A 144,179-nucleotide genomic window follows, 5' to 3' on the forward strand; every position below is an offset into this window, starting at 1 on the left:
TGTGTAATAAAAGCATGTAATGTGTGTGTTCCTTGTTACATGTGGAGATGAAGAAGATGATGCTGACCATTGTGTTGCTGAGTTTCTTCTCTTTCTGGATGCTGCCTGCAGACTCTAGGATGGTGAGTAGCACATTGTGGTGTTAATATCCACCTCAACTCATGGTGAAATGTGGAAACAAATCATCTGTTTTCACAACTCCACTATCAATGGCATTGTGAGAAGTCATCGCATCATCTGTAGAACAAAACATCACTTTTAGAGGTGCTTGGGTGGCACAGGGGTTAGATATCATACCTGTCCACCACCACGGACTCTACGGCAGGGGTCTGAATGTTTTTCAGGTCAAGGAGCCCTTAGTTGAGAGAGACAAAGCAGGGATTCATTCATTCATTCATTTATTCATTTTAGAGACTTGATGAGAGGCTTTCAAAGCTAGCGTGCCATATTTATGCACGGCAATTGTATGTTATAACATTTTTATATTTTCAATTATAAAATGACATTAGGATGCATAAAACAATAGAAGTACAAATAAAAAATATAATTACAGTGCAGAAGAGAAAGAAAAATAAAACAAACTCAATCAAAGGCAGTGGCAAACAGAAAGGTCTTTAGTTGTGATTTTAAAGAAATAAGAGTGGCAGCAGACCTGCAGTTTTCTGGAAGTTTGTTTCAGACCTTTCCCAGATGACCGGAGATATCTGGATGGTTTTAAAATATCGCACAAGATCAGAAATGTGGCCGTAAAATCATTCAAAGATTTATAGACCAACGGTAGTATTTTGAAATCAATTATTTGACACACAGGGAGCCAGTGTAAGGATTTAAGAACTGGAGTGATATGCTCCACTTTCTTGGTATTAGGACTCGAGCAGCAGCGTTCTGAATCAACTGCTGTCGTCTGATTGATTTTTTTAGGGAGACCTGTAAAGACACCGTTACAGTCAAGTCTAATGAAGATGGATGCATGGACACGTTTTTCTAGATCCTGCTGAGACACAAGTCCTTTAACCAGTAATCAGTGTGACTGTGGGTGCAGATCTCTGTTTAGTGTCAGTTTAGTGTAGTCATACTTAATGTTGGTGAGTTTACTGTTCAGACACCTAGAGGAATCACACAGTCAATTTAATAACATTTACTAGGTCACTGCTTCTCAACATGGGCTCTGGGGACCCCTAGTGGTCATTGCTGATAAATAGTTTTTTACTTATACCTGCCTTTTTTGGCAACGTTTGTATCTTTTTGTATCTTTATTTTTCTTAATTGTATTTTATGTATGTGTTTTTTTGTATTACTTTGAGCATTCATCACTACCAAAAATAAAGAGGGTTTATTTTTTGTAGTGCTTCATGGTCTTCAATGGACAGCAATGCAATATACAGTAAGATAAGAATAATAATGGACTGTAAATAAAATAAAATAAAATAAAATAAAATAAAATAAAATAAAATAAAATAAAATAAAATAAAATAAAATAAAATAAAATAAAATAAAATAAAATAAAATAAAATAAACAAGATATGATAAAAAAAATTGCACCCAGTGTGAGTAAGCGGTGCCTACTCTGTTTGATGAGTGTGTGCTGGTATTCAGGCAGTACTAGTCTATTTAATGTGTGGTTGCTGGTATTCAGCCAGTACTACTCTGTTTGAGTGTGTGCTGGTATTCAGATGGTATACTCTGATTTTCCTGATGTTCTGTCCTGAATGTTCCTACTGTCCTGATGTTCTGTCCTGATGTTCCTATACTGTATTGGTCTTCCTACTGTCCTGATGTTCTGTCCTGATGTTCCTGCTTTGTGCGCACATGTGCTTTGCCAGCCTGTGCGTGTGCATGTCTTTAAGTGGTGCATGTGTTGCACAGAGTCTCCTACATACATACAGACGCAAGACACACTCTAAGCGTCTTTAAAACAAGCTCCTCCTAAGCTTTGACTGCACTATCATTATTTATTTTATTATCTTGTTATAATGTATGCACTATTATTATATTGTATTGTTGCGTTTACACAGTCTTGTTGAACATGCTACACCAGCATTTGACTACGTATAGCTGAATGAGTAATAATTGACCAATAATGTCTCTTGAATCTTGAGGGTGTTTCAGGGGTCCCTAAGATGTAATGATTTATATTCTGTGACCAAATGGACCCTTACAGCTCTGAAACGGATCCATTCTGGTTCCTTTTGTAAACTTGAAATAGAAAAAGATTTTGTATCTCTTTACTAGACCATTTGGTTACCCAAATGACAACCATCAATCATCAATGTAAAATATATTTAAAAACAAAAGTAAATTGTTAAACGAGAGGGCCAAGCTGGTGCTAACATGAGACAGTTTCAGATAGTGTTTATTAATACATATCTATGTATTTTTCTTCCACTCCATTCAGATCCCCATGAGGTTCAATTCATCAGACCCCAAACACATTGCCTTAACAATTGCTGAAGATGCTGTGGATGACAAGTACGATGGCTGTGCCAAAGAAATGAATGACACTGTCTACAAGAAATACATGGTTAAGGAAAAGAATGAGTTCAAAAATGCCTGGTATGATGATGAAGTAGTACGTGAATGTGTATCAAAAGGATTGAAGTATCTGAATAAGCAGGACAGACAGGGAAGACGGGCAGGCTTTGACGAGGACCACATTGAAGCAATCTGTGTTTATACGGCTGACACTGGTAAAGACAATGAAAAGTTTTATGCCGAGTTCAACACAGCTGTCCGGGAAGACAGAAAAGATTATACCACCACCTCTTTCAAGTTCCACTCCTTGCATTTCCTGTTGACCAGGGCAATACAGATCCTTAATAAGAGTCACAAGTCACAGTGTCACAACACTTATCGAAGAACTAGAGATGACTTTATCGGTAAACAAAACCAAACAATCAGATTTGGTCAGTTTGCTTCCAGCTCTAAAAGTCCAAAAATATCGGACCTATTTGGGACAGAGACCTGCTTTGAAATTAAAACCTGTTACGGTGCTGACCTGAAGAAATACCCAGTATACAAAAACGAGAAAGAGGTGCTCATTCCTCCCTATGAGGTGTTCAAGATAAGATCAATCAAAAAGAAGGGTATCATGGAAAATTGTTTGCAGGTAATCTCACTGGATAGTGTTGGGTATTTCAGCAATCTGAATTGCATTTTTTTTTCGAAAACACCCACAGAAACACCCATAAAACACCCAGAAACACCCATAATACCCTTTAGTATATAGACCATAGTTATTGTACTATTTAGGATGTATAATTGTCGCTTTCAGGCAAAGATACGGCATTGCATCTGCTTCTGTTGTGTTGTTTCTGTTTATCTTGTCTGAACTGTTGTAGCATTGAATAAAATAAATTAAAATAAAATGAGAATACAATTGCAGCATAAAGATATTTTGTCTGTATTTCATTTTTTGTATAAATACATGGCATGAATTAGCAAGTATTGGCCACGATACTTTGTTCAAGATTCAAGAGGTTTTATTTTGTCATATAGTTTGCAGTGAAATGTTGTTGTGAGATCATACATCACAGACTGTGGTAACAATATTGATTATATTGTATTTGACATTTTTACCATTGAGCTAATAGAGCCTGCCTGCTTGCTCAGGGGATGAATTGAATCTTGATCATTAGGTCAAAATGTGTGTCAGATCCTGTGTCTAGGTGAGACATGACCTTTGACATGATCTAAATCAGTGGTTCTCAAACGTTTTTGTCTCAGGGCATGGCCTGTAAATAACTTTTTCATCCACGGCACCGCTGAATTGTACATTTTTAGAACCTTACATTTACAGTATGTCATATTATGGTACGTAAATATGTGAATCTTTCCCCCTGAGATACAGTATGTCATGAGGAAAACTTGAGAGAATATCCGTTTCCATTAGGAAAGATAAAGAAAATAAAGTTATATTTGATGTTTAACCACTTGAACCCCAGCATCCCTATTCTGGGGGGAGCGTTCACAAAACATAGCCGATCTACAAGCTCACAACGTGATGTGAGCTTGTAGATCTGCTATTTTTGGCAAAGAGATTTGGTGTAGAAAGATTGAAAAGAGAACGCATCAAGTACAGTGCAATTCAGGTCTGTAGCTATACCTATAGAGGTGGTTAAACTGCAAGTGATATAAATTCCAAATATTATCAAAGTATTCTGCGGCACCCCTAGACTTGCATCACGGCACCCACGAGAAACCCTGATCTAAATGTCTCAATAGAAGAGCAGGGAGACACAATACAACCACCCCAGTATAAGCTATATATTGTATTAACATACTCTCTACCATACAGATTGGACAAATGTATATTTTATTCATAAAGAAAGGTTAAATAGTGCCGCTTTAAGAAAAAAGTAAAACAAGGTTAAATTGAAATAAAAGAAAAAACAGCAGCATAATGTAAAGAGAATGTAGAGAATATGATGGGATAATAATTTAGGAACTGATATATTGGATATAGAGTTGGCCTACAACACTTAGTTCAAGGTTAAATACAAAGCAAACATATCAGTTAGCTCCTTGTTCATGGCTCTGAGGGAAGAAACTGTGTCTCTGTTTATCCACAATAGCACCAAAAAGACTGTAACTTATTCTTGTTAGCTACTAACAATTTCCATTTATCATATCATTTTACATAAAAATGTTTAGGCAGCAACATGCATGTTACCTAAATATTTACATGTTCATTTACATTTACATGATCACCATGGTGAACATGAAGGTTGTGCATGGATGTCAGATTACTCCTCAGATTATCCCATAATTATGGAGTTACATTTGTGTCTTTATCAACCAAACAAAAGAAAAACATTTGAGAGAGAAAAAATATAAACAGAGCAAAGAATAGTTTTGAATGAAAACGAATTAAAACAGCAAGCAAAAAATAATAATTTGTAAGCAAAGGAAATTATATAAACAGAACAAAAAAATATTTTTAATTAAAACAAATTAAAAACGCAATCAAAAAAATATATTTGCAAGCAAAAAAATATAAGATTTGAAAGAAAAGAAAAAAATTATTGAGAACAAAACTTAAAATTCAAGAGTAAAAAATAAGGAAAAACGGTTTAAACTACATAAAACTAAATACTTAGTAAAATGTTTGGGTAATAAAATGTGTTGTGCTAAATAAAATGTTTTTAATGTTTTTTTTCCTCATTTGCGAATGAAAGTTGTTTTTTTCTGATTGCAAAATGCCTTCTCTCTCAAAACCTATGTCTTTGGTCTTCATTTTTTTTCTCTCTCTCTTGGATTTGTTTGTGTGAGGGGTTAAAGTTCAGAAGGCGGGTCCTACGCTGATAGATGAAAGACACCTCTCCATTGGTCACTTGGAGTCTGAGTGACAGCTCCCCCTTCCTTATGTAGCTTGTTGAATGCAGGGATGTGTTACGGCCAGCATGGTTTTTTGATTGATTGAATTATTAGCAGTTTGCAAAAAAAACTAAAAAACATGAAAGTATAATGCAAGGTCAGCTAAGAGTATTTAAAACCCAAGAAAGATGACTTGTTTCCATTGGGGTCCTTTGTACTCAATTCATAGAGACATTTAATGACACAGATATACACTACTATGCAAAACATCATAAAAACAAAAACAAAAAAAATATGTACAGTAAACAGTTTGAGTAAACAGATTGATGGAATAATTTATTAACAGTAGGATGCAGAGGTACAATTGTACAATGATTGTTATAAGGATAACACAAAAAGGCTCGTTTCCATTGTGGTCCTCTGGGACTGAGGTCAGAGCTCCATTCCAGCTCTGGACGCTACACTATTCGTTACAATATTGAGCATTTTAGGCTATTAGCAATTCAGATGATTCCCTAATGTTAGGTTTCTGTTCTACTACAGTTTGTGATCTGTATTTAAAATTGTTGTATTGTTGTTACTGTTATAGTAGGCCAGTGGTTCCCAAACTTGGGATCGGGACCCTCAGAGGGGGTCCCCAGATTAGCTTAATGGGCAACATTGGTTTCTCTCTCAACAATAAACAAACCAACCTATACAGTATAAGTGTATACAGGGTAACACATTTCTAAAGTGACAATTTAATGACTTTTAAGACCTTTTTAAGGCATTGTGCGCTTGTAGTTCGGCTATTTTCACAATATTTATCTGTGGAACCGAGTCAAACTAAATCTAATGCCTGGGTCAGGGTGGGTGGTCCCCAGTTCAAGTATGATTATTTTGGGGGGTCCCCAGTTCAAATATGATTATTTTAGGGATTCACAGCCTGAAGCACACTATCAGACGAAACGTTTCCAAAGCAGTCTATCTGGAATGGGCCTGGCCAATAGGCCAGTCACTTCAGCCTTGCCTTAATTAGAATAACGAATATAACATAAAATAATGTAGCTTTATTTTATAATTTCAAAGGGTTCCGAGGCTGTGAATCCCTAAAATAATCATATTTGAACTGGGGACCCCCCAAAATAATCATACTTGAACTGGGGACCACCCACCCTGACCCAGGCATTAGATTTAGTTTGACTCGGTTCCACAGATAAATATTGTGAAAATAGCCGAACTACAAGCGCACAATGCCTTAAAAAGGTCTTAAAAGTCATTAAATTGTCACTTTAGAAATGTGTTACCCTGTATACACTTATACTGTATAGGTTGGTTTGTTTACTGTTGAGAGAGAAAACAATGTTGCCCATTAAAGTAATACTAGGTAACGTTTTCAACAAAACTAAAGTTAAATTGTATATCTTTTGCGAGTGGCAAAAGTTTCACAACACCCACTCCGTGAATTTCACCCCCGGAAGCCTTTTATTTATATATTTTCTATTGAACGTGTACGGGGGGGACTTTCCCGGGAAAATGACGTTCCTGGCCAACGTCATGACGTCGTGGCCGACGTCCTCAGGAACTACCGCAACGGTTTCCTGTTTGGCCAGGAACTACCGCGCTATTAACAAAAAGGAACCTCACGCTGATTTTAAGATAATGTAGGATTGGAAGATCGAAAAAGAACAGAAAAAGAAAGCACAGCTCATGGTAACTAATGCTCCACTGGCTAAGAGAAACGATCCGTAGATAGTATAAAACAATTAAAAGATCGCTTTTTGAAACGCTTCCGGCTTCCGGTGAAAACGAATGGAATTCTGGGTAATCGAGGACTAGGGAAATTGTATGCAGTGACGGTAGTGACCAGCAGAGGTTGCTAAAAATCGTTATTTGTGATTCTTGCATTGTACAACTTTAAGCTAATCTGGGGACCCCCTCTGAGGGTCCCGATCCCAAGTTTGGGAACCACTGGCCTGCTATAACAGTAACAACAATACAACAATTTAAAATACAGATCACAAACTGTAGTAGAACAGAAACCTAACATTAGGGAATCATCTGAATTGCTAATAGCCTAAAATGCTCAATATTGTAACGAATAGTGTAGCGTCCAGAGCTGGAATGGAGCTCTGACCTCAGTCCCAGAGGACCACAATGGAAACAAGCCTTTTTGTGTTATCCTTATAACAATCATTGTACAATTGTACCTCTGTATCCTACTGTTAATAAAGTATTCCATCAATCTGTTTACTCAAACTGTTTACTGTACATATTTTTTTTGTTTTTGTTTTTATGATGTTTTGCATAGTAGTGTATATCTGTCTGTCATTAAATGTCTCTATGAATTGAGTACAAAGGACCCCAATGGAAACAAGTCATCTTTCTTAGGTTTTAAATACTCTTAGCTGACCTTGCATTATACTTTCATGTTTTTTTGTTTTTTTTGCAAACTGCTAATAATAATAATAATCAAAAAACCATGCTGGCCGTAACACACCTCCATCCCTGCATTCAACAAGCTACATAAGGAAGGGGGAGCTGTCACTCAGACTCCAAGTGACCAATGGAGAGGTGTCTTACATCTATCAGCGTAGGACCCGCCTTCTGAACTTTAACCCCTCACACAAACAAATCCAAGAGAGAGAAAAAAAAAATCGAGACCAAAGACATAGGTTTTGAGAGAGAAGGCATTTTGCAATCAGAAAAAACAACTTTCATTCGCAAATGAGGAAAAAAAACATTAAAAACATTTTATTTAGCACAACACATTTTATTACCCAAACATTTTACTAAGTATTTAGTTTTATGTAGTTTAAACCGTTTTTCCTTATTTTTTTACTCTTGAATTTTTAAAGTTTTGTTCTCAATTATTTTTTATTTTCTTTCAAATCTTATATTTTTTTGCTTGCAAATATATTTTTTTGATTGCGTTTTTAATTTGTTTTAATTAAAAATATTTTTTGTTCTGTTTATATAATTTCCTTTGCTTACAAATTATTATTTTTTGCTTGCTGTTTTAATTCGTTTTCTTTCAAAACTATTCTTTGCTCTGTTTATATTTTTTCTCTCTCAAATGTTTTTCTTTTGTTTGGTTAATAAAGACACAAATGTAACTCCATACATAATGATCATGTGTTCATTTGGCTGTTCTAGAGGTGGTGCAAAGTAAACATCTGACTCAAAGTGTGAAAAGCAACGTTGCCCTCTAGTGGCAAGCATTACGCACAGCAAGGAATATTGATTGGGTTCAGTAGAAGCTCAAACTCCTTCTGTCAAAGGATTTCTTACTGGACAGTGAAGTGTACTGTAAGTACTATTAATGTGATAAAATGTAATGTGAGAGAATACACAGTAGAGCAGCATGCTCATGGAAATTTTCCTCTGTATGGTTAGTGATCACCCTACCCTGTGCCAATGTTGGCACCCATGCCTAAGGTTGCCTACCCATGCTGTACAGTATCACAGTTCACACTGCTATGTGCATAATGTCACCAAGCAGAGCCACCTCTAGCCTAAAGTTGTCTGACAGGATGTGTGTGACCACTTTTTATACTCCTTGTTTGAGACTGTGTGTGTGCGTGCCTGAGCGTCTGCTCGTAGATGAGTGTGCATGCCACTAAACAAACAATACAACAACCAAACAATAAAGAAAAGATACATTGAAATATAATGAAACACATACAATAAATGTTCTCTATAAAAATAACTAACAATAAGACAATAATTGAAAATAAGGAACCTAAGAGTGAAGAAAGAACTGATTGATTGATTGATTGAAATTTTTATTTGGCACAAATGCAAACATCACAATTACATTTATAATACTTTGTCTAAAAGGTCCGTCCAAATTATTATGGAACTCACAGCAGCTATATACCTACTGAGCCACTGCAGCACCTTCAAAACATGCAAAAGCTGGCATTATTATCAAGAGGATTGCATGTTGCAAACTTGTGCGCAAATATAATCAAAGGTGTGTAAAACACACACACATGTGCGCGCACACACAGTATGCACGCATGAGCACACACAAACACACACACACACACACACACACACACACACACACACACACACACACACACACACACACACACACACACACACACACACACACACACACACACACACACACACACACAGACAGACAAACACACACAGACAAACAGAGAGTATAACGTGGTCAAGTTCTGTCTGACAGCATGATTATTTCCTGTATAACTGTGCGAATGTGGTGCACATGGAAATGTGGCTGGTGGTTACTGGCTACTTTGACGTATTGAGAAGTCCCCAACACTTTTTCATATCATCACTGATCAGTAACACCTCTAGGACCCTAAGCATTTACGGTAATTCCGTGGACGGGGGAGTGTTTATTTTGTTTCACTCAGCGTTTTGCGTGTGTGAAACGGATTCCGTCCACCATGGCTTGCCAACTTGGGCGGTCGTTGCCACACGAAGCCGTCGGCTGCTCGACGTGGGCAGAACGCCTCGCAAGATTCAAGGCCTCGCTGTTGGCATGCCTGCCTCGTTTACCTTTTTAACAGTTTATTTAAATTTAAAAACACAAAAACAACTCAACGGCCACGGCTTTTCTTGAGTTTTCACAACTTAAAAGTATTAACTATAAGGATATATAAGAAAATATGTCTGAATTGTTAATTCCATGAAATTGTGAATTCCAATAAATTCCATGCAAGCCTCAAACACAGCATAAATCTAAATGTATTCTACATCATCATCTGTTGCACAGCTGTTGCTACACAATCAACTACCAACTCCAATGCTGTCCCTCCATGTTATGGGACATAAACAACTCTCCCTCTCCATGAACATACCATGATTCATGATCAGTGATTCTGAATGATTCTGATTCTGATTTGAAGCTGTCTAGATACACCTAAGAGCAACTTCATAATGAACACAGTGTTGTGAAATATTGATCTTTGTTCAAGGCCAGCCATGGTTCTGTTTCATGACATCTTGCATTTATCATTGTGAGCTGTGATACATAGAGAGACTACCATTTTACCCTTTTACCTTTTCATCTTATTGTATTGTTTTTCTTTTTATTATTAGGAATCATGAGGAATATCACTGCCTATAATGCTGCTGCCAGCTGTATTGTATGTGTGTACGTGACAATAAACAATAAATAATATGTATTCTAGATTTCCATACACACATTTCCTTCATGTGTCTCTGTGTCTTTCTCATCAAGCCTCCTATTAACAGTTTCAGGTGTCATGTGGTTTCTGTATCAGCTGGTGGTTATAAGTGTCTGAACAACTTTGTTTTTCTGATGCTGTAGTCACGTACAGGATGAGAAACAGGAACCCTAGTGGTAGCAGATCACTCAGTTACAATGACAGAAAAGTGAACGTTCCCAGGCCAGTCTCAACAAAACCAGATGAAAAGATGAAACATATCTTCATTTTATTTCCTATCATGATTATAAAAAAATGCAATTTACAATAACATAATATAATTCATAATATGAATACAAATTGACATGTTCAACATATTATTTAACTGCAAGTTTCTGATTCTCGTAGACAATAACATGGCATAAACCTCAGGCATAAAAGATGCACTTGCGCACAATCGTCGACACACTTTATTGTTCGTGTCTGCATGTTCATGCATGCATGCAACTGTAGACTAAAGTTTGAATGGTGTGGGTTTTCTGTGGCTAAGATCATGATTTCCCCCTATGTCTGTGTAGGTATGTTGAGCATGGGAATGTGGTTGGTGGTCTGGCTACTTTGACGCATAAGAAGCCCCTGACACTGACTGATCTCCTCACTGATCACTGATCAGTGACACCTCAACAACATCTCTCATTACGACCTGGTGAGTTGATCTGCTTAACAATTGGCATAATATAGTTTCTGTCGGACAGAAACCTCCTATCTCAATATTTTAACTTTTTTGTTTTTTCCTAAATGAATGTCCTAATTCATCATACTACAGCGTCACACAAAAGTATCAGAAATAGCAGATCTACAAGCTCGAAACGCGGTGCGAAGCTTGTAGCTTGTAGATATATATATGATATAATATCATGCTTGTATTGTTTTTATTTCATTTTGCATCAATTTGATGTGTTTTTGTGTAATCAAAGCATGTAATCTGTGTGTTCCTTGGTACATGTGGAGATGAAGAAGATGATGCTGACCATTGTGTTGCTGAGTTTCTTCTCTTTCTGGATGCTGCCTGCAGACTCTAGGATGGTGAGTAGCACATTGTGGTGTTAATATCCACCTCAACTCATGGTGAAATGTGGAAACAAATCATCTGTTTTCACAACTCCACTATCAATGGCATTGTGAGAAGTCATCGCATCATCTGTAGAACAAAACATCACTTTTAGAGGTGCTTGGGTGGCACAGGGGTTAGATACCTGTCCACCACCATGGACTCTATGGCAGGGGTCTGAATGTTTTTCAGGTCAAGGAGCCCTTAGTTGAGAGAGACAAAGCAGGGATTCATTCATTCATTCATTTATTCATTTTAGAGACTTGATGAGAGGCTTTCAAAGCTAGCGCGCCATATTTATGCACGGCAATTGTATTTGTTATAACATTTTTATATTCTCAATTATAAAATGACATTAGGATGCATAAAACAATAGAAGTACAAATACAAAATATAATTACAGTGCAGAAGAGAAAGAAAAATAAAACAAACTCAATCAAAGGCAGTGGCAAAAAAGGTCTTTAGTTGTGATTTTAAAGAAATAAGAGTGGCAGCAGACCTGCAGTTTTCTGGAAGTTTGTTTCAGACCTTTCCCAGATGACCGGAGATATCTGGATGGTTTTAAAATATCGCACAAGATCAGAAATGTGGCCGTAAAATCATTCAAAGATTTATAGACCAACGGTAGTATTTTGAAATCAATTATTTGACACACAGGGAGCCAGTGTAAGGATTTAAGAACTGGAGTGATATGCTCTACTTTCTTGGTATTAGGACTCGAGCAGTTCTGAATCAACTGCTGTCGTCTGATTGATTTTTTTAGGGAGACCTGTAAAGACACCGTTACAGTCAAGTCTAAAGATGAATGCATGGACACGTTTTTCTAGATCCTGCTGAGACACAAGTCCTTTAACCAGTAATCAGTGTGACTGTGGGTGCAGATCTCTGTTTAGTGTCAGTTTAGTGTAGTCATACTTAATGTTGGTGAGTTTACTGTTCAGACACCTAGAGGAATCACACAGTCAATTTAATAACATTTACTAGGCCACTGCTTCTCAACATGGGCTCTGGGGACCCCTAGTGGTCATTGCTGATAAATAGTTTTTTACTTATACCTGCCTTTTTTGTATCTTTATTTTTCTTAATTGTATTTTATGTATGTGTTTTTTTGTATTACTTTGAGTACTACCAAAAATAAAGAGGGTTTATTTTTGGTACTGCTTCATGGTCTACAATGGACAGCAATACAATATACAGTAAGATAAGAATGATAATGGACTGTAAAAAAATAAAAAAAAATAAAAATAAAATAAAATAAAATAAAATAAAATAAAATAAAATAAAATAAAATAAAATAAAATAAAATAAAATAAAATAAAATAAAATAAAATAAAATAAAATAAAATAAAATAAAATAAAATAAAATAAACAAGATATGATTAAAAAATGTGCACCCAGTGTGAGTAAGGGGTGCCTACTCTGTTTGATGAGTGTGTGCTGGTATTCAAGCAGTACTAGTCTATTTAATGTGTGGTTGCTGGTATTCAGCCAGTACTACTCTGTTTGAGTGTGTGCTGGTATTCAGATGGTATACTCTATTTGATGTGTGTGCTGATTGTGTATTCTTCCTTGCTGATTTTCCTGATGTTCTGTCCTGAATGTTCCTACTGTCCTGATGTTCTGTCCTGATGTTCCTGCTTTGTGCGCACATGTGCTTTGCTAGCCTGTGCGTGTGCATGTCTTTAAGTGGTGCATGTGTTGCACAGAGTCTCCTACATACATACAGACGCAAGACACACTCTAAGCGTCTTTAAAACAAGCTCTTCCTACTGCACTATCATTATTTATTTTATTATCTTGTTATAATGTATGCACTATTATTATATTGTATTGTTGCGTTTACACAGTCTTGTTGAACATGCTACACCAGCATTTGACTACGTATAGCTGAATGAGTAATAATTGACCAATAATGTCTCTTGAATCTTGAGGGTGTTTCAGGGGTCCCTAAGATGTAATGATTTATATTCTGTGACCAAATGGACCCTTACAGCTCTGAAACGGATCCATTCTGGTTCCTTTTGTAAACTTGAAATAGAAAAAGATTTGGTATCTCTTTACTAGACCATTTGGTTACCCAAATGACAACCATCAATCATCAATGTAAAATATATTTAAAAACAAAAGTAAATCGTTAAACGAGAGGGCCAAGCTGGTGCTAACATGAGACAGTTTCAGATAGTGTTTATTAATACATATCTATGTATTTTTCTTCCACTCCATTCAGATCCCCATGAGGTTCAATTCATCAGACCCCAAACACATTGCCTTAACAATTGCTGAAGATGCTGTGGATGACAAGTACGATGGCTGTGCCAAAGAAATGAAGGACACTGTCTACAAGAAATACATGGTTAACGAGAAGAATGAGTTCAAAAATGCCTGGGATGATAAAGAAGTACGTAAATGTGTATCAAAAGGATTGAAGTATCTGAAGCAGGACAGACAGGGAAGACGGGCAGGCTTTGATGAAGACCACATTGAAGCAATCTGTGTTTATACGGCTGACACTGGTAAAGACAATGAAAAGTTTTATGCCGAGTTCAACACAGCTGTCCGGGAAGACAGAATAAAGTATACCACCAAGTTCAAGTTCAAGTTCCACTTCTTGCATTTCCTGTTGACCAGGGCAATACAGATCCTTAATAAGAGTCACAAGTCACAGTGTCACAACACTTATCGAAGAACCAACAAAGTCTTTACCGGTAAACAAAACCAAACAATCAGATTTGGTCAGTTTGCTTCCAGCTCTAAAAGTCCAAAAATAGATCCCTTATTTGGGGAAAAGACCTGCTTTAAAATTAAAACCTGTTACGGTGCAGACCTGAAGAAATATCCAATATTCCCTGAGAAAGAGGTGCTCATTCCTCCCTATGAGGTGTTCAAGATAAGCTCAATCAAAAAGAAGGGTATCATGGAAAAGTGTTTGGAGGAAATCACATTGGATAGCGTTGGGTATTTCAGCAATCTGAATTGCAAAGTTGTTCCGAAACACCCACAGAAACATCCATAAAACACCCAGAAACACCCATAATACCCTTTAGTATAGACCATAGTTATTGTACTATTTAGGATGTATAATTGTCGCTTTCAGTCAAGGATACGGCATTGCATCGGCTTCTGTTGTGTTGTTTCTGCTGTGTTGTTTCTGTTTATCTTGTCTGAACTGTTATAGCATTGAATAAAATAAATCAAAATAAAATGAGAATAAAATTGCAGCATAAAGATATTTTGTCTGTATTTCTTTTTTGTATCAATTGATCACATGGCATAAATTAGCAATTCTTGGCCACAATACTTTGTTCAAGATTCAAGAGGTTTTATTGTGTGATTTGATTGATTGAATATTTTTATTAGGCAAAAAATGTAAAACAGCACAGTTACATTTAAAATACTTTGTCTAACAGGTCCGTTCATGAAAGTCCTTGTGGTCTTGTTTCCAATGAGGGCCTTGGTATTCAATTCATAGACATATATAGTGGCACCACAGTTCAAATATCTATACAAAAAAAACAGAAAAAGATAACATTATGTACAACAAAAAATTCAAAAGGGGGAAAAAAACTCTATATACAAGAACAGAGATATGCGGGAATAGGGGGCATATCGGGCAAATTTGCATTTACAATTTATATAGTTAGCGTCATATAGTTTGCAGTGAAAATGTTGTTGTGACATCATACATCACAGACTGTGCTAACAATATTGATTATATTGTATAATATTAAACAAATCAACAAAAATGTTGTGCAGGTTTCCTGCGCAAGTGCTGACATTTTTACCATTGCGCTAATAGAGCCTGAATTGAATCTTGATCATCAGGTCAAAATTTGTGTCAGATCCTGTGTCTAGGTGAGACATGACCTTTGACACGATCTAAATCAGTGGTTTGTTTTTTGTCTCAGGGCACGGCCTGTAAATAACTTTTTCATCCACGGCACCCCTGAATTGTACATTTTTAGAACCTTACATTTACAGTATGTCATATTATGGTACGTAAATATGTGAATCTTTCCCCCTGAGATACAGTAGGCTATGTCATGAGGAAAACTTGAGAGAATATCCGTTTCCATTAGGACAGATGGAAAATAACTTTATATTTGATGTTTAACCACTTGAACCCCATCATCCCTATTCTGGGGGGAACGTTCACAAAACATAGCCGATCTACAAGCTCACAACGCGATGTGAGCTTGTAGATCTGCTATTTTTGGCAAAGAGATTTGGTGTAGAGAGATTGAAAAGAGAACGCATCAAGTACAGTGCAATTCAGGTCTGTAGCTATACCTATAGAGGTGGTTAAACTGCAAGTGATATAAATTCCAAATATTACCAAAGTATTCTGCACCCACGAGAAACCCTGATCTAAATGTCTCAATAGAAGAGCAGGGAGACACAATACAACCACCCCAGTATACGTTATATATTGTATTAACATACTCTCTACCATACAGATTGGACAAATGTATATTTTATTCATAAAGAAAAGTTAAATAGTGCCGCTTTAAGAAAAAAGTTAAACAAGGTTAAAATGAAATAAAAGAAAAAACAGCAGCATTATGTAAAGAGAATGTACAGAATATGATGGGATAATAATTTAGGAATTGATATATTGGATATAGAGTTGGCCTACAACACTTAGTTCAAGGTTAAATATGTACAAACCAAACATGTCAGTTAGCTCCTTGTTCATGGCTCTGAGGGAAGAAACTTTTTCTGTGTCTCTGTTTATCCACAATCGCACCGAAAAAGACTGTAACTTATTCTTGTTAGCTACTAACATTTTCCATTTATCATATCATTTTTACATAGAAATGTTTAAGCAGCAACATGCATGTTACCTAAATATTTACATGTTCATTTACATGTACATGATCACCATGGTGAAAATTAACGGAGGTTGTGCATGGATGTCAGATTACTCCTCAGATTACCGTCTTTACATCCCATAATGATCATGTCATGATCTAGAGGTGGTGCAAAGTAAACATCTGACTAAAATTGTGAAAATCAACGTTGCCCTCTAGTGGCAAGCATTACGCACAGCAAGGAATATTGATTGAGTTCAGTAGGAGCTCAAACTCCTTCTGTCCAAGGATTTCCGACTGGACAGTGTAGTGTTCTGTCTGTAGGTTAATGTGATAAAATGTAATGTGGGAGAATATAGAGTAGCAGAATTCTCATGGAAAGGCTTTATAGAGAAAAATGATAGAATATGCAAAACATAATCAATATTGTTATTTCCTCTGTATGGTTAGTGATCACCCTACCCTGTGCCAATGTTGGCACCCATGCCTAGGGTTGCCTACCAACTTGTGGTACTTTAGGCTACAGCAGAGTACAGTATCACAGTTCACACTGCTACGTGCATAATGTCACCAAGCAGAGCCACCTCTGGCCTAAAGTTGTCTGACAGGATGTGTGTGACCACTTTTTATACTCCTTGTTTGAGACTTGTTTGAGTGCGTACGTGCATGCCTGAGCGTCTACTCGTAGATGAGTGTGCATGCCACTAAACAGACAATACAACAAGCAAACAATAAAGAAAATATACATTGAAATATAATGAAACACATACAATACATTTTCTCTATAAAAGTAACTAACAATAAAGACAATAATTGAAAATAAGGAACCTAAGAGTGAAGAAAGAACTAAGCTAAACAGGTAGTCCATTCCACAGAACTACTGCACAGTAAAAGCATCAATTATTATGGAACTCACAGCTGCTCTATACCTACTGAGCCACTGCAGCCCCTTCAAAACATGCAAAAGATGGCATTATTATCAAGAGGATTGCATGTTGCAAACTTGTGTGCAAATATGCACACATGCGTGCACACACATACAGTATGCACACATGAGCGCACTCAAACAAACACTCACACACACACGCACACACACGCACACACACACACACACACACACACACACACACACACACACACACACACACACACACACACACACACACACACACACACACACACACACACACACACACACACACACACACACACACACACACACACACACACACGGAAAAGGACAAACAGAGAGTATAACGTGGTCAAGTTCTGTCTGACAGCATGAATATTTCCTGTATAACTGTGCAAATGTGTTGCACATGGAAATGTGGTTGGTAGTCTGGCTACTTTGACGTATTAAGAAGTCCCCAACACTTTTTCATATCATCACTGATCAGTAACACCTCTAGGACCCTAAGCATTTAGGGTAATTCCGTGGACGGGGGAGTGTTTATTTTGTTTCACTCAGCGTTTTGCGTGTGTGAAACGGATTCCGTCCACCATGGCTTGCCAACTTGGGCGGTCGTTGCCACACGAAGCCGTCGGCTGCTCGACGTGGGCAGAATGCCTCGAGAGATTCAAGGCCTCCCTGTTGGCATGCCTGCCTCGTTTAACTTTTTAACAGTTTATTTAAATTCAAAAACACAAAAACAACTCAACGGCCAGGACTGTTCTTTAGTTTTCACACTTAAAAGTATTAACCTGAGGTTATATATAAGAAAAATATAAGATTCTGTGAAATTGTGAATTCCAATCAATTCCATGCAAGCCTCAAATACAGCATAGATCTAAATGTATTCTACATCATCATCTGTTGCACAGCTGTTGCTAGACAATCAACTACCACCTCCAGTGCTGTCCCTCCATGTTATGGGACATAAACAACAGTGTGATTGCAGACATTTTCAACCTCTCCCTCTCCATGAACATACCGTGACACATAATCAGTGATTCTGAATGATTCTGATTCTGATTTGAAGCTGTCTGGATACACCTAAGAGGAGCTGGATAATGAACAGTGTTGTGAAATATTGATCTTTGTTTAAGGCCAGAAATGGTTCTGTTTCATGACATCATGAATTTAGCAGTGTGAGCTGTGATACATACAGAGACTACCATTTTACCCTTTTACCTTTTCATCATCATTTCATCATTCATTTTATTGTTTGTCTTTTTTATTATTACTAGGAATGTTGAGGAATATCACTGCCTGTAATTCTGCTGCCAGCTGTATTGTAGTGTGTATGTGACAATAAATAATATGTATTCTACATTTCCATACACACATTTCCTTCATCTGTCTCTGTGTCTTTCTCATCAACATGTTAACAGTTTCAGGTGTCATGTGGTTTCTGTATCTATAAGCAACTTTGTTTTTCTGATGCTGTAGTCACATACCGTATGAGAAACAGGAACCCTAGTGGTAGCAGTTCAATCAGTTACAATGCCAGAAAAGTAAACGTTCCGAGGCCATTCTCACCAAAACCAGATGAACAGATGAAGCATATGAAAAATGTAATACAATAGCATAATATAATTCCTAATAATCCTAATATGAAATTGACGTGTTCAACATATTTAACTGCATGTTTCTGATTCTGCCCTTATAGACACAAATATTATGCTGTATAAAGTCACTGTCAGGCTCACAATGCGTCGCAACACGTTGTGAGCTTGTAGATCTGCTGTTTTCACATATTTTTATGACACTCTTGTATGGTGAGGGCATTCATTTTGTGTGCAGTGAGAGCCAGTGAAACGATTTAAGAACTGGAGTGATATGCTCCACTTTCTTGGTATTAGGACTCAAGCAGCAGCGTTTTGTCTGATAGTTTTTTTAGGGAGACCTGTAAAGACACTGTTACAGTCAACTTCAAGTCTAATGAATCGGATGCTGAATGCATGGACAAGTTTTTTTTTTCTAGATCCTGCTGAGACACAAGTCCTTGTAACCAGTAATCAGTGTGACTGTGGGTGCAGTTCTCTGTGCAGTGTCAGTTTAGTGTATTGTTGGTGAGTTTAGTTTACTGTTCAGACACCTGGAGGAATCACACAGTCAATTCAATAACATTTACTAGGTCACAGCTTCTCAACATGGGCTCTGGGGACCCCCAGTGGTCATTGCTGATAAATAGTTGTTATACCTGTCCTGATGTTCTATCCTGATGTTCCTACTGTCCTGATGTTCCTACTGTCCTGATGTTCTGTCCTGATGTTCCCACTGTCCTGATGTTCCTACTGTCCTGATGTTCTGTGCTGATGTTCTGTCCTGATGTTCTGTCATGATCTTCTGACCTGATGTTCTGTCCTGATGTTCTGTACTGATGTTCTGTCCTGACGTTCTGTCCTAATGTTCTGTCCTGATGTTCTGTCCTGATGTTCCTGCTTCGTGCGCAGCCTGTGCTGTGCCAGCCTGTGTGTGTGCATGTCTTTAAGTTGTGCATGTGTTGCACTGAGTCTCCTACATACATATGGACAGACACATAACACACACTGTCAAATGTAGGAGCATCTGGCACCGCTCAAAATAGGTTAGGAATAGGTTAAGACACACTTCCTAAGCTTTGACTGCACTTTATTATTTATAATGTATTCACTATTATTATATTGTATTGTTGCGTTTACACAGTCTGATTAAACATGCTACACCAGCATTTGACTGCTTATAGCTGTATGAGTAATTGACCAATACTTTCCTGTTGTATCTTGAGTCTATTGAATCTTGAGGGTGTTTCAGGGGTCCCTAAGGCAGCCAAATCCAGCCTAAATCAGATTTATGCCATATCCAGATTGGAATCCGATTTGTTTTATGAAGTCTGAACAGAGACAGGTCACATGGAATCCGATTTTTACAAATCCGACTTCAGCTACATTCAGAGGTGGTTTCAAATCTCATTCAAATCGGATTTCTAAAGATGCGTCTCAGTCTGAACGCAGTAACCTGCTCTAGCCACCCAAGTCGCATATCAAACTGCGACCCGAGCGCCACTGGCGTAATTAGAGCGCATAAATAGATTTTGATTTACGAGAGCGCAAGGGGTGTAGGAGGAGAAGAAGGAGTTCAGAAATGCCTGGAATGATAAAGAAGTACGTGATTGTGTATCAGAAGGATGGGATTATCTGAATAGGCAGGACATACAGGGAAGACGGGCAGGCATTGACGTGAGCCACATTCAAGCAATCTGTGTTTATACGGCTGACACTAATTTGAATGTGGGCAAAGAAAAGTTTTATGCCGAGTTCAACACAGCTGTCTGGGATAACAGAAAAAAGTATACCACCAAGTTCAAGTTCAAGTTCCACTCCTTGCATTTCCTGTTGACCAGGGCAATACAGATCCTTAAAAAGAGTCAAGTAGCCTACAGTGTCACAACACTTATCGAAGAACCAGATATGTCTTTACCGGTAAACAAAACCAAATAATCAGATTTGGTCAGTTTGCTTCCAGCTCTAAAAGTCCAGAAATAGATCCCACGTTTGGGACAAAGACCTGCTTTAAATTAAAACCTGTTATGGTGCTGACCTGAAGACATACCCAGTATATACGGTGTCAGTGAGAGAGAGGTACTTATTCCTCCCTATGAGGTGTTCAAGATAAGCTCAATCAAAAAGAAAGGTATCATGGAAGATTGTTTGGAAGAAATCACACTGGATAGCGTTGGGTATTTCAGCAATCTGAATTGCAAAGCTGTAGGCCTGATAGGCATAACGTGAGTCTCAAATGGAGTAAATGGTATCACAATGAGAGGCAGGCAAATAACACACGCATCCTCTTGACTAGAACCCACCTAAAACGTGTCTCAACACCCATAATACCCTTTTAGTATTATAGACCATATTGTAGTATTTAGGATGTATAATTGTTGCTTTCAGGCAAAGATACTGCATTGCATCGGCTTCTCGTTGTGCTGTTTCTGTTTATCTGGTCTGAACTGTTGTAGCATTGAATAAAATAAAATAAAATTAGAATACAATTGCAGCATAAACAGATTGAAAATAACTTTATACTTGATGTTTAACCACTTGAACCCCAGCATCCCTATTCTGAGAGATTTGGTGTAGATTGAAAAAAGAACGCACCAAGTACAGTGCAATTTAGGTCTGTAGCTATACCTATAGAGGTGGTTAAACTGCAAGTGATATAGATAAATTCCAAATATTATCAAAGTATTCTGCGGCACCCCTGGACTTGCATCACGGCACCCTAGGGTGCCACGCCACCCACTTTGAGAAACCCTGATCTAAATGTCGCAATAGAAGAGCAGGGAGACAAAATACAACCACCCCACAATAAGTTATATTGTATTAACATACTCTCTAGCATACAGATTGGACAAAATTAAAATGTATTCATTTAAAAAAGTTAAATAGTTAACATTGTTTTAGAAAAAAGTCAAACAGGTTAAAATGAAATAAAATAAAAACCAGCAGCATATGTAAAGAGAATGTACAGAATATGATGGGATAATAATTTAGGAACTGATATATTGGATATAGAGTTGGCCTACAACACTTAGTTCAAGGTTAAATATGTACAAAGAAAACATGTCAGTTAGCTCCTGGTGGCTCTGATAGCCTGAGGGAAGCAACTTTTTCGTCTCTGTTTATCCACAATAGAACCAAAAAGACTGTAACTTATTATTAGCTACTAAAATGTTCCATTTATCATATAATTTTACATTAAAATGTTCAAGCAGCAACATGCATGTTACCTAAATTACATGTTCATTTACATTTCATGATCACCATGGTGAAAATGAACGGAGGTTGTGCATGGATGTCATACTCCTCAGATTACCGTCTTTACATCCCATAATGATCGTGTGTTCATTTGGATGTTCTAGATGTGATGCAAAGTAAACATCTGACTCAAAGTGTGGAAAGCAATGTTGCCCTCTAGTGGCAAGCATTACGCACAGCAAGGAATATTGATGAGTTCAGTAGAAGCTCAAACTCCTTCTGGATTTCTGACTGGACAGTGAAGTGTACTGTAGGTATGTGATACAATGTAATGTGAGAGAATACACAGTAGCAGCATGCTCGTGGTAAGGCTTTATAGAGAAAAATTATAGAATGTGCAAAATAAATAATAATCAATATTGTTCTTTCCTCTGTATGGTTAGACTAGTGCACTGGTTCCCAAACATTGGGTCAGGACCCATATTTGGGTCACGGACCAATGTTTATGGGTTGTGACTCGTGAGTAAACATCCTTTTACTTTTTTAACATTTCCTTCAAAAAAAGAATAAATAATGAAACACCAGCAAGCTCACAAGAGCTTGTAGGCCAGCTATTTTAACATTTTTTTAAAATAGGGCTTAAGTGGTTAATTCATAATGTATTCTTGTAGGTTTGGGTCCCGGGGAGACACCACATTTATCTTTTGGGTCTTCAGCTGAAAGGTTTGGGAACAACTGGTCTAATGACTGTTATTAAGCCTGTTATAAGACTGTTATTAAGACTGTTATAAGACTGTTATAAGACTGTTATAAGACTGTTATTAAGACTGTTATAAGACTGTTATTAAGCCTGTTATAAGCTGAACAACTCAAAGGGTCCTGACTGATGCTGCTGTTTGTCTTATTATAGACAGGGCAAATCCTATAACAATTTGATTAAATGGTGTACCAAACTTTTCTCAGTTGATCCTTATGTGATTTTTCCTGTAGAATCAATTTCTGCTATGTACATTTTTGTATCCTGCATATTTAATTGGACAATTTGCATATTTGCATAAATCAGCATAAATAACGATTAGAGGTCGTACAACTTGCATTTTGGTGAATTAATATTTTATCTAACTCAGGTGTGAGGACATTTGCTGTGTATCCATTTGGCATGTTTATTATGGTTAATTAGCATACATTATGAATATGTAATGTAATGACTGGCAAATACATGGTTATTTTCTGTTCAATATTATTCCAAGTTATTTTACAAATAATTGTATTCCTGTTCAACTGATCACTATAGAGAGTAAATATCACAATCAAATATTATTTGTCCATGTAAAAAGCTAATGACCACATAAATGATTTCTGTATATCATTTATTATGACTTAGAGACAATATTTTTGTTAACCAATGGTCACTACCAAACCTTTGATCCTGAGGTGATTTTTCTTGTAGAATCAATTTCTATAAAATAATTATATACCGGTAAAAAATACATGTATTGATAATTTGGCTTTAGGTTATAACATGTGTATATGATGATTTAAATTAGATATTGATATTTATATAGATACATTATGCAAATTAACTTTTAAGTAATTGTCAATGAATGAGTTCTTCTCATCAGAGCAAAGCATTTGTTTTTACTAAATTACCCTAAAGTAAGGTCCCAGGGTGTGCGTTGGACAGGAATGCGAATGCTTGGCAATGAAAGGGGACAGAACATAATGCTGTACTTTCCATAAAACTAAGAAGTATCAGTCAAAATAGATACACCATTGATTACATTGGTACAATGACAGGTCGCTGCCGTAAAGGACTGGTCAGCCCCCAGAACATCAGACAGCTGCACAGCTCCCTGGGCCTGGCATCTTATCTCTGCATAACTATAGTCCCAGGTTTCCAGAAGATGGCATACCAGTTTCCGTTTCCTGTTCTGGTTCATTTGGTTGGCTCTGAATCGGAAACACATACTGTATGAAGGTGTCATATTGGTTTCCAGTTCAATCATGCTGCCAAACTAATAAAAAAAAGCTATGGGAAACTGAAGTGAAACAGGAAACAAATATGCCACCTTCTGGAACCCAGGACCGGTTATGATGTTTGTGGGGGACTTCATAGTGAACACCAGCTCCTTAAATGAGCTGACACATGAGGAAATGCATTCCTTTGGCTTGAGGTATGGCACACAACCTTTCATCAGGTACGGGAGGAGCTAAAGGAGCTCGAACCTTGGTCCTGTCCTATATCCTACCCTGAATATGCCGTTCATCATGGCAACAGAGGCCAGTGATGGGGCCTGGGCACAGTGCTGTCTCAGGACATGAGTGGAGAAAGAGTCACATACTTCAGCTGTTCCCTGAACCATGCCAAGAGCAAGTTGAGGAACTAACTGCATGATCCGACGAGAGCTGTTCCTGTTCAATCACACATCTCTGACCTGCTTCAGGACAGCTGACCCAGTGGCTTGACATGCTGCAGGTCATGATTTTGAGGTGTGCCCTCAAGCAGGCCATCTCCATGGCAACACAGTTAGAGTAACTGATGGGAGCTGTGATAACCCTGCTGCCCCCGAACCCCTTGACCCACACAACCAGGACAGCGATGTGGTCCTCAACCAGTGTCAGGGCTGCCAGCGCTCGGTGTCACTGGATGGGGGGGCACTGCGTCACTGGGCAGTGGGGACCTCAGAAACACCGGGCAGAAGTGGGAACTCGCGTCATAGGACACAGGAGGGCCAGGTGGGGAAAAAGGTGAGGACCCCCCGGGAAGGAAACAGGTACTGGGCAGCGACAAGTCCACAACGTCAGAAAACGCAGCTCAACCGACTCTCCAACTGGACCCCAACTCCAACGACGAACCAGAAAGCCATTAGCCCAGGGAACAGATAACCCAGTTGACTGGCGACGTCTCAGTGTCGCTGGACAAGAACTAAGACACAACTCGTAGGGGCTTGCGACGCTGGACAGCACTGGCACCGTGACATCAGTTGGGCAGCAGGGCTCTCGAGAAACGGTCCACCTTGCAGGATCCCTGGTGTCGACACTGGCAAAGGGTGAGGGACCGTCTGCGAACCGTCACCAATCATTGAAGCGACCAGCCGATCACAGTGATCTCACAGTGTCTGGTGTTGCTGGCCACGAGAAATCTACACACACAGGAGCAGGAACGGAGGCTCGTTGTCACAGGACCCGTGACATCACTACCTTGCAGGAACCAGTCGACACTGGCGAGGGCGAGGGTTCTGCGAACCGTCACCAATGGTCGAGGCGGCAATCCGCACTCTAGATATATTATAACCAGCCAAAAGTACACCCTGCGTATGTCACTGATCACATGACCTCAATCAATTATCCTTTTCTAGGCAACACAGAAGGGGGGTGACTTTTTTCTTATTTCCACACAACAGTGTAAGGTGTATTAAAGACATAGTTCAATGTTGAACATGAGTGGTCTTCCCCTTTAAGCCCTTTATACATTTCGGCGATTTGAAAATAGATGATGTACAAGCTCACAATGCGTCGCGACGATGTGACGCATTGTGAGCTTGTAGATCGGCTATTTTCAAAAGATTTTTTATACATTTTAGACATTTGAAAACTTGTGAAATGGGACATTCTGCATAATGAGTACTTTCTACTTTTGGTACTTTAAGTACATTTTGATACAAATACTTTTGTACTTTTACTCAAGTACATTTCTTGTATTTCTACACTGCAGTATTGATACTTTTACCTAAATAAAAAATGGGAGTACTTTTTCCACCACTGTTATTTTGTACTTTTGAATACTAATATTTTCAAAAGTGTTTCTAGCGCCACAAACTTCATTTCCCATAAGCCCCGGGATGGGAGGGGAGGGGCCGCACTTGCGTTGCAACGCAAGCGCTCGAGCTCCCGAAGAGTCCAGTCAGAGAGGCCATATTGGAATCTATCAAGTCGGGCTTGCACTTTATTCGCCGAGTGTCTGTCGTTGTTTAGAGTCTAATATAAAAACCGCTATCCTCCGACTACGTGCGAGGAGGAGGATTCCGGGGCCAGACATTCCAGCCGAAGACCCTGCCGGAGTTGTCTCCGTTGTTTTCGTTGGAGAACGCAACGAAAAGATGAGTCCGACCGACGCTAAGCGAGGAGCTAAGCGCAGGAAGAACAAGCGGGGCGGTGGCACCAGCGGCAGCAGCAGCGGCAGTGTGTCCGCTGTGTGCAGCACCGGCGCCGGCAAGGCCGGTGTCCACGCCTCGGCCCTGCTGGCGGGGGGATCCGCCGCAACGCCCTCGCACGCCGGCGTCAGCTTCCTGACGGCGGCGGTCTCCGCCGGGGGTAAAGCCGGGAGTGTGGGATCCCTCATGGGCCTTAACGGAGAGGTAAGAGCCCGGCGTGCTGCGGTGCGGGGCCGGTGGTTGCGGCGGTGCCACCACTACTACTGTGTTGTGTGTGTGCGGGGCTTCAACACCACCCCGCACACAACGACATGATAACATAACACACCACACACACACACACACACACAACCCTGATCTGATGCAGCCAAGGCAAAGCGGGCCTTGGGCTGAGGAGTATACGTCACGGAAACATTGCCAAGGATGGGACGTTGACGTCACACTACACCCGGTAGTGTGTGTAATGATGGGCCCGATATTATTATAACTCTAGCCTTGGATCAAGACTATCGTGGATGTATTTATTCGATTTTGACATTTTTATTTTTATATAAAAAATGTCAAAATGGATTAAATTAATCTACAATAGTCTTGATCCAAGGCTATTGTAACTCTGAATGAGCCTTATCGTTTTTCACTGGGCCTCTTTTTTTTCTTCCTTATTTTGGCCGAATATATAAGATATATTATTAGTAAAAAAAAAAGGGGGGGGGGGGGGAGAATGGCAGTATATCTGCTAAGCCTATTTTTACGGTTTGGGTGGATTTAGAAATTAGGACGTTATTGTTGCTGGAGAAATTGTAGACTTAATTTAATTTGAAGATGTCAAGTGACTGGGTTATTACACGAAGTTTGATATTAACTTATTTTATAATTATATACTATTATCATTATTAATTAGTAACAGTACGGGTCAATATATTATTATTATTATAATTATTATTAAGTAGTAACAGTACGGGTCAATATATTATTATTATTTCAGTAGTAGTAGTAGTAACAGTGCGGGTCTTCCGCTACATGACGCTTAGTTGTGACATCACTGACACATCCTTGGTATGCCAACAGCTGTGGTGGGATAGAGCAGGGAGACAGCTACAGCTAACCCCACTATGCGCTACTAGTTTATTTAGCTGTAGTAGTTAGTTAATTATACTTTAATGACTAGTATGTTAACCTGCTATTTATATTATGCTGTTAAACCAGGCTGGTTTTGTCTTAAGCTGGTGGCTGTCGAGTTTAGTCCTGGCCTATAACGTTATGGCTAGCTGAAACCAACACAACTTTAGATTGTTCAGACGTTTACTTATGTTTTTAATTAAACGAGCCAACGCCTTCGAGACAATCTGTGTCCCTTAATGACCATTTAACCTTGTTATGTTGTTCTGAATTAACGTCTGGTTCTGTAAAACTGGCCTGCTGCTTGCACAGTGGGAAAAGCACACACAAGCTAGCTTGTTGGCTACTAGTTAGTTGACGTTTAGTTCAGGCCTTTGCTTGTTTGGAGCGTTTTCACCAGTCTGACAGTGTCTGAACGGCCCTTCCAGTGTTTTGATCATAAACCTTATGTCTGAATTAATCAAAGCTGTGATATCTATAGGCCCCTAAAGGCCCAATCCGTGATTGTTATTAACATATACAGTAGGCCTCTATTGGGGTTATAACAATTCACATACAAGTATATGTTCTTAGAGTTTGATTTGTGGATGGAAAATATCCAATTTGCAACCCTCTTACCCTCATTGTAAATCAAAATCCAGGTCTGTCTTACTCCAATGTTTACAAACATTACCACTGACCGCAGTGCTGAGGTATTATAGAACAAGCTGATAATCAAACCCAGAAAGCATTCCTGAACTATGTCTGACTTCATGAGCAAGTCTGTCCCCAAAAAAAGCTTGGTAATTGCACATCTGTAGCATGAGGAACAAGATCCATGATTTAAATAGTCTGGTGTTGGCTAATTATTAATTACATTCATATTGGGTTAGTTAGGGGTATCATGATCCACTCATTTAACAATATGATGCACTATATTGGGCTCACGATAAGATGAAATATTATCAACATTGCCCATCATCTTTCATTTGTTGTGGAATGGAATCTTAGTTAATAATACATTTAATACACATTTTAAAGCACTTTTCCAAGTTACAAAGTGCACATACGAAAATAAATACATTTATACAAGCTTGAGGCACAAGTGAAGCAGTTCTCACTCTAAATTGTAACTCGCATCTTTTTTCAGAGGACGGATAGACACTGGAATAATACATTGTTGCTGTCGGGCGGAAACCTCTTATCTCCACATAGTAGTAACTTTTTATGTTCTTTCATAAATCAATGCCCTACTTCATCATACTACAGGACCACACAAAAGTAGGAAAAATAGCAGACCTACAAGCTCAAAATGTGTCACCATGCAATACGTTTTGAGCTTGCAGGTCTACTATTTCTGCTATTTTGGAATTTGACTTCTGAAAAGTGACAGTTTTGGTTTCCACCCGACAGCGACGAAATTATGATATCGATACTGCATTTAAGTACAAATCCCACTAGCCGGCTCTGTACTGATCAGTCATGTTGTCATCTCAACTTTACCAACCAAGTTTAACCTTGCTTTGTTTCCAACACAGCAGCTGGAACAAAAAAAAAATCCATGATACCGGAGAAGGTCGCTTCTAAAATCCCTGGCATTGATGATATCTTACATTAGATGTAGCCCTATTTGATCATGTAAAATGCAAAATTATTGCTTTGATGCTACATAACGTTATTAATTAGCGTCAATAAGCATCAGCTGTGGAAATTTTTTATCACATAGAGGAGCAGGCGAACTGACTCCCAACTGTTTATGCTTTTGTCTTTCATATCTGTGTCTTACATATAGGGCTATATATTAAATGTAAGGTTTACTGAAGATAATCAAGTAGCCTACTCACGCTGCAGTTGATGTACACACTACCCCCTCCCCTCGTGCTACACTGAAAGGGACCGATGCCGCTTTAGTCTTTCCCTAAAGCCCTTGAAGACATAATGAATGATTACTGTGTTTTTAAAGCTTACACATCTCACCATGAACTCCTGTAACTTTCACCGGCTGAATGTTTTATAAAAATAAATACCAAAACAACCGAAGAATTTAGTGGCCTCACTGGCCTGATATTTCAATTCAATTCAAAGGAGCTTTATTGGCTTGAGAAGACATACGTTTACATTGCCAAAGCACTTGTGTCAAAATATAATAGAAATGGTTTAGAAAATGAGGAAAGTATACAGTTGGGAGGGGGTACAGCATTGTGTTAAACAGAGCTATGTCACCTTATGTCGTATAGAAATAGCAGCAATCTTTTACAGTCACTTTGGGACAATTAGCAGCATTTTTTCTCAAAACTATTTAAATAGTATACAAAAAAGCCTTTAAAATGCATTTAAAGGTAGCAGCACTGATGTGCAGCAGGTCTAGAGGTCCACTCGGTACAGATAGTGCAGGACACTCAATGGTTAGTCCTTAGGGCGGTTGTATTCCATTGGCTAACCTTCTTTCATCGCAACAGTTGACAAATCTTGCTGCTGTGTTCGCACATTGTTGTATTTCTCCCAGTAGGTATGGGAGTTTTTCGCCGTTGGTCATGTTTTCAAACTCACTTTGGGTGTATGTAATCTGTGGTAACTGGGAAGTGTCTCTGATGTCTTGTTATAGCGGGCAGGTGGTTAGAAAGTGTAGCTCTGTTTCCACCACATTTTGTGTGCAGTGGGCGCATAGTCTGTCTTCCCTTGGGAGTGGGGTCTACTCTGTCTGTGGCGGCCTTTCTCTATTGGAAGGCTGTGTTCACTGAGTCTGTACCTGGTCAAGGCTTTCCTTAGTTTTTGGTCGTTCACCGTGCTCAGGTATTCTGCCATATTTCATGACATCCCTTATATTGGTGGCATCACAGACTCATCTAGATTCATCTACTCCGGGTTATTAGCTAATGGTTTCTCCCTCTTCAGGAGGGACTGTGTGTGTGTGTGTGTGTGTGTGTGTGTGTGTGTGGTTTCAAAGCGTTGTGGTTTAAGGTACATCTACTCCACTGGTGGGCTGCCCTGATGCTGATCTCACTCAGTTACTGTATATGTTTAGTGAGTCTCTGTCTGGTATGAACAGTGTCATATATTTGCTTGGAGATATGGATGTATACTGGTGAGTAAGGGAAATCACTAATCAAGCAGGCCACACTTCCTCTACATGTAGGACTATTGATCATATAGTATGCTAATGTACCTGATGCTCAAATACAATCTCTTCACCAGTAGGTTTTAGTGACCACAATATGGTTGCTGCAAAGAAGTCTAAAATAAAGTTGTATATAGATTGCTCCTACAACATAATGTGCTATTGATAACGTTGGATGGTGGAGGATGTTAGACATGTTGACTAGAATCCTGTGTGCTGTTGATGACCTAGTGGTTTCTTGAATTGCTTTCATGAATATATTTATGAAAGACAAAAAGAACACTGTACTGCAGCTCCCTTAAGTGTAATTTAGTGGCACATCCAACAGCAAGGTCTTCATCCTCAGACCCAGAGTCTGATAAAGAGCCAGAAGGCCCTTTGCAACGGTAGTCTGTTATCAGCGATTCTCAACCTGTTTAATTTCAAGGACCCCCACTTTGATATGCATTAGTCAGACCCTCAAATTGTTTTGTCTGGGACCCCAATCTAACACTGTAATAGCCACTGAGAGTGGTACCAAATGGACCCTTGTGTGGTCCAATGGATCAATTTGTAGCAAACACTTTAGTGTTTACAGACCCTTAAGGGTCCATTTCTGGTGGCTCCTCTGGCATCACTCCTGTTTTAATGCCATGTGTGCTGTGTGAAAAATGCAGGTGTACCAATGTTCATGTTTGACTTCATTCAGTTTATTTGACAGGGACAAAATACAAATTTCAACCGTTTTGATGCATTGTACCAGATGGAGCTCAGAGCTAAACTGCAGTTCCTGGGCAGGTGTACAATAATAAAACGGACAGAACGATCACACTGTATTATATGAAAAACATAAAATAAATAATAGTAATGATGATAGGTACCTTGATAGGTAGGCAGGTCGGTAGTCCTACCTACCGTCACTCAGGTCAATGTTTTGACTTGTGTTTTCAGTAGTAAAAATAATACAAATCGTCTCTGTTTGGTGGAAACCTCATCTGTCCAAAACAGTTACTTTTCAGGATTCAAATTAAAAAATAGCAAAAGTAGCAGATCTGCTGGCTCAAAATGTGTCGGCCCATTTCGAGCTTGTAGATCTGCTGCTTTTGTGGGACATTGTTGTATGATCAAGTAGTCATTACGGTAATTTACGAAAAAACGCAAAAAGTTATAAGAGGTTTCTGCCCGACAGCAACAAAATGTACTTTCAGTGAGGACTAAACATAGCCCTGTCATGTTTTCCTTCATATGTTACATCTTACGCTATGCTATTCTATCTGTGCTGATGTGTATGCATGACAGTCTTGTCTGCTGGGAGGTACCGTACCTATCTCTTCTCATACAATGTCTTTGGCGAAAATAGCCCATCTACAAGCTTGCAACGCGTCATCTTGTTAGATCTGCTATTTTCTGGCGAATGTACACCTAAGAAGAGGGATGCTATGGTTCAAGTGGTGCCGTCAGTCAGAGAGAGGAATCCCAGCAGTTGTCATAGATGATCATATGAGTAGGGGTGTTGAAAAAAATCGATTCATGTAAGAATTGTGATTCTTATCACCAACGATTCAAAATCGATTTCCTTTTTTTTTTTTTTTGCTGGTTTAAGTTACAGGAGTTTTTACTCTATGGTGTTTGTGATATGAAATGTAAGTTTCCATAATCACATTAAACATCATGTCTTCAGTCATATTAAAGGCATTTATTAAAAACTAACTCCAGTCACTTTCAGTTTGAATCGAGAATAGATTTTTAATTTTAATCGAATCGTGACCCCAAGAATCGGAATCGATTCGTGAGATAGCAGAAGATTCACAGCCCTACATATAAGGATAGTAAACTCTGAGGAATACATCTGACAAATATTTAAAATGAAAGATAATGGTACTCTTAGGCAATGGGCATCGTGGCTATGAGCTGTGTGACCTCATTTTTTCCTTTTTTAAAGTGTTTGTATTCACCCCGGTTGGCACCTCTTCAATATTGATGTGTGTCCGATCTCTTTTGTCCTATGTAAGGATAGCAAACATGTAGTTACTCAGCAAATCGTCTGGTCACACAGTTTTACTTACAAGAAATGTACAGCATGGACTATGTGCTCCAGAATAACTCATAACTAACTAGACAGTGTTAAACAACGTACAGTTGTCCTCAGTGACATCATTAACCTCCGTCAAGGTGACATAACAACGGCACAGCTTCAGAATTTAAAGTTGGTGTTCAAAAGAAAATGAATATGATTTTGAATTGAGCTTCTTTTTATGTTTGCTAATATCGATGAAGACACTGCATCATAGATTAGTGTTTGTCAAAGTGGGATTCAAAGTAGGAACCCCAGGGCAGCGTCGCTGTATTATTTGCTATATTATTCATTACCCATTTATTTCTGCAAGAACAGGAATTGTTGTTGACTGTTAGAATATATTATTTTGTTCTAAATATCCACGGGTTGACAAAACTAGACAGAGTTAATGTTCTGGGCACTTTATTTTACGGTATATTGTCTACTCGGAAATACCGTTTGTTTTCAAACATTCTGATTTCTGGTCAATACGAATGACTATTCTGAACATACGTTTCACATACTCCACTGTTAATTCCCCGCACCTACAGCCTAGAGTAGACTATAGACACTTATGCAATTCCGTAATTATATCTCAGAAAGTGGATGTCGTGGGGTCTCAGACAAAATCAGAATCAAACAGGGGTCCGTGGCCTATTGTGTATGAATGTGAGGGTCCGTGAAATGAAAAGGTTTCAGAACCACTGTCATAACATTGATAAAGCCACATTGTTTGGCAACCAAAGTTGTCACTCAATCACTCTTACCAATTTCCAAATTCTGACCATATAGCTTTGGCTACCCTGCATTGCATTGCTATGACACTGCTGAACCCGGACCATTAACAAGCGATTATGTGGAATTTGACCTGCAGCTCAGCGTAGGATAAGTAGCCCAAAAATGAATGAAATGCAAGTTCATACGAACCCTGTGCTTCACACTGTGGGGGATAATGTGTGTCTTCCCAAGTCAGACGTGCACTACCGTTACTACAAAGGCTGACATTCCTGAGTCAGATAATTGATCTGTTCCTTTGGTGCTAATGAGTAGTAGTAGTAGTGTTGTTGTGGCTGTCGTCTTACGTGGAGTTGTGTGTGTGTTTCTCTCCCCCAGGTTCAGATGAACAGTAACGTTACGCCACAGTTTACGGAAGGGCCCGTCAATGCTGACTTCTCCGGAGTTCTGCAGGTAATCTATTTTCCTTAACTACAATAAACCACACATTAATCCCAATTTTGGCGCTTTTATTTTCTCCGCCTCTTCAGAAAATGGCTCGCAAACGCGTCGCACATCTAGTGTGCCTTGTGGATCGGCTGATTTCCGGTATTTGGTGTACAATGAAGTGTATATAGGGGCTTAGGTGATTATGGTGGCATTGACTTATACAATAACTGAACAATGGCTCCAAGTATTTCCAATGAAATTACAAGCAGCTCTAAAACATGACAGCTGGGTTGTAGGAGAAATTACTTATTTTCCCCGTCCTTTGTTCACGTGCTTGATGTTTTATGGGCGTTTGTTTTACTGCAAATGCAGTAATGCAAATGTCAACCGTTCAACGTCCAACTGTGGTAATACAGAGACAGATTGGCAAGATGCAGCGATTGTAGAGCATTGTGTTCTGTATAATGCATGAATGTTTTTATTCGATATATCTTATGTATCTTATGTTATTATCTTGTAGACTCTTTTAAAAACGGACTTGTTGGCTCGCACAATATTGGAACGCTTCCGCCATACAGTCTGTGCAGCTTTCAGGATGCGTAGTTACAGACCGACGTAGCATTCGAAGATTGTGGAATATTTGTCTGGCTTGAGAGACCACTTGTATTGTAGTATTTATATCAATATTATTATATTGTTGCTGTCGGGCAGAAACCTCTTATCTCCATATTATAAGTTGTTGTGTTTTTCGTCAATTAAAGGAGTAGTTCACCCAAAAAATGACTTATTTTCCATCAATTGCTCACTCCATGAAGCTTTGCATTCTTGGAGATGTCTTTGTTTTTGTCGCATTCCTGAGCCAAAAATTCGATGAACAGCGGAGTCTCTGGTAGGAGACTCAATTGAGTCTCCTACTCAATTGAGTCTCCTACTGACCAGCCACCCGGTCATCGAATTATTGGCTCAGGAATGCGACAAAAAAATCTCCATGAATTGAGTGAGTAATTTGATTGAAAACAAGTCATGTTTTGGGTGAACTTCTCCTTTTAACGCCCTACTAAATCATACTACAGCGTCACACACAAGCATCAAAAGTAGCAGATCTACAAGCTCGAAACGCGGCGTGAAGCGACGCGTTTTGAGCTTGTCGATCTGCTACTTTTGCTATTTTCGAACTTGAGTCCTGAAAAGTAACGGTTTTGGACATTATATGAGGTTTCCACCGGACAGAGACTATATCATCCGCGCACAGACGAGGCACCAGCAGATTGATGGCTGCACTCAGTTTCTCCTACCTAAGTGACTGCTCACTCCCCCGTCTCCCTCTCTCACTCCCTCTCCATTCCCCTAGACCCCATTCACCTTTGGCCTGAACCAGCGGGCCCCATACACGGCCGGAGACCGCTGCCTGCTCTGCCGGTGCGAACGCAAAGACAGCATCCTGCAGGCAGACGCCGGAGGGCTGCCCGGCCAGAACGGCTCGTCGCAGCCCGCCAAGACGCCCAGCGCCCTCCAGCTGCCCCTGTGGGTGTGCCCCGACTGCCGCCGCACCGTGGAGAAGGAGGACCGCCACGCCACACTGGAGCAGTCGCTGGGGGTGAGTGACTGGCCTGGGAGGGGGGGGGCGGGGGGGGGGGTCTTTACTAGGGCTGCGTCTGTCGAGAAATTATTCCTTTGATTACTTTTTTTTCTAGTGTTTCTTAAAATAATTGTTTAAAAAAAAGGAAAGGGTGTTTTGACTCGTGCTTGTAGATCTGCTATTTTAGATTTTTTTGGGGGGGGGGTAAAAGCTAGATATACAAGTAAAAATATAGGCATTTCTGCCTTTTATTTCGATGAACAGTGTAGATTGACAGGAAACGGGAGAGAGTGGGCGAGTGACAAGCAGCAAAGGTCCATCGGGTTCGGGAATCGAACCCGGGACTCGCAGTCAGGCTGCATTAGAGCCTATGGTATGTGCAAGTGTCTATAGTCTTAACAACTCAACCATCGGCACTCCCAAAATGGATTTATTCTTTTATTAAAATCAATGATCGATAATTCTTTATAATCAATTAAAGCAATTAGTTTGATTAACTGTTGCACCCCGAGGGGCGAGTGAAGAATAAATGATACACAAATCGCCGGTGAGGTTTTCCGCATCAAAATTATTCATATACTGTATGTATATAAATTTGTTGATGTCTCATTCGTAAGGTTAATGCCTTTATTCGCAGTGAAAAATCGACCTTTTTACCTTGTTTTCATCACTGCGCAATATGTGCATTCTTTGCTCATGTAGTCATGACAAACAGTTTGAACAGTTATTTTTGGGCAAATTAATTGCACCCCGGTGACCCCGCTGTGTAGGACCCTAAGGGTCAGGCCTCCAGGGGCCTTGAAGGTTCTCGAAAGTTTGTGAATGTTGATAACGGTGATGTTTGAGGAGCATTATTGAAAAGGAAACTGGTTAACCCATTAAGACCTGAGGCGAAATGTTTTCTAAATCCTAACAGTTTTTTTTTTTTAATCTAAATTTTTTTTTTTTCAAAAATAGCAGATCTACAAGCTCATAGCGCGGCACTCGGTGCCGCGCTATGAGCTTGTATATCTGCTATTTTTGAATAGCCAAAGAAATCTAAAGTGACACAGATGCGTTCCAGGTATTAATGGGTTAATTACCAAGCAAGTTCAGTTTGTGGATATATTTTCGGGAGGATTAGATAAGCGCTTCACCTTCCTTTTTGGTCCATCCCACACCATTGAGAATTGATTCGTTCCCATGTCTCTATGTCACAGAGCCTATAGAATCTAGAGTCTAACGTTATGTCTTGCAATCACACAGCTGTGTCCAGTCAGACAATGGATGAGACTGTGCCCACATTTTTTTTTTTTTAAAGCAGCACTAGACAGATGCATGTAGGACATTCTGGTCATGTTGTTGCTATGAGACCATTGGAAAGGCCACACTGTTGTTAGAAGTTGAAATATTGTTACTGTTTTTGATAGTCTGAGCCCTAAAAACACGCTAAGCTCTCACTGCTGGCTGACACCAGGAACAGTGTGACCTTTCCATTGTAAACAAGAGACAGAGAAGGGAGACTCCTTTTATGTATGTATGGCTTGCCTTGGACTTTTATTTGTTGACTTGATGAGTGCAGGTGGCAAAAGAAATAAATGTTAACTCGCCCGGCCGGCTCTATCGTTTGGAATTGTATCATTAAAAAGGTTGCTAGAATAATGTTTACTGTAAGGTTGACTGTAGTTGAGTGGTTCAGCGATGTTGCTATGTTTTCAATGTAATTCATCCCCGGACTCGTAGTAGGTCCCGTGGATGAGTCCCAGGGATCTTCTACAAATCCCAAATAAACGTTCTTGCAGTGTTTAACTCATGTTTGATCTTATATATGGTTATAATTAAATGTATCTGAAAGAATTTAACAAACAAAATCCCGAATGTGACAACGTTATACATGGAACATAGTAAAGTAAAGAGCAACAAAATACATTATAAAATAAAGACTAAGTAGGAAAATGGTGTCGTCCTGTGTTGAGACTCACACAAGAAAATAAATGCATTCCTTGAAACTAAGTCCAGAACCAACCACTTAATTTAAAGGTTTTGGATTTTACAGGACATGGTGGTTAGTTGAGGAGTATTGCAAATATTTCATCTTTCTCACACACATCAAGCCTGTTTGTGCATCTCTCTCACACACACACACACAGACACACACAGATACCGAGCCATTAAGTCCTGCCTCCTACCTAACTATTAATGCCTGCCTTCTCCTCTCTTGCCGTTTTCTGTTATAACAGATTGCACTGTAGCTACCACAAAGTAGGCCGTTCCATGTTGATGTCCCCTGGCCTTGCAATCAATGCTATTCTTAATGCTTATGTCGCACTTATGTGGTATGACAGCGTAAAACGACTCCTCTCTTAATGTTCATCCGCTCAGCTGAGCACACACACACACACACACACACACACACACACACACACACACTCACAGACTTATGTTTTGAATTTGAGAAGACAGTAGTTGTAAATGTACACGGACAAGACAAGTACAACTTGTTAATCAGATATTTCACACTCGGAGCAGACCTCGCAGATGGCGGGGAGGTTTTAAAAAAAAAAAGGCGATTCTCAGGTAGACCAAAATCACATCAGAAGGTCATCACATCATCATACTAGCCTAGGCTAGTATACATGTTGACGTGCCCCTGAGCATCAGCCATATGCTGGGTGAAGCTGCAACTGAATTTCTACAAGCTCGCTTTGCGATGCCGTGTGAGCATGTAGAGTGACTATTTTCACTATTTTTGCTACTGAATAAAAAAATAACAAACGTACATTTTATTAGAATTGATTATTCTTTCTAATCGAATTGATTAACTCTTCCACCCCTAATTACGATTTACAATTTTACTTAAAATCGAACTAAAATCTAATTTGTGTTTCAAAGCACTGCTTCTCAAACATTTAAACTTAAACTAAATTGGTATGTAATTGGTCACGGACCCAGATCTGAAAAGATTTTGTGCCCCGGCCATAAGAGAAGATTTGTCAACATTTTTAAACTTTCTAATTTTGTTGGGGACCCCCTGGAACCCCCTTCAAGGACCCCTGGGTGTCCCCGGACTACACTTTGAGAACCCCTCTTTTAAAGAGCCTTGTTTTTTTATATACTAGTAAGCCAAGTCTTCTATTTTCAGCGTGTCTTCATAAGACCATGGCTAATTTAAGTGTGGAAAAACCTTGTGATTCAACAGAAGGCAGTTTCTCTCTCTCTTTGTCTTCTCCAGAACACAGACTATCTTTTATTTCTAGTGGTGTGCATGGAATGGTGTGATTTTTGGCTGTGATTTGTTACACGCCCTGTGTGAGTAGAACTTGCGTCTTATCTACCTGCCCTTTTTTATAGAAAAGAAGAAGTGGAAAAGTTAGACTATTTTTAAACCCGCAGGGGAAATTCTGTTTCAACTTCACCTAGCTGATGGGTGCTCAGATGGTCATGAATGATAGGGGTGCAACACTTAATCAAACTAATTGGTTATACACACACACACACACACACACACACACACACACACACACACACACACACACACACACACTCTTTAATAAAATAATCGATTGGTAATCAATCCCTATTTTTGGGTATGTCATTATGTAGTATAAAATAGGGCTTTAATTGTTAATTGATTCTTGATTATATACTGTATATAATAAAATAGAGAAAATCATCTATAGTTGCTGCCAAGGGGTGAACCGGTAGCCTTCTGATTAATGGACGGCTGCTCTACCCTCCTCCCCCGCCTTCCCAGACCTATTGGGTCTTTATGTAAGGCTTTTCAAAAATAATGTCTGCTTTGTAGGGGAGTAATGGAAAGCTCTGACAAAGAAGAAGCAAGGTGGTGACATTTAAACATAACGCTAATAAACCTAAACATCAAATATTATGCCTCAGTCCACACTAGAGATGCGCGGATCGCGGTTTTAGCCGCGGTTGCCGCAGTTAACCGCAGTTTGGGTGGATTTGGGTCAATCAAATATAATTATTAATTCATATTGGATAAACCGCGGGTGAAATAATGCGGGAATTAAATTAATGATATCAATCTATAGGCCTATAATAGCTTTTAAAAAGCACTAAATTTCACCGTGTGTGCGTTTGTAGTATTTTAATATTACGTCATTTTACACCAGGCAAAAAATAGCCGCTCACGACATGTTGCTTTGCAAGCAGCCAGTGTTGCCAGGTTGCGAGAGAAATAAGTAGCCAGGTCTATGAAAACAAGCCCAAAACAAGTGCCAAACAAGCCCAAAAGTCGCAACGCAGAGCATTGTTTTTGCTCTGTGTTTTGTTTTCACTTTTTCTTTCTTTTTCTGTAAAGCACTTTGAGCTGCATTTATGTCATGAAAGGTGCTATATAAATAAAGTTTATTATTTTAAAAGTCGCTTATAAAAAGCTTATAAAAAGCCGACATGGCAACAAAGTGGTTGAAAGCGAAAGTAACTTAATGAAGACGTGCGCTTGTTGTTACCATGGTTGTGGATTGTATACAGTCACTGCATCGCGACAGTGGTGAGTAACACTGTTTATAAGAAAACTAACGTCAGGAAAATAACAATTATTTGGTGCGGTTGGTGCGGATCTATAAATAGGATGATATAAGTACCGCGGGTGGATGGCGGATGGATAATGAACTTGTTAACGCGGATTTGGGTGACAAAAAAAGCCATCCGCGCATCTCTAGTCCACACACATACTGTACATTCCGTTCAGCGTTTCATATTTTCCAGAATTGTCTTCCTAAAATGAACAGAACCTGATTTGTTTTCATCATGGACTGGAGGGCAGGCTTCCTTTTTTTTAAATCAGATCAACGAGGCTGATATCACTGGAGAGATGAGGTCCAGGATGACTGTAAATGTCATCACAGACCTTACTGTAAACACCAGTCACTGTTCCTGCTGTAGGTAGCAGTGCGTCCTGCGCCTGACTCATAGACATTAGGGCTGTGAATCTTCTGCTATCTCACGATTCGATTCGATTCCGATTCTTGGGGTCAAGATTCCGATTGTTTTCGTTTTTTTCAAAACAAACGATTCTCGATTCAAAACGATTCTCGATTCAAAACGATTCTTGATTCAAAACATAGGATTTCAGGATCTACTCCAATCTGCTGGCATGAGAACAGAGTACATTTATGTAGCTTTTATAATTGTAAAGGTTTTATCAACTGATAATAATGTAAACACACAAAGGTAAATCCAAGATCCTCCCAAAAAAAAAAATATATATATATATATTTTTTTTAATGAGAATCGATTCTGAATCGTCCAACAGTAGAATCGTGATTCGTATTCGAATCGATTTTTTCCAACACCACTAATAGACGTACACATTACTGTGTACTCTGCATACTATACCCTGATAACTATAGATTATTTTCTTAGCGAATATTTGATCTATAACTTATTCGATGAATCAAATAATGACATTTTTATATATAAACAAATCTATTAACCACTTAAAGACGTATATATGCATTTTCTTTACGATGTACAGCTTGTAGATCTGCTATTTTCACCTGCCGTCGAGTAGTTCGGATATGCGGTTGTCCAAAACCGCAGATCCGACCGATATGCATGCCAATAAATGGGCATATCCATATATGGGAGTAAAAGGGACAAGGACTGGCCCGGACTGCTGGCGTAGCAGTCCGTGGCACCTACAGTAGGCTCTGAAGTAGCCTGACAGCACGTCGCGGGTTCGACTCCTTCCCGACGACCTTTGCTGCGCGTCTCTCCCGTCTCTCCCTGTCTCTCTCTCCCTCTTTCCTGTCCATCTTCACTTAAAATCAATCAATAAAAGGCAGAAAATACCAAAAAAAAGGGACAAGGGCTGACATACAGAGATCTCTATATGGGCATAAAAGCTCCATATATGGGCACAAAGGACAGACAGGTATGGGTACACTGCCAAAGCTAACGCTATAACTCAGACATATCGGTCGGATCGGCGGTGCAACGTACGTAGATGTGACGCGCCCCGAACCTCTAGTTTATTGAATTATGGATGATTTTTTTGCTTATAATTGATTAAATTGATTAGTTCAATTACCTGTACTGTACCGTGGGAGGATGCGTTACAGACGGACCGTCTATCTCTCTGAGCTTGTAGATGGACTGTTTTCAGCACACGACACAGTCATGCAATGGAAGGATAAAATCAGGCTTACGTAGATCTAAATCATCTGAATGATCGCCCCTCTCAGAAACTAAACAAACAAACACCAGACCCTGAAAGTAGAAAACGCCTTTTCCATCTTCTCGAGCTCTCTCTGTTCCGTCCCTATTTGTCTTCCCCCTTCCACATTGCGTCTGCCTGCTGGGTTCTTTAGTTCCTCTACATGTCTATTTGTGTGAAGGGTTTGGGTTTTTCAGATTCTAGTTATAATGAGGAACATTTTTGTGTATTGTCTTTACAAGGACAAGGAGTAGTGGCATAGACACGCATAGACCTCATACCTATTGAACATATTCTCATGTACAGTACATAAAATCTACATTAGAACAAATTCTACTAATCTTTGAAATTAATATTATTAAACTGCCCCATAATGTACAGATTCTGTCTTCTCTCGTCCCTCCTTTGTCTGTCTGTTTGTCTCTCTCTCTCTCACATGCACACTCGCACGCACACACACACGCACTCTCACTCTCACACACACAAACATTACTGTGCTAAAAAGTCCTGTGATTTCTTTAGTAGCGAATGAATCCCCAGACACAAGTGACAGTAAGCAATTCATTACTTATGTAAGTTGTATTTTTATTTGTAACAAAGTTAGGTGTATAGACAGCGGAGGAAGTGGAGCAGACAGAAAACAAAAACAGAGCATGGATACAAAGACACAAGAAAGAGCTACCGGTGCCTTTCTTCATGAGCGCTTGCCAGTGTTGGAAAGTAACTAAGTACATTTACTCAAGTACTGTACAAAGTACAAGTTACAATTTAGGCATTTAGCAGACGCTCGTATCCAGAGCAACTTACAATAAGCAAGGTAATCCCATACATAGAATGCAGAGAGACATTCTAGTTCCTCAAACGAGGATCACAGGTAAACCAAGAAGCATCAGTCAAACAATATACTATCTTTTGCTTTAAAAAACGATTTCTATAGGAAAGCCTTTTTAACCCCATAATGGTGCAACGGTGGTGGTGTTGGCGATTGCCTAATTTGTTGTTACTGTCTTGTAAAATCCTCTCAATTTGTTGTACAATTGCTTCTTTATTAATTGTTTTAAATTTTGTAAAGCACTTTGTAACAAAGTTGCTATATAAATAAAGTTTTACTATTATTATTATCATCGCAGATCTACCTTATTAATACAAAACAGATTTACATTATTAATTTCATACATGCATTAATCACTTTATTACAAAACATGCTTTCCCACTATATACACTATATACTATATTTTGAATACAGGGCTTTAACTTGTAACAGAGTATTTTTATATTGTTTATATATTGCTACTTTTACTTAACTCTCTCAGTGCCACGCCCCGACATATCCCGAGTTTTTCCCGAGTACCCTCAGTGCCAGCACGAGAAATCCCGAGTTTTTACTTTTGACTGTGGTCGCGCTATTCTGATTATTTTTCATGATCACTTTCGCTTCCTGACTCCTTCAGACTGACCCGGAGCCGAATGTAAAAAAAAAAATTCATTTCCGGGTCACGTTGTTTTTCTCCGGTGATTTTCGGCCAGAATAGGGAAAGTCACGGTTTTTCACACGGTATAAAAAACGAACGGAGAGGTCCACGTCTACTCTCTTTGGTCTGGGTGACGATCAGTCATCGTAGTCGTGTATCGCATCGTAATTTAGCCTGATCAACGATTGTCAAAAATGTCAACATCCGGTTAGGACCGGATATGACGTGAGCCTGTTTGGGAGGGGGCGAGTGAGCCAGCGAGATCATCAATGTGTCGATTTGTTGCTCTCTACTGGTAGAACTGTATTATGGGTTTAAAACCCCAATCAGATCATTTATTTGAATGAAAAATTACAAAATTAAAAAATTAAAAAACACGCAAATTCCTGGCAGTTTGGGAGTACTTTATGAAAATACTCTTGGCACTGAAAGAGTTAAGTAAAATATCAGAGTACTTCTTCCACCACTGGCACTAGTAGTGCTCGTCTTCGGAGTGCCACACCTCGCATTTCAGCCCGCTCGGTGTCCAGAGTTAATTTTTTTACGAAAAATTGAGTAGAAAATAGTTATTTTGGGGAGGAGGTGTGTCAGATGGGTCTCAAACTTGTTTTGAGTCACAAGCCAGATTGGGCAAAATGTAACCCGTCGTGCACAAGCAAACGTGCACAAAGCTGCCACTGCCTTTACTTTTTCAACCTGTCTCAGCCATTTACTAACTTTATTAATTGTTATTACTGAGACAGCCTGCTCATAGAGGTATGTTGTCATCACCAATCATTATCATCTCCCCACTTTCGGTGAACACCTATTGCTGCTTTTTCAGTGCTTTTTTCTCTTGTGTGACTAGGGCTGGGCAAATAACCGGAAATAAGAACCAATAACCGATTAATCATTCAAGAAGCGAGTTTTCTTTTAATAATTTGTTTTTCGAACAACAAATTCAACTAAATGTTTTGTAATCGATTAGACTGCTTAACCACTTAGTTCAAGCTCACAGCGCGACGCGCTGTGAGCTTGTCGATCTCCTGTTTTCACTATTTTTCTTTTTTAATCGAAATCGAGGCATACATTTAAAATAATCGTGATAGTGATTTGAAGTCCTATCGCTCTGCCCTACGTGTGAGGTTGAATATTGTCGTTTGATGATGTATGCCTTTGCAACAGCTTACCTGTTGGGCGGTTATGAGACACACTGGTTTGCTGCGTTAAAATCAAAATACAAACTTTTATGTGAAAAACAATGTTCAATCAAATAACATTTGCGTTTTTCCAACAGAGCCAAGACTTCCTCTTGCACATGCCAGTGGCTAATGGAAGCCTGGGACAGGAGGCCGCTGCAGGAGACAGACTGACCACCGCTCCGCCTACATTACCCATGCTCCCCGGCGGCCCTGACCTCACCACCCAATTGACCACCACGACCACCGAGACGGTGTGCAGCTGTGAGGCCTGCAACGAGAGAAGGTCAGTCCAGACCCCAGTACCATCCTGGTACCCATCACCATTATTAATCATATTAATACGTTATGATTTGGGGCGACAGAATTACTGCTGAATTACTAGCAGCGCAGTAATTATGTTTAAATTAAGTGGTTCCGAATTTATATCAATATGGTCTTACTCCTTGACTGTTCATTTTAAAACATTAAACACGGATATGTTGCTATTTTGCTGAAGATGCTCGTATCCAAAAGGATTTACAGTAAGTGAGGAGGTAAACAGTAAAATGTGTTAATTTAACCATTTGTATGAGCGTACTAATGGAACCACATGGACCCATTTGGTTCCATTTCTACACCTCTCCGAGTGTAATCAATGAAGTCCTTTCGCACACCTACTTACTAGGTTAGGGGAGAACAGTCAACATAGAGAACAGAAGTTGTCCCACACACTGTCTTCACTTACAGAAATGTATTTAAAGAGGAACAACGTTTCGGTTTAATGAATAAAATAGCAAATTACAGTCTTTTCATTCTACTCTCGATCCTGATGATGCCTAAATTCTGTTGACCATACACATTGTTTTCTATTTTGTGTTTCTTTTCAACTGGCCTGTTTATGGATGGTGTTTTTTTGTTGTTGTAGTAGTTGAATATGAAAATGAATACAGTTCAGACTTTTCATAAGTTTATTGTGGAATCAACAATTACCTGAGAAAATACCTGAAAAGTTTTCTTTGCTATCATTTCGCTGCTTGTACCTGTGTGCATGAGTGACAAATAAACCCTCTTGATTGGTGATTCCATCTGGTCCTTGCATGTGCTCCTACAGGGAGATCTCGGCAGAGTCAGAGCGGGAGTCTCAGCAGCTGCAGAACCACTGGTCGGAGGTTCGATACCTGGTGCGCTGCATCTACCGGCAGACGGGGACTCCCCTGGCAGACGACCACGACCAACCGCTGGAGAGGGACAGGGAGGGCATGAAGGAACTGGTGGACAGGTGAGGAACCGTTTTAATCATTTTAAAGCTGCTACATGGATACATGGATACATGGATATCTGTATTGATCCCGAGGGGGGAATTCAGATGCCAGAAACAGCACAGCAGTAAAAGTTACAGATACAGAACGTTGGTTTCTATTCCTCTGCGTCCATAATAAAATATTGGCACTTTGGCTACCAGTGTGTGCGGTCACCTTTTATGTCTCTTCAAGACTAGTGATTTGGATCACAATAAAGACAGCCTCAAACAAATATGAATAAAGTATGCAGACATACAGTATACACCCTATACAATCCTCCTGCCTGATGCAGAACGTGAAAAGAGTAGCAAGGTAATCCTAAATCTAGACATCAGCACAGACCACAGGTAACGTTACAGGTGACAGACTGGATGTTACAATAGTCACACAACGGCTTAATGCTACTAAGTCTCAGAGTCAGTAACCGTTGCCCTATGCGTGCCTCGTTATACATTATCATAGCAAACACTAGGCTACTTGGCTGTGGCTGTTCACCTCACACAATGCATTATGGGTACGAAACTGCCTGTTCACTATTCAGTTGATCAGTGGTTTATTGCCATTATCAGCCAAGGTAGTGAGGGATTTGCCTCTGTGTACAGAGGATCTACATATATAAACACAGGAGGGCCTATTAGAGCTACATTCTATATATACACACCATTGTGCAATCCCCATTGTAATAGACTGTAATAAAATACACATCATCTTAGTTTACTCTGTGCTGCCGCAGCCTCCACTCTGAAAACCTGTGCACTGAAGCGCTGTTTCTCAACGTCTGGTTCAGGGGACCACCAGGGGGTCCAAATGGACATTTACGGGTCTGTAACTCTTGCCAGTGTACAAATGGAAACAAATGGAACCAAATGGACCCTTATGGGTCCACTAAGTATAGTGTTTAAGTGGTTAAGATATTCAAATGGATAATGAAATTGAACCTTACAATCAGAAAGCATATGCTTTATCCAGGGTACATTTTAGATCTGGGTTAGTTTTCAACTGATTGTGAACCAGGGACCACCACCCTGTCTTCAAGGTTCAACCTGGGGACCACTGCTGTGGTTGGGTGAGGATATGGGCTAAGATTACGTTTTTTCTTGAGTCTATTCTAGGTTGACAGGGACAGAGTCTCACGTCATTTTCTGTCTCCAACCCAGCCCTGTACTTTTTCTTCAGGTATGCCAGGGTGTAGAAAACTCACAGAGATAACGTATTTGCAAAAAAATGAAATAATAATCTGCCCGACAACTCATCCAGAACTTCACAAGGGACTGTGTATATTATATTCATACATGTGCCTCTTGACAGAGTGTGTGGACATTCCAATGAGTCCTTAATTGACCACTGATAATGATGATGTATTTAATTCTACTGTCCTCATATAACACAAATACCAACAGTTTCTCCCTCAAAAATGTTCATGACCCATTAAAATAAATCTGCGATAAATCTGCGACCCAAAGATGGGATCCAACCCATTGTTTGGGAACCACGTAGATAAACCGTCCGTGTGTGTGTGTGTGTGTGTGTGTCTCCAGGCTTTGTGAGAAAGACCCCTACCAGCTGTACCAGCGGTTGGAGCAGCAGGCTCGCGAGTACGTTCTGGAGATGAAGGTGCGACTGCTGAAGCATCTGTCGTCGGGCTCCAAGGCCGGGGGCCCGGCGGGGGCCGTGGTGGTGGTGGGGGGCCAGGGGCCCCCCCAGGCCCACCAGTTCATCTCTCTGCTGCTGGAGGAGTATAGCGCCCTCTGTCAGGCTGCACGCACCATCAGCAGCTTCCTGCTCACGCTGGTCAGTCCTCCACACGCAAAAAAAACACCACACTTTTCTACCAATTCTTTCAAATGCAAAAAGGTTGAGAATCGCTGTCTGTAACCCCTCTATAACCCTCTGGTCTCCAGGAGAACGAGCACCTCCAGAAGTTCCAGGTGACGTGGGAGCTGCACAACAAGCACCTTTTTGAGAACCTGGTGTTCTCTGAGCCCATCTTGCACAGCAGTTTACCTGCACTGGTTTCACAACTCAAGTAAGACACAGTTTTTTTGTTTTGTTTTTTACAGCAAACACTTGATTGTTGATTCTTGACACTGTCCCAAAGTATAATAAATGCATAGACTAGCAGACGGGAACATTTTATGTAGATAATATAAAACACTACTTCATACCCTGATTTCCACTCGCCTTCCATCCGGACTATGGAACTGCAACCACGACTACAGATCCCGAAATCTGCGTGGACCGTTCACAAAAACGCTAATAAACTGCATAGATTTGGGGAAAAGTAATAAATTGGCTTAGTCGCTCTCTTCATATGCCGATGGTCAATGCCCGTGTGCAAGATCAGATCAATTGGTCATGAGAAAACACGGTTCAAGACAGAGGTTTCTCAAAAATAGCAGATATTCATTCATAGTGCAACACCGAGTGCTGCGCTGCGAGCTTGTAGATCTGCTATTTTTGAAAAATCCGGAACATTTGTGCAAATCTTTGTGTGTGTATATATATATATACTTTTTTTTAAAGCGAACATTTGTAACTCAAATCTTTGCTTCTGGCGGGTCCCTGGAATAAAATATTTTGAGATGGGGGGTCCACGACCAAATACATATCATTTTGGGGGTCCTTGACATGAAAAAGTTTATTATAGCAGCATACGTTTTTTAGAAAACGGTTAGGATTCAGAAGACATTTGTAGATGCGTTCCCGAATTGAATGGGTTACAGCTGCAATCTAAACATAAAACAAAAAGTTCTGAAATGTGTGTTTGGTAGGCTATGTCTCTGTCGCAACAGTGCTTCTTGGCAATAACTTGTATGAGGAGAAATATAGCTTTTAGATGGGTATTCGTCATGCGATGAAGTACGGTACATAGGACTCAAGTGGTTAACAAAGGAGTGTCTTTGTAGCGTGGCCCTGAGCCAGGAGTATGAAGGCTTTGGCAGAGTCTTCATCCGCTGTTGTCATCCTGTGTGCTCGGGCACGGCACCACGTCCCCACGTCCCATGACTCATACAGCCAGGACATGATGTACAGGACGTTATTAGACATCTAATAATCACGTGTAAAGATAGCAGATTGACAAGCTGTGAGCTTGTAGATTGGCTAATAACACAATTTTTTAAATATTTCTTTTGCTAATTCCACTATTACTACTTTTAAGTATAAAATTAGGCCCTATTTTTGCCATTGTACCGTATTTATTTTTGATTATTGGTACCATTAATCAAGTTCAAATTAAGTCATTGCCAAGTCATTTCTGTGTATATTTTAAGTTATTTGTTATATCTGCCCTGTGCAATTTCTGTTTACCCAAGCCTAAAATGCATATAGAAAATATGAGAAACCTCATATGTCCAAAACTGTTACTTTTCAGGATTCAAATTCAAAGGTAGCAGATCTACAAGCTCGAAACCCCCCCACGAACTTCCAGATCTGCTACTTTTGCTACTTTTACGTGACGCTGTAGTATGATAAAGTAGGGCGTTAATTTACGAAAAAACAGTTAGAATATGGCTTAAATCATTATTTGCAATTATTTGTGCAACAATTCACCGTCCAAGTACAATGTCATGATGGTGACTAACCCTATCTGTTGCTCTGTGTTCTCTCAGGCACGGCACGACGTCCCAAGACTCGTACAGCGAGGACATGTACAGGACGTTACTGGACAGCTACCTGCAGCTGCAGCAGGAGATGGCTGCCGTGGCAGCAGAGTGGCAGGAGTGTGAGAAGAGGATCGACAACTACGTAGATGAACAGGTAAGACCCCCCCCACCCTCCTGATCCCCCACAGCCCCCTGGAATAAGGTCCCAAGTGTCCTTGAGCAAGACACTGAAACCCGAATTCTCTATGCTGCTTTTTTCCCCCCATTAAATGGGTGTGTCCGAGGTATGAGTGACACCCTCGTAAATAAGCGAGCTGGTCCGGCGTGTCCTCCACTGCTCCGGGTGACTCGATGCCAGCAGCTGGCAGGAGAGCTTATTAGATCTGATACTATGCAAAAAATACTGGAGTTTTAACACATATAGACGGGAAAGCATCTGTCATTTTAGATTTTAACCATTATCTTATACTCTGGCTATTCAAAAATAGCAGATATACAAGCTCATAAGGCGGCACCGAGTGCCACACTATGACCTTGTAGATCTTTTTTTTTTTTTAAGTCATGAAAATGTGTGAAATCTTATGTGTATATATGTTTTTTAAAGCGAACATTTGTAATTCAAATCTTTGCTTCTGGGGATTCTACAAATGTCTGCTAAATCCTAACAGTTTTTTTGAAAAAACTTATGTTGCCATATATCAGTGGTCCTCAACCTTTTTCATGTCAAGGGCCCCCAAAATGATATGCATTTGGCCGCGGACCCCCATCTCAAATATCAAATATGTTGTTCCAGGGACCCCCCAGAATGTTCGCTTTCAAAAAATATATATATTTATGATTTGCACAACTTTTCACAAAAAATAGCAGATCTACAAGCTCATAGCGTGGCAGTTGGTGCCACGCTATGAGCTTGTGCATCTGCTATTTTTGAATAGCCTTTAATGGGTTAAAGATGTTGAAAGTGAAGATGACTACCTTGAAATCTGTTTTGACATAATTATGACATTTGGTGGATATATGATGGTTTGGGATGTTGTCATGTGAATTTCTTGTCATTTTTGTTTTGTTTTCCAGCTGCTTTTTAAGGTGGAGGGTCAGAATCTCTCCAATCAACGAACAGAGCCACACAAGTCTCTGATTAGTAAAAATGTAAGTCGTTTACACATACTGTATATACACATTTTTAAGCACAGCATCACTCAAGTTGACGCTCTATTATGTTCAATAATGGACTGTTCCTTGCCTGTGTGTGAAGCTGAAGTAATGCATTTCTACGGTGAAGACGTGCTGGAGTGCGCCTGAGCATCGCGCCAAACCCGGGAACGCATCTGTGTCATTTTCAGATTTCTTTGGCTATTAAAAAATAGCAGATCTACAAGCTCATAGCTTGTGAGCTTGTAGATCTGCTATTTTAGAAAAATGTTGAACATCAAGAAACATCTTGTGTATATATATATTCTTTTTTTAAAGCGAACATTTTTAACTCAAGTCTTTGGTTCTGCAGGGTCCCTGGAACAAAACCTTTTGAAATAGGGGTCCGTGGCCAAATATGTTTTCTAAATCCTAACAGTATGTATGTATATAACAGTATTTATATCAGTGGCGCTCCAACTTTTCCATTTCAAGGACCCCCAAAATTATGTGTATTTGGCTGCAGACCCCATCTCAAAATATTTAGGAGGAGCAAAGATTTGAGTAAAAAATGTTCGCTTTAAAAAATATATATTCAAAGATTTGCAGATTTGCGCGGCACGTGCCGTGCGCTATGAGCTTGTATATTTGCTATTTTTGAATTGCCAAGGTATAAAATAATTGTTAAAGTGGTTGCTTTCCTAGTCTTATTGGGTTAAGCGCTCTCAGCATCCAGCTTTTTTGGCAGAGCACGCCGAGCACTTCAAGCAGAAACCAGTTTTTTTACTTTTGGAGAGGAGCGCCGGTCATTTGATCCTCCCGGCTGTGTCTTGAAAACCCGGTCATCCACGACCTGCCGTTGAATCGTTAACTTAACCACAACCATGAGAAAAGTCCCTTTTTACGTTGTTTCGGGCCAAGCCATTTGTCTCTCAACAACTTAAACCCCAGCATCCGTATTGTAGGGAAAGCTTTCGCAGGAAAATAGCAGATCGACAAGCACACGACATGTTGCGAGCTTGTTCGATCAGCTATTTTTAGCGAAAGCTTTCCCCACAATGATAGAAAACAGAAAATATACTAGGTTTTAAGTTGTTAATTTTTCAAGTTTTTTTTAAACACAAAATTATTTTCCAGAACATTTTTTGTATTTCTCTTCCACAAATATACAGTATATATATTTTTTTACAATACTGTGTTTTCTCTTATCCTCTTTTCAATACAGTAGCAAATTATGTAGCAAATTCTCTTACAAAGATCCTCCAGTTCCTCCAAGATCCACCAGTTTGAATCGATTTGAATTGATTTACAATAAATCGTTACATGCCTAGTTATAAGGGTTAGAATGAATACAGGCTGTGTGTACGCACTCTGGATATTCATAAAAAGCTTTCTGTGCCCTTATAGTCTTATTTTTTCCCCATTTCTAGACTTTGAAAACCAAACAGCGAATGCTGAAGGAGGATTGGGAGTTCTTTAAGCAGAGGAGGTTTATAGAAGAGCAGGTAGTGTATTCTGAAATACTCTTCATGTTTTGTCCTTGGATGCTAACAGTGGTTCCTCAAAGTGGGATCTGGGGACCGCCAAGATGTCCTTGAAGGGGCAGTAATCTCTCAATGAGAGAATGTATGAGAATGACTGTGCAGATCATGGGTTTCACTCATCTCCCCACCACCCACAGGGGGTCCCTGGCACAAAACCTTTTCAAATGGGGGTCCTTGATAGGCCTGTCACAATTATTACATAATCGCCTAATGGCAATTTTTCGAGATAATAGTAATTATTTTGCATAATCGTCAAAATTGTGTGTGAGCTTGTAGATCGGTTGTATCCATTATTTTTAGTGGATATAACATATAAAATGATTAAATATGTCAGTCAATTATTTGTATATTTAAGTTATTTTTCCCTGTGCCACTTTTGCTTACAAAGCCTAAAAGGCAAACAGAAATGTAATTTTTATTTATATTTTACAATGTTCATAGCCAAAAACACAATTTAATCGTTCACCGCAATTATTTGTGTGACGATTAATCATCAAGTAAAATGTGATGATCGTGACAGCCCTAGTCTTTGACATGAAAATGTTTGAGAAACACTGCTGTAGTACAGTGGTGCTCAAACTCTTTTGGCTTCTGAATCTGTGTTTCCCTGTTTTCTGAATCCAAGTTCCCCCTTTACCCGATTGCAACATTTTGAGAAGATAAAACCATAGCTAGCATATCGTTGCTGTCGGGCAGAAACCTCTTATCTCCATAATCTAACTTTTTGTGTTTTTCGTAAATTAACGCCCTACTTGATCATACTACAGCGTCACAACCGTATCAAAAGATGCAGATCTGCAAGCTCGAGATTTGAGCTTGTAGATCTACTTTAGCTGTTTTTGAATTTGAATCCTGAAAAGCAACAGTTTTGGACATATGAGGTTCCCAGCCGACAGAGACGATATGATGGTATGAATGTCAATGTGTTCAAAATAAGCCAGCATAATTGCAAATAAGTAGGCCTATTGCTTTCTAGTCAATAACAGTTGTGCTACTAATGTTTTTTTTCCTTTAACCCATTCAATCCGGGATCTCATTTTATTTTATTTTAGCATTACCATTATTTTATACTTTGGCTATTAAAAAATGGCAGATCTACAAGCTCATAGCGTGGCACCGAGTGCCTCGCTATGAGCTTGTAGATCTGCCATTTTTTAGAATAAATAGTGAAAATGTGTGCAAATCTTTGAATAAATATATTTTTAAAGCGAACATTTGTAAAATGTTTTGTTCCAGGGACCTCCAGAAGGAAAGATTTGAGTTACAAATGTTCACTTTGAAAATATGTATTCAAAGATTTGCTCAAATTTTCAGGATTTTTGAGCCAAAGAAACCTAAAATGACAGATCGGTTTGAATGGGTTAAATTGACACGTTACAGATCAGCATCAAATTCACACAAAGTTGATCAATGTTTCATCATTAAACGTAACAGTAAAATGATTATTCTTTTCCATTCTCTACTTTCTCTCGTGTAGCCCCTTTAGTAACCCCCCACGTTTGAGGAACTCTGCTGTAGAAGATCTGATCTCTGTGTTCATCTCAGTGATTTGTGTGTGTGTGTTTGTAGTTAAGCAGCACTAAGAAGTCCATCCCTGGAGATAACAACTTCACAGAGACCATGAGGATGCTCTCCTCTCGACTCAGCGTTCCAGACTGTCCAAACTGCAACTACCGAAGGAGGTCAGTTTATATAGTGTGTGTGTGTGTGTGTGTGTGTGTGTGTGTGTGTGTGTGTGTGTGTGTGTGTGTGTGTGTGTGTGTGTGTGTGTGTGTGTGTGTGTGTGTGTGTGTGTGTGTGTTTTCTCCTCTCTCTTACTAGGGCACAAATGCCAGGGCATCAAGACCATGAAATGACAGTGATTTCAAGTCCACATAAATAATGAATTGAACCTAAGGGTTATGGGAGATTTTACTTTTGATACATAGTATGAAATAAATAAATTAAAAAGCTGTGCATTTCATAAAATTGTCTAAACTGTGGGGGGGGGGGACAGTGGCCATGAAATTCCTACCCTGGTACATGCTGTCTCCATTGTACACAAACCTGTCAGCACAATCTTCAAGGTAGTTTTATGATCTTTTTCCACAGAGCCATATTAGTGCTTGTTATAAAAAAAGCATTTGATTTCAGACAGTCAACATTCCCTTCCTTTTCTGGTATTTTGTAATCATCCATTACTAACGAGGCTTGGCTTATTGTGTATTTGAGACTTGTTTTTATGAGCCCATGTTCTGACATCGGGAACAATGCAGTAAACGTGTGAACAACACACAGAAATAACGAATTATTGATATTATTATTAGTAGTATTGTTATTAATTATTATTTATACAACTATCAATGAGTAAATAATGTTGGCCAAAAATAATACAGGATCTCAACAAAAGTCCCTGGTTTCTAAAAACTATTGACAGGAAAGAGGCAGAGGAGAAAACAGTGTGGGCAGGGCATATATTTATTTGAGCGGCAGAAGGCCAAACTGAGGGGGCACAGCGGCCATGGCCTTCATAGCATCCATCATGAAATTCCTGCCCTCGATACAAGGAATGAGGAGTGTTAGGTGGGGTGAGGCAGAGTACGATAAGTTTTCAGACCGTGTCGGAAAATGGGGAGTGTGTCTGCAAGGGAAGGGAGGGACGGACGGCGTCTGATAGCTGATTTAATTGTACAGGAACTGGTGTAAGGGTTGATCATGTCCTGAAGGTAAGGGGGGGGCACTGTGCCCTGGATGTAGGCAGCGAAAGAAAGAAGAGGGGGCATATGTGGACATTTAGGGAGGTTGAAGACCAGGCGTGTTCCGGATCAGTTAAAGCGGGTTTAAATGATGGAGACCAGTAAGGAGGGAGTTAACAGTAGTCATTAAGCTTTGACTGAGGCCTGGATAAGGAGCTGGGAGAGACTCCTTGGTGAGGAAGGGTCTGGGATTTTTTCAAAAAATCGGTCCAAAAAAGTGTAGATTCGTCGATTTTGGCCAGTCATGCGCATGCTGGCTGACTTGAAGGCAAATGGGACGCTACCTCAGGTGATAGATGGGTGTAAAGCAGTGGTTTTCAACCTTTTTCATGCCAAGGACCCCTACATTTATATGCATTTGGCTGCAGACCCCCATCTGAAAATGTTTTATGCCAGGGACCCCCAGAAGAGAAGATTTGTGTTTAAAAAATGCAAAATCCTACCAAATTCTTCAAACACTTTCATGATTTTTCGAAAATGTTCAAAAATAGCAGATTTAGTAGAAATAGCAGATGAAGTGACGCGCTGCGAGCTTGTATATCTGCTATTTTTGAATAGCCAACGTATACAATATGGATCAAAGGGTGAAACACCTTTTGCTGGGGACCGTCTGGAACCCCCTCAAGGACCACTGGTTGACAACCACTGGTTTAAAGCTATAAATCTACCCCCCCAGGTGCACCTGTGACGACTGCAGTCTCTCGCACATCCTGACGTGCGGCATCATGGACTCGCCCATCGCCGAGGACCTGCACATCAAACTGCCCATGCAGGGGGACCCCCCCAGGGACTACCTGACCGAGGTGCATCCCCCCAGCCTGTCCTCCGGAAGCTCAGCCTCCGGCTCAAACTCCAGCTCCCCCATCACCATCCAGCAGCACCCCCGACTCATTCTCCCTGACGGAGACGCTAACAACTTGTGAGTACGAATTGGGGTCTGCAAAAATATTATCAAGGTTGGGATACCGATTTTATCCAATCGGGAGAGAGAACTCTTACAGGATTCAGGATAAAAGGAGGGAACCCACTTTGAGAACCACTGTACTATAGACCAGTGGTCCTTGGGGGGGGTACCAGGGGGTCCCCAGCGTAATGAATTAACATAGCGTCCCAATCATTTTAACTCATTGAGTGCCATTAACGTGTTTCACGTGTTTTACCGCTATGGTGCAACGTGCCAATCACGTGTTTCACGTGTTTTTGAAAAAAATAGTAAAAAAAAAGAATCTTGCTTCCTAAGTACTTACTTTACTTTTTTACTAGCTTTGGCTATTCAAAAAATAGCAGATCTACAAGCTCATAGCCCGGCACCAAATGCTGCGCTATGAGCTTGTGGATCTGCTATTTTTGAAAAATGTGAAAATGTGTGCAAATCTTTGAATATATATATATATATTTTTTTTTTTTTTCAAAGCGAAAATTTTTAACTCAAATCTTTGCTTTTGGGGGGTCCCTGGCACATAACATTTTCAGATGGTGGTCCGCGGCCAAATGTATATCAATTTAGGGGTCCTTGGCATGAAAAAGTTTGAAAACCAGTGCTATAGACTCATCTTTCTCTTTCACTTCTCTCTCTCAGTATAAGTGATGATGATGAAGTGCCTCCGCTGTCATCTAAGTTTGGGGACATGTACCCCATGGGCGGCTACGAGGACCCTGGTGTTGTCACGGCTACGGTCAACGGTCTGCACGGCGACCTGAACGGGGGAGGGGAAAACATGGCACTAAAGGACGGGGTGAGTTCTCTACTATTCAATTTGTCAACATAGCATAGAAATAACACAAAAATACATTAGCATAGAAATAACACAAAAACACATATCATCAACAAAAGTGTGTTGTGGTGCAGTCTCTACAGGGCATCAGCAGCAGTAGCAGTTCATCAGACGGGGATGAGGAGGAGGCTGACGCAGAGAGTGGTGGAGAGCCTCCGGCGCAGCAGGGGGAGCTACATTCACGGAACAACAACAGTCCTCCGCCATCCTACAACCACCAACAGGTAGGCTCGGGCTGCACACACATGTCTTATCCGCATCCCCCTCCCTCACTCTCCCACTCCCACATCATACTCTCCAGGGTCACAAAAATCACAGAAATCGTATCTGTGAAATGTTGGATATATCAAAAATCCCAACTATAGGCTTTCAGAGCCCTCCAGACCTTGCACTGTGATTTTCCTGCGCTGTTATTAATTTCGAGAAAGCCGTCAATTTGTTCACTAAACATTTTGAATTTGTGGCATGAAAGCAGGCCAGGATCTAAACATCAACTGCCACTTAAACCCTATATACTTCACCATTCGACTAATATTGGGAATAGCAGATCTACAAGAGACAGTATATTAAGTTTATTAACGGTTGACGAATCTGCGTTAACACTGCAGTGTGCTCTTATTTTTAAAGGTACATAATGGTTAGCAATTTTTGCACCCTACCATTGTACAACGAAATATAATACAAGGCGTAAGTGGTTAATCAGTGACCAACCAAATCTCGTGAGCCAGAAACGATACATGTCGTTTAGATGCCTCAATAAAACATACATAATGAGCACATCGAAAAGTAAGTGATTAGAAAACAACCTGTGACCATGTTTTCTTTTATATTCCTGAACCGATTAACTGACAAAGGAAATAGTGTTTGTTCACAAGCTGGTCCAGTTGGCTTTCATTGACTCCAATGCATTTCACCAAACTTCCCGATCCAGTTTGCCTCTCATGAGCGTCAATGGCGCCTGACTGACCCGTACCTCCTTCTATCAAATACCTTGGTTTGAAAGCGGTGGATACTTTTTGCTGTCGAGCGTCCCCGATGGCTGTGGAAAAGCATTGAGACACATGTCTCCATAGCATTGAAATGCAATTTATACAAATGTTTGACTCCCAAGTAAGATTCAGCAGCATTTCTCATTATTAGGACAGAGCAGGTCAGATTTAGTCCATTTGATATCCACAAGAACATGCAGTTATCAGTGCAGTTGCCAAGTACCATAGATGTAGACGATCTTGTCCTCATGAGAGGACGCAGTACAGCGACTATCATGTTCAGTGCAGCATAGGGTAATGCAATATTCATATACTTTCTATATATACATACATATACTGTCTATAAATATGTACATCCAACATGCAGTCACTGCTTGCAGTCAGGTGGTGAGACTTCAACACTTGCTTAACCTCCAGCCAATATTTTCACACAAACGGCCCGACCGGGTACATACGGCCCGGGGTTTGAAATCATGAGGTTTATGCCTCACGCATGGTGCTATGGCAACCAGGCGTACTAGCAGGTCGCTATGGCAACCAGGCGTACTAGCAGGTCGCTATGGCAACCGGCGGATTAGTAGGTCGATTCTCAAAATCCGGTTCGGGGACCACAAGGGCCAAATGGACCCTTGTGTGGGTCCATTGGCTATAGTGGGTATTGTGGTCCCAGAGATTAAAAACTAAATGTATCAAATGGAGGTATGTCTGTGACCTAGTGCATATTAAACTGGGGGTCCTTGAAATTAAAAGGCTTGAGGATCACTATGTTCGAAGTGGGTGTTGCCACCGGGTATAATGGTATGTCACTTTTAACCGAATACCAAATACTTGGCACTCAGAATTCACTTATTTTGTCAAAAAGAGGTCTGTGGTGCCTGTAGTCGGTGTGTAACTCTACAGGTTGACATGGGAAAACGCATTACACAAAGACAACAACACTAGAAATACTGGAGAGGGGCTTTTTTATTATTGGAAAAGTGAGTTGAGTGTTTGCGCAAACAGCTGTTGTCCTGAGCGGGTTGAGAGGCCGCCTGGAGAATCGGAAGATCACCGGTTCGAGGCCGAGCCTGGTCTTTGTGTCGGCATTGTCCCTTAGCAAGACACTTAACCCCAAACTGCTCCCCGGGCTCTGTATTGATAGCACCCACTGCTCCTAGTAGTTAGGACGGGAAAATGCAGAGGACATGTTTAACGTATGTGCAAATGTATAGTAACAAACATACCCTAAAAAAGTGGGGACCAAGTAATAAAAATGGTCCCTTGCTTAGCCTTAAAGGAGTAGTTCACCCCCAAAATGACTTTTTTTCTATTGATTACTCACCCCATGGAGCCTTGAATTCATGGATTTATTTTTGTTTTTGTCGCATTCCTTCCTTTATTATTTGATTATAATAAATTTGTCCCCATTGATTCCGGTAGGAGACACAAATGCATTTGTGTCTCCTACCGGAATCAATGGGGACAAATTTATTATAATCAAATTATTGTCTTAGGAATGCCACAAAAACAAAAATAAATCCATGAAATCAAGGCTTCATGGGGTGTGTAATTGATAGAAAATAAGTCATTTTTTGGGTGAACTCCTCCTTTAACTCATTTAGACCGGGAACCCCTATACGTAACTATACCTTTCAATCCGGGAACCTCTTTTTGGGTTGTTGTTGCTTTGTACAGTATATAGCAACATCATTGTTTTGTAATTTTTTGAATAAATATTTGACGTTTTTCAGAAAACTTAGGTCAGGATTTAGAAGGTGTTTTTAGAATCGGCCTCAGGTCTAAAAGGGTTAAGTCCAAAGCTGTTACTTTTCAGTTTTTTTTTTCCAGCTTTCCAGATCTACAAGCTCTCAAACTTGCAGATCTGCTACTTTCGATACTTCTGTGTGACGCTGTAGTGTGATCAAGTAGGGTATTAATTCAATAATAATAATAAGAGTTATTGTGTGTGTGTGTGTGTGTGTGTGTGTGTGTGTGTGTCATCTCCAGGTGGAACAGGTGCAGCATGCGTGTGAATGTCACGTGTGCAACCAGGAGCCCATCATCAGCTCCGCCTCCCTGACCCCCGTCGGCTGCCTGCCCCCTCCTCCTCCGGGTCGCCTCCACGGCGCCATCACCGCCACCGGCCCCCCTCCCCCTCCTCCTCCTCCTCCCCCTCCTCCGCCCGCCATGGGACACCACCAGATGTTCGCGCCCCCCTCCCCGGACGGCGGCGGCGGCGGCGGCGGCGGCTGCTGCGGCGGCAAGACGCCCCCCTCCCACCCGGCCCTGCACCTCTACCCGCACATCCACGGCCACCTGCCCCTGCACAACCTCTCTCACCTCCCCCGGCCCCTGCTGCACCCCACGCTCTACCCTCCCAGCCCCCCGCTCAGCGCTCACAACAAGGTGAGACAGCCCCCAACACACACACACACACACACTAGGGCATTCACAACTAATGATTTTTACTAGTCGACTCATTTGACCAAGTACCGTAGTAGTCGACTAGTCGAAATTTACATTTTTTTTAGGGGGGGGGCATTTTTTTAATGCCATCCTATAACTATTATTATTATCCTCCTGCCCTTATTTTTATGACGTTTTAAGGGAAGCGCTTCTAGCACAGCACCACAGCAGCGTCTCCAAGGATCCCCATTGCCCAATAATAGGCTTTTATTGGGCATACTTTTGACCCCCTTTTGATAAAAAATAGTCAGGAGGATAATAATAATTACTATGGCATTAAAAAAAAAAAAAATCTTTTTTTTTCAACTATTCGACTAGTACCAACAAAGTCGACTAGTGGTTATACTAGTCGACTAGTTGGTGAAAGCCCTAACACACACACACACACACACACACACACACACACACACACACACACACACACACACACGCGAGCGCACATCCCCCCAAGAAGGTGGAATGGGGTCACCGTATGTCACCTGGGCCACAGGGGGTTCCCAAACGTTTCCATGCCAAGGACCGACCCCCAAATAGCCATAGCCTCCGGGCTGTGCCCCCCCCCCCCCCCTCCCAAAATGGCAAACAAGCTTGTGACACGCTGCACGTTTGTAGACGGGCTATTGTACCTATTTTTAAATTGTGATGTTTACAAGGTTAAATAGGGATGTCAGGTTGTTAAGTGGTTAAATTGGCACAATAATAATAATTGTGTGAATTGAATTATATGTCGTTGCTGTCGGGCAGAAACCTCCTGTCTCCATATTCTAACTTTTTGCGTGTTTTCGTAGATTATTACTTGATCATACTACAGCGTCACACAAAAGCATCAAAAGTAGCATATATACAAGTTCAAAACGCGTTTTGAGCTCGTAGATCTGCTACTTTTGCTATTTTTGAATTTGAATCCTGAAGAGGACCAGTTTTTGGACATATGAGGTTTCTACCCGACAGAGACGATATACATGTTTATATATAAATGTATAAAAGGCCCAGTGCTTTCAAAGCCCCCCCAAAGGGCCAATTGGAATATTGTCACAATATTCCAGCACTCTTGCCAGGCCAGGGTGGTACTTTTCTCTATTTTCCCCCCACAAGTACTGGAACAGAACGTGAGGTAGTTTTGGGTAGTTTCTACCTGGGAAAGATGACACTTTCATTTCCTTGTCTTTGGGGAGATTTGCATTTTGTTCCAGGAAGCATGATTCAGGCTTTGGTTTGATTAGGTTTCACTGTGCTGTAAATGTTCTTCCCTGCCACTAGGGGTCGCCCTGCACCCAGTATAGAGAGGCCCCATAAATGCAGAGTCAATCAGTTCATTTCATATCGACACATTCAAGGCTTTCATTTTCACCAATGAATACTGATGGAATCTTTGCATATTGGCATTATTGAAAGCTTGCGTTGAAAAATACAAAATATGAATGTTGTTACCCTAGATCTTCAAGACTAATGAGTTTTTACGATTACTATGGGTATCACAATTCTGAATCGAAAAATGATGACAGTTAGATTTTGCACTTTGAAAAACAAGGTTTCCCAGTATATTTCCCAGTATCTTTATTTTTTTCTCCCCACCCTTCCTTCTCTTAGATTAGATGATGGGAAAAACTAAAAGAAAACAAAGCTGATAAGTGCAGTAACAGCTTTTCGGTGGGGGAGAACACGGTGGGGGTTTCCCCCTGACAATTAAATCTTTGCACACCACCGAGACGGAATTGGTCAGTGCTGAGACTAAATATCAAAAATAGTACACCACAATGACATAACGTAGATGTGTTTCCTGTCATGTATGTGGCACCAACCCGTCACTCGCCCTATGCCCTCACAGGAGAGCGTGCAGCCGTGCACTAGGGCTGAAAAATCATTATCATGTAGTTAATCTACACATCAACATGCAAGATATTAACGTTGCAAAAGGGAATGATATAGACGCTCCCCCCGCTTGACCTACCTGCATGTACAGCTAAAGCCAGCCAATCACAAATCAATTTGAACCTGTGCCTCGCATAGAAAAAAGTTCAAGGCTATTCAACTCTGGTGCGGGAGTGTGTCAGACAATGACCGGGACCGTTTCACAGGACCTGCTCGCTCACCTCTCAATAAAAGTGTATTATTAGACGACGTGTGGAAACGTTTAATGCAGCAAGCAGCTTATAATGTAGGAAAAGCTTCACTGTTTACGTCGGATTAAAAACAGCAGACCTGAAGCCGATTCTAAAAATGTCTTCTAAAGCCAAACAGTTTTCTGAAAAACCTATGTTTCTATGTCAGTGATTCTCAATCTTTTTCATGTCAAGGACCCCCAAAATAATGTGTATTTGGCCGCGGACGCCCATCTCAAAATATGTTGTTCCAGGGACCCCCAGAAGCAACGATTTGAGTTAAAAATGTTCGCTTTAAAAATATATATTCAAAGATTTGCACATTTTCACGATTTTACAAAAATAGCAGATCTACAAGCTCATAGCTCACTCGGTGCCGCACTATGAGCTTATATATCTGCTATTTTTAAATAGTCAAAGTATAGAATAATGGTTAAAGTGGTTGCACAGATGCGTTCCCGGTTTGAATGGGTTAAGCAAAGGCTAAAATACATATGAATGCAGAGCATCTATACGCTGATGGTCTCTTTGTGAGTAAAGTTATGGGAACAAAATGCGTGCTGCTTTTTATTTTTTCAGCAGAAAAACTGTGCTAGGCAGCGCTTTTTCTTCATAACTGTGAGACGGTGTGAATACTCCCTTAACCTTAACCAGTATTCTATAACCACAGTGTGAAATACTAAGCAGTGACAGTTCACAGCTCAAAGAGCAGACCTCTAGATAATGTCTAATTTTCGTAGAAAATGCTGACTAGACAGTTGATGTCAATGCTACCATGCGTAGTGTGGTAAATGTTCTTAAAACTAATTTATCTAATTTGATGAAGCTCTTAACTCTTACCTAATGTGTCTAGTATTTCTGTTATAATTTAGTTAATTATTGAGAAATTATTGACAACTGCTCAGTGCCGTAAAATAACAAAATTAATTAAATAAAATTGACCATAAAAGGTCACGGTTGAATAAAATCGTGACCTTAAAATCAGAGCGTCAAATCGACTCGTGGATTTGAAGAATTGTGACAACCCAAATGGTCGGCACAATCACCGTAACTAGCAAACTTCAGGATAACCATTCATTACAAAACCCCTGTTTTATAACGCGGTGAGAATAGTCGATCTACAAGCTCACAATGTGTAATGACACGTTGTGAGCTTTGTAGATGGGCTATTTAGTTTTTTTTGCTGATATTGCGCATGTTGGCTCACTGGAAACACTCTGCTACACCAGTGGGTCTCAAAGTGTGGTCCAGGAACCCTCATGGTTCCTTGAAGGGGTTCCAAATGGCCCCTTGCGGATGTGTAACTCTGAGAGTGTACAAATGGAACCAAATGGACCCTTAAGGGTCCATTTGGTTCCATTTGTACACTCTCAGAATTATGGGAGGGTCCTTGAGAACCACTGTGCTATACGAAATTAAATGGAACAGAGCCTTCATTAGAATTATTGGTAACACCTAGAGGGGCCCAATTTCTTTAATACAAAAAGTCAAATAATGGCCCACATGTTGGCCAAGCCGATACATCGGTGGGACTCTTTAACGTCTTTGGCTCCTGTCCTCCTCAGCCTCTCCCTCCAACCCCGACGTCCAACCACTCTGCGGCCAAGCAGCCGGCCTTCAGCCCCTCTCTACCGGACCACGTCTACCAGAACTGTTTCGGCGGGCCGACGGGCGGCTCCGGGGACTGGAACAACTCACTGCAGTGCCTCTCGCTCAAGTTTGAGAACCTGTGTGACGCTGCTATGATGAAGAGCTGGAACCCTTCCGTGCTGCTGCCCGAGTCACTGCCTGGTGAGGGCTTTTTACATGGTTTGTTTTATTTGTTATTCTATTGGTTTGTGTGCAACAGAAAACAATATTCATAATGCATAATATATACATCCTTCACGAGAAATAGAGGGGAAGAAAAACAGTGTTGTGCTGGAGAGGTAAGAAACCTGAGGAGGGCTTATTATAGAACCCTGCCATTACATTACATTTTGTTCATAACACAAGAGAAAAGGAAAACGAGGGAGAAATATATATTATATATGTGTATATATATGTATATATTTCCCCCAAAATGAATTATTTATTTGAAATGGATCATTTGTTATAATTGATTAAAAATATTCATCCGGGAACACATCTGTCATTTTAGATATACAAACTCATAGCGTGGCACTCGGTGCTATGAGCTTGTAGATCTGCTATTTTTTAAACATTTTGAAAATGTGTGCAAATCTTTGAACACATATTTTTTTAAACATTTTTAAAATATTTTGTTCCAGGGACCACCAGAAGCAAAGATTTGAGTTACAAATGTTCGCTTAAAAAAAATTATATATATTCAAAGATTTGCACACATTTTCACGATTTTTTTCCAAAATAGCAGATCCACAAGCTCATAGAGGCACTCGGTGCCGCGCTACGAGCTTGTATATCTGCTATTTTTGAATAGCCAAAGAAATCTAAAAATGACACACGGATGCGTTCCCGGATTGAACGGGTTAAATCAATTAGTTTGAACTGTCGCACCCCCTAAATTCCTTCCCACCAGGTGACATGCTGGGCCCGCCCCTCCCCGACGTGCCCCTCCCTCCCACCACCTCCATCGGCCCCCACGGAGGCGGGGAGCACCCCTGCTCCCTCCCCACCCCGCTCACCCCTCCCTCCTCCTGTTCCTCCTCCGCCTCCTCCTCCTCGCCGGAGGCCAAGGAGCAGAAGAAGAGCGGCGCCAAGAAGAAGTGTCTGTACAACTTCCAGGATGCCTTCATGGAGAGCAGCCGCGTGGTGATGGCCTCCACGTCCGCCTCCACCTCCTCTGTGTCCTGCACTGCTACCACTGTCCAGTCTAGTAAGAGCCCTCTATCTAGCACCTAAAGCACACTGTCCAGTCTAGTAAGAGCCCTCTATCTATAGCACCTAAAACACACTGTCCAGTCTAGTAAGAGCCCTCCACCTATAGCACCTAAAACACACTGTCCAGTCTAGTAAGAGCCCTCTATCTAGCACCTAAAACACACTGTCTAGTCTAGTAAGAGCCCTCCACCTATAGCACCTAAAACACACTGTCCAGTCTAGTAAGAGCCCTCCACCTAGCACCTAAAACACCCTGTCGAGTCTAGTAATAGCCCTTCACCCACCCTCCACCTACAGTAGCACCTAAAACACTGTGTCCAGTCTAGTAAGAACCCCCCACCCACCCTCCACCTAACACTTAAAACGCCCTGTCCAGTCTAGTAAGAACCCCCCACCCACCCTCCACCTAAAACACCCTGCACTGCTGCCACTGTCCAGTCTAGTAAGTGATGTTGGGGTGAAATTGGTGACCTGCCTAAATATCTTGTGGACTTCACATGCATATACATGGCCTAAACCAGTGGTTCTCCATACAAGATTTATGTTGACGTGAACAAGAGATGGTTACATATTTTGGCAGGTCTCCAATTTCACAGTGACTGATGGACATTTTGCATTGGAACGTTATAAAATTTAAGTTGATAAATTGGTAGTCTGTCCTGATTGGCTCAAATTGGCAAACCATTTGAAAATGCATATTGTGTTTATTAAAGAGCTGGAGAGACCCCTGTTACTGAACAAACACTCTAAATAGCAACGATGACTATCGAAATGGAGAGGTTTAACTTTTTCACACAAAAAGGTTTAACCAAATATTATTAACATACTTTACCTTCTAATAATGATCTGTCGTCAGAGTTCTTCATCCACCATTAACCCGTTTCTCTGTCCTTCCAGACGACGTATTTCACAGCCTAGGTAAAGAGGACCATCATCGGCAGTCCACGGTCCCAGGCGTCCCCAGGAACAGCCCCACGGGGCTGGCCTCCCTTCCCCCTCTCTCAGGCCCCGCGTTACCCCCGGCACCCGCCTCGCACCTCCCCACCATGGGATCCCCGCAGCCCTTCCCAAAGATGGCCACCCCGGCCCCGGGTTTCATGGACGCCCACCAGGGTCTGTGCCTGCCCCCCGCGGAACCCCCGGCCCCCTCAGCCGAAGGTCCCGTCAGCGCCCCGCCAAGTGTCTGCAGGTTGGTCTACTTAACAGTTCCCAAAAAAACTGGGTTGGGAGTGGGACACATTTTGGGCGTCGCAAACACATTTTTGGGCGGTGTAGCCGCCCCTATAAGTGGGGTTGGGACACCTCATTAGTATTAGTTTCCTGCACTGTGATTGGCCCATTAGTAGACCCCTAGCTGTACTGTGATTGGCTGACTCTATTGGCTGACTCTATTCAGCACTGTGATTGGCTAGCGAGACACATGATGACATTAATAACCTATAAATAGGATTATGCACTTCCATTTTTTTGGAAGTGAGCTTCCATCACTATGATGACCACTGTGATGACCACACCGCCCACTTCACACTGGGTGTGATTTTTATTGGTCTGAGCAGTGTTGGGCAGTAACGAGGTAAAAGTAACGCATTACTGTAATGTGTTTTTTCCCAGTAACGAGTAATATAACGAATTACTATAACATTTTGAGTAATTACCAACCTTCTTTCTAATATATGACAATAAAATCTCTTGAATCTAATAATAATACAGTTACTATTTCCGCAAAAGTAACGTTACTATTTTCATGTAAATGACCAGCTCATTGGCAATTTTTGCGAGCCTTGGCGGAATGGGCTCTATGCACAGCAGCCCTATTGGAAAGAAATGTGGCCTCTTCCTTATTTCCTTCACAGGTGTTACCAATGATACTAATGAAGGCTCTGTTCCATTCTGGTCAAACGGAGTCAGGGTGCTGATATTGTGCAATGTTGGCTCACTGGAAACACTCTGCTACACCAGTGGGTCTCAAAGTGTGGTCCAGGGACCCCCATGGTTCCTTGAAGGGGTTCCAAATGGCCCCTTGCGGATGTGTAACTCTGAGAGTGTACAAATGGAGCCAAATGTTACACTCTCAGAGTTATGGGAGGGTCCTTGATAACCACTGTGCTGTACTAAATGAAATGGAACGGAGCCTTCATTAGAATTATTGGTAATACTTGTGAAGGAAATAGGCTGCTGTGCATAGAGCCTATTGCCGGTCGGGACATATAGTGCTTGTAGGGTAATTTGAGTGTCATGATGTAGATTTTGTGGAGAGTATTGCTGCGTTGCAGCGACAGGCTGTAAGCCTTCAGGCAACAGCACAGTGGACTCCAGTCTAACCAGTCTGTGTGTGTGTGTGTGTGTGTGTGTGTGTGTGCGCGCGCGCAGTGACCCAGACTGCGAGGGCCACCGGTGCGAGGGCAGCGGGACGTACGAGCACCAGGCGTACGACGGCGAGGAGAGCCAGGACGAGGACAGCTGCTCGGAGCACAGCTCCTCCACGTCCACCTCCACCAACCAGAAGGAAGGGAAGTACTGTGACTGCTGCTACTGCGAGTTCTTCGGACACGGCGGGGTGAGGAGACACATTGGTCTTGTTTGGTCACTTCGTTCTCATGTTTTTTTTTGTTTCTTAGATTTGTGCTTTTCAACCTTTTTCATATGAAGGTCCATTATTTATTGGGCATTTGAGCCACGGACCACCGTTTGATGAGATTTAGCCTCTCAGACCCAGGACTTAGAATATTTTGTTATCGTGGGATAAGATTTTGTCAAAATAACAATTCTACTACATTCTTTGATTGTGTAGGCTTCTTGTAAATCAAGTAATGCAGATGTTTAACCATAATTTAACTCTTGAGAGCGTAAAATGAAACCATTCATGTTGTGCTCTCAAAAACGCACCGTCGGCGGCGGTAAGTGTTGGAAAGCGTCTGTTGCCGAAAATCTGCTGTTGAATGGGCGATGGGTACACTGTCTCGTCCGGTCACAAGTTGTAGGGAAGCGTCGAAAGCCGACTGAGCAAGCTCGTCGGCTTTCGGCCGTCGGACAGCAGCGGGTTGGAAAAGACCTCAAGCCATAGGCTATTTTTAGCACCATTAGTAGCAGTCTGTCGGTGTAAGCTCTCAGGTGCATTCTCAGGTGCATTCAGCAACTATTTTTAACACCTTTCAACCGACTGATCTCCCGACTTCATTCGACTGCCAGTCTGTAGTAGTCTGTTTGGTGGAGAGCGACCTTTTAGAGAAGATATCTAAATAGACAACGGCTGTTATTGAGCATGTGAATAAACCACATTATTTCATAATATGTCTTATTTCCTGTTGGGTGTGAGAAAGTGTCACATCTGGTAATGCAGTCACTCATTGCACAGCGCCCACGTTCATTAGTAAATGCCACTCGGTAGCTTTAGTGGGTAGAAGGGGCCCGTCTGTTAATCAGAAGGTCACCGGTTCACCTCCCGCCCATATGTCATAAGTGTCCTTGAGCAAAACAAACTGAGCAGCCGTCAGCCGGGTGAAGTTGTACACTTAATTTCCCCTGGTGGGATTAATAATGTAATTAAATGAATACAAATAAGTAGAAAGGACAATCTTTGGCCCCCTTTTCTTTTTGTTTTTAAGTAGACAGCAGGTCAGGAGGATGATTTTATCCAGTCTCCTCGTAGTAAAAAGAAACTCGTATCGTGTGTTTTTAATCCTGATAAAGGTCACTAAAAGGTTTACCGGAACGTTGATTACTGAACTCATATCACCTGTGTTTTTTAAATCCTGATAAAGGTCACTGAAAGGTCGACCGGAAGGTTGATTAATGAAGCAGAGAAAAGTGTGCGCGGGAGTATTTTTTTATTATTTCTTTTTACGACAATACACAACTGTCATGTGATATTGCTTACATATGAATAGATTATCCCCAGGGCATTCCAGATGAATGCCGAGCCGATATCATTTCTTTATCGTATATATCCCTAGCCTTATGTGTTCAGTAATTAATAATAGATACAGTTGCTGTCAACAAAGTGGTGCCCTGGCAAATGAAATGACAGTCCTGCTTACCCACTGTTTGGGAAACACTCTTTTAAATCACTGGTTCCCAAACCTTTTCCATGGAGATCCTCCTCCTTACATCGGGCAGAAGCTGAGACCCCCCCCCCCCCCCCACACATGCACACACTATATCGTTGCTGCCGAGCAGAAACCTCTTTATCTCCATATTTTTAACTTGTTGTGTTTTGTTTTGGTAAATGAATGCCCTACTTGATCACATCACAGCGTCACACAATAAAAGCATCAAAAGCTCAAAACACGGCGCGTAGCGACGCGTTTCGAGTTTGTAGATCTGCTACTTTTGGTATTTTTGAATTATGCATCTTGAAAAGTAACAGTTTTGGGACATGAGGTTTCCACCTGACAGAGACGATATGCTTCTCATACTGTATGTTAAATAATGATAATGGCCTATCTACTAGGGCATTCACGAATAGTGATTTTTTAGTATTCGAATTATTCGACCTATAAGTATTCGCATATTCGATTAATCGATTTGATTATAAAAAATAAAAAAAAGTTTATTTATATATATTTTTTTTTTCCAATGGCATTGATGACTTGACTCAAGGAATGTGAGTTGACGTCACACCAGACCTCACAGCTGCGTGTCTGCTGTAGAAAAGACGCAAAAAAAAGAACAATTAAATAAATGTAAAAAAAACCTTTTTTTATTTTTTTTCGAATAATCGAATAGTGGTTTGATAGTCGAATAGTCTGTTTGATATTCGAATATTCGACTATTCGGTGAATGCCCTACTATCTACAAGCTCAGATTTTTAACAATTCATTACCGTTTAAACATGCCTAAATGAAAGGATGCCATGTTGAAAGTGGGTGGAAGCCAGTTATGATTATGTGTTTTTAACACTACCTCCATAGAGATGAGGCCTCACGCCCTCCCTTTGATCTTTAGCGCCGCCCCATGGGGGGATTGATTGATTGAATACTTTATTAGTCAGAAATGTAAACCGCACATGGTACAGTGAAACATTAACTCTTTGACTGCCAGAAATTAAACATAATTTGCTACACCACTGCCAGCGATTTTCGAGTGTTTTCACTAACCTTTAAAAAATCATAGAATATATATTATAAAAAAGAGTCTCGTAGAATCGGGGGGGAAGCGTGCCGCCGAGATCATCCGCTCCATAGTTGTGGGCAGTAGAATGTAGGCTGTTTTCGCCAAAAAGCAACAGAAACAGAGAAAAAGACATTCTTCCTAATCGAATAACAAGGAAATGAACGGGCTGTTTTTTTTTCCGCGTGACCCGCTGCTTCTCTGCTTCACTGGGAGCCAAACGGAGCAAAATATACCTCAGCAGAATATGACGAGAAATCTCGTCCTTGGCAGTCAAAGAGTTGAGGCTAAAAGGATAATACACAAAAAGTCCTGTGGACTTGTTTCCATTGTGGTCCCATGTATTCAATTCATCAACATAGCATAAATGGCACTGGGAAACACTGGCATTTTTAACAGTACATTGACACTCCATCCATCCATCCATGTCTCTCAGCCCCCAGCGGCTCCTACCAGCCGTAACTACGCGGAGATGAGGGAGAAGCTGCGCCTGCGTCTGACCAAGCGGAAGGAGGAGCAGCAGCCCAAGCGGGAGGAGCAGCCCGCGCTGCTGGAGAGAGACGCGGCCGGGGGAGGAGGAGGGGGAGGAGGAGGAGGAGGAGGAGGAGGAGGGGTGGAGGACCACCGGCGGGTGGAGGACCTGCTGCAGTTCATCAACAGCGCCGAGACCAAGCCCGCCTCCAGCTCCAAGGCTGCCAAACGGGCCAGACACAAACAGAAGAAGGTGACCTGTCCCTCGCTCTCTCTGTCTGTCTGTCCCTTTCTCTCTGTCCACCTGAAGGTGTTTTTTTCACACAGGTCTTTTTTCTAGACCAGTGGTTTTCAACCCTTTTTATATCAAGGTCCATTATTTATTCTGCATTTGAGCCACGGACCACCGTTTGATGAGATTTAGCCTCTCAGACCCAAGACTTAGAATATTTTGTTATCGTTGAATACGATTTTGTCCACAATTCCATGTATTGATGTTGGTACCATTAGGCCAACGTTGATCAAAATAACAATTCTTTAATTATGTAATGCAGATGTTAAACAATAATTTAACTCTTGAGAGCGTAACATGAAACCAAATGGACCCGTAAGGGTCCATTTGGTTTCATTTTACACTCAAGAGTTAAAGATCTATAAGGGTCCATTTGGTTACCAACTCTCCATTAGCTCTCCATCTTTTAGCTGGGGACCACCTGGAACCCCCTCAAGGACCAATGGTTGGAAATCACTGTTTTAGGCCCATCTGTGGCTTCCTTAGTGAAAAGCCCTTATCGTTCTGTCACAGCGAGGCTTTGATCAATTCAGTGGTGAGAAATCAACATCAGGGGTGAAACAGTTGGTCAAACTAATCAGCTTATTCTTATAAAAAAAATACTTTTAACACATTGACTGCCAGGAATGAATTAATTCATCATCCTTTCCAGTGTTTTTACCTTATTTTGAAGATCTACGGAGAGCCACGGAAGCCACGATGTGATCACGGATGTAAACAAAGGCTGTCTGGGGGGAGGGGGATGGTCTCGTCTATCCACCCGGAACAAAAACATTTGGTAGCACTTTAAGGGTCATTATTGTAAAGTGCTACCAAACATTTTTACCGCGATCGTCCATTCTGTTATCGGCATTTGAATAAGGCTCATTTTCACCAAAAAAAGAAGCAATCCGAGCTAGATGTTTTTCTACATCTCATAACATGGGAGTGGACGAAAGTGAATCTTTTTGGGATGACGTCGCATCCGTCCATTCCTTCTCTCGCAGTCAACGGATCATCCATAGGTTGCGGAAGAGTGCCCTTTAGCGCAATTTCTAAAACTTTTTTTTTTTTTAAAGGACGCATATATGTGTGTTCTTGGCAGGCAATATGTTAATAAGATCATTGATTTTGTGGGTACGTTCTTTTTTCCAAAAAAAAAAGAAATTTAGCTAAAAAGTGTAAATAATAGATCAAGTAAGCTCACAACACATCATGATGCGTTGTGAGCTTGTAGAGAGAGCTATTTTTTGCATGACACCATATAAAAAAAACGTATAAACATGAAGTATAAAATACAGCTTAAAGACCATTGCACACTATGACATAATAGTGTGCAAAGGTCAATTTCTTTGCAGTCATTTACCTCAACGCTTCAGTTGAAATATCCTCTAAAAATGACTAAAGAAAGAGATAATCAAGTCATTGTTGTTGTCCCTTGTCCCTCATCATACCGTATTGTGTGTTTCCAGATGGAAGAGAAGGCTCGTCTGGAGGTGGAGGCGCGCGAACGCGAGGAGCAGCAGCAGCAGGAGGAGGAGGAGCGCAGTCGGAGGCGGGCGGAGGAGGAGGCCGCGCTCCAACGGGAGCTCCTCCGTCTGCAGGAGCTGCAGCACCTCCGCCAGGCCGCCAAGAAGAAGAAGAAGGAGCGCTCCAAGGAGAACGCCGCTCCTCCCGCTCCCCCTCCTCCTCCTCCTCCTCCCCCTCCCCCCGCCACCGCGCCTCCTCCTCAGAGCAGCAGCAACAACCCCCAGCCCCTCCGGCAGACGGCCCAGAACGTCCTGGAGAAGAACCTCCACCACGGCGGCAAGACCTCCACCTCCACGCAGCTCCTCCACTCCCTCATCCGCATCAACCCCGAGCGCCAGGCGCTGCCGCTTCCTCCCCGGACCAACGGAGACACCGCGGCGTCTCCGCGCAACACGCTGCCTCAGCACAGCCCCAGACCCACCAGGGAGAAACGCACCGCTACGCCCACCCTCACTACGCCCGCCACGCCCACACCAAACCACCTCCTCCAACCCCCGGTCAGCCTCTTCAACGGCACGTCGACGACGCCTCAGCCCGAGGTCAAAGGTACGCGTTCAAGTTCTCTGTTGCCGTGACTGATTCCAGTGGTTTGGATTCGACGGAGGCCTTGTAGCTTTAGCCCATTTAGACCTGAGGCCGATTCTACAATTCTCTTTTAAATCCTAACCGTTTCTTGAAAAAACGTATGTTGCAATATCTGATGGCGCTCAAACCTTTTCATGTCAAGGACCCCCAAAATGATATGTATTTGGCCGCGGACCCCCATCTCAAAATATTTTGTTCCAGGGACCCCCAGAAGCAAAGAGTTGAGTAAAAGAAATTAGCTTAAAAAATATATATATTCAAAGATTTGCACCAAATTCTCACGTTTTTATTTAAAAAAATAGCAGATCTACAAGCTTGTAGCGTGGCACTCGCTTGTATATCTGCTATTTTTGAATAGCCAAAGAAATCTAAAATGACACAGATGCGTTCCCAGATTGAATGTGCTAACACTGCTGCTCCGTGTGGCTTGGTAAAGTCAAGTCTTACAGTAATGATACATGTTAAAATTAAAGAGTATTTGAATTGGTTACACAAGCAATAGAATATAGATGTTCAAAAGCATCTTGCATAAAACCCTAATGACCTCAGATATATCATAAAAGCAAAGGTTAAAAAGCCTAAATCTGTTTGGATGCATGTAGAGGAGCAGGAACATACATTACATTTAGAATGACAATACTGAAACATCATAATTGTTCATTTTATGCTACTAGTTTAGAAAACAGAGCGCTAGTGAGGCGGTCTTTCTTTTACATTGCCTGGTTTGCACAAAGTGCAGACGGGGACTCTTGGGCCTAACAAAACATTTCAGTCATGAATCATGAGATTATTTATTTATGTGTTTATCGTCTTTCATCCCTGAAGGTAAGGCCAGGCAGTCTGCCAGGATGGCCGCCGGCACCGACACAGTGGTCAAGAGAGCGCCAGAGGTTCTCCGAGGCTCGGACCACCTGCTGGGGAAGATGGTCAACGGCACCTCCATCACCTCATCCACCTCCTCCTCCACCACCACGCAGGACACCAAAGCAACCGGAGGCCGGGCCGCCACCGAGGGCCCCCTGGCCCCGCGCCTCCCCGTCCCCGAGCCCTCCCCCAGGAGAGAGGAGAGGAACGGAACCCAACACCACCCCCACCAACACCAACACCACCACGCCCCCTCCTCTGTGGGGAAGAGGCAGCACCCGAGCCATGGGGGGAAAGAGGAGAGGAGAAGTCCTCCCGCGATGGTGACCTCCTCCTCTTCTCCGTCCCCTCCTCCTCCTCCCCCTCCACCTCCTCCACCCTCCTACGCCTCCTCCCAGGAGCAGCAGCAGAACGGGAAGGCCGAGTCCCCGCAGCCCAAGAGCAAGACCAAGAAGAACAAGAAGAAGAAAGGAGACAAGATGAACACCTCCATAGGTCAGAGTCTTTTTCATTTCAAATGGATTTTGAGGCATATAGTTTTCTTCAGCTTTGTGTATTTATTTCACACACATTAAAGCACTTAACCCATGCAAGGCATCTACAAATGTCTTCTAAATCCTAACAGGTTTCTGAAAAATTTATGTTTCTATATCGGTGGTGCTCAAACTTTTTCATGTCAAGGACCCCCAAAATGTTATGTATTTGGCCGCCGACCCCAATATCAAAATATTTAGTTCCAGGGACCCCCCAGAAGCAAAGATTTGAGTTACAAATGTTCGCTTTAAATATATATATATTCAAAGATTTGCACAAATGTTCACGATTTTTCAAAAATAGCAGATCTACAAGCTCGTAGCGTGGCACTCGGTGCCGCACTATGAGCTTGTATATCTGCCATTTTTTAATAGCCAAAGAAATCTAACATGACACATATGTTCCCGGTCTTAATGGGTTAAAGGAGCACTTCACCCATTTTCATCCTTACCTTCGTATAATTGATACTCACTAACGCTCATCATGATGTCTGTCTACTCACTCTGTGTTTTATTGGATGGGCTGTGGACGGCTAAGAAACCTGCCTAACCAATGACGTGAAACTGCAGCATTTCTCTTCCTGTAAAGTTAGACGCTGAAATGGAAGCCGTATTTAAATTAGAAAAGGAAGTTGAAAATGTTGTTTGAATTGACCAAACCTGCCCACTGAGGTTTTCTGAACTGTCCACAGCCCTCCTTGTAGACACAGAGCGAGTAGATGGGAATGGTGCCATCTTATTATGAGCATTAGTGAGGACTAATTATATGAGCTATTTTTTTTACATTTGTGAACACTTTCTAAAATGTCTGAACCGTTTTTGAAAAGATTTGCCTATAATGTCCATCAGGTTGAACGTGTTGAATTTAAGTCATACTGTGTCTACCTTCTTGACGCCTCTGGTATCTAAGTGGTCATTCCAGCATCTGTTCACTGCTTGTTTTTTGCTGCTGGCTTTTCTAGTCACACATCCTATATTACAATTGGCATGTTTCGCACATTCGCGGCCCCGTGTGGTCTGTTGTCTCAGTGAGCCAACTCTATGGAGTGGGTGTTGTCATCCGACAGTTGCCAGGTTTAGCGAGAGAAACAAGCGACTAGGTCTATGAGAATTGGCTCCGGTGTTGCTAGCCCAAAGTCACTTATAATAAGCGGACATGGCAACACTGCCAGGTTTAACGAGAGAAATATTTGGGACGCACACAAAGACTGCGCACATATAGTATGGACTATAATAATAACAATAATGCTGATATATTGGCTCTGTTTGTGGTTCAGACCCAACATTAGACATGATGTCACGAAGCAAAGCATTCGCTGGGGGTCCATTCGCGGGGTCCCCGGACCCCTAGCGGGGGTCCCATAACCCAAAGTCTGTTAATACTTTGACTATAATACTCAGGGATCTCCATACATGGTAATAAAAGGGACAAGTACTGCCAAATACAGAGATCCCCATATATGGCCATAAAAGGGACAAGGACTGACAGACACACAGATCTCCATAATGGTCATATCTGTCACGTCGGCATAATTTCTAGTAAATACAAATGAAAGAAAAAAAAAACCAACAATACATTTCTGGTTCCAAAGCCCTTCCTGTCAGTGGTTGGAGTTTTCGGGGGCAGACACTTGCGACTAAAATAGTGTTTAGAGAAGTGGTCACACTACATTTACGTATGCGGAATGGTTGTTTTGAAAGAGATGCCAGTGAAAGATTGTATCACAAATGACATATTTCTTTTAAAAATCTTCACACAGTGTGACTATAACCACTTAACCCCCTATATAATTAGTTGAACGGACTTCCCCAGGGGTCCATACTAAGTTGACACCTCCTCTATTCCCTCTACAACTTGTAGAGGGAATAAAGCTTGTAGATGGGCTATTTTTGAATAACCGGGGGAACTTTAAACACTAAGTGTTTAAAGTTTTCCTCATTTTGCTGGGGACTCCCGGGAACCCGCTCAAAGACACCTGGGGGTCAAGAACTAGTGGATTTGTTTTATGTAAACAACACAACCATGATAATGAATTGTAGATATAGTACCTTTTTATTAGAAGGAAAAAGCCCCTTGAGATGCATCATCTCGTTTTCTAGGGGGTCGACTTAGCACAAATGAACCATGTAGACAGACAAGAGCTCTCCCAAAGCTAGCCGCTCCCACCCCACCAGTTCAACCCCCAAAATAACAAACTTCATATAAGCATACCCAATTTACCCATTTAACTCTTTGACTGCCAGAGTAATAGTGTAATAGTGAACCACTGCAGCCAGCAAAAACAGTGATTTTACTGTACCTTTGAAAAATCATGGAATATTATCCGTGACCGCCGTCCTCACGGAGATCGGCTCATTGCACGCACGGGGTTGTCGTAGTAGAGGAACGGACATCTAGCAGAGATTGTTCAAAAATCGAAGATCTACAAGCTCATAGCGCGGCACGAAGTGACGCGCTATGAGCTTGTAGATCTGCTATTTTTGAATAGCCAAAGAAATCTAAAATGACACTGATGCTTTCCCGGTTTTAAATGTGTTAAAGTCTGAATACAAAAAATACAAAATAATGATAGAAATACAAACCAATGCATACATGCACATGCAGTAGCATGCAGTTACATGTCCATGCAGGCTTTAAACAAACATAGAAATACATAATGGTACATGCACCTTAGGAAATGAATATCCGTGCATTAGGTGCAGTGCAAAGGAACAATTGTTGAGGACTGTGCTAAAAGATGCCATTTGTATTCACATTTGTACCACGTTTGCTTGCAGATGACGTGTTCCTTCCCAAAGACATCGATCTGGACAGCACTGAAATGGACGAGACTGAGAGAGAAGTGGAATATTTCAAAAGGTATGTATGTGCGTTAACACATTCCATGCCAGAGTTTAATCTCATAATGTACTCACCAGTGCCAGCGTTTTATTGTTGTTTTTTTGTTTTTTTCATGTCGCCACAGACCTCGCTAAATAAGTTAAAAGTGCGCGTTCATTTGGTTCTAAACACACAGCGGATCTGTGAGAAACGGCCAGCGAAAATAGTTTCCAAATGCGAGCCGCCATCTTGAAGATACAGCCGATCAACGCTAAACAGTGATCAGCGAGGAGAAAAACAACAACCGAGAAAATCGAGTTTTAAACAGGATCCCAGACAGGAAGCGGATACGATCGAAAAAAACGGAACCCGAATAATTCTGTTTCCGACCGGAAACGGAAATGGATCAAAAAAAATCGGAAAGTGCACCTGGGGCACTTTCAATGGGAATCGGCGGTTCGCGTAGATCTACGCGACTGGCACGCTGCGGCTTTAAATAGGTTCGCGTAGATCTACGCGACTGGCATTCAATGTGTTAAGGCGGTAACCTTCCCTAGTTATGGATACAGCAAAGATGTCATACATATTGTTGCTGTCGATATTGTTGCATTTCTCTTCACTGCCACACAAAAGTAACAAATATTGGCCCACAGCTTGTATATTGCGAAACTGAAAATGGTTAAGTCCATCTGTGGGCTTTATATAAATAGTTAATCAATGAAAAGTATTTACAAGAGCTCATGATTAAATAATAACTGCATTGGATCCATTAGAACAGAGGTAATTTTTTTTCTTTCCTGAAAAGTTTCCTTTTTTTTAATCTTCTAGAGATGTCAGTTTATGCTTTATTTAGATAGTAGAGGGTAGAGAGACAGGAAATGGAGGGCAGAGAATAGCGGATGTGAACTTGGGTCCTGGTGACTCACACAGCATGTGGTTAGTGGACCAACTGTTACCACTAAAGAGTTACTGCTATGGTTACTACTGAAGTTATTGCAAGAGTTTCCTCTGAAGTTACTTACTAGAGTTACTGGTAAACTCACAGTATTGCTATTTTTGAATCCTGAAAAGTAACAGTTTTGGACATAATGCGGTTTCCACCCGACAGACGAAATAATGATTGAGACGAGTGGTGTAAAGTAACTAAGTACATGTACTCAAGTAATGTACTTAAGTACAATGTTGAGGTATTTTTACTTTACTGGAGTATTTCCAATTTTCATTACTTTTACTTCTACTCCACTACATCACAGTGGCAAATATTGTAGTTTTACTCCACTACAATTATTTGAAAACTTTAGTTACTAGTTACTTTGTAGATTATTATTACAAAACCACTTCAGCCCTATATACATTTCGGCTATTTGAAAATAGCCGATCTACAAGCTCACAATGCGTCGAAGATCTGCAATTTTCAAAAGATTTGTATGCATTTTATACGTTCGATAACTTTGTGAAATGGGACATTCTGCATCATGAGTGCTTTCTACTTTTGGTACTTTAAGTACATTTTGATACCAATACTTAAGTACTTTTCCTCAAGTACGTTTTAAATTCCAGAATTTCTACTTTGCAGTAGTGATACTTTTACTTAGGTAAAACCACTGGCTGAGACCGATACTTGAATAAACACATGGCGCATCAACGTGCTTCTGAGTGAGCTTTTGTCTTCCTGTCTCTCTCCTCAGGTTCTGTCTGGACTCGGCCCGGCAGACCCGCCAGCGACTGTCCATCAACTGGTCCAACTTCAGCCTGAAGAAAGCCACCTACGCCGCACATTGAAGAGTGGGCGGGGTCTAACGGCGTGACTGACTGACTGACTGAGCGCGGCAGGAAGCAAATCAGCCCCCCCGAATCTGACACATCCATCAACTCCAAAACAACGTGGTCGTCCTCCTCCTCCTCCTCTTCCCAGTGTTCTCCTGCTCTCTGCCCACCACCACCTTACACCAATGGATCTAAAACTCTTTATTTTATTTCAAAGACCCCCCCAGTTTTGACTGCATTAGTCTACGGACCCCCGTAACTCTTGAGAATGTACAAATGGAACCAAATGTACCCGTAAAACGGTCCGTTTGTTTGCTCTACAGTTACAGACCTGTGCGTGTGTCCGCTTGGTTCCAATTTGTGTATACACTCAGGAGTTACAGACCTGTAAAGGGGTCCAATTGGTTCCTAACTATCAATCATATATTTAAGCCGGGGGGACCCCCTGGAACCCCCCTCAAGGAGGGGGTCCCCGAACCACTGACCCACAGCCAACCTAACTGTTGTCCCTCCCATGCATCCCCCACTCTGCTGTGTCCACAATCTGTCCCATGATGCCTTGCTTTTGTTCTCGTCGCTGTATGGTTCCAAACCTCAAAACCCCCACCCCCCCGTACTGAATGAACCCTTCTTGCAGAATCTTATGAGAAAATAAATAAATGAATAAATAAATGAATAAATAAATATCACACAGACACGTTACGCGTGGAAAAATCACAAAAATGCTACTTTTCTCTCGATTTAATGGTCCTTTGTGTGCTTCATGAGTCGGTGCGTCGTTTTCTCTCTCTCTCTTGACTGAAGAGGAATCAATCCTCATCGCTGAAGTGATTTCTCCACCGTTTTGGCTTTTCTCCCCCCGTTAAGTCAAAAAAGACACTCGGATGGAGTAAACATCCAGGCGAGAGAAAGAAGACGGAACGAAAGAAACACGATGGAAATGACGACGATCTGGATAAAACGGAAGAAAGAAAGATATAAAAAGACAAATGTTATGATTTTTTTTTTTTTTTATGAATGAAAAAAAAATACAGCTGTACAATTTGAGTTATTGTGGCTTTACAATCCTGTCGTTTTCCAACTGAGCACGGCCTCTCATCGATGAAAAATGACACGGGAATGGGCTTGGTCAGCTGGTCACCCAAACTCCCAGACACCCCCCCCCCCCCCCACCCCCCAATCCCTCTACGACTTAAACTGACTTCACCGCAAGGAAGAAGCATAATACTTGACAATGTTCTCTTTTTTTTTGTTCTTTTTAACAAAATGTTGAGTAAAAGTGTACCAGTTACAGTTTATTATTATTATTATATTATTATTATTTTTGTTTTCTTTTTGACTTGTAGCCGGCTTGTATCAGAATACTTTCAGAATGAAATTGAGAAAACAAGAACAGTACTCACACCATGGATCTGTTATAGAGTGTATATTGTATTAACACTGAAGCCAAACTGGCTACTTTTTAACATATTGTTAAGTAATATTAAAATCTTGTCTTTCTTTTTTGAAAGATGGAATACAGTAGTATGGCAGGAGGCGTGTCTTGTGTCTAAACTTATTTTTCCTTACAGGCAGTAAACAGAAAGACCAAAATAAAAAGAGGCATGTCAGGTTTTTAACCCTAGCATCCCTATTTTGGCCATGTCATTATAGACATAAAAAAAAAAAAAAAGGTTCAAAATATAAAAGAATCTACAAGCTCACAGCGTGCCATATCGCGACACGTTGTGAGCTTGTAGATCGTCTATTTTCAAATGGCTGAAGTTTTTAGATAAGACTTATACTGCCAGCTACAAAGGCTACAAAGCGACGCAGCGTATCTGTCACCGAGCCACTGTTGATGTGTTGATCAACACGCTCATTGACGTCATTCATGCGTCTGACAAGCGAGAAAAATATAAAGGAAAATACCCTAACCCTAAGGTAAGCAGGGAACAGAACCCGGGGAACATAGGGATGGCTGTGCAATAGGCTCTATGCACAGCAGCCATATTGGAAAGAAATGCATGTCTGAAACTTTTTATTCATTTATTTTTACTTTTTAATTTGCACTGTGCTGTTGAGTACTTTGGCATTTTAAAAAGCAAGCACTCCATTACTTAAACTCAAGTACAAATTTGACAGCAACTTTCACTTTGTAGCCGATTAATATTTGACCAGGACTATCTATACTTTGGCTCAAGTAGGATTGAGTGCTTTGTCCACCACTGTACTGTATAGTATCTAAATGCAGAACAAAGCTTTGGTGTAAAGTAACTAAGTACATGTACTCAAGTACTGTACTTAAAGAACAATTTTGAGGCACTTTTACTGTACTGGAGTATTTCCAATTGTCTATATTTTTACCTCTACTTCACTACATCTCAGGGGCAAATATTGTACTTTTACTCCACTACAACTATTTGAAAACTCTAGTTACTTTGCAGATCTAAATGATTACATTATAAAAAGATCTAAATGATCACATAATAAAACATACATTAACCACTTTCGCCCAATTTAATACCTAGGCTATTTGAAAATAGCCGATCTACAAGCTCACAGCGCGTCGTGATGAGACACGTGAGCTTGTAGATCTGCTATTTTCAAACATTTTAGTACTTTTACTTACATTAAGTACATTTTGATACCAATACTTTTTGTACTTTACGCAAGTACATTTTGAATTCCGGACTTTTACTTGCAACAGAGTATTTCTACATAGTATTTTCTACGCAGTATTGATACTTTTACTTGAGTAAAGCAATCGAGTACTTTTTCCTCCCAACTGGTCACATGAGAGCTTCATCACCCCTTCCAGGTTTGCTTTGCTCATTTGGAACAGGAGAGTGGGGGGGTTGTGGCCCTCAGGCAGCGGTGAATAACATTTACTGGTGGTGGTGATGAAGACGGTATACGATAACATTGACATCACTGCCGTGTCTCTCTCTCTCTGTGTGTGTGCCTTGCTCACAGGTGCCCCGGCGCACAAGACTATAGAGTGAGTCACATCCAGGATATGTGTGTGAGTGAGTGCCTTCTGGGAAAGCAAACCCTCCACAGTCGCAACCTTTAAGTCCAAGGTTGCTGCTGTAACTGAGTCGGGTGGAGCCCAAGGTTAGAGCTTATGTTTCTTTGATGGGAATACGCTGTACGGTATTCTAAGTCTGGGTTTCCCAAATGTCTTCAGCTCGAGAGACACGACAAATTTGGTGTTTCCCCAGGACCCAGACTTAGAGATATACAGTATTTAATTAATCACTTGAGCCCTATTTCAATAATAGTGAAAATCTCCTATCTACAAGCTGATATACAAGCTGATATATCGCATTGTGACGTCATGAATTAATCACTTAAGCCATATTTTTTAAAACTATATTTTAACTAAAATATTGTAACTTCTTTTTCTGAAAACCGTTTAACATTTTGGATTTTTTATTTATTATTTTTTGCAACAAAAAAAAAGACATATTTACTCATAAACCCATAAAAGCGTGCAATACAGCGTTTGGTAAACGGTGTACTGTGCCATCATTAGCCCACTAGGGGCTCTTGCTGTGTGTGTGTGTGTGTGTGTGTGTGTGTGTGTGTGTGTGTGTGTGTGTGTGTGTGTGTGTGTGTGTGTGTGTGTGTGTGTGTGTGTGTGCGCGCGCGCGTGCGCGTGTGCGCACTGTGCATGTAGATGTGTGAAACCGTAGAGCAAAGTGCTGTGAGGCTGTTATGAAATCAAGTGCTTTCCCCTCTGCTCCTCCAGTGGTGTGATGTGAGTGACATGAGCTCATAGTCTGACCTCAGCACATAGAGATGGATTACACCATATAAAATGTTCATTCAAACGTCGCCACAAATACACTGATAAGCTCTTTGTGGACAGTGTGGTCCAATCTAGCTCAAACTAGATGTCATATTGACGAAATAACATGTTTTATCTGTCTTCCTCATAATGTGCAATTTAGATTCAAAGGTGGTGTAAGTGCTATTTTGTGGTTAAAGTTTTTTCTTAAAGTTATGTGTGTTTATTCAGTAACAAGGGTCTTTAGCTCTTAAATGAAATACATGTATGTGTATGGATAGCACTTTCATCCAATCAGGAGAGAGAACTCATACAGGATACAGGATAAACAAGTGAAATTGGAAGTGATAAATAAATGATATATAGGCTATATTTATTTTTTTAATTGGAATGCTATAAAATGGAAGCCGATAAATAGGTTCTCTCTCTTGATTGGATGATATTTTAACCCGCCTGAAAATTGATTTTCTATTTATTAAAGAGCTGGTGAGAGTGTTGTAGTGTTACTGAACAAACACTACAACGACTGTCAGAATACAGAGCTTTTTAACAAACAAATATCGCACCACCTTTAAGCGAAAACTCTACTTAGCATTGCCCATTTAAAAAATAAGTACATTTATGCTTTATTTTTATTATTTTTGTTTTTAGAACAAGCAGGCCATCACATTACAATAAAATGAGTACATTTCAGGTGTTTTTAACACTCATTACGTTACGGGCTATTCAGTCCAGAAGAGAGGGATCCTATATTAAAGCGTCTTCAGCCTTGCCCAGTTTAAAATGAAAGTTATAAAAGTTCTTTAACAGCGCCATAAAAGGAAGTGCACTCAGAACGAAACCGGTACAAATGTAGTGAAAACAAGACACACGATAGCAGGCAATTAGAATATAGGAATTAAAATATGACACTGACGCTTCTCAGAAACATTGGGGGTTTGCTGTCAAAACCCCATGGCCTACATAATAACCCCCATCATCACCTGACATGCTCCCCTGTGTCGTAAAAAACACCTGACTGTCATCTCTGAACCCTTCCTTTTTTTTTTATATGCCATACTCTCAACTCCACGGGCAAAGTCTGACTTTATCACAGTGGTGGGAGAAGTACTCCTTTTACTTGAGTAAGTGAAAGTAGCAATACCACACCACAATGTAGAAAATACTCTGTTAACTACTCTAACAACTATAAGTCTTGTATTCAAACTTTTACTTGAGCAAAAGTTCAAGAGTAATGGCATCACCAAAAGTGAAAGTACTTGCAGAATGTGCCATTTGACAATTGTTCTTCAAAAGTATTCAAAATTTGACATATCAACGTGACGAAGTATAAAATAGGGTACCGTTTTGTAATACTATAAACCTACAAAGTAACGTGTACCATACTCAAGTAAAAGTACCTAAAATGTTAATTGAGTACAGAACTTTACTAAATGTACTAGTTACTTTCCACCACTGCTTTTACCATCAGCTTGCAGTGGTTTCCGCATAACATTTTCCATGCTCTTAGAGCATGTGAATGAGGTTAGATGATAGCTGCTGATAGTAGAGCAGCTACACTTCCTGTATGTAGTGTTTCACATCTATGTATGTATGTACGCTCTCACTCTGACTGTTCACCAACGTGGCAGGCACACACACACACACACACACACACACACACACACACACACACACACACACACACACACACACACACTGCACCTGAAGATATCATTGTCTGCACACTGTTTATTCTTAACCTTTTTTAATCTTGAGGACCCCCAGTTTCATATGCATCAGAGAGAGTGTACAAATGGAACCAAATGGACCCTTACGGGTACATTTGGTTCCATTTGTATACTCTCAGAGTTACTTGGTTCTATTTGTACACCCTCTGAGTTACAGACCCATGAGGGTCCATTTGGACCTGGATCACGCGTTGCGAACCAGTGCTCCTCACAATCTCTATTTCCCACATTAGTGTTATGAAATATGTGAAACATTGAATTTCCTCATTCGTGTTATGAAATATGCAATAACATAACAGTCCGTTAACAGTTGAGTTAACGCGTCACACCGCGACACTTAGTGAGCGCAGTCGGTAGCGCTGTCGCCTCACAGCTAGAAGGTCCTGGGTTCGATTCCCGCCGGGGACGCTGTGGGAGCTGGGAGCGTGTCTTCTCCTCCGCGTCACCAGCGCCCATACCCTAGGTGGGGTTGGCGAAAGGGCCTGCTCTGTGTGGAGTTTGCATGTTCTCCCCGTGTCTCCTAGGGTAGTTAATACCCTCACAAAAACATATACAGTAGTAATCCTGGTCACTATACTGCCTCCCCCTGGTCAGCCGGGGCGCCTGACGGAGGGGAAGGGAACTGGTTGGAATAACGTGTTCCTTCCACGCGCTACGTCCAACCAGGGAAACTCACCCCTGTCAGGTGACAAGAAGGTCAGTTGGCTCTCATGCATTGAAGGAGGCATGAGCTCGGCCCTGGCCTCCCTAGGCTGTTGGGGGGAGTGTAGTGCCCAGGATCACTTAGCAAATTGGCACCGGGTGAAAAAAGGGTTACAAAATCGAGGGATAAAAATTATAGAATATAACTTAGTGAGCTTGTAAAACTACTCAAAAAAGTTTGGAAACGTAACTTCGGTCGATTATTTCTCCCCTTCAATAATACCAATTGGTATTGTATTTGATATCATTGTTATCGTTGATTAGTCACCTTTACAGCGAGAAATAACTTGTAAGGATTGTTAACTTGTAAGGATTGTGCAATCGTGGAATCGAACAACACCGCTAAACCACACACCTGTGACCTGCCATCAGGTGTGTGCTGGCAGGTTGCTCAAAACGAGAGCGATTACCAACTGAAGCATATTGGGGGATTTTGGCAAATATTTTTGGGGGCGCTACCCACACGTTTAGCTGTGTTGCTCATTCCACGATCCTTACAAGCTGTACCTCGTTGTAAAGGTGACTAATCAACGTTAACAACGATATTAAATACAATACCAATTGGTATCATTGAAGGGGAGAAATAATCGACAGAAGTTATGTTTCCTAACTTTTTTGAGGGTGTTTAGATCTGCTATTTTGGCTATTTATCATTAGAGTAGACTGGGATCAACTAGTTTTGCATTATTCTGATCCGGTCTAGAGATGATCAGATATATGGATCATACTATGGTCTGTGCTCCCAAAAAGAATTCCCTTTGAAACCAGGGGTGTCATGTTTGTAGGGCCTACCCATAAACCTGCAAAATCGTATAAATCCAGCAAATTTCTACCAAGTTTTTCTTGGAATACTTTGTTTTATTCCAACTCGTGGTCGACTGGCGAGACTGGGCTACACGAGTCGGCGTTCATGTGGGGGAAGGATCGCATCACACAACCGGATACAGATATTAGTAACTGGTCAGTTCAGAATGAAAACCATGCTTTCTTTTCCGCCCATGTGGAAAGACTGGTGACGCGAGGTTACGTACAGTATGACAAAGTACAGTACATAAGTTGTTAATGATTGCTTTGTCCTTTTTATTACAGCTACAAGTAGGTCATCATCAGAACAGGTTAAGTCCAAGAGGAAGTGAGATAAAAAAGCAACAATGTCCAGAAAGATTAGACTCCTTCCTCTTCTTATTTATTTCACAACTGGGGGGGTAGAAAGAAGAAATACCATTCTTACAAACATGGAGAATGAGTGTGCTGAGGGAAATGTATACTGTATATGTCTGAAGGAGACAAAAGTCCTGCCGAGGGCAGAGCATGATGACTCATGGTTTATTTCAGGTATGAGTGATTGTCTGATGGGTTTGCTGGCTGTCGCGTTAAGGTCGGATCTTCCCTGTCTGGCGCAGGGCCTTCCTGTGTGCCTCTGAATGTACCTACATTACTGTACAACAGTGGTTTTCAACGTTTTTCAGGCCAAGGAACCCCTAGCGGAGAGAGAGATGAAGCAGGACCCCCACTACATATTGTATAAAATTGTGTTGCAGATCAAACTTTTTCATAGATTTCATAGATAGCCGGATTCATGTTGTGTGTAAAAAAAAAAGATAGTTAACCTTTATACCCTCAATATTTAGTCAACTTGACCATTGGCTCTGTACTCATTTCCCTCTACACCGACTCCAAAAATAGCAGATCTACAAGCTCACAACGCCTCGCAGGGCGAGGCGTTGTGAGCTTGTAGATCTGCTATTTTCGGCTAATGTTCCCCATCACACAAAGATTTGGCGGACCCCCTGTAGGGACTCTGTTTTTGTGGCATTCCTAAGCCAATAATTTGATGACCGGGTGTGTGTCCGGTAGGAGACACAAATAATCTACTTTGTGTCTCCTACCGGATACATTAGCCGGTAGGAGACGGGAATCAAATTATTGGCTTAGGAATGCCACAAAAACAAAAATAAGTCCATGGATTCAAGGCTTCATGGGGTGTGCAATTGATAGAAAATAAGTCATTTTTTGGGTGAACTACTCCTTTAATCCCCAGCATCCGTATTGTGGGGGAAAGCTTTCCCAGGTAAATAGCCGATCGACAAGCTCACACTGTGAGCTTGTCGATCGGCTATTTACCTGCGAAAGCATTCCCCGACAATAACAGAAAACAGAAAAGACAGCAGCATTGAGTCCTGAGGGACTCCATTCAACCATACGGGGTTTAAGAACATCTCCAAATGCCATTGGACAATAGTTGGGTTCAGTAAAAAAAAAAGAAAGAAAGAAAAAGATCCACGGGGGCTTTCGAGGCCTCGAGACGGAGAAGAAGAACAAACCCGTTGTGCCAGGTTTTGGATGGTTTCGTGGTGAGGCACAGCCAATGCCTTGTGGGCCCCGCAGCAGACTATAGGGACAAACCCCAGCGCTTTGGCTGATGTGCGTCGGTTCGGTGCCATCCTGTCCCGCTATGCTGCGTGCAACGGGGGGGCAGGTCCCTCAATGACAGGGGACGGCGGCGCTGAGCACCAATAGAGCCCCATTAGAAGGGATCAGAGCCGCCCTCTGGCTTGTAATCAGTAAGGGGAATCTTTTCATTGTCAACCTTGCCTGCAGCGCTTCAGGATCACATGCACACACTGCTCACACACACACACGGCAGGGAAACCCCCCCCCCCCCCCAACACACACACATCCCCCCACACACCCCTACAACACCCCCGTCCTCCCCCCATCCTCAAACATGGAATGGAGGTACTGTGGTGTTTCGTGACTGCCAGTGGGCCAAGTAAGGACTTCTATGCAGGGGTGGGAAAGTAACTAAGTACATTTACACAACGTTGCTATCTCCATATTCTAACTTTTTGTGTTTTTTCGTAAATCAAGGCCCTACTTAATCATACTACAGCGTCACACAAAAAAGCATCAAAAGTAGCAGATCCACAAGCTCAAAATGTGGCGCAAAGCAACGCGTTTTGAGCTTGTGGATCTGAAACTTTTGCTGTTTTTGAAATTGAATCCTGAAAAGTAACAGTTTTGGACATATGAGGTTTCCACCTGACAGAGACGACGAGTACTGTGCATTTGAGGTACTTTTACTTTGCTTGCGTGTATGTCCATTTTGCCAATACTTTACGCTTCTACTGCACTACATCTCGGAGGCAAATATTGCACTTTTTTACACCACTATGGTTACTTGAAAACGTTAGTTACAAGTTACTTTGTAGATTATTAGATTATTATTACAAAATATGCATTAACCGAATAAGCCCCTATTTTATACTCTGTCTATTCGAAAACACCCGATCTACAAGCTCACAGCGCTTCGCCATGCAACACGCTGTGAGCTTGTAGCTCTTGTTCGTGAAAGATTTTAACAACATTTTGAAAACCTGGGGGTGAAAACTTGTGTGTGTGTGTGTGTGTGTGTGTGTGTGTGTGTGTGTGTGTGTGTGTGTGTGTGTGTGTGTGTGTGTGTGTGTGTGTACACTAACAGAAGTTGTCAGCTTATAATAGAACCCACCCCCTCATCCGCAAGCCCCCCACCCCCGTGCATATGTACAAGTTAAAATAATCACCTCACTTCACTCCAGTGTGTGTGTGTGTGTGTGTACTGTACTGCACTTTCAAGTCGACCAGAGAGCGTCTGTCTGCGTTGTTTTGTTGGGAATTCCCTTGTGATGACGGGGAAATTCCCATTCTTTTCAGATACGCACACAGATTAAAGGCCCCTGATCTATCCATCCATTCTGTGTGTGTCTGTCTGGATGGCTTGTCACCGAGGCGAGGCTGTGTGCTTTTCCCAATGTGTTTCAGAAGGTTTCTGAGATACATTTTTAAGAAGGGCCTTATCTAACAGCATTGGTTCTCAAAGTGGGGTCCGGGGACCCCCAGGGGTCCTTTGGGGGAGGTTTGATGGGGGTCCCTGCAGCTAAAGGAGTTAACGTAGCATCGCAATCATTTTAACAACTTTATCCATTTATACGTTGGCTCTTCAAGAATTGCAGATCTGCAAGCTCGCAGTGCGACACTTTGTGCCGAGCTGCGAGCTTGTGCTTCTGCTATTTTTGAAACTTTTGGAAAAACTTTTGAATCATTTGGAATTGTTTTTTAACATACGTACATCTTCTCTCCTGGGGGTCCCTGGCACAAAACGTTTTCAGATGTGGGGTCCGCGGCCAAATACATATCAATGTGGGGGTCCTCGACACGAAAAAGTTTGAGAACTACTGATCTCCTGAAACAAGCCATTGCCGCTTTCCTGGGCAATCCATTTTAGTTGACCTTGTATTGTAAACTGTACTTCCATGTGCTTTTTTCTCTGCAAACGTCTAAACAAAGTATTCAATCAATCATCTACATTACCTATCCGTTCTGTCTATGTGGAGTTTCAGACCGGAGCTGTCCCAGTCTGTTTGAGAAGGTGCTTTCAGTGAAGGAAAGTAACTAAGTACCTTTACTCTAAGTACTGTACTTCAGTACAGTTTTGAGGTACATTTTGTTACTGTCGGGCAGAAACCTCTTATCTCCATATTTTAACTTTAAGTGTTATTTCATAAATGAATGCGCTACTTGTACATACTACGGCGTCACACAAAAGCATCAAAAGTAGCAGATCTACAAGCTCGAAACGTGGCGCGAAACGTGGTGCGAAATGTGGCGCGAAACGTGACGCGAAACGTGACGCGAAACGTGACGCGAAACGTGACGCGAAACGTGAGCTTGTAGATCTGCTACTTTTGATACTTTTTAATCTGAATCCTGAAAAGTAACAGGTTTGGACCACCCAACAGAGACAATTTACTTTACTTGAGTATTTCCATTTTTTGTCATACTTGATACTTCTACTCCACTACACCTCAGAGGCAAGACTAATATTGTAATTTTTTTCTCCACTACAATTATTTGTTGGCAGATTTAGTTACTCGTCACTTTGCAGATTTATTTATTTATTTAGTATTACAAAACATGCTTAATGTATGTTTAAATATGTTTAAGTGGCCACTTAAGATATTATTTTATACTTCGACTATTCGAAAATAACTGGTCTACAACGCGTCAGATCGTTGTAGACCGATCAAACGATTCTCACGGTTTATATTGGTAATGTAAGTGTATTTTCATGCCAATACTCAAGTCAAATTTAGAACACAGGCCTCTTGCTTGTAACAGGGTATTTTCATACAGTGTCATTGCTACTTTTACATAACGTAAAAATACCTCTTCCACTATCCTGAGTACATTAAAGTCCCCTCCCCATTCAGAAAGGGACCGGCCGCTATATCATCACCACCATCACCTGACTTCATTTACACCCTCCTCTCATCAAGACGTGTGTCTTTTGTTACAGACAAAAGGTTCCTTTTTGACCGTAGCGAGGGAATGTTGTGAGCCACGTAACTCTTTCCACTCTGAGTCTATTTTAGTGAGCCTGTGTGTGTGTGTGTGTGTGTGTGTGTGTGTGTGTGTGTGTGTGTGTGTGTGTGTGTGTGTGTGTGTGTGTGTGGATGTGTAAACTGTGCTATTGTAAATGTGTAGGTGTGTGTTGGTGTGGGGAGAATCCCTTGCCAGCGCACTAATAGCTTTTTGTAAGGCCATCATGTGAGTAGTCAAAAGGCTGTACTCAGTAAAAGTATCGTTGCTTTAAAATAATGACTCAAGTGGAGGTAAAAGTAGTCTTAATCCAAATAATGACTTGAGTAAGGGTAAGAAAGTATCTAGTTGAAAGATCACTCAAGCATGTGTGTGTGTGCGTGCGTGCGTGTGTGCGTTTGTGCGTGTGTGTAAACGCTAACAGAAGTTGTCAGCTTATAATAGAGCCCACCCCCTCATCCACAAACCCCTGTGCGTGTGTGTGTGTGTATGTGTGTGTGTGTGTGTGTGTGTATGTGTGTGTGTGTGTGTGTGTGTGTGTGTGTGTGTGTGTGTGTGTGTGTGTGTGTGTGTGTGTGTGTTGCCATTCAGCCGTGTGTCACCTCAAAGGTTGCCTTCTGACAATGGTGGAAGTACTCAGATTATTATTTGTTTCAAAGGTTTTCAAAATGCATCAAATTATTTCGAAAATGGCTGATGGCTGAAGTTCAGTTTATAGACCGGCATGAATAAACAAGGTAAATACTTCACATCTTCGCCACTACATCTCAGAGGCAAATATTGTACTTCGTCTCCTTTCAGGATTCAAATAAAAAAATGGCGAAATATCAGATCTTCAAGCTCAAAGGGCGTCACTTCGCATCGCGTTTCGAGCTTGCAATTTTGATACACACATTTGTGTGACGCTGTAGTATGATCAAGTAGGGCATTAATGTACGAAAAAAACACAAAAAGTACATGACGGTCTGAGTGAGCCTGGTGATTCAAGCTGCTCTGTATGTAAATGAGTGAGAGAGCTGGGAATTAATTTGGCCGCAAATATCTTCCCCCCCGATGAGTAAAACTGATCATGTGCTTCACTGTGTCATACGTACCAAAAGGTTCTCAATTGGCTGATGGGGCAACTTCTGAAACCACTGAACCACTTAAACCCCTATTATACTTAGTTGATCCGGGGTCCCCCAGGGCTCTAAACTAGGCCCCCCTCTTTTTTTCCCCTCCCCCCTCAACACCGAATCTCTTTCAGAAACAGAACCAGCTTTATTTTCACACGCTTACAGGTGGCAATAAGTGGGCGATTATTATTATTATTGTTTCCATTTGTAGATTTCGGGAAGGGAGGAAGAATCTACATATCGTTGTTGTCGGGCAGAAACCATCTCCATACTCGTTTTTTTTTCGTAATGAACGCCCTACTTGATACTACAGCGTCACACATGCATCAAAAGTAGCAGATCTACAAGCTCGTTCGCGGCGCGTTTTGAGTTTGTCGATCTGCTACTTTTGCTACTTTTGAATTTGAATCCTAAAAACTAACAGTTTTGGATATATGAGGTTTCCACCCGACAGAGACAATATAACGAGGAGCAAGGAAGAAGGATAGAAGTCAAATAATCAAATGTTCCTGATAGGAGATGCAGTGAAAAATATATTCATATACATACATACAGTAGCTATAGCATATAGGTAACAAGTTAATAATAGCAGCAGATGTGTAGATAAGGTGCAGTATAATAGAACAGATGTAGAACATACTGTAGGCCTCTTTGCCAGAAATAGCTACTCTCGTAGAATGTTCACCCCGGAACAGAGACAATAAGTTTCATGTGGTTAAACCGTTCTGTCTCTCTTCACCGCCGAGTCTCGTGGGAGTTCAGTACTCTTTGCTAACAGTAAATGGTGTACAGAAGTCCTGACGTCACTCGTTCATCCCCTGGGTCGCGGAAGTAATTTCTCTATGGAGAATATAACATTGGGTCATCTTAGAATTGTCTCATATAAGAATTGTGGTCCAAAAATAAACAAACTGTCTCTGCGATATTGTCAGGGAGGTGGCTCTGTATATCGTTTATGATAGTCAGTCACTCATATTTGATACAGTCTGTTTCTGGCAAAAATTAAACTAATTTGACGGAAGTAACATTAGCGTTTTCTCACCGTCAGTTGATGCTTCATATCCATAAGAGTCAAACCGCCGGGATATTTGTTTATTTTTGGAACACAGTTCTTATTTGACGCGATATTAAACACGTCTATGGGAATTCAGAAAGAAAAAAAACGCGACCCAGGTAGGATGCGTAAATTGCGTCAGACTTCGGTGCTCTATATCATCACACCTTTATCCAAAGCCAGTTACAATTATGTGCATTACGTCCCATTCACACACACATAGCGGAGGAACCCATGCAAGGCACCAACCTGCTCATCACGAGCAGTTAGGGGTTTGGTGGTCTCGTGTAGCCAGACAACTGTAATTCCACAATATCCGAAGGCTAAATACTGTAGCAGTGGTTCTCAAACTTTTTTCATGTCAGGGACCCCCAAAATTCCATGTATTTGGCCGTGGACCCTCCATCTCAAATATTGTGTTCCAGGGACCCCCAGAAGCAAAGATTTGAGTTACAAATGTTTGCTTAAAAAATGTATATATTCAAAGGTTTGCACAAATGTTCACAATTTTTCTAAAATAGCAGATCTACAAGCTCATAGCACGGCACTCAGTGCCACACTATGAGCTTCTATATCTGCTATTTTTGAATAGCCAAAGTATAAAAGGTTAAAATCAAACGATTGTGATGCTATATTAACACATTTTGCTGGGGACTCCCTGGAACCCCCCAAGGACGCCTGGGGGTCCCCGGACCCACTTTGAGAACCAATGCTATATAGAATCTGGAACTCAACATCCCCGAAAGCCGAGAACGGAAGCTGTTTTTATTTCCGCTCACGAAAATATATTTTAAAATATCTTTACATTTTATTTTAGAATTTCCATTTCTGCTAAGCAGCAAGCTATATACATGCTTTGATTATTTTGATTTATATTATATTATATTAAAGACGAAATGGAAGCGGGGAGGAGGCGTCACATCACATCCGCTTTATCCTCTGATCATTTTCAGAGCTTCCGTTGCTCTTTTGTGGGAGGCAACAGTCTGGCTCGCGAGGCTATAGGGGTTCAGTGCCTTGCTCAAGGATACGTTTGACACTAGCACAGAGGGAGCCGGTGAATCAAGCTGGCTGGGGAATCGAACCGGGGAACCTTCCGATCCCCCAAGCGGCCGTTCTCTTAGCTCCTGAACCACTACCGGCCCTCAAAAGATTCAAAGTGAATCCTCCACTCTTATGTGTGGCCCTGGAGACCCCCATTCCAGGGTAGATAACGTCTCTGTCGGGTGGAAACCTCATATGTCCAAGGCTGTTACTTTTCAGGATTCAAATAAAAAAAACGGCAGATCCACGACAGCAATGATCTGCTATTTACAGAGGAGACTGTGTCTCCCGTTGGAGGATCATCCCTATGTTCCCCATGGTTCTATGTTCCCCACTTACCTTAGGGTTTTGTTTAATGTAACAGCCTGTAACCTTCAGACTGTAACAATGACTTCTGGAAGAAGTATTGAAAATAGACGATCTAAGTAACGAGGAACTAAAGTTTTCAAATAATTGTAGCGCATAAAAAAGAAGTGCAAGATTTACCTCTGAGATGGAGAGGAGTAGAAGTATAATGAATAATACAATATATAAAAATTGCTTACTGTAAGTACAGTACTTGCACAGTACTTTTAACTAAGTAAACGCACGTAGTTACTTTCCACCACTGTGGTTAAGAGCTGACATTTGAATTGAGTTGATCTGTTAATGAACTTATCGTGTAATTTACATAACAAAAAAACAATCACATGATAAAGTGTAATTTCCTTGTATGAAGGTGAACCAACAATGGTGGCATGACGGTCATGCGCACACGTAGCCGACAACAAAAGACCTGTTTGATCTGCACGCCCTCTGAAACGCCCTACTTCCTGTTCAGGAGGGGATGTCCACACACACACACACACACACACACACACACACACACACACACACACACACACACACACACACACACACACACACACACACACACACACACACACACACACACACACACACACACACACACACACACACACACACACACACACACACACACACACACACACACACACCTCTGTTCCACACCAAACCCACAGCAATTTCACACACACAGCTCTCTAGGGCTGCAACCATTGACTATTAACTTTTTCCATTAATCGGATAATACATTTTTACGAAAATAGCCAATCTACGAGCTCGCAACATGACACGTTGTGAGCTTGTAGATCGACTCTTTTCACTATTTTGAACAAAATTTGAAAATGAAATGTCCCCCGAAATAGATTATTTTGTATTAAAAAATCTACGATTTCTTTTTTACAGTTCAATTAACCTCATATGTCCAAAACTGTTACTTTTCAGGGCACAAATTCAAAAGCATCAAAAGCATTAGATCTACAAGCTCGAAACATTTCGAGCTTGTAGATCTGTAGATCTTACGGGGGGGAAAAAACTCAAAAAATTAAAATATGGAGATAAGAGGTTTCTGCCCGACAACAACGATATCTGGGGAGCTAATGGATCTTTAAAGCCCGGTTGTAGTAGTTAGTTGTAGGTTAGTCTAACTGTAACTAGAGCTTCAGTCCTCTCTCTCTCTCTCTCTCTCTCTATCGTACGCGTTCACTTCAGACACACAACAGCTGGGAATCTGGCAGTCACACACTAACAGCGTGCCCATTCAGGCTGAGTTCAGAAGGGGTTTTCCACTGTGTACACACATGTTCTCACACACACACACACACACACACACACACAGACACAGACACACACAGACACACACTCACATACACACACATACACGTACACACGTGACACACGGACACAGTCGCATACATACACACTCCGGCTATGGTCAACATTTTCGTGGTTTGTCTAGGCGGGTTTGCGTTCAGAATTTCAGGTCCATGTTGACGACAGTTTTGACAAACTAATTACAAATCTCAGTTACATTTCTTCGTTTTGTTTTACAGTTCGTAAATCACCACCATATGATGCAGAAAGTAGTAAACAACAATCTTTTATTATAAAAAAATAATTCTTTGCCAGCTCAAGACAGTAATGGGGGAGAAACGTCAGATCGAGGCCAAAGTCTCAGTTCAGATGCAGTTCTCTCTTTTTTCCACAAATCTAAACTCACTTCCCTTTTTGTCCCCAGACGCTTGCCTTACCAGATAGAAAAGGAACAGCCTATTTTCGGGTGACAGAAAAAGGCAAAACATTGCACTAATAATGATATTTCTTTCCTAAAACGTATGTTTATGAAGAGAATAAATATTAAGATAATAATACTGTGATATATATTTAATTATGTTTCTCAGAATATATAATATTATTTAGACCTCCAAAAAACAGAGATCAATCACAAGTAAACAATAGCACCATATCATCAAACTAGACATTTTAGAACCAGAAGCTTATGCGTTACAAATCTCTAAATCCTAACCCCTGCATTAAAGGGGGTGAAAGTGATGTTTTCGGTTAAAACAAGCACACAAAAAAGTTTAAAAGTTAAAGCCCTATATTCTGGTAATAATCATTACTATAGACTCGTTCGTTCAGTTACAGGGGTCTCCCAGTCTCTCCAACTCTTTAGCAAACATAGAACACATTTTCAGGTGGGTCACCAATTTCATCCAACCATAAGAGAGAACCCAATTTATCCCATTAAAATGTTAGTGTTCCAGCTCCAAATGTTGTCTCCTCATTAGGCTTAGAGTTGTTTATCCTGTATTGTATTGAGTCCTCTCTCCTGATTGGATAAGATTAGGTATCCTAACCAGATTTTTTTTTCTGTGTTTACTAAACGGCTGGAGAGATGGGAAAGACCCCTGCTATGGAACAAACACAATTTAGTGATGATGTAATGATTACTATCATAATATAGAGGTATCTAACACTTATTTTAACGACAAAAATATCACTTACTCCAACACGTCAAGAAAGTGCAACAAGGTTTACGTAGAATTTGATAAATTGAGGTATATGGCAATGATATATTGCATTGACATCCACTGTCCAACCATGAAGGCAACACCCAGCCGTTTGACAGACACCAGAGCCCTGGCCCGATGGCAGATCTTAGTGTCCGACGGCGATCCCGATTTTGGAGAGTCCTAGACCACCAAGTTGGCTGATGTTTTGAAACCATATCTTATCAAAAAAAGTGCATAAATCAATTCTAATCCATTTGAAATAACATGACGTCTCTGTCGAAACCTCATATGTCCAAAACTGTTTCATAAATAATCGGCCTAGCTCTCACCAAGTACTCCCGCTGTGACACCCAAAAACTCTCGGACGAGCCGACTGCAGTTTCACCGTCTCTCCGTCCCAACTGTCATCAAGGACAACATAATCCGTCTGGATGTGACATGTAGTGCTGTTCTTCAGTGCTCAGGAATTGTCAGAGGCGGCTGGTGCTCGTGGGGGTTACCCTCAAAGGTGCCTTTTCGAGTGCTCATAGCTTGTTTTGAGTGATCATAGCTTGGCACACTCCTCGCAGTGGTTCAGGTACTCCGCCGCGTCGTTCTCTTCGAACGTGGTGAGGCACCGCGGGCACTGTAGGTCCGACAGGCCCCGGCATTCAGTCCAGTTGGGGCTGGGGGGCACCGCCGTGGCCGTTAGCGCCGTTAGCGCCGTTAGCGCGGCGCTGACGCCCTGTCGTCTGGGCGGGTCGGCCACGCTCCTCTGGAACTGTTCCGTAGAGTCCTTGTTGTGCCGCCGCGACGAGATCCTGTGTCCGATGTGGACGCGACACACCGGAGCCGTCTCTCTGCTGTCTCTTCCTCCCGCTCCCTGAAACCATGACATCCAACGTTATTATCAGTTCAAGGTTAGTCGGGTTTCTTTCGCGTTGTTCCGACTAGCCACTTTGAGTCTGGCGTCCCTATTTTGGGCTATGTCGTTATATCTTTTCAAGTAAATACATTTTCAAAGTCTTCAAATATAGCGAAGATAGACGATCGACACTGAGCTGTTACATTGGCTATTTTCACTATTCATCGCATGACCAAGTATATCGTCTCTGTCGGGTGGAAACCAAAATCGTTTTATAGCTTGAAAAAAGCCGATCTACAAGCTCACAGTGCTTGTAGATCGGCACACAGCTAAGTATAAATCAGGCATTACGACGCCGTCACGGCCCGCCAAAAACATTTTTTTGTCGACAACTGTAGATTTAGTCGACTAAAATCTTATGACATTTAGTCAACTAAAACTAGACTAACATTTTAACCTTTCAGATTACTAAAATGTGACTAAAGACTAAATGGAATTCGATTCAAAAGACTACGACTGAAAGGAAATCAAAATGTGTCTGTCAAAATGATATGAACAACATGTTGGTGTTGTTGTGCAGACCTGTCTGACCTGTTTGTGTCTAAGATGTGACTAAGACTAAATGGAATTCGATTAACCCATTGAGACCTGAAGCCGATTCTACATGTCTCCTAAATCTCAACAGTATTCTGAAAAACGTATGTTTCTATATCAATGGTGCTCAATCTTTTTCATGTCAAGGACCCCCAAAATTATATGTTTTTGGCCGCGGATCCCCATCAAAATATTTTGTTCCAGGGACCCCCCAGAAGCAAAGATTTGAGTTAAAAATTTTCGCTTTAAAAATATATATATTCAAAGATTTGCACACATTTTCAAGATTTTTCAAAAATAGCAGATCTACAAGCTCATAGCGCGGCACTCGGTGCCGCGCTATGAGCTTGTATATCTGCTATTTTTTAATAGCCCAAAGTATAAAATAATGTTTTTTAGCTCAAATCTAAAAATGACACAGTTCCAGGTCTCAATGGGTTAAGGATATCAAAATGTGTCTGTCAAAATGATATGAACAACATGTTTGTGTTGGGTGTTGTTGTGCAGACCTGTCTGACCTGTTTGTGTAGCTGTTGCTGCAGTCTGGAGAGCTCCTCCTTCAGGTCGTTGACCCGGCCCTGCGCTCGCTCTCTGTCCGCACGCTCCGACTTGAAGTCCTCTGTGTAGATGAGTACCTGAGGAGAACACACACACACACCACACGCTGTTTATCCATGGGCTGTTATATAAATAGTAAATACACAAAATCTAGTGTGTGGCGTGTGTGCGTGTGTGTGTGAACGTACGTGCGAGGCGTGCGCCCATGTTTACTTGTGAGGGCCAAATATCCCCCGCAAGTATAGTAGGAGTTGAGAAATAGAGAGGACAATAATGTCCTGGTCCTCACAAGAAGAAATGGTTGTTTTAAGGTTTTAGGGAGTTAGGCTTACAAATTCAATTAGGACAATATTCAGGTTGGGGTTAGGGTTAGGCATTTAGAGGTTAGCTTTAGGGGTTATGGTTGGAGCTTTACTTGATTTATACTTAGTTGTGTGCCGGTGTTGCGCACCGAAAATAGCCAATCTACAAGCGCACGCTGCGATGTGTTGTGAGCTTGGTGTGTTGCTTGGTGGTGTGGCTTGGTATTGCTACTTTTGGTTGAACATGGGTGAAGTCGTCCTTTAACTAAAGGGAAGTACTATAAACCACGTGCAATAAGCAGCATCTACGCACATAGCACATCTACGATTCTACGCACATAGCACATATCTACGCACATAGCACCCCTACCTCAATATTTACACCCTTTGCATATAAATACTGCAAACACAAACATACAGTATGCATACTGTACACAATCATACTGTACAAATCAGCATCTCCAAATCTGAGGCCATGGTTCTCAGCAGGAAACCGGTGGATTGTGCAGTCCGGGTAGGGAATGAGGCTTTGCCCCAGGTGAAGGAGTTTAAGTATCTCGGGGTCTTGTTCACGAGTGAGGGGAGGACGGAGCAGGAGATCAGCCGGAGAATCGGAGCAGCAGGAGCGGTATTGCAGTCGCTGTACCGCACTGTGGTGACGAAAAGAGAGCTGAGCCAGAAGGCAAAGCTCTCGGTCTTCCGAGCAATCTTCGTTCCTACTCTCACCTATGGTCATGAAGTGTGGGTCATGACCGAAAGAATAAGGTCGCGGGTACAAGCGGCCGAAATGAGTTTTCTCAGACGGGTGGCTGGCATCTCCCTTAGAGATAGGGTGAGAAGTTCGGTCACCCGGGAGAGACTCGGAGTAGAGTCGCTGCTCCTTCGCTTGGAAAGGAGCCAGCTTAGGTGGTTCGGGCATCTAGTACGGATGCCTCCCGAGCGTCTCCCTAGGGAGGTCCTCGCTGCACGTCCCACTGGGAGGAGACCCCGGGGCAGACCAAGGACCAGATGGGCGGATTACATCTCCACACTGGCCTGGGAACGCCTCGGGATCCCCCAGGAGGAAGTTGCTAATGTTGCTCAGGAGAGGAAGGTCTGGAGCTCTCTGCTGGAACTGTTGCCCCCGCGACCCGACTCCGGATAAGCGGTTGAAGATGGATGGATGGATACTGTACATAAATGTGCATTCCTAAATACACATTCACACTAGGCCTGTCACAATTATTACATAATCGCCTAATTGCAATTATTTTAGATAATCGCAATTTTTGGGGCATAATCGTCATGATCATTTCCATGTTGAAAAACATTCGTATATTTTCAAACATTTTCAAAAACAGTGGAAATGACCGCTCTACAAGCTCAAAACGTGTCACGACGTGACGCGTTCTGAACTTGTAGATCGGCTATTTCCACTGTTCACATAAAGTATAAAGTTATTAAATCATTTGAGTTATTTGCCATATCTGCCCTGTGCACCTTTTGTTTACGAAGCCTAAAATCCAAACGGAAAGGTCATTTTTATTCGTAATGTTCAACGACAGAAACACAATGAAATCGTTAATCGCAATAATTTGAGCGACAATTGATCGTCAAGTAATCATAATCGTGACACACACACACACACACTGCTTACCTGCTGTTCCAGCGTCTGGATGCGTTCCTGGTCTCGTCTCCTCACATCCTCCACGTCTCGGCCCATCAGCGTGGCCTCGCTCATCTTCTCCTCCAGCAGACCGTTGAGCCTGGCGATCTCCTGGTGCAGCAGAGCGGGCGCCCCCAGCACGGACCGGATGGGCCCCTGCAGGGGGCCCGAGGATGAGAGACCCCGCTGGAGGCCCCCGGACTCCTTCAGCCTCTGGCACAGACCCCTGACGTACTCCTCCCGGCTGGAATCGTACCTCTGCCATTTAGAGTTCAGGCCTTCCACCTGAAGAGCGGGAAAATATAGTTTTAGTATCGATGATCTTATATTAATAAAGTGAAATTGGAAGTAAAAAAAAAAGAAGTTAATTGTTCCCCTTACATATGTCACTCTTTGCTTGAGCTGATGATTGTCTTGCTCCAGTTGTCGTATCTGGGCGTTAGCGACCACGTCAGGAGACTCTGTCATCTGGAACACAATGGACGATGGAGGATGAAACAAACAGGCACCTCAAAAACCTTTCCAAAACCAAGATGACAATATAACTCTTGTTTTTAATCACGAGACGGAGCGGGACATTCCAGAAGCGGAGAGTTCCCCTCCACACACACACACACACACACACACACACACACACACACACACACACACCGCACACATCATCCAAAGCAGAAGCATTAAGTGGAAAACCACAAATCGTCCCCGCTATTACCAAAGCAAATATCAAACGCAGTAAACATAGCAATTATCGTCAAGTCACTGCACATACAGTCATTACAACACCAACCAGTGGTGGAAGAAGTACTCCACTTAATTGTTTACTTGAGTAAAAGTAGCAGCACTATGATAAATACTCAGTTACAGGTAAAAGTCCTGTATTTTACTTTGACTAAAAGTATGAAAGTATTCAATCAAGTAATCAAAGCATACTTAAAGTACCACAGTACTCATTTTGCAGAATGTTTCATGGGTTTTTCCAAAGGTTCTCAAAATGTGTGAAAATCATTTGGAGATAGATAGATATTTTTGAATAGACGAAGGATAAAATTAGGCTTAATTGGTTAATGTATGTTTTGTAATAATAATCTCAATATACAAAGTAACTTGTGGAGTTATTCAAATATTTGCCTCTGAGCATCAAAAAATTGACATAATCAAGTAAACGCACCTAGAAACTTGTGCTTAGATACTTTCCACCACTGCAATGCAACACACACACACACACACACACACACACACACACACACACACACACACACACACACACACACACACACACACACACACACACACACACACACACACACACACACACACACACACACACACACACACGTTTCTATCACTATACCTGTGAGGACATCATCATTTTAGGAAAGCAGTTTTATCGTAATTTTTACAAATCTTTGCCATGTTTATCCGTAACCCAAAGCCGAAAAATAGCAGCTCTACAAGCTTACAACGTGTCGTGTTGTGCGCTTGTAGATCGGCTATTTTTCGGTGCCTGACAACCAGCACGCAACTTTTTTTTCCTTTTCATTCTTCACCTTACCAGAAATTGTGAAATGGTTTAAAACTACTTTAGCTGTCTTTTTTCATTTTCCTTGAGGACCACACTTTACTTGTGGGGACAATTGGTGTTCACAAGTATAGTAATACACACACACACACACACACACACACGCACACGCACACGCGCGCGCGCGCGCGCGCGCGCGCGCGCACACACACCTCCTTAGACTCCTGCTGTCGAGGCATCTCCTCCTCCGTCGTCATCATCGCCGCTCGGCCTTTGCTGCCGCTGTCCTTCTCCAGTCTCCCCAGCAGCTCTTGGCACACCCTGACGGTGGCGTCCAGCTGCCGCCGCAGCGTGTCGGCCTCCTCGGCCAGGGAGCTGCAGAGGACGGCCCGGGTGGCCTGGACGCGGTCCCTCTCCTCCAGGGCCGTCCGCAGGCGCTGGATCTCCTGGTCCTTCTGGTGGTCCGGATGGGACCGCACGCCCTCCAGCTCTCGCTCCATGTCGCCCAGCTGCACGCGTAACCTCTGGATCTCCTGTGGAGGTTTATTAGAAGAACGGTGTGAGTTGTATTACAAGGACCACTCAAATTGACCCTCAGAAGAGAAGATTTATGTTTTTTTTAAAATTAAACATTATTCAGCATTTTCTATATTTTTTTCAAAGATTCTCAAAAATAGCAGATGTACAAGCTCTCAGCGCGGCACTTTGTGCCGCGCTGAGAGCTTGTAGATCTGCTATTTTTGAATAACCAACGCATACATGGATAAAGTGGTTAAAGTGACTGTGAGGCTACGTTAACTACTTTTGCTGGGGACCCCCTGGGACCCCCTGGGAGTCCCCGGACCCCACTTTGAGAACCAATGGGTTAGAAAAGGTGGAAGATGCGTGTTAGGGCTGCATGGGCGTTATGGCTTCAAATCGATGTCGCGATTATTTCAAACTTTTGCCTGGATTACGATTAATGAACGACGTTTTCTTTAGTAGTGAAAATAGGCTCTGTGCATCACTGTAGATCCCTTTTTCCAGAAGGCGACTTAAACATTTCCTGTTCCGGGTCAGTTTCTCATAGCTTCTTTTGATTGGCTCAGCAGCAGATTTGAACCGGAAAAACACGTAACATGAAGGTGTCATGTGTGTTTTCGGTTCAAATCTGCTGCTGCGCCAATATCATATAATATGGGTAACAACTAAAGGGAAAGTTCACCCCCAAGTTTCTATCGATAAGTCACCCCATGGAGACTTGAATTCATGGATATGTTTTAAGTTTTTGTCGCATTCCTCAGCCAATAATTTGATGACCGGCAGCGGTTCCGGTAGGAGACACAAAGAGTCTCCTTTGTGTCTCCTACCGGAACCACTGCCTACCAGTCCGCTGGTCATCAAATTATTGGCTTAGGAATGCGACAAAAACTAAATAATATCCATAAATTGAAGTCTGCATGGGGTGACTAATCGATTTTTTTGGGGTGAACTATCCCTTTAATGGTTGTTGTAATGAAGCATTAATTCATAGTTAATAATGCCCTAATGAGTCCTTATAAGATGCTTATTAACATTATTATGTGTTAATAATAGCATTGTAAACATGTTTATTGTTGGATCATAAACTTTTTTAACAGTTATTAAGAACAATAAAGCCTCACAAGTTTCTAAATATTATGAAGGCTGATCTAGCTTGTTTGCATGTTAACAGGAGTGTGAATGCATAGATTGAATCTGGAAGATTACAAATAGAAATGGTTTACTAGCCAAAGGTAGTTGGCAAGTAGCCCAGATTGTTTGGGCCCATGCATGCACCTAAACCAATCCAGTGCACAGGTCTACCAGCTCACTGCAAATTAAGGCTGGGCAATATGGATATTATATTATTATTGTGATATGAGATAGATAGATATTGTATGTGATTTGGGATATCGTAATATCACGATCTGGCATAGATGTTGTGTTTTCTTGGATTTAATCACTTTTTTTCGCCTTTTTTTGTTTTACTTTCAAAAACTTTTTTAAAATTTTGAAAATAGCCAATCTACAAGCCCTAATGAGTAGACCTACTTTCACTTTTGGTAGGCCTACTTTAGGTATATTTGTATGCTAATACTTTTGACTTTTTGACTCAAGTAAAATGTTGTACTAACTGTATTTCTACATTGTTACTTTCACTTAACTTAAGTACAACTTTTACTTAATTGAATTTTTTTTGAAAAAACTCCCACCACAGAGCAGTTTACAGTGTAAATGTGAATGAACTCACTAGAGTGTACAAATGTAACCAAATGGACCCATTTGATCAAATGTGCAGGGAGTTGAATTAAGTGTGAGGTTCTTATAAATATGAACTCACTTGCTGGCTCATCTCCGCCTGTCGGGTGGCCCTGACCTCAGCCTCGTTCCTCTTCTGCTTGAGCTTGCAGATCTCCTTGCACAGGCTCTCCAGCAGGGACCTGGACGGTCCCACCAGCACGGATCCAGGAGAAGAAGAAGAAGAAGAAGAAGAATCTTCTCCTTGGTTCTCCTTGTCTTCCTCCTGATCCCGCAGGAGATCCACGTTGATGTAGATCCTCTCGTAGCGCGCCAGGCGCGCCCTCAGGTCCGCGATCGCCGCGTCCCTCTTGCGGATCTCCCGGTTCAGAGCCTCGATCTCCTGCCGGGTCTCGTGGTAGAGGGTGTTCAGAGTGCTGAAGCTCCGCAGCTTGTTGTCTCTGGTCGCGTCCTGGTCGCTCACGCCGACGCTGTGATGATGGTGATCCATCGCGGTATGCTGTTGGGCTTCGATCGATCGATCGATGGACACGGTATCGATTCCCCCGATAATAAGTAGGCTCGGGGGGGCGTGGGGTCCGGCGGAAAAAATAGGGTGGGCGAGCGTGTTTTAGAACTTCTCCGGTTACCGGGCTATTAGACACAATCGTTTAGGGGTTTCTTTAAGGCGGAGAAAACAGGAGTTAATTCCAGCATTGAGAGGTTTGTATTAAATAGAATAAAAGGGTGTAATGTATGCTCTCTCTCTCTACGGCTTGCTGCTGAGTGGAAGTGTTTATCAGGAGTGGAGGGAGGGTCGCATAAATCAGTCGCATAAGTTAGTGTTTCAGACACATAGGGGGTTTCCTCTGCGGGGGGACTTCCCCACAAAGTACGCGGAATTTTTTACTGGTACACACACACACTTACAACCCCGACTGGCGTTGCCAGATTGTGTGAGAGAAATAAGCGACTAGGACTATGAAAACAAGCCCAACAGAAGCCACATCATGAGCACTTTAAAACCTACATTGGCGCTGAGCTTGTAGATTGGCCAATCTACAAGCTCACGACGCGTCGCGATGCGATCAGCTTATAGATCTGCTATTTTCAAAGAAAACCCCCCCAAAAATTTTGAATATTTTCAGAAGGTTAATTGGGTCTACAAATATATATTAATTTGGGGGTCCTTGACATGAAAATGTTTGACAACCACTGGTTTAAACAAGATTAGGAAACAAGCCAAATAAGTAACTATGCTTTAGAAACAATTAAGCCCAAAGAACTACCAATATTTACAAACGACTTTACAGAAAAACAAGCCCAAAGTCGCTTATGATAAGCGGACATGGCAACACTAAAACCATCCCCTAGAGCTGTCATTGGTTGAGGGCCCGGGGGGGGGGGGGGGGGGGGTTGTCATGGCGACTACAGGACTCATGACATGAGAATGCATGAACTAGAATAAATAATAATGTTGTATCTACAAACTTAGTGTCCACTTATTAACCACGTATTATTATTCTAATGATTTTTTTTTTAATCATTAGGCTACTTATTCTTTTGATTTTTCCACCACTTATTATTATTATTATTATTATTATTATTATTATTATTATTATTATTATTATTATTAGCATTATTAGCATTATTATTATTAGACTACTTATTCTTTTATTGATTTTTCCCAACAAATAGATAAAAGGAAACACATTATTGTGCTTGCATATCAGCTCAGATAAAGGGAGGGTGTAAAGAGAGTAAAGATAATGTAAAATAGGAAATTAAATTAAATCAACACTCTGATGCGTTATTAATGCGTTATTTATTATGCTTTCATGTGTTATTGAGTAAATGAGTAAATGGATGATTCGACACTGCATGATCAGTGGTGTAAAGTAACTAAGTACATTTAGTTACTTTACACCACTGCACCACTGCAATATGAGCTGGTAGATCTTCTATTTTCAAACATTTTAGGCTACTTTTACTTTTGGTATTTTAAGTATTTTGATGCCAATACCTATGTACTTTTACTCAAGTAACATTTTGAACACAGACCTTTTGCAATACCACTTTTAATTGTGGTATTGCTACTTTTACTTAAGTAAAAAGATCTGAGTACTTCTTCCACCACTGCTTGTCTGAAGCCTATAGATTATGCTTCATAAACAGAATAATATAGTCTTCTGACATAATGCTGGGATTTTAGTTCCTGTCCTTCCCAGAAATTGTGAAATGGTCTTAAAACTACTTTAGCTGTGTTTTTTATGTTGTAATTCCTTAAGAGAACTATTTTCCTGTAAGTAAGTAGCATTGTGTTCCTTCCGGCCTATTAGCGTAAATTGCGCAATCTCTGTTGCATTGTCCGAGGTGGGAAATAACGTAGTAGCCTGCTGCTGTGTCATCTGTGAGATACGCCTATTATATGAGCCATAGGACAACTATGAGGGATATTCTACTATATGAGCCATGGGACAAGTATGAGGGATATTCTACTATTATATGAGCCATATGACAAGTATGAGGGATATTCTACTATATGAGCCATTATAATGGCTCACATGACGCTCGTCTGTCACAAAAGTCATGGCGCAACTTGTTCCTGGTTTTAGAAATGTCTCTATTTACAACTTGTACATCTACATAAACGTTTAGTTTTCAAATATAAAGTACTTAACCCACGGCCACAGATGTAACAAGTTGAAACGCTTTGGTTTAAGTACCCATGCCTTCCGTATTGTTCAATAAAAAGCATTTTAATCCGATTGGTGGCCATTTTCTTAAAATGTCCTTCATATGCTTTCAACTACGCGACCCTATCGGTTGAGAGGTGTATTGCACTCTGATACATTATAACTGTATGAGAAAATGCTTTTTATTGAACAATACGGAAGATACGGGTACTTAGACCCAAGCGTTTCAACTTGTTACATCCGTGGCCGTGGCATCAGCACTTTATATTTGAAATGTAAACGTTTGTGTATATGTACGGGTTGTATGGAGAAATGTACTAAACCAGGACAAGTTGTGCCATGACTGTCATGATGACAGTCAATTTCAGGGCTAATGAGCCATAGGACAAGTATGAGGGATATTCTACAATTATATGAGTCATAATAGGACAATATGAGGGGTATTCTACTATTATAGGCTATGACCCACAAGATAAGTATGAGAGTGGTGGAAAAAGTACTCACATTTCTTACTTAAGTAAAAGTCCAAATCAATACTGCAATGTAGAAATGCTCTGTTTCGAGTAAAAGTCCGAAATTCAAAATGTAGGCTACTTGAGTAAAAGTACAAAAGTATTGGCATCAAAATGTACTTAAAGTAGGCCTACCAAAAGTAGTAAGCACTCATTATGCAGAATGTCCCATTTCAGTTTCCAAATGTATAGAAATGCTTTGAAAATAGCAGATCTACAAGCTCACAACAAAGTGACACATTGTGAGCTTGTAGATCTGCTATTTTCAAATAGCTGAAGTATAGGGTTGAAGTGAGTAATGCATGTTTTGTAATAATAATCAAAATCTACTAAGTAACTAGTAACTGAAGTTTTCAAATAATTGTACTGGAGTAAAAGTATAATATTTGCGTCTGAGATATAGTGGAATAGAAGTAAAAGTACTGACAATTGGAAATACTCCATGTAGTAAGTAAAAATACCTCAACATTTTACCTAAGTACTTGAGTAAATGTAGTTAGTTACTTTCCACCACTGTTTTTTATGAGCCATTGGACAATATGAGGGGTATTCTATGTTTATATGTATTTTTTATTTATTTATTCAAGGACCCCCAGTTTCATATGCATTAGTCGACGGACCCCCATTTGAGAGCCCAATCTATAATGTAGGCTAAATTAAACTCTGAGAGTGTACAAATGTTGTGTAGCTATTTGGACACTCTCAGTTACAGACCCATAAGGGTCGATTTGGACCGCCGGTGGTCCCCGGACCATATGTTGAGAATCAGTGTGCCTCATTATGAGCCATAGGACAGGTATGAGGGACATTCTACTTTAGATTCTATCTTTATTTCATCTCTGCATCAGCAGCATGCATCAAAGGAAGTGATGATAGCTCTACCTGGTGGACAACTTTAACACCAGTGGTGTAAAGTATCTATACCAGTGGTGGAAAGTAACTAAGTACATTTACTTAAGTACTGTACTTAAGTATAATTTTGAGGTATTTGTACTTTACTTGAGTGTTTCCAATTTCCAATACTTTTACTTCTACTCCACTACATCTCAGAGGCAAATATTGTACTTTTACTCCACTACAATTATTTGAAAACTTTAGTTACTAGTTACTTTTCAGATATAAACTATGATATAATGAAACATACATTAACCACTTTAGCCCTATTTTATACATAGGCTATTTGAAAATAGCCGATCTACAAGCTCACAACGCGTCGCAGCGCGACGCGTTGTGAGCTTGTAGATCGGCTATTTTCAAATATTTTGTACTTTTACTTTTGGTACTTTAAGTACATTTTGATGCCAATACTTTTGTACTTTTACTCAAGTAAATTTTTAATTTTGGATTTTTACTTGTAACAGAGTATTTTTATATTGCAGTATTGGTACTTTTACTTAAGTAAAGAATTTGAGTACTTTTTCCACCACTGATCTATACTCAAGTAGACTACTGTTGCCTATACTTAAGTACAATTTTGAGGTATTTTTTTTACTTTACTGGAGTATTTCCAATTTTCAGTACTTTTACTTCTACGGCCACTACATCTCAGAGGCAAATAATTGTACTTTTACTCTACTACAATTATTTGAAAACTTGTACTAGTTACTTTGTAGATTTTTATTATTATTACAAAACATACAGTTACCACTTCAGCCCTGTATACATTTCAGCCATTTGAAAATAGCCGATCTACAAGCTCACAAAGCGTCGCAATGCGACGCATTGTGAGCTTGTAGATCTGCTATTTTCAAAAGATTTGTATACATTTTATACATTTGAGAACTTGTGAAATGGGACATTCTGCATAATGAGTATACTTTCTACTTTTGGTACTTTAAGTACATTTTGATACCAATACTTTGGTACTTTTACTCAAGTACATTTTGAATTCTGGACTTTTACTTTACTTAAGTAAAACGTGAGTAGAGTACCTTTTCCATTCCACCACTGTTCAATTATGATAAACCGATTTAATTAATCTACAAAGATGCCAGTTGAATTATGAATTCACGGGAACGCAGATTGTGTAGCATTATTATGGATTCTATTTTTTAAATATATTTTTTAAGACAGTTGCATCATTTGGAGTTTCATGTTAAGATGAATTTAACCCCCATTCCACATGTATGGAGTTATTATTTATGACACATTTATTAGGCTATATTGTGGTCAGTGGCATCAGGTAAGGTTAGGTCTAGCCTACTACTTGAATGTATTTTCCATTAGTGAAGTCTTTATAATCCATGTTATTATTGTAGAATGATGCCATGCACTGGGATGTTTTTGAAAGCCCCCCACAGCTATAATATAAGCCAATAGTGATATATATTCTTCATGTAGTCTGGTTTTGAGAGAAACCCGGGCATATCCACCAGTGGAATCAGTGTATTGGAAAACAAGTGGAAATCATCTTCAGACTTCCCTCATACAAAACTCCAATGGACTGTTTGTCCTTATGAATGGAAATTACTTTCATTATCATGTGGTCATATTATATGACCAGACAGTGATATGGAAAGTCCACTAGATGGCGCTGTTTGATCATTAATCGTGTTCTGACTCAAACCATCAACTTAATAAATTACTTGGGCCAGTTGAATTTGTTAAATGGTTGCACTTGCACCAATATAATTACCTAACTAATTCATTATGGAAAATAATCATCTATAATTTAATACAATAATCGATTAATAGGCTAATCTATCAATATGTTGGCCATGTCATTTGAAGAGTAAAACAAAATATATATATAGTGAAAATAGCCAACCTACAAGTTCACAACACCTACACCGCCACGCAATGTAAGCTTGTAGATCTGCTGTTTTCGATTATTTGATTAATCGCAGAAGTAATCGATGGAATAATCGCTAAGAAAATAATGGATTAGTTACAGCCCAATTGGTAAAGGAGGTTCATGCTCACAGACATTGTTGTAAATGTGTACGTCATTTATTTCACATTGCATAGTGAATAAACATAAATCTGTCCGAATACGGCTTCATGAGTTTATTGCCTGCAAGTTTCTGGTTGTTAACAGCAGTGGTTCTCAAACGCTTTCATGCCAAGGACCCCCAAAATGATATGTCTTTTGGCCGCGGACCCCCATCCCAAATATTTTGTGCCAGGACATTTATGAGATTTTTCAAAAATGTTCAAAAATAGCAGATGTATAAGCTTGCAGCGCGGCACAAAGTGATGCACTGTGAGCTTGTATATTTACTATTTTTGAATAGCCAACGTATAAAATATGGATAAATGGGGTTAAAATGATTGTGATGCTGTATTAACACATTTGGCTGGGGACCCCTTGGAACGCCCTCAGGGACCCCTGGGGGTCCCTGAGGGGTTGAGAACCACTGGCTTGAGGGGTTGAGAACCACTGGCTTACAGAGCAAAATTTAATGTGTCTACAAACCGTGACATTTATCTCTGAAGACTATGTACAAAGCAAAGTAACACCCATATTTGATATTTACAGAGTAATATTGCAAATTAATACTTTACAATACACACATACACACCAGTGGGAATATCTGCATTTTCCAAGTCGTTGCACTTTGACAAAAAAAAAAAATCATTATCAGCCCTAATATACAATTCTGATGCTCTTAGTTAAAACTTAGTTTTAGCAGGAGGAGGTGAAATATGTAACTTGAAAAAATAATATAATCAATGTTAAAAAGGAAATATTAAAAGTCTGAACTAGAAAAATATTCCATTTATTACACTGTGGGGTAGAAAAGTAACGTTATACAGTGCAGTATTGAGGCTCAAGTATATAAAAAATAATGACCAACAATATCTCAGACATAATGTTGAACAGGCAGAGAATATAGCCAGCTATCTCTCATTTTGCTAGAGAAAAGGGGGGAAGGCAAAAATAAACACACACACAAGCACACACACCCACACGCACACTCACACACAAATCACTTAGTTTTGTCTCTGGATGTCACCAGGCACACATGTCTCACAAATTCACTCATTGATATACACCTAAATATCTGTCCACGTATATCTGTATGTATAGCTATAGTAGAACTGGCTATGTATTGGATACAAATATTGCCTAATGTACTGACCAGGTTCTGTACACAAAAGCTTTGGGGTTATTTTATGTCTGATGTGGTGGACAGACCGGAAACATTTTCTGTTGATGGACTGTTTGTGCCAAGAGTTGACTCCCTGCCGGAATTTGGACTTTCCTTCGACCACTCGTAGGCGGGTAGAATGGCTTATCGTTTTTTCCCCACTCTGACAGAATCCTACTCCCCCTTCGCCAACTCATATACTGGAGGGTCTCCAGGCCCCACCCACCATGGTGGTGGAGGAGTGTAGCGGGGCAAGGGTGCACGGTAGGCGGGTGAAGGTGGCTGTGTGGAGCTAGTGGAGGACTTTTAGCAGTGCTACAGAGCGCCATAGGCAGCTAAAGACCACCATTATGGAGCTACAGAGTACCATAGGGGGCTACAGAGTACCATAGCAGACTACAAAGTACCATAGCAACCTACAGAGTACCATAGGGGGCTACAGACTACCAGGTGGGTAGTGAAGGGGGGGGGGGGGGGTCGGATTCCGTCAGGGAGTCAAATTTCGGCAAACACCAGGCCTGGCCCGTATAGCTGCTAGTGTGATTAGTTCCCAACTCCAGAAATGAAGTTAGAAGGAGAATAGCTTGAGTCAATGGGAGGCACATTGCTCACAGAGTGGGAAGCTCTGGTGAGTTAGACTGTCGCTGTTTTTTGTCTTTGTGAACGTTGTTTTTAAAATGTCGTATTCATAATTAGCCCCCGATGTTGCTGTTTTCTAACCAACACAGTCAAAACCCCTGAGAGATGATCTAACGGACCTGTGGTCGATTTTTAACCCTCTCGCTGTTAAAACACTCAGGATTTTTGCTGTGTACCACCACCACAATGAGATATGAGTTATGTTTAGGTATGCAGCCAATATAGATAACACCTGTTCAATGACCATGAAAGCGACGAACGGGAGCATTGGACGGAAGGGGGGGTGTCTGACGTTCGAACAGAAAAAATCTCTCTCTCTCTCTCTCTCTCTTTCTCTCTCTCCCTCTCTCCCTCTCTCACTCTCTCACTCTCTCCGTTTGTTTTAGCACTGCAGCTTACGGATGCTCCGGGAGATCCTCTTGAACTCGCGCTGCCCTCGCTGCCAGCGCTTCAGCGAGGTGATGACCAGGTGGCCGTCCAGCTTCTGGCCCATGACCAGGTAGGCGGCGTTGATGTCGTTCATCTCCTCGCAGACGCACTGCAGGCCGTCCTTAAGCCACAGCACGGTCTTCCGCAGGTCGCGCTCCGTCACGCCGTTCAGCTTGTAGATGGTCTTGCTCTTGGTCTCGGGGACGATCTTGGTGTCGCCGTTGATGTAGGAGATCTCCTTGACCTTGATCTTCAGAGCTGCACAGGTTGGACGGGGACGGGAGGTGACGTGAATAAACAAAGACGTATTGTCTCATTGAAAACATTCATCCTTTGTGTTGACATGGATACATTGTGGACAGTAGAACTGATGCCAGAATTTTGGGTTCAATGCTGATATCGATTTTGGAGGGTCCTAGAGTATACCGGATTACTGATATTTTGGCCCATATTTAGTTTTTACTACATTTTTTATCCCACGATTTTGTAACCCCTTTTTCACCCGGTGCCAATTTTCTAAGTGATCCTGGGCGCTACACTCCCCCCACCAGCCTAGGGAGCCCAGGGCCGAGCTCATGCCTTCTTCAATGCATGAGAGCCAACTGACCTTCTTGTCACCTGACAGGGGGGAGTTTCCCCGGTAGGACGTAGCGTGTGGAAGGAACACGTTATTCCAACCAGTTCCCTTCCCCTCCATCAGGCGCCCCGGCTGTCATGGGGGAGGCGGTATAGCGACCAGGATTACTACATGTTTTTGTGAGGGTATTAACTACCCTAGGAGATACGGGAAGAACATGCAAACTCCACACAGGGTAGGCCCTTTCGCCAACCCCACCTAGGTTATGGGCGCTGATGACGCGGAGGAGAAGACACGCCCCCAGCGCCCACAGCGTCCCCTGCGGGAAATCGAACCCAGGACCTTCTAGCTGTGAGGCAACAGCGCTACCGACTACATTTGGCCCATATTTTATCCAAAATAACAAAATCAATCAATTCTAATCAATTTGAGAAAAAAAAAAAATTGTTTAAAGTTCAAAAGCGTATAGATCATCTGCTTGTAGATCTGCTGTTTTTTTTAAAAAACATTGATCTGATTGAGTCGTTTCAATTGATGCCCATTTCTATCCAGTGGTATACAGATGTTTGCATGGTGGTGTGTAATAAATGAAAGACTTACCAAAGTCGTTCTTGCAGAGGTTGTCCACAATTTCATTGTCATTTTCATCTGTCTCCTTACAGGCGTCACACACCCTGGGCACTAAAACACAATAAACCACTTAGGTGTTAACCAACAATCTTAGACATAGCCATACATGATGTCCTGCGGCGAAAATAGCAGCTCTACAAGCTCACAACACGTCACTTTGGGAATCTTTCTGAGCTCGTGGATCTGCTGTATTCGAACTGAACTCATTTATTTGACATTTCTTTTCCTATAATGAACATGCCCAAAACAGGGATGCCAGGTTTGAAAGTGATTAACTGCTAGCGAAATATAAAGAATATTGATATTCTGTAGGCTATATATTGTCTCTGTCGGGTGGAAACCTCATAAGTCCAAAACTGTTACTTTTCAGGATTCAAATTCAAAAGTAGCAAAAGTAGCAGATCTACAAGCTCAAACTTCCAGATCTGCTATTTTTGATGCTTTTGTGTGACGCTGTAGTATGATCAAGTAGGGCGTTAATTTACGAAAAAACACAAAAAGTTAATTTTGAATATTTGACTGTATTCAATACGTATATCATTGACAAGTCAAGCTCAATGCATTCTAAGCAACACTAACTGCTCCCAAGTGTAGACGTGCTTTTGACTCATCCCAGTCAGTGGGGTAAAGTAACTAAGTACATTTACTCAAGTACTATACTTAAGTACAAGTTTTAGGTATTTTTACTTTATTTGAGCGTTTTCATATTTTGATACTTTAGACTTCTACTCCACCACATCTCCACTGCATTTATGTAAAACCTTTAGTTAAAAGTTAATTTGCTAATGTATATTATTAGGTGCTATTACAAAACATACATCAACCACTTAAGCCCTATTCTATACATAGGCTATTTGAAAATAGCCGATCTACAAGCTCACAACGCATATATTGCAATGCGTACATGCACTTATCATTTTGAATACAGCAATGACTTTTACTCGTAACAGAATATTTCCACACTGTGGTATTGCTACTTTTATTTAAGTACAAAAATCAGAGTGCTTCTTCTACCACTCCAGTATGTTAGAAGTTGGCCTAAATCATTCATTTACATGGTTCTCAGAGTGGGGTCCAGGGACCTTCAGGGTACCCTGAGGGGGTTTCAAATGGACCCTTAGAGGTCTGTAACTCTGAGAGTTATGGGGGAACCACTGGTTGCGTTGATATAAATATCTGAATTGATTTTGCATATGAAGTGCAGATGTGTTGACAGGCTTGGTCATGTTGCATGTTGATTCATGCAAGTCTAAGTTTGTACGTTTTTATAAACCAGTCTGGTTTTGGATGGAAAGCAGTGCTGGGAAAAGTACATTTACTCAAGTAGGCCTACTGTACTTGAGTAAAATGTTGAGGTAGTTCTACTTTACCCAAGTATTTCCATTTTTCAATTATTCATAGGCTACTATCCTCCACTATACATCTCAGAGGCAAAATAGCTAGGCTACTTTTTCCCCTCCTCTACAGTTATTTGAAAACGTACTGTCTATTCAAAAAGATTATAGATCTGCTTAATTTTTTGTAGATTTTCTTAGAAAGATGTTTTTCCCCCTTTGAAAACTTTTGAAAAGACTGGTGCATTGGGACACCCACGCATAATGACGTGCTTATAGGCTACTACTTTTACTCAAGTACAATTGTGAAAACAGGACCTTTTGCAGTTGGAACTTGGAGCAGAGTATTTCTTCATTACTAGCCTACTCAGCCTAAGTGAGGAACAGTGGTGGAAAGTAACTAAGTACATTTACTTACTTTACTTTACTTACTACTAAGTACTACTTAAGTACAATCTTTTAGTATTTTTACTTTACTGGAGTACATCCAATTTTCAGTAGCCTACTTTTACTTCTACATCTCAGAGGCCAGGGACGTGCTGACCACTGGGAAATTTGGGACAATTCCGGAACGGCCGCGCCATTCCAGGCCGCCAAGACAGGGCAAATGGCCGGTGGGCCACCCAAAAAAAAATATATTTTATATATTTATATTTATAGTTTTAGGATTATTACGGTAATTTCCGGGTCGTGCGGCCCAATTATTAGTTCCGTCACTGTTTGGGCTGGGATGCTTTTCAGCAGTGGAGTAATTTACATAGGGCTGCTGGGTTAAAACAGTGAAACGCATCCCCCCCCCCCCCCCCCGTTGACAAAACGGTGGGCCGGTGAATTTTGGTCCCAGCCCGCCCCTGTTAGAGGCAAATATTGTACTTTTACTCCACTACAATTACTTTAAACCTTTAGTTACTAGTTACTTTGTAGATTTTGATTATTATTGCAAAACATACAGTAACCACTTCAGCCCTATGTACATTTCGGCCATTTGAAAATAGCCGATCTACAAGCTCAGTTGTGAGCTTGTAGATCTGCTGTTTTCACTTGTGAAATGGGGCATTCTGCACAACGAGCACTTTTACTTTAGGTACTTTAAGAATGATGCCAATACTTTTGTCCTTTTAAATTTGGCATAACAGGACTTTTTCTTGTAACACAGCATTTCTACATTGATACTTTTACTTAAAGTAAAAACAAAATTGAGAACTTCTTCCTACACTGCATGCCTAACAGTAACACCACCACCCTTAACCCTTACCCTCCTGGGTGACCGGCGCCTCCAGGTGGTCGACGCCCGCCGGCGGGATGCACAGGTCGTTGTCCATGGGGAAGCGGCTGCAGTCCAGCATGTCCGGCCAGGGGAAGCCGAAGGCGTTCATGACGGGCGCGCAGCCCTCCATCACGGCCTCGCACAGCGACCGGCACGGCTGGATGGGCTCGTCCAGGTCGTCCAGGCACACCGGGGCGAACAGCGAGCACAGGAACTTGCGCGTGTCCGGGTGGCACTGCTTCTGCACCAGAGGGATCCAGGACGAGGCCTGCTGCAGCACCTAGTAGATGAATTGAATGTAATTACACAGGACTGGACCTTAAAAGGGATAGTTCACCCAAAAAATTTACTTATTTTCTATCCAATTACCTGGATGAATTGAATGGAATTACACAAGACCTTAATGCAAGTGGTTCTCAACCAGTGGTCCGGGGACCACCAGTGGTCCCTTGTGGGAGGGGGGGGGTACCCCAGTGAAATTAGATAACGTAGATAAATAGCACATCTACAAGCTCGTAGCAAGGCATGATCTGCTATTTTTGAAAAATCTTGAAAATGTGTGCATATCTTTGAATATAAATATATTTTAAAGCGAACATTTTTAACTTAAATCTTTGCTTCTGGGGGTCCCTGGCACAAAGCGTTTTCAGATGGGGGTCCGCGGCCCAAATATATATCAATTTAGGGGTCCTTGGCATGAAAAAGGTTGAAGACCACTGCCTTAAAGAGATAGTTCACCCAAAAAAATTACTTATTTTCTATCAAACACCCCATGAAGCCTTGAATTCATGGAGATTTTTTGTTTTAAAATATCTCCATGAATTCAATGCTCCATGAGGTGAGTAATCAATAGACAAAATGTCATTTTGAAACAAGCCCTGATCAGGGCTTATCTGGGTCCTTTTAGCATTCTGTTGTATACCCACTGTGCCTTGTTTTTTGCAAACTGTCAATAAAGTATTCTATCAATCAGTGGTGTAAAGTAACTAAGTAAATTTACTCAAGTACTGTACTTAAGTAACATTTTGAGGTATTTGTTTTACTTTACTGGAGTATTTCCAATTTTGTGTTAGTTACTTTGTAGATTTTGATTATTATTACAGAACACACATTAACCACTTCAGCCCTATTTAGACTTTGGCTATTTGAAAATAGCAGATCTACAAGCTCACAATGTGTTGCAATGCCACACCCGATTTAAATACATTTTTATACATAACGATATTGTGAAATGGGACATTCTGCATAATGAGTACTTTTACTTTTGGTATATATTTTAATACCAGTACTTTTGTACTTTTACTATTTTTAGTAAATGTTGATTACCGGACTTTGTAACTTGTAACAGAGTATTTCTACATTGCAGTATTGATACTTTTACTTGCGTTTTTTTTTTATCATTACTTTTTACACCACTGCTGAATTGAATACACAGGACCTTAATGGAAACAAGCCCTGATCTGGGCTTATCTGGGTCATCCTTTTAGCATTCTTTTGTATAAGTCTGTGCCACACTGCCTTGTGTTTTGCAAACTGTTAATAAAGTATTCAATCTTTGAAAACGTTCCCTAATAAAAAACATTATAAAAATAATAAAGTAGGCTATTCAGTAAATCAATCAATCAATTAATCAATCAACCTGAACCAACCAATGAATCACCTCGTTCATGGTCTCGTGTCCCAGCAGGTTGGGCAGCCTCATCTCGGTGTACTCGATGTCGTGGCAGAGCAGCAGGTTGGCCGGGATGGGCTTGCAGTTGTTCTTCTTGTTGTAGAAGAGCTGATCGGGCTGCTGGCCGAAGTTGTACAATCCGTGGATGGCTTCCATAGACGGTAACAACGTTGTTATCATCACCCAGATCGCCGTTAGGAGGAAGCCCTGCATTTTGAAGGTGAGATCAGAGAATATAGGCAACTATATAAGTTTGGGGGACCGTTATATTCTGTTGAGGGGGTCCTATGGGCTCACCGGTGGTCAGTCAGTGCCTGTAGAGAGGCTGCTTGTCAGTGACTGTGTCTCTACTCTGTAGTACCACTGCTTTTTCTTCCAGGCATGCTAGGGAGGAGTCTGGAGGAAGACCCTCATGGTTGCTATACACCCAGGGGTTCCCAAACGTAGGGTCGCGGACCCCTTGTGGGTCGCGGATCCGTTTTTTAAGGGTCGTGAGTAAAATATCCCATTTATGCACTTTTTTTCTTATCTTAAAAAATATATAAAATAAAAAATAAAAAACAATAATCCAGAAAACAAGTCAAACATTTTATCAAAAGATTTCAGAAATTAAAAACGAATTCTGATCCACGCCCCTATTTTCTTTTAGTTATTTTCACTATTTTCTTTTTCAATAAAAGGACTACTTCACCCATTTTCAAGTTATCTTTATATAATTGGTCCTCACTAATAGTCATTATTATTATTATTAAAATATGGTAGAGAGAGAGAAAGGCTGTAGTTTCTATTAGCTTGAAATCTCCATCGATGATGTCACTGGTAGGCAGGTTTCTGAACTGTCCACAGCCCACCAATTTGTAAGAGTAATATTTGTTTTGCAAAAATCGTCCTCCTGGTGGCGCTATGATAGGGCAATGTTAAAAGGGTGGCATTTGTTCCTCAACGTAGTGCGAATGTGGGTGCAAAGTTTCACATCAATCGTAGGCTGTTCATGATTTGTCGCATTTTTTTCAAAACGGCGACTTCTGCAAACATTAGATGTCAATCTTAGCCAATCAGGATGGAATATGAAAGATCTGTCTTGATCACATCACTATAGAGATCATGTGTACCGATTTGCCTGTTATAGCGCCACCATGAGGCTGAATTGAACATTTTTAAGTGGCATTTCTTTCTCTGCCTAGTGGGAATGTGCGTGCTAAATTTCACGTAAATTGCGCACTGTGTTCATGATTTGAGGCATTTTGTTAAAACTGAGCACTACTGCAAACTTTGGAAGCCAATCTTAGCCAATCAGGATGGAGTATGAAAATTTCGGAAAGACTCGTTTGGTTTAATGACAGAGATATTGTGTACCGATTTGCATGAAGTTTGGACAAAATCTTTAGGAGTAGGCTACTGTCAAAACATTTGTTCTGCAAAAATTGGCCTCCTTGTGGCGCTATAACAGGCCCATGCTCTGGCATGCAGGGAGTGTGTGTATGCGGACGGACGGACGGACGGACGGACGGGCGAGCCGGCGGAACGGCGGACGGACGGACGGACGGATGGACGAAGTGCAAAACCTAATCTCAGCCATGCCTTCGGTCTGGCGGAGACAATGAGCATTAGTGAGGACCAATTATATCCTTTAAGACTGATGAATTCATAACATATTTTTGATCCCAGCGTGATATGTCTTTAGAATCCGGACTTGAAAAAGTTTGACCTCTGCTACAGCCTATAGGTCAAACTTGTAGACCAAACAAAAACCAAATATCCACTGATAGGCCACTGTTATTCTTCTGAACTACCCCCCAGCCCCCCCATAAAAAAAAATTCAGTTATATCTTTATAACACAAAAACTGAGCGAAACAATGCTCCATTTTTCTTGGGCCTATACCACTCATCGCGCACTGTGCTCTCCTGTGTTTATGGAAATCATAACAAAACGGCTTAGCATTTTTCTTCGGCCTCTCTCCGTCCCGATATAATTGATCTCCTGGGCTCGTTTGACTGCCGCGTGCCCAAAACAACAGACATATATCAATGAAAATGAGCCCCCTACAAGTTATTCTTTGTAGCCTCGGCCCGGTAAGTAGTTGTGAAAGCGCTCTGAAAAGAGGCATTCACTCAATTCATTCGTGCATCAATTTATCATCATTAGGGGAAGTGAAAAGCAGCGAGTTGCTCTCGCAGGTTCATGTAGCACATGGTGAAATATGGTTTGTCCCTGGAGGGGGAAGCAGGTCTCCATTCACAGGACCCATGGGGTGAAACTAAATCTAGCATCGCAAGCCCTGGATCCTATCTCCGCTGCACGCGCGCGCGCACGCACGCACGCACGCACGCACGCACGCACGCACGCACGCACGCGTTTATCGCTGTTGTCAGGCAGAAACCTCCTATCTCCATATTCTTACCTTTTTTTTTGTTGGTAATTTAACACCCTACTTGATCATACTACAGCGTCACTCAAAAGCAGCAAAAGTAGCAGATCTACAAGCTCAGAACGCGGTGCAAAGCGACGCTTTTTGAGATCTGCTGCTTTTACTATTTCTTTATTTGAATCCTGAAAAGTAACAGTTTTGGACATAATGAGGTTTCCACACGACATAGCCTAGACGTTATATTGCTAGACTTGCTAAATGGCAATTTTATAAATGCCATTTTCACAGTTTTTAACCCAAACCATAAAGCCTGAGTTAGTTGCGTGCCGGTGTCGTACAACAAAAGTTGCAGATCTACAAGCGCGATCCCGCTGCGACGCGTTGTGAGCTTGTAGATCTGTATTTTTCGGTGCTTGACACTGGTGCGTAACAATGTATAAATCAGGCATAAACCCTACCCCTAAACTTGACCTCTAAAAGTCTAATCCTAGCCGTCATTTCTCAAATTCTATAATAGTTTTGGGGACGTTTGGCCCTCACAAGTATACTAACACAAGTGTGTGTGCGTGCGCGCACACACACACACACACACACACACACACACACACACACACACATACACACACGTCTGGTCGACAGACAGCCAAATGGTTTCTCTCAGCGCTGAGGTTATGCCCTTCCCACAGAGAGAAAATATGAGTGGATATTTCAATCTCACGTTGATGTGGTTAATGTTTGTGTAATTAATTTTCCTCAGCGTGTAATGTTAGCCCGCGGGCTGTTCAAGAATGTATTTAAGGAAGGTTGGAAGTCGACCGAGAATCTGAACCCCCCCTCCATAGGGGAGGAAAGGAAAATCAGGCCAAATCAATTCTAAACTCATGCGTATACTTTGCTGTTTGTTCAGACAGAGAATGGCTGTAAGCAAGTGCCTGGATTCAAACCCAGGTTACCACTCATCCAAAAGGGAATCCTCCCGTTAGCCAGGGGAGATATTAGGGCTTCTGGGCTCTGCAAGACTCCTCGGCTACACATGACTGGTAGAGCAGCAGTTCAGTTCAGTTCCCATGATGGTGCATTTAAACTGTGATTACGCTAACAGAGTGCCATCTGTTAAAAGCAATGGTGGAAGAAGTACACTGATTTGTTTTCTTCTTTTTTTTTCTTAAGTAAAAGTAACAATACCACAATCTAGAAATGCTGTTACGAGTAAAAGTCTTGTAGGCCTATTTATGTATCAAAAGTAAAAGTATTCATTATGCATTCCAGCAGGGAGTAACATGTTTACCTCTCGTCACAACACCAGCCTGGCAAGCAGCAGTGCCTTGCTAATGGACACAGGGACAGTAATGGAGGTATGGGGGATTGTGTTTCTCATTCACTTTCCAGCATCTTGTTTTTGGTTACCACAGTAAACAATAACTGGCCGTATCCACCAAGATGTTTTTTTTTGTTTTTATTTCCTGCGCGCAGCGTATGTTTTGAATTGGTTACAATGGGATCACGCCGCGTTTTTGGAAACCTCCGCATCTTGACAAGGTGCTGAGCGTTTATTTTGCGCTCGAGTGTTCATGTGTGCCGTTTTTTTACTGCTTGCTGAAAGCTGAAATATCTTCAACTTGCGATTGGAAGCGTTTTTAGCCTTGACATTTTCAGCCGGGGGAAAATACCTCCGTGGCCCACTAGAGCCCGATCGATATGGGATCGGTTCTAGTACAGTGATTCTCAACATTTTAATGTCGCCAGTTTTATATGCATTAGGCCACGGACCCCTCATTTTATCTGTGGGATCCGAAAGTGTAAAATACTCTGTGTTAATTAACTCTAAGAGTGTACAAATTTGTACATTCAGAGTGTACAAATGACAGACTTCCCGCAAAGGTCCATTGGATTACTAACTATCAATAATATAGCTGGGGCCACCCCGGAACCCGCTCAAGGACCCCTGGGGGTCCCCCCGACCCCACATTGAGACCCATATTGCTCTAGTAAACACGTGAAGATCCCTGCCACCGCTCATGCTGCCTCCATTGTGCCAGTCGGCTGCTGCACAGATCAGCTTCGACATTCTCAAAGGCTGACGTTTAATGGAGGATGAAATCACGTTATCTGGGACCGTTTTTCCCAAACTCATTCTCTGTGCCGATCCTTTGCCCCCGCGTCCTCGTGTGACATCGCTTCCATGAAATCATTCGATTTGGTTTGTCATGAAACTGGAGCTGGAGCTCAGCAATAATAATGTTGACTTGCTTTTTGCACAGAGCAGAATTGTAAGCATAACCAGTGGTGGGAGAAGTACGCATAGTTCTTTACTCAAGTAAAAGTATCAATACAATATTACATGCTACAAGTAAAATAAGTAAATGGTAGATCTAACAAGATCACACTAGATTGCCAATTTTCGAATAGACAAAATAGGGCTTACACCGAAGTTTAATTCTACCTATGAGGGCGGATTCTGCCAATGCTTTTCAATGGGAACAGAGCGGTTTGTTGCCATTTGCGGATGCAAAAAAAACGCTCTGTTCCCATTGAAAAGCATTGGCAGAATCTTCTTTCATAGGTAATATTAAACTTCGGTGTGACACACACCTCATGAAGCCTTGAATTCATGGAAATGTCTTTGTTTTTGTCGCATTCCTGACAAATAATTTGATGACCAGTGAAGTCTCTGGTAGGAGACTCATATAGACTGAGTCTCCTACTGAGTCTCTTACTGACCGATGACCTGGTCATCAAATTATTGGCTTAGGAATGCGACAAAAAAAAGTCTTCATGAGGTATGTAATTGATAGAAAATAAGTCATTTTTTGGGTGAGCTACTCCTTTGGTTAATGTATGTATGTTTTGCAATAGGTTAATCATCTAAATCTGCAAAGCAGTTTGTAACAGGTTTTCAACCAGTAGAAATTTACAGTGGATTTACAAATGGATTTACAAAAGTAAAATGACCTCAAAACTGTACTCAAGTACAGTGCTTGAGTAAATCGTCTCTGGTGGGTGGAAACCTCATTATGTCCAAAACTGTTACTTTTCAGGATTCAAATACAAAAGCATCAAAAGCAGAAGATCTACAAGCTCAAAGCGTGTCGCTTCGCGCCGCGTTTAGAGCTTGCGGATCTGCTACTTTTGATGCTTTTGTGTGACGCTGTAGTTATGATCAAGTAGGGCATTAATTCACGAAAAAAAAAAAAAAACTTTGAATACAGAGATAAGAGGTTTCTGCCCGACAGCAACGATATGTACTTAGTTACTTTCCGCCCCATGCTTTTCATAGAGCAGGACATAAGCACAACAAAGCCAAGCTGGCCTGCATTACCCCCATGTTCCAGATTGACCAACTTCATACCATTCCATTTTGTCCGCAGGATGAAGAAATTCTGAATCGTGAATTTGGCAGCAGCCGTTCGTTGACTTGAATCGTGAATTGATGAACAATACGGGGCTATGGAACAATTTGCGAAAAAGTGGAAAAGACACGCACACATCCCATAGCTATTAGGTCCATTGCTGGATCAAATACAAGAGTACGTCAAATAAAGAGAATAAATCCGCACACCAGACGTTAACTCCCGTAAGCAGAATTTATTTGTTTGTGTGTACATTTCAAGACATTCCCAGAAGGCTGAGGAAGAGCCTGGTGGCTCGAAACGTTACTCACTAATACATTTATTCTGCAAATGGGAATTAACGTTTGGCGTGCAGATTTATTCTCTTTATTTGGCACGGATCATTTCGCTGTCGGGCAGAAACCTCCTATCTCCATATTCAAACGTTGTGTTTTTAAATGAACGCCCTACTTGATCATACCACAGCGTCACACAAAAGCATCAAAAAAGTAGCAGATCCACAGAGCTTGTAGATCTGCTACTTTTGCTGTTTTTGAATTTGAATCCTGAAAAGACATATGAGGTTTCCACCCGACAGCGAGGATTTGCACGATGGGGAACAGGGCCTTCTGCTCGGCTGCGCTGCAGGCTGTGCAACAGCCTTCCTGATATTCCACATTTTTCACATTTATTTCATTGCGACACGTTGTGAGCTTGTAGATCGGCTATTCTCAAGTATCCGATGGGTTGAAGTGGTTAAACACATTTTGATGCAGTATTAAACACAACATGCGGACCCGCTGGAACCCCCCTCGAGGTCCCCGGACCGCACTTTGAGAACCACGGCTTTTATTGATGACTAATAATTCAACGGCAAAAGCTGTCATCGGGTGCAGGAAAATGCAAATGATTTTCTTTGCAGGCGATTTTTCTTTCCCCGAGACCTTCTCACTGCCTCGCGTCGAAGCCACCTCACGTCTGAGACGTTGATACAAGTCAAAATAGTTTAGTTTAGTGCTGAAACTATTTCAATTGAAAACGCCGTTGTACTTTATTGTGTCTCAATTAAACCTGTCATTAAAGTTTATGGCCTCAAAGTGTTCGCAGTGAAGGATAAAGAGGATAAAGTTGGCAAGCGGGCCTCCCCGATTCATTCGTGTTTCTTTCCCCAGTGGTGGAAGAACTGCTCCAACTTTTAACTTAAGTGAAAGTAGCAATCCCATGATTTGAAAATACTCTTTGACAAGTAAAAGGCCTGTATTCAAAAATGTATTTGAGTAAAAGTATTGGCATCAAAATATACATACAGGACCAAACTAAAAGTACTCAAACTTTCAAAAATGTGTCAAACGTTGCGATGCGACGCGTTGTGAGCTTGTAGATCGTCAATCTTTTTGAACATCTGAAGTATAAAATAGGGCTTAATCTATTTTTTGTATTAAAAATCCAAATGTGCAAATAACTGCAGTGGAGTAAAAAGTATACAGTACTCACATGAAGCACCTGTACATTATACTTAAGTAAAGTACTGGAGTAAATGTAACTTAGTTACTTTCCACCACTGGTTTCTTTCCACAGTAAAAACAAGACAGGACTTATATAAACGGCGAGGAGGACTTGGCATGAATAAACAGTGTTTCATAGGTAATTTACTGCCCCCGTAAATTAGGTGCTAGATTGTTTCACTAGCGAGGGGGAGAATGCCCCGTTTATCCTGGAAAAAAAAACTCTCTTCATGACGGATTGGGCATTCCTCTCGCTGACTCATGCATTTAATCACGGTGGAATTATAGACCTCGTATTGACAACTACGTGTGACGCTACAGTTTAATGTTAAAACCGTCTCGACAATTTATCTAAGCACGTTTCAGAAGGCAATAATACCTCACTGGGCGATGCTGCGCACAGTGCGCAGTCACACAGTAAAATTGTTTTAATCGTTAATTTTTACTCTGAGATTGTAAAATACGTGCTGTGTAGGGAAGGTGCACGTCCCACTGGACTAGCGCTTTGCTAGTCAACTGGAAAGTTCGGCTAAGGTTCGGCTAAGGTTAGTCCCGAAAGTTGTAAACATTCGGGGCTAAAACGGGAGTGTGGTAAGTGACTTATATCGTCACGGTAGAAACCTCTTATCTCCATATTTAAACTTTTTGTGTTTTTCGTAAATTAACGCCCTACTTGATCATACTACAGCGTCACACAAAAGTACCCGACAGAGACCATATCATTTCTACACCAAAATGTCCCTCTGACATACTGTAGGTTTAGCAGCATGGCTACCTGAAGGCACTGGTTCTCAAAGTGGGCTCCCAGGGGACCCCCAGGGGTCCTTGGCGTGGGCTCCAGGGGGTCCCCAGCAATATGAGACACAGTTCAAAAATAGCCAATCTACAAGCTCACGCTATGTTGCAATGCAACACATTGTGAGCTTGTAGATTCCCTCCATCTTCGTCCAGAGTCGGGTCATGGAGGTATAACAGTTCCAGCAGAGAATCCCACACTTCCCTTTCCACATAAGCCACCTCGAATTGGGGGATCAGGAGGCGTTCCAAGGCAGGTGTGGAGATATTATCCCCCCCATCTCGTCCTTGGTCTGTCCCGTGGCCTCCTCCCGGTTGGGACGTGCCCAGAGGACCTCCCTAGGGAGACGCTCAGGAAGCATCCATACTAGACACCCGAACCAAACATAACTGGCTCCTTTCCAAGTGAAGGAGCGGCAGCTCTACTCTGAGTCTCTCCCAAGTGACTGAACTTCGACAGCCTGAGAACACAAATTTCGATCACTTATTGTATCCACAATCTTATTCCCTTTCGGTCATGACCCAGACTTCATGTCCATAGGAGAGAGTGGGAACAAAGATTGACCGGTAGATGTTGAGCTTTGTCTTCTGGCTCAGCTCTTTTTTTCATCACAACTTGTAGATTGTGATGATTGTAATTTTGACAAATGTTGGACAGATCTTCTGCTACGGGGCTCCCTGGCACAATATGTTTTCAGATGGGGGTCCGCGGCTAAAATACGTATCGTCTCTGTCGGGTGGAAACCTTATATGTCCAAAACTGTTACTTTTCAGGATTCAAATTCAAAAAGAGCAAAGTGGCCTACTCTGTGTGGAGTTTGCATGTTCTCCCAGTGTCTACTAGGGTAGGTAATACCCTCACAAAAACATTTTGTAATCCTGGTCGCTATACCGCCTCCCCCATGACAGCCGGGGCGCCTGATGGAGGGGAAGGGAACTGGTTGGAATAACGTGTTCCTTCCACACGCTACGTCCTACCGGGGAAACTCCCCCCTGTCAGGTGACAAGAAGGTCAGTTGGCTCTCGTGCATTGAAGGAGGCATGAGCTCGGCTCTGGGCTCCCTAGGCTGGCGGGGGGAGTGTAGCGCCCAGGATCACTTAGATAATTGGCCCCGGGTGCAAAAGGGTTACAAAATCGTGGGATACAAACAATTATTTAAAAAAAAAAGAATAGCAAAAGTAGCAGATCTACAAGCTCGAACCGCGTCGCTTTGTGCCATGCTTTGAGCTTGTGGATCTGTTACTTTTGATGCTTTTGTGTGATGCTGTTGTGTGATCAAGTAGGGCATGAATTACGAAAAAACACAAAAAGTTTGGATATGGAGATAAGAGGTTTCTGCCCGAAAGCAACAATATCAATTTGGGTCCTTGACATAAAAAGTCCAGACATGGTTTAATTTGAACTTCTGTGCTCTGGTCTTCTTCACAGGGTATCTCTTCCTCTCCTCCGTGCCCTTTTCCCTTTCCCTAAGTGTGTTAATTCCATTCAGGCCTGTGCAGGATCGACCCCTACGGTCATTTTAAGTGTTAAAGCCCCCTATTAACCTGCAACTGGACTCCCCCTGGCCCCGGCACTCTATAACAGACCCAGTGTAGGTCAGCTGGCCTGTGGTGTGCTGGGTCACATGCTAACCTCTGTAGCATGAAGCGCAATATACCTCCTCCTCAGTGGTGGAAAGTAACTAAGTGCATTTACTCAAGTACTGGTACTTAAGTACAAATTTGAGGTACTTTTACTTCACTGGAGTATTTCCAATTGTCTATACTTTTGCTTCTGCTCCACTGCATCTCAGAGACAAATATTGTACTTTTACACCACTACTATTATTTGAAAACTTTACGTTACTAGTTACTTTGCAGATATAAATTATTGCATTATAAAACATACGTTAACCACTTTAGCCCTATTTTATACCTAGATTTGAAAATAGCCGATCTACAAGCTCACAACGCGTTGCACCGCGACGCGTTGTGAGCTTGTAGATTTGCTATTTTCAACCATTTTGGTACTTTTACTTTTGGTACTTTAAGTACATTTTGATACCAATACTTTTACATTTTTAATTCCGGACTTTTACTTGTAAGTACAGAGTACTTCTACATTGCAGTATACTTTTACTTAAGTAAAACATTTGAGTACTGCCCCTCCTCAGGCTGTAGAGAACACTCTGTTGCTCTGAGGCCAGCTCTGCTCCTTCTGGGCACTGGTGGACACTGGACGGTAACAGCAAAGTACATTTACTTGAGTACTGTACTTTGATTGATTGAATTGAATACTTTATTATGTATACACAGCACGTGGTACAGTCAGACAAAAAGTCCTGGGGACTTGTTTCCATTGTGGTCCTATGTATTCAAGTCATCAACAATTACAAACACAATGTATAAAGGAGAAAAAAGTGAAAACGGCTGCAGTGAATGACCGACCTCCTTTTTATGGGAATTTACATTTACCTCCTCTTGTGGTCTCCTGATAGATGTTTTTTCAGGCCAATTAAGCACATTTTTGGGGTATCTGTACTTTACTAGAGTTTTTTTTTCTTTTTCTAAGCTTATGACTTTCATTCCGCTTCATTTAAAAGACAAATATTACGCTATGGACTCCACTACATTTCTAGGAAGGGACCCCCAGGACCCAGACTTGCATAAATACAATTAACCACTTAAGTCCTATTTAAAATATAGTGAAAATAGATTCAATCTCACATCATCTTGCATCGCAACATGTTGTGTGAGTTTGTAAATCGGCTATTTTCACTATAATTGTATTACTACTATTATTATTATTTTATTTCAATACAGTGATGCATTGACATCATTATTATCATTATTATTTAACTTTTGAAATACTTTAGTATAGTATTTTTCAAGCACATATTTTAAAGTATCTATGCTTTGACTCAAGTTCTGGGGTTGAGTACTTTGTCCACCACACTGCTTCTGGGCTGCATGGAAACCCAGGACGTACCGTATATATATATGGTTACATAATGTAAAACCTACAGTATATGGTTGCATATGTAAAACCTACAGTATATGGTTGCATTATGTAAAACCTACAGTATATGGTTACATTATGTAAAACGTGGTTAAGAAGTCAAAGCAGTGCGTCACGGAGGCTTCACACCGCTATACAGCTGGCACTGTAGAGAGCAAGCTGCAACGTATCAAAGCTCATGAAAGAGGGGTTAAAGAATCCACAAATGGGACTGGCTCACTGTGGAGTCTGGCGAGCTGCGACCAAACGCAGCAGGGCAAAGAGTACGGATTTATAATAACCTCCCAGACACACATGATAACTAACTACATTTACTCAAGTAGTGTATAGTACTTGAGGTAAATGTTGAGGCACTTTTACTTAACTTGTGTGTTTCCAATTGTTGTATACTTTATACTTCTACTCCAATACGTCTCAGAGACAATTGTACTTTCTTACTCCACTTCAATTATTATCTCCGCCAGGCCGGAACGGCCAAAGGCGAGGGATTATGTTTTCACTCCTGTGAGTCTGTCTGTTCGTCCGTCTGTGAATAGCTAATCTCGAGCAAAATTACAAATGACCAACTACACCTGCAGATTTTGTCCAAACCTTACACAAGGTCAGTACACATTATCTCTGTAATCATGTGATTAAGATTTTTGCATTAAGGTATTGCTACTTTTACTTCAAAAATCTGAGTAGTTTTTTCAGCCCTGCATGTGGTCCAGTGGTCTGCTCCACAGAGAGGGAAGGTTAAAGGCTGCTGGATGGAGGTAAGCTGATCCAAGGTCTGTTCTTAAAGACAGACCGGCGGCTTCTTATTACAACCCTGTCTGTGTGAAAATCAAACACAGCTTGTCGGCCCTAACCGTCCATCTGTAGACCGCTAGGAACCCTTACCGTTCTATCTTTCTTTTTTATTTTATTTTTTTCATTTTCCTCCATGCCTGAACCAATGGAAATCTTTAGAGCAGTGGTTCTCAAACTTTTTAATTTCAAGGACCCCACTAACTCTGAGAGTGTACAAAATGTAACCTACGTTCCATTTTGTAGACCCTCAAGGAACCCTGAGGGTCCCTGGACCCTACACACACACACACACACACACACACACACACACACACACACACACACACACACACACACACACACACACACACACACACACACACACACACACACACACACACACACACACACACACACACACACACACACACACACAGTTTTTGCCTCTGTCAAGAGGGGGGGCAAGATTTTGTCATGGGGGGGGGGGACACAAAAACACACCATCTGTGAGGAAGTGCACAGTACGGTATGGTTAACTTGGTACACTATGGAAATAATACCAGTCAGAGTAATCCTTTATACCAGAGAGTTGCGTATTAAAGGAACTGAGTCGAACATAGGCTACAGATAATGTGGCAGTTAAATAGCAGGTGGGCTGGGTTTACGGATTAACAAAATTGTCAACAGACAACACTATACATCTACTGTCACCAGTAAGGCTTATACAGTGCATATACATCATCCTATAAGCAACACTGAATAAAAACGGTACTCCATCTGCAAAGTGCAGCAGCCTACCTAAGCCAATAAAACAATTAAACTATAGCAGACAGTTACAGTACAAAGTAAGCAAAACAAACAATGTAACTATAATGTAACATTCCATGCAAGTGTCACAGCTTGCTTACGTGTTATATCCTTCACACACATATCAGGGTGATAGATAGACAGTTTGAGACATTTGCAGAGGATCCATTCATGATGTCACCTTAACGCCTTGTTAGTACCTGGCTAGTCTGGGAGACCTCGGCTCAGAGCCTGGACAGCAGGGGCGTGGCCACAAATCAACAGCCAATGAAGAAAAGGGGGCGGGATCCACATGCAGTGGGTGTTGCATGTAAATAGGAGCGACGGGAAGCAATTTCTCCTTGAGAAATTGCGGCCGCCATCGTTGTGTACTGCTGTTTGCCTCTCGTCGGACTGTTTAGACGAGTTGCACAACTCTCAGTCCGGTAAGAGGCGTGTCCGCTCAGATTCTGAGCGTAAGTTACATCCCGCCCACAAATACAGGGGTTTTGGCCCAGAAGTTCCTCGCCCCTCCCGTTTGTATGCGAGAGCTGGTGAAAACTTCTGGGAACTCAGATTAGTACCTGGCAGGCTTTCATTTCATACACAATCTATTTACAATGCGTAATGCCACTTGTTTGCAAAAAGAATAGGCCCCCCTATAAAATCGGCACGCACACGCACGCACGCACGCACGCACGCACGCACGCACGCACGCTCAGTGTTTAAACTCAAAAGAATTGAGAATCAAAATAACCACATGGACACATAGCGTCCCTATTCTGGGGCACACATTCAGATACACAAGCTCACAATGTAAGCTCACATGTGAGCTTGTAGATCGGCTATCTTCAGCCTAGATGTATTGGTGTAAAACGGTCTAGTATAGAGCCGTGGGGGACCCCGGTCAACTAAGTATAATGGTTTAATTATACTTAGTTGCAGACTTTTTACTTTACAGTGCAGGATGACAAAGGGCCTCGCTAGGGACACTTCTGTTGAGTTGGTGTTCGTAGAATTTGATCTGATAAAGCATTATGACAACTTATTTATCTGGATTCCTTTGAGGATAAAGTCCTTTCAAAGATTGAAATGTTGTTTTTATCCATTGCAACAGGTGGGCCATAGCCTATTTATTTTCCATTTTCCCAAATTCACAGACTTATCAAATGACTGTTAACCGCAAATTGACTTGGCATTGCTTAAATGTCAACAAACAAAAATGCATTAACTATACTTTAATAGGCTATACTTTATATTTTATACGACTAGGTCTTTATACTAAGACCTTCTCTGAATGAGGTGGTCTGCAAGCTAAGATGCAGGTATCAACATGGTGTTCGCTTGGCCAAATAAGCATGTCACTTTGCACACACACTGGCAGTAGGCCAAGGAAGAACCGCCACCTCCCCAAACCTTTCAAATCGGCCTCTTGGTGGCGCTATAACAGCTCGCTTCACGTTTTGGCCTATATCTCTTGAACCGTTGGTCGGACAATCAACATCTGTTTTCCCCATGAATTCATTGGATCATGATGCAACTCAACACAGGCCCGGCCATTTGTGCCAGACTACATTTTCGTCCATTTCGTGTTTTCTTCAAAGCACACTTTTGGCTACTACTCCAACAAATTCTGTCCAAAACTCACACAAATCGGTACATATTATCTCTGCAGTCATGTGATCAAGATATACAGTATCAGTCAGATGCAGGTTAAATTCCAATTGGCTATGACTGCCTTCCAAACTTTGCCGTCCTGGCAACCTGGCCTGGCAGGGATCTGCGCTCAGCGGAGCACACTTTTCTTGTTTGCTATGCACTTACAGTACATGTAGTACCATACCAAGCACTATAACAATAACTATATCATTCACCTTTGCCTTTGTTATAGTTATGGTGTGACATCTGCCATCCACTCGACTTAGGACGATTTCTAAAACTATATCTGTTTAGTTATAGTGCTTGACACAGACAAACCTTTTGAGCAAATTCAAGTGTCAAAATGGATCCACACACAGTCTATGCCTTCTGAACGAATCCATTCCCTTCAGCAGCAGAAATTATGCTTATTATTATAACGTCTCTGTCGGGTGGAAACCTCATATGTCCAAAACTGTTACTTTTCAGGATTCAAATAAAAAAACTGTAAGATTAGCAGATCCGTAAGCTCAAAACGTGCCGCTTCGCGCCACGTTTCGAGCTTGTAGATCTGCTATTTTTGTGTGACGCTGTAGCATGACCAACTAGGGCGTTAATTTACGGAAAAAAAAACTCAAAAAGTTTATACGGAGATAAGAGGGTTTCTTGCCCGACAGCGACGATAACTATTATTAGAAGTAGCGGCTGTGTATCTGTCCCGCTGGGGGCCCCCAGACGCCCAGCAGAGGCTCTGAATGGGCCCCTGATGTGCACATGGGGACCGGTGGTTGTGTAATGAGCTTGTTACCCTTAATCAACCGCTCCCTACGTTGACGTTTTCGGGCGGAGGGAGGGAGGGAGGGAGGGAGGGCATGCATTCATCCCCGTCTGAAGAGGAATTAATCTCGTTAGAGTCTCGGCAGTCGTAGAGATTATGCCTGCTTGGCGTAATTCATGAAATGTTCCTATTGTAAAGCTCTAATTGACTCAGTATGGGGCGGACTGCAGAGCTGTCTGACACATACGCTATATACTCTCCTCCCAGACTCTGGTTGCATTATAATCGCAGGAACCTCTTTTTGTGTTCTTTTTTTCTTCGTAAATCAACGCTTGTCGATCTGCGGCTTTTGCTGTTTTAGAATTTGAATGCTGAAAAGTAACAGTTTTGGACATAGAGGTTTCCACCCGACATAGATAGATATACATACATGCTAGTCTAGAGAAGTATACACAGTAAATGTTCATTTAACTCTGAAAGGGTACAGATGGAACCAAATTAAAGGTGCTGTTTTTTGTTGAAGCAAAACAACAGTTTATTGTTAAAAACTTAAGCTAGAAATGGTTTCTACTGTATAGTGTTTGTTCAGGTAGGGGTCTCCCCGTCTCTCCAGCGCTTTAGTAAACAGAAAATACATTTGCAGGTCGGGATACCAATTTTATCCAGACTCATTTATTTGTTTCATCACTTCCAATTTCCCTTGTTTATCCTTGTTCTATAGGTATCACGTCCTGAAAATGTATTTTCAGTTTTTGCTAACGTGCCAGAGAGACAGGGAGACTATCAGAATATAGAGCTATGTTCTAACAAAACAAAAATCACTTTTAAGTTTAGTTGACCCATTAAAACCGGGAAAGCATCTGTGTCATTTTAGATTTTTGCGTTGGCTTTTTAAAAAATTGCAGATATACAAGCTCACAGCGTGCCAGACTGCGAGCTTGTATATCTGCTATTTTCTTAAACCTTTTAGAAAAATCTTGAAAGTTTGAGAACTACTGATTTATAGGATCGACCTCGGGTCTTAAGAGAAACCAAAGCGAAAGGAGAACAAATAAATCCAGTGTGGTGTTTCACAGCAGCGGCATGACAGTGTAAAGCACATTACTACTACAGGCCTAGCAGGGTTTATGTAAGCAAGATGTCCACGGGAGCCAGGCGACAAGCGGATGCTTCCGTACGTGTGGAGGCTTCTAACTCCTCACCTCCTGACCGACACTCTATAGCTGGAAGTCTCACACTGTGAGGGGGGGCTCAGTCGCAGCGCGGGGGGATTCTTTTTTTTACGACCTAGAAGACCAAAGTACAGGCAGCTCTCTGCTTGTTCCAGCAGTGTCTCTAAAAGGTGACCCAGACCTGATCTCAACCCCATACGGAGAAGGGCATCTCAATCCCCCCCCAGCCCCCAAAACCCCCCCGACCGAGACACATTCCATGCCAGAAGGAAGGTAGCCGTTCAAAACCAGTCAGTTCAGTTCAAATGCATTTCAGCACTTTGCCTTTTGAGAAAAAGGACTGGGGTGGGAAACATTGTTGCTGTCGGGCAGAAACCTTTTATCTCCATATTCTGACTTATTGCGTTGTTCCGTAAATTAACGCCCTACTACTACAGCGTCACACAAAAGCATCAAATGTAGCAGATCTACAAGCGTGAAGCTTGTTGATTTCTTACAGATACGGATAGATCTCGTACAGTATAGCTTCACGTGACCTTTATACCCATCCATGTTGTTGCTATATCGTTGGTTGTTTTGCTGTATCATTTTGTCTTTCTAACGCATACATTTCGTTGCTATATCGTTTTTTTCCCGTGTCATATAGAGAGAGGGGTGTCTAGTGCCATCCTCCGGAATGTCGCTGATATATAGCACGCAGCCACATACACATACACACATATGCGCACGCACACATGCAAGCAAGCAAGCAAGCACGCACACACGCACACACGCACGCACGCACGCACGCACGCGCACACACGAATGCACACACACACACACACACACACACACACACACACACACACACCAAAACATTATTATTGTCTAATTTTGAGCTCTTAAACACACACTGGCATCAGAAAAAAACAAAAAACAAAACAAAGCGATGATAAATGCTGGCAGCTGAAAGTGTGAAATAACACAGCGTTTAATTGCAGCTGCGTGTTATTCCAGTCTCGGGATAATCATTAATTTAAACAGGAGTCGTTTTTGAGACGTGAACAAGCGACCTCTCTCCGGCTTCAAGTCAAGGATCATTTGACGTTAGGCGGTTTTGTGTTGTGAAATACAATCTCACATAGCTTCATCGCCGGAATCTGGGGGTTAGGAGGAGGGTTAAAAAAAAAAAAAAAAAAAAAAAACCCTGTTTAATTTTAGCCACAGTGGCTGTAGGGTCACTGGTTCTCAACATCAGGTCCGGGGACCACCGGGGGTCCAAACGGACCCGTTACGGGACAGTAACTCTGAGAGTGTACAAATGGAACCGGAGATAAAAAAACTAACAAAAAAAAATCATATCAAATGGGGGTCCGCGTGGCCTAATGCATATCAAACTGGGGGGTCCTTGAAATTAATAAGATTGAGAATCACTATACTGGAACCCCCAATCTACACTATAACACTCCTCAGTGTTAATTTAACTCTGAGAGTGTACAAATCCATCAGAGTTACAGACCCCATAAGGGTCCATTTGTGGACCTGCTGGTGGTCCCCAGACCTGATATTGAGAACCAGTTGGGTGTAGGTTAGCAAGTCACCCGGTGTGACCTCAACGATACCCGACGGAGGGCCTGGGGTTGTAAACAAAGCTTTGGCCTTCATTCACAGTTGTGGCAGCATTATCGTTGCCGTCGGGCATAAACCTCTTATCTCCATATTCTAACTTTTTGTGTTTTTTTTCCGTAAATGAATGCCCTACGTGATCATACTGCAGTGTCACACAAAAGGATCAAAAGTAGCAGATCTGCTACTTTAGCTATTTTTTTATTTGAATCCTGAAAAGCAACAGTTTTGGACACCCGACAGAGACGATTTGGAGTGGGTAGAGTAGCTAAAACTGTACTCAAGCAAAAGTAATATTAAAAAATAATAATGACTCACAGAGAAGAGATAATTACTTTCAACTTAGGTTAATGGCAAAATCTCGCAAACTGTCGGCTGTTTGCATTTAACAAATCAAACAACACATTTTTTAACAGCTCAACGCAACTAATAAATCCAGGTGGTTTCTCCAAATTCTACACAAAAATGCCACTTTCAATGACTGCATGCGGTCTCAAAATGATTCGGCCCCTTCATGGCAAGCGTCTTTAGTAGAAGCACCCTTTTGCTGTTATGACCTGCTGCAAACATGATGCACACCAGCTTCTGGCAGTGTTCCAGAGGAATCTTAGTCCATGTGCAATGGCCTCCAGACTCACTAATATTCTTGGGTTTCGCTTTTTTGCAGCCGTCTTCTTCAATTCCTTTCCCACCAGAGATTCTTCTATGGGGTTCAAGTCAGGAGAATGTGAGTGCCACTCGAGAATGTTCCAGGACGTTTGAAATGAAGGTTTAGTAAGTTATAAATAGGTTAAAAACTCTTTCACCGCCAGAATAAATAAAGTAGTAATAAAGAAGTTAGTCGACGAAAGTTTTTCGTCATAGTTTTAGTTGACGAAATCAACACTGGAAGGAGGTCAGCTAGGGGGAGCTTGGATGTTGTCGAGGGCCTTGAAGGCGGTGAGCAGTATTTTGAAATCAATTCTGTGTTTGACTGGGAGCCAGTGAAGGTCGTGGAGGACTGGTGTGATGTGGTCTCTGGATGGGGTTCTGGTGAGCAGGCGGGCTTGTATAGGTTATTTGTATATTTAGGTTGTAGTATGTAGATAGATAGGTTTGATAGGTTTGGTTCAACCTCTCAACAACCTCTCATCAACAAACCAACCACTCAACCTCTCAACTTTGAACATAAATATAATTGCCGTGCCATTAATCACACACTACTGCAGTCAGTCTGTCTCCCAGTTTCCAAGAATAGGACAAAGTTATTAACCAACTTATATACTTAGTTGACTGGGGTCATTCAGGGTTCTATACCTTGGGCCCCTTCATTTGTTCCCTCCACACGGAATCTCTTCACCGAAATTAGCCAATCAACCAAAAATTGCCAGTCTACAAAAAAATAGCAGATATAGAAGCTCACAGCGCGTCGCAGAGCTTGTAGATCTGCTATTTTCGCCGAATGTTCACCTTTTATGATATGCAGTAATAAGGATGTTTGGATTCATGTGGTTTAAATACAATTATCTTTTTCAGATTAACGTGTACAGCCCAAAAATCCGACTTTCCCAAGGCAATTATCGTTTTTTAAATTTAATTTTCCAGATGTATGCGATACGGTGTTTTTGCTTTTAAAATGTCTGGAGTTTCTCTTATAGTGTGTTAATCAGTGCGATAGCTGCGTTCAACTTAAGTAAATGCAATTTAGGGTAATTTGATCCAGATAACGCTGATTGTATATAAAGAAACGCGAGTAAACAGAGAATTCAAAGTCACGCAGAATGTAAGCAACCAATCAAGATAGAGATCTGAGGGAGGAGAGGTTGTTTTTATGAATACTGTAGCTTATCATCGCTGTCACGTGGAAACCTTGTATGTCCAAAAAAAGCCTGTGTTCCAATGGATCCAATGTAATTATTATTTAGTCACAAGCTCTTGTTAATACTTTCCATTGATTCAATATGTCGTTGCTGTTGGGCAGAAACCTCCTATCTACATATTTTAACTTTTTGTGTTTTTTTGGTCACACTACAGCGTCACACAAAAGCATTAAAAGTAGCAGATCTACAAGCTCGAAAATAGCTTATTTTATTTAGCTTGTAGATCTGCAACTTTTACTTTTTTTTTTTTTTTTTATCCTGAAAAGTGAGTTTTGGACGTAATGAGGTTTCCACCCGACAAAGACGATATAAAACCCACACAGACACACTTAACCGCTTTTAGCAGATCTACAAGCTCCTAACATGTCACAAGCTTGTAGATCCCTAAACCTAGCCCTGTCATTGGTTAAGTTTGAACTGTCCACAGCCCTCCTCTGCGACACAGACATTATCAGTGAGGACCAAAGTGCTGCTTTAAAACTATTGCCTTTATTTAGTTAAACTGAAATCATAGAGCAGGGGTCTTCAATGTTTTTCAGGCCAAGGACCCCCTAGCTGAGGGAGATATGAAGCAGGGACCCCCTCTAAATTGTATAAAATTGTGTTGCAGATTCAACAATTTTTTTGTACACCAAACCTCTTTACACCAAACCTCTACACCAAACCTCTTTACCAAAAATAGCCGATATACAAGCTCACAACGCCTCGCAGCACGAGGCATTGTGAGCTTGTAAATCTGCTATTTTTGGCTATAGTTCTCCTCAGAAAATGTAAAAAGAAATCATTTCACACAAAGATTTGGCGGACCCCCTGTAGTGACTCTGAGGACCCCCTGTTGAAGACCCCTGTCATATAGAGTAGCAGTCAGTGTGTCAACGTTGTGTGCCATTTAACATTGATGGCTAAACGTGAGATTAGAAGGGCCGTACACGGTAACATGGAAGCGTCAGTCACCACCATATAGGAATGTCATTTAGTTGAGAAGCTTGTTATTCTGAAGCCTGGTGACCTGGGCCATTTCTGACCCTCATTTGTCGACACATACACTCTGACAAAAATGGTATCCAGATGCCCGAGACTCTACTCTGGCTTACGACATCACTCACAAGTACAACGCCACATAATAATATACCTCCTTCAATGACCATACGCGCATTATGTTTTTTTTACAAGAAACCTAGCTAGTTTCTATTCTGGCGGGGCGAACGTTCGACGAAAATAACAGATCTACAAGCTCACGACACGTTGCGTTGCGGCGCGTTGTGGGCTTGTGGGTCTGTTATTTTTCACGAAGAGATCTCTGTTGGGTGTCTCTGTTCGTCTCTGTTCGCCTCATATGTCCAAAACTGTTACTTTTCAGGATTCAAATAAAACATTTGCAAAAGTAGCAGATCTACAAGCTCAGAGCTCGAGCTTGCAGATCAGCTACTTTTGATGCTTTTGTGTGACACTGTACTGTAGTATGATCACGTAGGGCATGAATAAAAAAAACAAACACACAATTATGTTTTTCTTCTTGACCACTATTTAGATGTTGTTTAGACAGATGCTATAGGCTCATTGTTTACCTGTTATCGTAGTTTCTTTGTTTCCATGTTCACTCTGCTTACTATTTGTATACTCTGATCTCACACTTGTAAGTCACTCTGGGTAAGCGTCTGCTAAATGCTTAAATTGTAAATTGTAATGTAGGCTACTCATGCTGTCAGGAGGGATTGTTTACTGGTCGGTACCAGTGGGTTGGTACCAGTACCGAGAGGTACAGTGCAGAGAGGTACCAGTGAGTTGGTACCAGTACAGAGGGGTACCAGTGGGTTGGTACCAGTTCAGAGGGGTACCAGTGAGTTGGTACCAGTACAGAGAGGTACCAGTGGGTTGGAACCAGTTCAGAGGGGTACCAGTGGATTGGTACCAGTTCAGAGAGGTACCAGTGGATTGGTACCAGTGAAGAGGGGTACCAGTAGTTTGGTACCAGTGCAGAGGGGATAACATGTACACGTAGTTGGAGCACTTCAGTCTATTTCAGTCAGCTCCCTGTGGAGAGCAGATTAAATTAATATACTGTAGTTTCCCTCTGACTTCACTGTGTGTGTGTGTGTGTGTGTGTGTGTGTGTGTGTGTGTGTGTGTGTGTGTGTGTGTGTGTGTGTGTGTGTGTGTGTGTGTGTGTGTGTGTGTGTGTGTGTGTGTGTGTGTGTGTGTGTGTGTGTGTGTGTGTGTGTGTGTGTGTGTGTGTGTGTGTGTGTGTGCGTGCGTGCGTGTGCGTGTGTGTGTGTGATATAGCGTGGAGGCGAGTGGAACAAGCCCAAGGCGGTGCACATTAAACCTGAAGCGTCGTGCTGGGAGGAGGAAAAGTCCCAAGATTATCTTAACCTCATAGGGGAGACCCATCACACGCACACACACACACACACACACACACACACACACACACACACACACACACACACACACACACACACACACACACACACACACACACACACGCACACACGCACACACACACACACACACACACACACACACACACACTTAAAAACCTGCCAGTACGTACCTTCACTAAACCGCGGCCTCCCCATTAACTCCAACCTCAAATACCTGCCAGACCACCTCTCTCCAAGACCCTCTCCTCTAATTGTTTTACGTTCTGGAGTCGAAGGGATGGGAGCTCCATGGAGAAGTGGATTTCAAAATGTTTTAATTTCATATTGTCGCTGTCGGGCAGAAACCTTGTATCTCCATATTGTAACTTTATTTTAAACCTGCTATATCTCCATATTTGTGGGCAGCTGCAGTGGCTGAAAGGTTCTCGGTTCAGTTCCCCGGACTGGCAAAACAAAACCAAACAAATCTGGGTGGGGAAGTGAATGACCAGCACTCACCTCTCCTTCAAAACCATTGAAGTGCCCTTGAGCAAGGCAATGGAACCCCAACTGCTCCAGTGAGGTACTCAGTGGCGAACAGTATATCGCTGCTGCTACAGTATCTCAATGTTTTTACTTAGTTTTTGTAAATGAATGCCCTACTTGATCATTGTAGCTTGTAGACTTTGAGAACGACCTCCACAGAGTCTGGATCTTGTGTTAGAACGTCAGACACTATGAGACACACGAGGCATTTCCTCACACAAGACGTCAGTAAGTGGAATGTAAACATGGCCCATGCTAATCGTGGTCAGCCGAGATTATCTTATAACTGCGGCGCTAAATTGAATATTCCTCCAATTCCGCACACGACAGTCCCGGTTAAATTTGCGGTGATGGCACAATAAACGAGCTCGCTTTCCAACCAAAACACGACCCCTGGCTTTATCCCTATCCGCCGCCGCCAGACAGCCTGACGTACGCACAAATGACACAAGCAGTATACCGTTGATTTCGGGCAAGAAACCTCTTATCTCCATATTCTATAACTTTTTGTGTTTTTTCGTAAATTAACTCCCAGTGGTGTAAAGTAACTAAGTACATTTACTCAAGTACTGTACTTAAGTAAAATTTTGAGGTATTTTTACTTTACTGGAGTATTTCCGATTTTCAATACTTTTACTCCTACTCCACTACATCTCAGAGGCAAATATTGTACTTTTACTCCACTACTTTTACTTAAGTAAAATATTTGAGTACTTTTTCCACCACTGCTGATCCGCAAGAGCTTGTCAATCTGCTTCTTTTTGCTACTTTTGAATCCTGAAAAGTAACGGTTCCGACCAAAAGAGGTTTCCACGCCGACAGAGACGATACACAAAGCCATGACTACAGGTTTTCGCTCTAATCCAATCCATGCACGACGCCTGCATGCGTTTCAGGGCTGCTATCGCAACCCCAAATGGTAAACACACGAGTGACAAACTCAGTCACCGTCAAAGGTACGTGGGACTCCATTTTGTTTGCTGACGGAAAACGACGGTCCGCGAGACCCAAACAACATCTCCGTGGCGGAGGAGATGGAATATCCCAGTAAACTACACAAAACATTACAACGACACGTGCTGACCTTGTCAGGGGAATTGTGTCAAGGTTTATATTCCGTGTCTGTCGGCTTCCGATGGTCACACAAACACTGCAACAGGAAATGAACTCGGAGCCGTTTTAGAATGTTTACGTTGCCAAGTGTGAAAAGGTCTGTTGGCCCTGTTTAACTAGAAACTCAATAGCTGTTTTTTTTTAGAACTCTCAATCCAACTATTGCCTAATTCAGGGCTCTTCAATGTTTTTTTCAGGCCAAGAACCCCTTAGCAGAGAGAGAGAGAGAGAGAGAGAGAGAGAGAAAGAGATGAAGCAGGGACCCACCACAATATATTGTATAAAATTGCAACTTGACAAGAGGCTTTCAAAGCTAGATCACCATATTTAGCTGATTTCATCGATGTCTGTTGTTTGATTTGATTTGATCTTTATTTATTTTGAACAAATAAAAACAGAAAACTCCATACTCATCAACACAATAGCAGAACACAAGCCTTTTTGTTCAAGAAGGGGCAGAGAGAAGCAAAAGCGTATTTTGTCCGGCCCCCTTCTTCCCTTATCATATAATAATATATTGTAAAAGAGTATGTTATAATACAAAAATGAAGTTTATGTAACACCCCAAAAACCTTTACATAAATGTAAAACAATCAAAATAAAAGTAATACAAAAAGATATAATAATATAAAGTAAAGAATCATAGTCAATATAAAATCAACTGTACAACTGTCCATAATTTTGAGTGACTTAAGAATTAGTGACTTATGAATGAATGACTTAAGAATGAATGACTTAAGAGGCGCTGAGAGATTTAAGATTAGCTTGGAAGTATTCCACAGTTTTTTCTTTTAAGTGACTATGGGTTGTATCTGAGTGATGCTGCGGCTTGGCAGTACTACAGTATTTCAGTCAGAAACACTCAGGTCAAAGTAGATTTAACCATTTATTGCAACAAATGGAATACAGTGAAACTTGGTGTTAATTGCTCCGCTCTTTAAGATGTTCCTTACATTTTGCTAAGCAGTGTGATAAGCAAAATCAGGGAACGCTATGCAAAAACCCCTCGCAGGTATACAAGAGCAGGCCCATAGCAAGACATTTAATCAGATTAACTTGAGTCATGCAAATTTTAATGCATTTTAACATTAAAGCCATAGAACACTGAATTCAGTTTATGCAAACATTGAGTTCCAGTTTACTTCAGAGCCATTCACACATGAATTTCAGTTCAACATTCAGTTTAAACATCTGAGTAATGCAAGACTCTGAACTATAAGGTGGAGGCTGGGGTGGTGGAGGCAAGCTTTGCCAGCATTAGCAGCAGCGTGTGGTAGCAATGGAAAAGCAGAGATCCAGTGTAGGAGGAAGACCGCCTTGTTGAGGGAATGAGGTGTGATTCGTGTGTAGGAAAGCGTGGCTGATTGAAGTAGTGTGTGTGTGTGTGTGTGTGTGTGTGTGTGTGTGTGTGTGTCCTAGACATTTCCAGGCACAGCGGGTGAAGTGAGGAGTCAAGCACAACCATTTAAAAGTAGCATCAGACAGGCAGATTGACAGACAGGTTGACAGACAGGTTGACAGACAGGCTGTCATGTTCAAGGTTCAGCTTCCATGACACGAACGCAGAGGTTGGAAAAACTTGACCCCCCTCCATCCCTCCACATGCCCCTATGGACTATAATGGATGCTGTCAGGAACCGTGTGTGTGTGTGTGTGTGTGTGTGTGTGTGTGTGTGTGTGTGTGTGTGTGTGTGTGTGTGTGTGTGTGTGTGTGTGTGTGTGTGTGTGTGTGTGTGTGTGTGTGTGTGCATGCGTGCGCTAATGCTACTGCACATGTGAGAGCCTTTATATCCCCACAATTACAGTAGAATTTGAGAAATTATCCTCAACATTCTTTTTTTTTTGCCACTGAGCTAGTAGAGCCTGTCTGCTTGCTCAGGGGAGAAATTGCATTTTGAACTTCAGGTATTACCACTTGTCAACCAGTCGTATCAAACCCAGACACATCTAAATGTCTCGATAGAAAAGCAGGGAGACCAAAAACAAGTTATCTCTCTCTCTCTCTCTCTCTCTCTCTCTCTCTCTCTCTCTCTCTCTCTCTCTCTCTCTCTCTCTCTCTCTCTGTTACTTTTCAGGATTCAAATTCAGAAGTAGCAGATCTACAAGCTCAAGATCTGCTTCTTTTGATACTTTTGTGTGACACTGTTGTCTGATGAAGTAGGGCATTCATTTAGGAAAAAAATAAATATGGAGATAAGAAGTTTCTACCCGAAAGCAAAGAAAAGTGATATTGTATTATTAACATACTCTACCATGCAGGTTGGACAGAATAAGATTGTAATCACACACAAAAAAAAGTGGGGTGTCATTGTCACCTTGTCTGCTGTGGTCATTTGAACCTGAGGTTGGGGGACATAAATCTCCAGGCCAGGGGGGGGCAGCCTTGACATTCTGTTCCCAGATGGTGCCTTCCCTGCTGGGTCAGCCACCCACACCCATCCATCACAGCAGCCATTGGCTGCAAGAAGCAAACTACACACTACGAGTTTTTTTTTACATAACGTTGTTGTCGGGCAGAAACCTCTCATCTCCATATTCTAAATTTGTGTTTTTTCCCCGTAAATTAACGCCCTACTTGATCACACTACAGCGTCACACAAAAGCACCAAAAGTAGCAGATCTACAAACTTGAAATGCGGCGCAAAGGACGGCTGAAAAGTAACCGTTTTGGACATATGAGGTTTCCACCCGACAGAGACGATTATACTTAAGGCTACCAAAAGTAAAAGTACTAATTATGCAGAATGTCCCATTTCACAGTTTTTGTTTGAAAAAAAAATCCATCTTCCGAAAATCTTTCGGAAGATGTAGATCTATACTTGCTCACATTGTCGTGACGGTGTTGTGAGCTTATAGATCTGCTGTTATTTGAATAGACAAATTTGTACTTTAGGTACAGTACTTGAGTAAATGTGCTTTCCATCACTGACCTTATGCTGAGACTGGATTTTGTCATACTTTTTGAAATAT

The 144,179-nt window shown here is 41.5% G+C and overlaps 3 protein-coding genes across 5 annotated transcripts; 1 reads left to right on the forward strand and 2 right to left on the reverse strand.

Annotated features, from left to right (window-relative positions):
* The first annotated feature begins 25,964 nt into the window (after nt 1-25,964).
* On the forward strand, nt 25,965-79,934 carry fam193a (family with sequence similarity 193 member A). Of its 2 annotated transcripts, none has more exons than XM_080447000.1 (24): nt 25,965-26,398; nt 33,559-33,633; nt 34,961-35,206; nt 44,100-44,287; nt 45,095-45,262; nt 46,823-47,075; nt 47,186-47,310; nt 48,896-49,043; nt 49,964-50,038; nt 51,451-51,525; nt 53,134-53,246; nt 54,976-55,218; nt 55,879-56,035; nt 56,149-56,298; nt 59,050-59,448; nt 63,176-63,419; nt 64,150-64,446; nt 65,349-65,640; nt 66,822-67,008; nt 69,997-70,284; nt 71,775-72,378; nt 73,243-73,776; nt 76,593-76,674; nt 78,324-79,934. In XM_080447000.1, the coding sequence occupies exons 1-24, from the start codon at nt 26,141-26,143 to the stop codon at nt 78,415-78,417; spliced, it is 5,295 nt and encodes a 1,764-aa protein (XP_080303126.1). In that variant the 5' UTR covers nt 25,965-26,140; the 3' UTR covers nt 78,418-79,934. The 2 variants fall into 2 exon arrangements, with proteins under 2 accessions (XP_080303126.1, XP_080303127.1); XM_080447001.1 differs by having other exon boundaries at nt 63,176-63,401.
* A 13,414-nt stretch (nt 79,935-93,348) lies between these two features.
* tnip2 (TNFAIP3 interacting protein 2) lies at nt 93,349-104,542 on the reverse strand. Of its 2 annotated transcripts, XR_013934308.1 has the most exons (7): nt 103,839-104,542; nt 101,710-102,030; nt 100,360-100,446; nt 99,970-100,263; nt 97,992-98,108; nt 96,319-96,897; nt 93,349-93,367 (listed from the first exon to the last, which is right to left on the reverse strand). XR_013934308.1 is itself a non-coding variant. In XM_080447184.1 (6 exons), exons 1-6 carry the CDS (start codon nt 104,244-104,246, stop codon nt 96,580-96,582), a joined length of 1,545 nt encoding a protein of 514 aa, XP_080303310.1. In that variant the 5' UTR covers nt 104,247-104,542; the 3' UTR covers nt 95,149-96,579. The 2 variants fall into 2 exon arrangements, 1 of the variants encoding a protein (XP_080303310.1); XM_080447184.1 differs by lacking the exon at nt 93,349-93,367 and having other exon boundaries at nt 95,149-96,897.
* Nucleotides 104,543-109,887: 5,345 nt separating this feature from the next.
* sfrp2 (secreted frizzled-related protein 2) lies at nt 109,888-117,906 on the reverse strand. Its single transcript, XM_080447438.1, has 4 exons — nt 117,571-117,906; nt 115,899-116,190; nt 113,280-113,360; nt 109,888-112,360 (listed from the first exon to the last, which is right to left on the reverse strand). Exons 1-4 carry the CDS (start codon nt 117,793-117,795, stop codon nt 112,056-112,058), a joined length of 903 nt encoding a protein of 300 aa, XP_080303564.1. The 5' UTR covers nt 117,796-117,906; the 3' UTR covers nt 109,888-112,055.
* Nucleotides 117,907-144,179: the final 26,273 nt, after the last annotated feature.

This window comes from Gymnoscopelus braueri (genome assembly GCF_963280865.1).
Source record: "Gymnoscopelus braueri genome assembly, chromosome: 2".
Lineage (NCBI taxonomy): Eukaryota > Metazoa > Chordata > Actinopteri > Myctophiformes > Myctophidae > Gymnoscopelus > Gymnoscopelus braueri.

What these genes read in the sequence shown, in the direction of transcription:
- tnip2 (XM_080447184.1), bottom strand. Translation starts at nt 104,246, where the DNA reads ATGGATCACCATCATCACAGCGTCGGCGTGAGCGACCAGGACGCGACC. An exon ending in TCAAGCAAAGAGTGACATAT is followed by an intron (nt 100,264 to 100,359) that starts GTAAGGGGAACA and finishes CCCGCTCTTCAG; the next exon opens with GTGGAAGGCCTGAACTCTAA. An exon ending in AGCAACAGCTACACAAACAG is followed by an intron (nt 96,898 to 97,991) that starts GTCAGACAGGTC and finishes TCATGGTTTCAG; the next exon opens with GGAGCGGGAGGAAGAGACAG.
- sfrp2 (XM_080447438.1), bottom strand. Translation starts at nt 117,795, where the DNA reads ATGCAGGGCTTCCTCCTAACGGCGATCTGGGTGATGATAACAACGTTG. An exon ending in GGCGCCGGTCACCCAGGAGG is followed by an intron (nt 113,361 to 115,898) that starts GTAAGGGTTAAG and finishes ATTGTGTTTTAG; the next exon opens with TGCCCAGGGTGTGTGACGCC. An exon ending in CCTCTGCAAGAACGACTTTG is followed by an intron (nt 112,361 to 113,279) that starts GTAAGTCTTTCA and finishes CAACCTGTGCAG; the next exon opens with CTCTGAAGATCAAGGTCAAG.
- fam193a (XM_080447000.1), top strand. Translation starts at nt 26,141, where the DNA reads ATGAGTCCGACCGACGCTAAGCGAGGAGCTAAGCGCAGGAAGAACAAG. An exon ending in TCATGGGCCTTAACGGAGAG is followed by an intron (nt 26,399 to 33,558) that starts GTAAGAGCCCGG and finishes TCTCTCCCCCAG; the next exon opens with GTTCAGATGAACAGTAACGT. An exon ending in AACTGCAACTACCGAAGGAG is followed by an intron (nt 53,247 to 54,975) that starts GTCAGTTTATAT and finishes CTACCCCCCCAG; the next exon opens with GTGCACCTGTGACGACTGCA.